This window comes from Cupressus sempervirens, chromosome 5 (assembly GCF_028749045.1).
Source record: "Cupressus sempervirens isolate cs-2001-9-10 chromosome 5, ASM2874904v1, whole genome shotgun sequence".
NCBI classification, from domain to species: Eukaryota; Viridiplantae; Streptophyta; class Pinopsida; order Cupressales; family Cupressaceae; genus Cupressus; species Cupressus sempervirens.
The window spans coordinates 220,341,656-220,485,834 of NC_143122.1; the positions used below are offsets into that span (position 1 = coordinate 220,341,656).

At 34.9% G+C, this 144,179-nt stretch overlaps 1 pseudogene; it reads left to right on the top strand.

Moving 5' to 3' along the window:
• Window positions 1–17,779: 17,779 nt before the first annotated feature.
• On the top strand, window positions 17,780–78,609 carry LOC149555225 (pentatricopeptide repeat-containing protein At4g21190-like; annotated as a pseudogene).
• The last annotated feature ends 65,570 nt before the right edge of the window (window positions 78,610–144,179 follow it).

Sequence of the window (144,179 nt, forward strand, 5' to 3'; positions counted from 1 at the left end):
ATGGTATGGGGCAGGACTTGCAATAAGTAAGACATGTTGTATATAGTAAGAAGATTTATAGTATACTATATATATACCTTACAAAATCAGTTTTGAAAAATCCCAAAAAATGTATACTCTATTGAGCCAGTATCACATGGTGATGGATATAAGGTATTTAGTTTTGGCTAATAAGTGTTTTTGTCACTAATGCCAAAGGGGAAGATTGTTGACATATCAATCAAGTTTGCTATTGGTGATACACACTTATTTAGAATGTATATAGCTACCAAGCTCATTGTACAATTCATAGTATTTTCCATGTATTTCATTTGCCACTGAGTTTTATAGTTGTTACCGAGTCCTTCGGAAAATACCCAGTGGTTACTAAGTAGATTTAGTTAATGTGAAGACCAGTAATGTAAAGTGTGCATTTTAGTTGATGCCAAGTTTTATCAATGGTTACTGAGTAGTGTAGTGTTCACTAAGTTTGCAATGCATGTGATGAGAGTCCATTGTGAATCGAGCTTCCTAGTGTTAACTAGGTGACTCAGTTTATACTGAGCTTGAGGTGAGAATGTTTACCAAGTCATACAAAGTAAATCAACTGACTCAATTTGTATGTTGAGTTTCACAATGTCTATTGAGTCACCAGTGTAGACCAAGTTTAGGACTACTTAGAAGTGATTAGTATGGACCAAGCTTCTACATCTACTGAGTGGATGATGATCCCAAGAAATGATAGTGGATGTTGCATATCAGAACCTGACTGAGTCAGACTTTAGAACCTAAGTGTTTTCATATGGGATGGCCTTGTAACATTTGTGGTAACTTGAATGATGGAAATGCATTGTTGGATTGATATAAATGTAATACATTGTATCATATCCAATGCATGGATGTATTGTATTTCAAAATATGAAGATGTGAATGTGAATTACATTAGAGAAAAGAAGGAGCAGATTGTAGAGGCCATAACAACATAAGGAGCAGCAGAGACATATCTATCACAGAAAGGTGATTAGTACACAAAGGAATCTAATTCAAAAAACTAAGTCACAGATTAGAAATCTACTACTACTTCATCCTAATAGGTGGATCAATCAAATCCTTTAACAAGGTAGACCTAATAGTCTTTTGTAAATCTCTTTACTAAGTGCATAGTTAATTGTATTTTTGTAAATCCTTTCACAAGGTGGACCTAGTAGTCCTTATTGCTCCTAATAGGGAAGATCATCAGAACTAATCAATTTAAGCTTTAATAGGATAACTTTACACTATAGTACTAAAGTTGTGGGTATCATCCCCACCCCAATTTTACTCTCTATTTGGAAGGTTTCTAGGTCACCAAATCTTTGTGTCTGAGTGTTATGAATGCTTTCAGTTTCTTATGCATGCAATTAGATTAGAATTTATATGATGGATTAAATACTAATTGAATGGTTTAAATTGTTGAAGTTGTAGAAGTTACTGATTTACCCCTCCCCTCTTAGTAACTTAGCTTAGTTTTGAATATTTTCAATAGTTGAATCACTACTCATGAAACATGGGTCAATGAGTTTGACTCAAAATCACACAATTAAATCCTAATAGTAGTATCACAATTTGACTTACTATGGAAATTATCTCCTACTTATCAAGATCTTACCCTGTTAAAGGATTTCAACACCCTAGTAGAAGTGTGCCTAATTAGAGGACTTCAACTCACAATCAAGTAAGAACACTATTAAAGGATTTACAAAAGCATGTTAAGACTACTTTGTTAAGAGATTTAACTATTTCACCTATTAGAATGTCTCAACAATGATCCTATGGTTAACACTCTACTCCTAAATAATAGATCACCTCTTTGCATGTATCCTTGATCCTCTTTAATCAAATGTATCTTTTCTATCCTCTAATTCCTTTCCTCTATTCTCCTCTAACTAATTCTACAATCTACACACTATGATCACTATTACTCTATCACCTCTTAATGCTTTGTTTGTACATGAAAAATTATCTCTTCACTATTATAATGTTCTAAGGTTTACCTTAAAAAGATCTACGTGATTAGGGTTAGGTATGAATCAATGATTGTAATCCATCCATCTAGCTCCTCAATTCATCCCTTTTTCTAATTGGCTGCATGTACCACATATGTATCATCAATTAAGATTCATTCTTATCATCTAGAATCACAAAAAAATTCTCAAGTTGGGTCAAAAATAGTTTACATAGATGCTTGTGCCGATACAAACAACTATGTCAAAATTGTATAACTCGGCATCTGAAGTCCCTCATGCTCAACATCAACTACAATGTCAATATTCTCACTTGATATTTAAATAACTTAGCATGCATTGTTTACTCGACACTTGAATCACTCGGCACATACTGACTGCTTGACACTTGAGTGACTTGGCACTGGCTGTTTACTCGATACTTACTAAGTGTCCCACTTAGCATGAAATAAGTACATAACTTATAATTGAATTAATTGTATAGACACTCATATCAAAACCAATCTGAGATCAACAATTCCCCCCTTTGACATGAGTGGCAAAAACACTTGGTCATGCATGAATGATCTGAACTTATGAGCATAACTTAGATATTCAATATTTGTATTCAGCATATGTACACTTCAAAATTTCAAAATCTCATGTGAGTATCCAGCTTATGATCAGTGTACTCAATACCAAGAAACTAAACCAAGATCAATGTCAAAGTTCCAACCATGGCCTCAGGAATATAGACATGACAACATGATCTAACCATCTCAACCAAAGAGATAACATGCTCCACGTGAACATACCATAACATGTCACAACTCTAAATGCGTATCAAGAGTATACCATGACATAATAATGAAACCATTCTCATACCAAGGATAACATGCCAAATAAATGTATAAGGCGTACCTTTACCAAGAACCCCATAAGTCCTCAAGATGCAACCACCTCCATACAACATGAAGAAAACCATCTGTACATACCAAGAGGAACAATCTCCACACACCATGAAGATAACTAAGAACTCCATGAGTCCTCAAGATCTAACCATCTTCACACACCATGAAGATAACAAATGCACCATGCAAATGTCAAAGATGCTTCTACAGCAATAGGATCTAAGAAAAACCTCCAACATCTACAAACACTCAATAAATATATCAATGCCAAAAGCTCCCACTCAACTGTGGTACCAAGTCACAAATGGCATCATAATATCCATCTCTTACATGAAGATCCAAACCAAACCAGGAACTAATCCTACACTATCACCCCATCACTGTCACAAGCTCCCACTAAACCATGTATCCAAGCTATCCATGACATCATGATGAAAATACCATCCTCTAACCATGAGAATCAACCAAGGCATCAAACCATCAAAGAACTCAAACTGCACATCATTAGCTCCTCAAAAGAAACTAAATTATCATGATCCTCAACCAAGAAGATATACCTCCATAACGAAATCAGAAATCCAAGCTAATGAATATCAAGGATGTACTTGTATATCCAATCATGTCATGCCAAAAACCATGACACCATGATCACATCCATGAACCAAGCATCTGAATCTCAATATGTCCAACCTGTCAACATAAAATAGTCAACCACAATCTTCCACCATGACTGTACCTGGTAACAACATCTCATCCCTTCTACAAGAAAAAATAAGCAAATCATGTGACATAGGGCATAGACAACCCAAATCCAAGCCACCAATCTGAATATGCATCAATAATGAAAGATCAATGGGCAAAGACAACCCATAACCAAGCTATAAATGCAACTTGTAAGTATAGACCACTTACAACACTGTACAACTTGTAGATCCAACAAATCATCATACATATCAAAACTAACACTGATAACCATATCATCATGAGACTAATCTGAGTAATGAACTAAGTATACAATGACATCAAATCTTAAATCTCCAATGCCATAAACTCACAATGTTACCATAGTCAAAATATACCATAAACTATTCAGATAAATATATCAACAAATAAATCATGTCAAACCTACACCAAATCTGAACCAATGTGTAGATCTCTCCAAAAGCTTTTCATTGACTACTCAAAGTCCAAAATCTGACTCCGTATGCCCAAGTTATGCCCTAATCCATGGTCAAAATAAATAATATCTAACTTGAGGGCTTTTGAAACCTAAAAAAATATCAAAATCATAGAACCAAACCTATACCATGTTGTAGTGCTCTAAATTATCTTTCCAACACTTTTAACAACTCTAAAATTTGCTAGTCTGAGAGAAAGTTATGGTCGTTTTACTAAAACAGTCTTTTTACATTTTCAGTGTGATTTTTCAATTTTTTTTTCTGTGACAAAAATTTTGACGGGATTAAATTTGGCCTTGAAACCAAAAAAGTCTTTCATTTCCTCTAAACATGGCCAAACTAGGGCATATTATATATCAAAATTTATGGAAACGTTGACCCGGATCCAATGGTGAGATCTATTTTTACCTAGGAGGTCATTTCTTCAAGCTTCACCTAAAACCATCATTTAAATCAAACATCCAAAAAATCCTTTTGTCCAACAATTTCATGTGCCCAAATATTTTAACATCCCATCATAACAGCCAATCCAAAACTCTTAGATCTGCGATAAATCATTCACATATCTTGCCCTTTGTTTTATCCTCTCATGCATTCCCATGGATTCAATCTAGGGTTACAAACAATAAAACCATAGCTCTGATGCCACTTGTAAGGAAAACTTGGCAAGAAAGAATATAACTATTTTCACATAACCCATAATAGATCTGAAATAAACATGGAATTAAAATCTACATGCAAGAGAATAGACAACATACCCAGAAAATGTGACACAAGATATACTCTAGGAAACTCTCATTGAGGGAAATACCCAGCCTCCAAAAGCATCCATCACCATGTATTATTTAGCAAAAATACTAATGTAATACAACCATGGAAGCCTTCATGGCCATAGCCACAACCGAGAAAACTATGTGAACAAGCATGAATCCACACATCCCATGCCATGCTTCGAACCTTCTCAAATGCTCCCTTGGCTAACCTGTCAAGCCTTGTCCCGCTCAACTCTTACCTTTCTCATTCTTACTCTACAACAACTACCCTTGTGGCTGCTTAAATAGTAGCAAGTCCCACAAAACCACTAAGTGATATTACATAAAACATGTGCTAAAACCATGTGCTACCTAACCCACTGACCCCACATTTAATATTGGGCATTTAATTCTTTTCCCCAATATTAAATAATTACATGAAATATTATCACAATGTTACAATACAACTCATCAAGAATATTTCATGAGAATATTTACATGTTGCACATCCATCTAGGTGGAACATTACATGATAAAATAAAATAATAAAATATAACAATATTATGCAATCTGTGCAACACTCATTATCTCAACAAGTATTCATGTTACTGCCAAGCATGAAAAGTTTCACTATAGCTACCAAGTGAAATGTTAGTTGATGCTGAGTTATCAAAGTTCTCAATGTTGACCAAGCTTGTAGTAGTTTCTCAGAGGAAAGTTCATGGAAGCTAAGTGAGTCAAAATCTTTACTGAAGTTGAGCTTACAATTGTGTAATCACTAAGCATTAATTACAAGGTTTTGATGTCTATATGATCAATTTTTACTCATTTGACATCATTTGAATTTGAATGAGAGGAAAAAGAGCTAAAAGAAAACTAGAGAAATTGTCTCAAGTATTTGAAAATGGATTTAATAGTTGTTTGACACCATCTCAATAGGATTGAAAAAATATTTACCATGTGCTAAGCTATGCAATTTAAGTTTTTACAAAAACTAGTTTTATGAAATGGCATCTAGTTCTTCAACAACCAAAGTTGTAGAGGGAAAGGAAGTTTTGAATGTGAAATTTATAAGAAATGAGATTAAACAACCAAATTTTAGAGTTATTCCAGACATAGCTTATAAAAAAGATCCATCTAGTCCATTGTCAATATTATCACTATGAGTTTTACTAATTCAAGATGTTAGTGATGCTATACATGTAAGGTTGGAAGCATAAGGGACATGGAAATTAGTGTTGATCTTAGATTGGTTTTGACAAGTGAGTGTCAATACACTTAAGTTATTTACTTAGTTCATCTCAAACTAACAGTACATGCCAAGCACAACATGTAGATAATAGACCATGGTGAGTCATAGTGTGTGCTGAGTCACTAATGTGTTGAGTAGATAGTATATTTTGAGGAAAATTGGAGTTGAGTAAACAGTGAATGTCAAGTGATACAGGTGTCAAGTCACAATAACTAGATTAGTGTATGTCAAGCATTAGAGACTTTAGATGCCAAGTAAGATAATTTTGACATATTTGTTTGTAAAGGCACAAACAACTATGTAAATCATTTTTGAGCCGACTTAAGCATGAATTATGATATTTTGGAGATAAGGATGAATCTCTAGTTGGATTCCCTATGCAATTACATGCAACCAATTAGAAAATAGGAAGGATTAAGCAATAAAATGGATGAATCTCAGCTATACATTCATACCTAACCCTAAGTCACCATCGTCTTCTTAAGGTGAAAAACCCTAAAATTTCTACGAGTGTTGAAGGAGGAAAAGGGATAGTTTGCATGTGCAAATAGAATATTCATGGTGATTTATAAGTGGGATTGCATTGCATAATTAGTTAGAGAAGAACATATAAAGAAGAGGATACAAAAAATGGACATTTGATCAAGAAGGATCAAGAAGATATTGTTTAGAAGTGATTTTTTATCAAAAAATCAAGTGCTAACCTTAGGATCTATGCTAAGACATTCTAACAAGTGATTTCAGTCAAAATATCTTAATAGAGTAGTCCTAACAAGTTGTATGAAATACTTTAATAGGGTGCTTACTTAGTTGTGAGTTAAAGTCCTTTAACCAGGCACACTTCTAACATGGTGTTGAAATCCTCTAACAAGGTGAGACCTAATAGTCTTTGTAAGCCTTTAATAGGGTAGACCTTTCACAAGGTAGATCATGTTCCATGGTCAAAACACTGTAACATTTATTAGATAAACTTTATTATTGTAGTAGTGAATATTTGTGGATGTCATCCCCACCCCATTTTCACCTTCTCTCTTGGAGGGTTTTTGGGTAATCATATCTAGTGTTATATATGTGTTATTGCTTATATGTTTACATGTTATTTCAATTTATTCATTAAATGCATGAAATAGATGTGGGGTGAAAGTTTTATGGGTCCAAGCTTAAACTACTAATTAACCCCCTCATCTCAATAGTTTATTTTTCCTATTTGTAATTCCAACAATTGGTATCAGACCATTATTCTCCAAAAGAGAAACTTTGCAACTTCAAGGAAAGATCTTAAAATGGAAGTCTACAAATTAATAAAGACTACTGAGAATTAGGGAATTGAGATAAAAATCATTCTTCATCAATTGGATGAAGAAAGAGAAGAACTAAAGAAGTCCTTGAAGAGAAAGAAAAAAATTGCTATTGCAAAAAATAATTCACAATACAAAGAGATTGACACTACCAAACTATTTTCCAATGGTGACTCTAATGAATTTGATATAGAAATTACATATCTGATGGAAAAGAATATAGCCCAAGCTAAGGAAATTAGAAATCTCAAGTTAGAGCAAGAATAAAAAGCTATACTACTATGTGAAGTGGCTAAACAAAAGAAGAAAGCTATAGAAGACAAAGCCATGATTGAAGAAGTCAAAATAATTTTGGCCAACAAACGGGAAGAGAAATTGATAGAGCTAACCAAGATTTCCAACATGCAATTGGATACTCTAATTTAAATGATGAATTCCAACTATGAGTTAAATGTCAAGGAAATTTAGATAACAATGTTGAAATCATAGAATGAGCACTTATAGAGTGATATAAAGAGAGAAAAGGAATCTTCTAAAAGTTTCAACAAGCCAAATAAAGCCATCAAATACTTTGAGCAATTATTGAGATCCCCTAGATCCAACAATGACACATTTGGACTGGGATATACAAGCTCTAAAGAAGGAGAATCATCCAACAGTATAGAAGAAAGGAACAATAAAGGTAAGAACTCTAAACCTATTTTTCATAATTGTGGTAAGAAAGGACATACTTCTAATGTGTGCAAGAGCAAGACTACAAATTAGAATGTTAAGCCTAAGAGCATGGTTCACTATCATATGTGCAACAAGCAAGGTCATCAAGCACATGAATGTAGAACCAAGACCATGTATACACAAAGATTTGAAGGATATTGTTACAATTGTTAGAAGTATGAACATAGAGCTTCTGAATGCAGATCTAAACCCATGTGGTCATCAAACAAGAAAGAAAAGGTAAGGAACAATAGAAACTCTTATAATTGGGATTATAATTCAAGATATAGCTATCATTATTGTCAACAATATGGACATGTTCCTAAAAATTGTATTAGGACACACTTCAGTGGTAACTACCAAAGGTGGTTGAGTCAAACCATATGTTTCAGCTATTTGAAGACTGGTCACATTAGTAGGTATTGTCCAGCAAAGTCAAAATCACCAAGTTGTGAATTTGATAAAGACAAAGGCAAGGAAAATGTTGAACACATAAGAGATGAGATGAATAAGATATGGAAAAATAAAGATGATTGCAACACATCAAATGGAGGAGGGATCACTTCACCCAATGGGTCATGTGATCACACCTCATCAAACTAGGCAATCAAAAGCTACGTGGGACTGATATCTAATATTTATACCATACATCAGTTCCAAAGAAATCTAGTACTAAAAGGACTACATTAGCATGAATAAAGATGCAAGATATTGTTAGTAATTCAAGATAAATCTATAAGTTTTTTATGTTGTTGTTGAGAATTAAAAAAATTCCTATGTATGCCAAGTGGAATGTTAGAAGATGTTGAGCTATTAGACTAGCTAGTTGATACCAAGCTCATAGTGGTTGCCAAGTGATGGAAATGTCAATGGATGTTGAGTGAACCTGAAATTGGTTGATGCTGAGCTTACAACTATGTAAGCACTCAATATTATTTGTAATATTTTAAAAGGGTATTTGATTAATTCTAGCTCATTTTTCATCATTCAAATTCAGCAAAGAGTGAGTTGAGTAGAAGGCAATCTATAAATCCATTCAAAGTACTTGCAAAAGATTCTAGTAGCAATCTCAAACCAATTCATCAAATTTTATAAGGTATTTATCAAGAGTTGACCTATGTAGTTTAAATTCTATAAACCCTAGTTTCACATTTTGGCATCAAGTTCAAAGAATGTAGAGGGAAAGGAAGTTTTGAATGTTCAATTAGTAAGTAATGAAGTCAAATAGCCTATTTTTAAATCTATTCCTGACATTGCTTATAAGCAAGACCCTTCTAGTGCATTGTCAACAATTCCACCGAATATGATAATGGGACAAGATGTGGGAAAATGCTACAACTATAAGATAGGAAGCATTGGGGATATGTTAATTAGGGAAGCATACAAAAACTCTATAATAATGGCTTTTTGAAAGAAGAGTTCAAAATGTTGGAAATATTCAAGACTAAGCTAAGTTACTAAGAGGAGAGGGGTGAATAAATAACTTCTAAAACTTCTACCAATTTCAATTCTGAATCTAATAAATCATTTAACATTTAATTCATCACATCTAATCTAATTGCATGCATGAGAAACTAAAAATAAAAAAGTATCCATAACACTTGAATACAATGATTTGGTGACCTAGAAACCTTCCAAATAGAAAGTAAAACTGGGGTGGGGATGAAACCCACAAAACTTTAGTACTACAATATAAAGTTGGCCTCTTAAGGCTTACATTGATCACTTCTAATGATCTACCCTATTAGGAGCAAATAGGACTATTAGGTCCACCTTGTGAGAGGATTTACAAACATATAATGAAGTATGCACTTGGTAAAGTGATTTAGAAAAGATTGTTAGGTCTATCTTGTTAAAGAATTTTGACTAGTTCACCTATTAGGATGAAGCAATAGATTACTAATTTGCAACTGAGTTTGCTAATAGAGATTCCTTGATGTACTAATCACCTTTCTATGATAGATTTGTCATCGCTACTCCTTATGCTAATATGGCCTTCATAAATCTTTATTTTTTGCTTACATTTGCATTCTTACACTTGCATTACATACACATGACATTTCATACATATTGATATCATACAATATGTAAGGAAACTCAGGTGCAGAAATAGTTTCCTACACTAATCTCTTAAGAGAAGTATGGTGCAAATCCTATTAAATTATTTTACACTTACAGATCCAATATCATGTAAACAACAATATTACAGCCAACCAAGCATAAAAAAAATAGACAAAGAAAGAAAGACATAACACAAAGATTTTTCGGTGGGGAAAAACCTTTCGGTAAAACAACCCCACCCCTCAAGAACCTGCACAATATATTATCTTAACACAAGGTTACAATACACTTGCAATTCAAGTTCAACAACAAAAACAAAAGATACCAGTAGAAACTAACAGTACCAACAATACACTACTTCACATACCTCCTCTTCGCAACCCTAAAAATGCTTATAACATGTGCTTCACTTTTAGGGCTACTCCCAAAGGTAACCGTATTAGGGTTTTACCATTCTCCAAGAAAATAGGAACCCTAAAAAAAGTTAACCCCCCTATTGGGTTAGAGTGTACAATACTTAAATTTATTAGTTGCCACATGTCTTCACCTGTCATTGAATCTTCCTAACATAGCTCTTACATGTCATAGGAATTCGTCATAATCATTTTAGCTATGATCTCCTTATACACAATTCAAGATGCCGACACATCAACATTATTTCCAAGAAATAAATTTTACAAAACAAATAATAAGAATAGGAATTATCCAAGGTTGAGACACCTTATTCCTAACATCCTCCCACTTGTCGAACACCTTGTAAGAGGAACAAGAACATAACAAGAACTAACCGCTATAGGCCAAAAGGCCCATAGACTCCGAACACCATCTAAACTTCTCAGTGCCCACTGGTTTCATTAATGCATCTACAAAATTCTTCACAGTATCTACCTACTCCAAATTTTCCTTTCCATCTTCCACCATATCTCTCACAAAGTGAAACTACACATCAATGTGCTTCGTTCTGGCATGGAAAGTTGGATTCTTCACAAGGAAAATAGCGCTCTGATTGTCACACCAAATAGTAATCTATTCTGCATTAACACCAACATTAGAACACAATCTCTTAAGCCAAATGGATTCCTTATAAGCATGAGTAGTAGCCATGTACTCAGCTTCTGTAGTGGACAAAGCAACCACAGGTTGTCGCTTGCTCATCCAACTGATGGCACAACCAAACATAATAAACACATAAGCACTGGTGGATCTCTTGCGATCAATATCACCTGCCCAATATGAATCCAAAAACCCATGAATACAAACTGAATGTGGAAATCTAGAAGAGTTACCATGATAACATATGGAGTAATCTGATGTACCCCTCAAATATCTGAATACTCGCTTAACTGCATCCCAATGTACCCATCTAGGATTAGCCATAAACTAACTCAGAACTCCTACTGATTGGCCAATGTTTGGTCTAGTACAAACCATAACATACATAAGACTACCAACTGCACTAGCATAAGGTACTCTACTCATTTCCTCCATCTCACTAGGAGATTTTGGACATTCATCTACAAATAACTTTGTTCCCACAGGAATAGGAACACATAGTGGTCTACAATCTACCATGTTGAACCTGTCCAACACAGACTTCACATACTTACTCTGACTCAACCAAAGTTTTCTATTAGACCTGTCTCCACTAATTTCCATACTCAAGATGTACCTAGCAGCTCCAAGATCTTTCATCTCAAATTGTGCTAACAACTGAGATTCAAAATCAGAAATCATACCCTTACCCTTCCCAAACAGCAACATATCATCAACATATAATGAAACAATAAGAAGGCGATCATTTTCAACTCTGAAATAAACACAATGATCTGATTTCAATCTTACAAATCCAATTGACAACACAAATGCATCAAACTTAAGGTACCACATCCTGGGAGATTGCTTCAAACCATATAAAGATTTCTAGAATCTGTAAACTAAGGATTCTTTACCTTTAACAATGTAAAGCTCAGGCTATGACATATAAATCTCTTCCTTCAAATCACCATGAAGGAAAGCTATCTTCACATCCATCTATTCTATCTCTAAATCATATGATGCAACAAGAAATAACAAAAATATAATGGATGTCAACTTTGCAACAAAAGAGAATATTTCACCATAATCTATTCCCTCTACCTATGAATACCCCTTTGCAACTAATCTAGCTTTGTACCTTTCAACACTGCCATCTGCACAGAATTTCTTCTTGAACACCCATTTACAGCCAACAAATTTTCTCCCTTTAGGAAAAGGTACAAGGTCCCAAGTTTTTTTTCTCTAATGAAGCCATCTCATCATCCATAGCCTCAATCCAAGAACCTGCATCTTCCATGCCCAAAGCCTCTTTCACAGATCTAGGCTCATCAGTGTTAGTAATCAAAGAAAAAGCACAACCAGAATCTAACATAGATAAACCAAACATTTTTGGTTGCTTTCTTTCTCTTGTGGATCTCCTCAAGGGCTACGGTTGAGGTTGTTCTTCCTCTTCTTCTGAGCTATCAGAGATGCTACAACTCTCATCATCATTAGACCCAACATGGTCTCTCTATTTAGTCTTCTCAGGGGTAGGAGGCAACTGAACAACATCTTTTTCCTTTTCATTTTCTTCTAGTTGTAGCAGAATAGGAGAAGATGTTAGCTCTCTAAAAATAACATTTCTATTATACAACACGTTACTAGTCACAGGATCTCAAAGCTTGTATCCTTTCACACCAACACTATACCTGATGAAAATACATTTAATAGCTTTGTTTTCCAACTTAGATATTTTCTCCTTTGGAACATGTGCATAAGCTTCACAACCAAAAACATGAACATGTCTAATTGAAGGCTTCTTACTAGATCACACCTCCATGGGTTTCTTACCAACAAGGGCTGATGTAGGAGATCTATTAACTAGATAGCAAGCAGTGACCATAGCTACGGCCCAAAACCTTTGTTCTAAACTAGCACCACTAAGCATACTCCTAGCCTTCTCCATTAGTGTCTTGTTCATTCTCTCTGCAACTCCATTTTGTTGTGGGTATAAGGAGTTGTCTTATGCCTCTTGACACCTTGTTCTTTATAGAACTATTCAAACTCTGTTGGGCAAAACTCATGACCATTGTCAGTTCTCACACACTTAATCTTCTTACTAGTCTGATTCTCTAGAAGGGCTTTAAATTCCTTGAATCAACTAAAGACTTGTGTCTTACTTTTAAGGAAATAAATCCATGTCCTTCTACTATAATCATCTATGAAAGATACAAAAAATACAGACTTGGATATTGAAGGAACTTTTATAGGACCAAATACATTAGAATGAATGAGATCCAAAACATCAGAAGATTTGTGAGAACTAGAGTAAAATTGAACACAATTTTGTTTACCATAGACACAGTGTTCATAGAAGTCAAAATCGAGATTGCAATCATTTAACCCCTCAACAAGATTTTTATTTTTTAGGGTTCTGAGACCCTTTTCACCAATGTGACCAAATCTCATATGCCACAACATTGTCTTTTCTGTAGGAAGCTTACCTTCCAAAGTGTTTGCATTGCCATCAGAACCAATAACTTTATTATTCTTCACTACTCATTTAGATGGTTTGGATGAAGAACTATTACATAGAGGAATACATGCATCTAGCTAAAATAAGGTACCTCTCCTAGTACCCCTTGCAAGCACTATTGATCCTCTCATCATCTTGCATCATTCTTTCGAAAAAACAACTTGCACACCTACATCATTCAACATACTTACATATAATAGGTTTCATGCCAAACTTGGAATGTGCATAAGTCCATTGATTCCCTTTACTCATCCATCAAGAAATTTGATAGTGACCCTTCCCCGTCCAACTATCCTTAAGTGAGAATCATCACCCAAGTACACCTTTCCACCATCAAACTCTTCATATTTTGAGAACCAATTTCGATGAGAGGTCATGTGAAAAGATGCACCTGAGTCAACCAACCACACATCATCAGATGCATGGGTTGCCAAAGCTATGATGAATGCATCGCCATCTTCTTCAGATCTTTCTGAAGCTGAATCTAAACCTTTCTTCTTCTTCTTCGGCTCTTTCCAATCTTTACGAAAGTGCCCAGGTTTATCACAGTTCCAACATCTTGCCTTGGACTTATTGGAAGTCTTTTACTTCTCACAGGATTTGGATCTACCATTATTGTCAGACTTATTATCATTTTTCTTACCTCTTTTCGTGGATCTCCCATGAATAGTAAGGGCTTCTTTTTTTGAAACAAAAGATTTTCTTCACATCTCCTCTGATAGTAGTGAAGACACCACATCATCCATTTAAAAAGTGACTAATGTGCTTCTAAGAGCCATCACGAGATGGTCCCATGAATTTGGTAAAGAACACAAAAGTGTGTAGCAACATTCCTCCTCCTCTAACTTGACACCAACTGATGTCAACTATGCAACCAGTAGATTAAATGCATTTAAATGATCTATTAAGGATCCACCTTCCTCCATTTGTAGAGAGTACAAATTCTTCCTCAGGAACAACTTGTTCACCAAAGATTTGGCCAGATACACAGCCCCAAGTCTTTCCCACAAACTATATGTGGTTTTCTCATCTAGAACATTCAGAAGAATTGCATTAGTTAAACAATCTTATGAGACTCTTAGCTTTATGGTCGTTGATATCCCAATCTACTTGAGCTATAGTTGCTGGTCTCGTAGCATTTGAAGTTGCTTCCCATAGGTCATGATCATCCAACATGTCTTCCATCTTGAGTTTCCACAACTAAAAATTAGTGCCATTAAATTTCTCCACCTCCATTCTTCCATATGATGAAATCGCCATCTCAATCTGAAAATAAGATTTAGGATGCTCTACACAAGACTCCCACTCAACTTGAGATTAGCTCAAAAAACCCTACCCAACAACTAGGATCAAAAGTTGATTAGGCTCTGATACCACTTGTAAGGAAACTTAGGTGTGGAAACAGCTTCCTACACTAATCTCTAAAGAGAAGTATGGTGCAAATCCTATTAAAATATTTTACACTTACAGATCCAATATCATGTAAACAACAATATTACAGCCAACCAAGCATAAAGAAAATAGACAGAGAAAGAAACACATAACAAAAAGATTTTCTTGTTGGGAAAAACCTTTTGGTAAAACAACCCCACCCCTCCAGAACCTGCACAATGTATTATCTTCAACACAGGGTTACAATACACTTGCAATGCAAGTTCAACAGTGACAACAAAAGATGCCAGTAGCAACTTGTAGTACCAACAATAGACTACTTCACATACCTCCTCTTCGCAACCCTAAAAATTCTTATAACATGTGCTTCACTTTTAGGGCTACTCCCAAAGGTAACTGTATTAGAGTTTTACCATTCTCTAAGAAAATAGGAACCCTAAAAAAATTTAACCCTACTATTGGGGTAGAGTGTATAGTACTCAAATTTATTAGTTTCCACATGTCTTCACCTATTTTTGAATCTTCCTAACATAGTCCATCATAACCATTTTAGCTATGATCTCCTTATACACAATTCAAGATGCCAACACATCAACATTATTTTCAAGAAATACATTTTACAAAACAAATAATAAGAATAGGAGTTATCCAAGGTTGAGAGACCTTATTCCTAACACAATACATCACATGTGCGTGCTCACACACACACACACACACACACACACACACATATCAAATCAATTTACAAAATTACAAAGTCAGCCATGACACAAGTTAACACAAATATGACAAAGTCAGCCAATATAAAGATACTTGTGTTCTAAAGATAGACGCATTGAGGTTCTGATACTTGGCATCCACTGTCACTGCTTGGAATTGTCATGCTCTTGGTGAACGTAGAATCTCAAACCATACTAACCACTTTCAAGTAGTCTTGAACTTGGTTTGAACTAGTGACTCGGTAGATATTGTGCAACTTAGAAAACATTGAATTACTTGGTTATCATGGAGTGGCTCGGTCAATACTACCTTCACATTGCATGAACTGAGAACTTAGTAGACATTGAAATGCTTGGTAACCACTAGCTTTGCATCATATAACTTGTGAACTCAATAACCATTCATAAACATGGTATACACTAAACTGCTCAGTTTGCACTATTAAACTTCACACTAACTGAATCTTCTTGATAATCATTGGAAATATTCCAAAGGACTTGGTAGCAACTATAGAAGCTTGGTGGCTACTGCATTACATGGAAAACACTATAAACTATTCAATGAGCTCAGTAGCTATAGATAATCTGAATAAGTGTGTCTCACTAATAAAAAACTTGATTGATATGTCAATAATCTCTCCCTTTGGCATTAGTGATAAAACTCTTATTAGTCCAAAACTAAATACCTTGTATTCATTACCAAGTGATATTAGCTTGGTCTATTTTTTGAGATTTTTCAAAATTGATCTTTGTAAGATATATATACAGAGTATATTTATATCATATCATATATCTATTATGTACATGAATTTTTTTAATTTTATATATATATATATATATATATATATATATATATATATATATATATATATATATATATATATATATATATATATATATATATATATATATATATATACATATCTCCCCATGTAACTCTGTTCTTCTCACTCTTTAACTTTTCTCCCATATCTCATCTCTTCTCCCCTTTTTTGATAGTAATGCCAAAGGTTTATCCAACATATTTACATGGAGACACCAAAATGAGATAAGAATTTAGAATGTACCTTGAGGGTAATTGCCAATGTTTTATCCCAATTTTCCTGTAAGAAATTACATGTCTGAATGGAAATTTGTACCCATTGAGAGCTACATCATGTGATTAGCAATAGAGAAATTTTTGTCCTGGATTAAGGTCTTTGAATAAATAATGTGTTTTTTCATAGAATCCATAAAAGGAAGGATCATATTTTGGATATCAACCAGTGTGGAATAGATCCTTGGTTCTTCTCTTAACAACTTTGCCTACATATTTATCAAAAATTTGATCTTCTTAAAATGTGCAGAGCTTGAACTAGGGTCAAGTTGCAATTTTTGAGCACTTACCTTGAGATTAGTATCAATTTTTGATAATTTATCCTTAACTTCTTTGGTATACTCAGTGACATCACATAGCTTAGCAAAAAGTGATGATACATTAAAATAGGATGCCTCAAGATTGACAAAAATTGTTTATAATTCAACTTGATTAATAGAAATTTTCTAAGCAATGTGCTCCAACACTTTATTATTGAACTTCTTTTCTACTTTTTCAATTAATTTCTCTTGTCCCTCAATCTCCTCTTTAAACTTTTGAACTACCTCTTCAAGCTTAAACAAAATTGGTTGAGAAGAATCAAACTCAACTCCAATAGCCTCAGTCAAAATGTTCATAGCATCATCTAATATCTTATATTCTCTGTCCCTTTCTTCTCTCAATTTTTGCTGCTTAGCCTTTTTTTGAAGAAGTTCACCAACCATTTTCCTTTGCTCTGTAGAAAGAATGTAGAAATCCCATTTGGGAATTTCAATATCTTATTTGGGAATTTCTATCTCCTCATCTAGATCTATATTTTCTTCTATTTCCTTTCCTTTTAAAAACTTTGTACTCAATTGAAACTTATGTTCAATTTTTCCTTGTACTTATTTCCTTAGTACCCATAATGGATACAATGGTAGAAATACTCGGGCTTGCAGTAAAAATTATTATAGCACCGACTGGTGGAATACTGACAGAGATGCTAGAAGAATCCAAAATTGAAGTAGACAAAATTGGAGTGCTTACAATGGATGAACTCAAAACTGAAGAAGTCAAAATTTTAGAGGAGATGGCTAAAGAACTCAACTCAGTAGAACAAGTAACCTGCATCTTCGTTGATGAAGTGGAAGTCACTTCTATCATTGATATGCTAAGTTGTGTTGGTGCAAAGAGTGATGGACATTTGATATATTTGATGTAGTCACAACCACACTTGTTGAAGTTGCCTCCATACTTGATGTTGTCAAGAGTTTTCTCAAGGAGTGAGGAAGTGAGGCAATGACTATAGCTACTATCTTTATTGGGTCAATATCCTCATCATTTTCCTTATCTTCCTCGATAGCTTTTTCACCTTGCTCCTCTTCTTCTTCCTCTTCTTTAGCTAATTTCTCCTTATATTCTTCATAATCAATAGTAACATAATGAGTTGATCCTTCATCATCCTTTACATATATTGGGAAGTCACTAGGTTTATGCAGATGATAAATGTTCTTCCACATGTTTGTAGCATTCTTAACTATATGCTCTATATCTTTGATCAAAATTAAACATGTATTAAACCTTGGAGTCATTTTATCTTCATTTTTCTTTAAAGACTCTTTTACCTCAGCATCTATCATGCTCAATAGTAACTATCTCAGGTTTTGTGCATATATATCTTTAGCTATTTGCATTTCAAAGTCCCATCTTGGCTTTATTTTCTCTAACAATTCATTAGAGATTTGAGAGGCAATTCGGTTTGGTGAATACTTCCATTTGCTCATTTTGGATCGCACTAGTTCTTCAATCAATTTTTGCTCTACCTCTTTTCTTGTCTCATACTTCAAAGATTTGAAGTTTGTTATACCAGCACCTGCTTCCAATTTTTTCAAATTTTCCTAGAAGGTGGGAGGAGGTTTGCTAAGAACAATATCACTTCCTTTCTTCCCGGACCTCCTTGAGAAGACTGTAGTGGATGCCTTTGGAGGCTTGGTGATAATCACCTTGCCAGTTTTCTTCAAAGGTTCTTCTTATACTTCTACTTCTTCTTCATCCTCTACTTGCTCCTCATCTTCACCTTTTCCCATGATTAACTTGAGAGGTACACTAGATATTAGTTTGGCTATCCTCCTCTTTCCTTTGTTAACCACCTGAGGTAGCTTTATTTCAAGCTCTATTCTTGCCTTTGCTTCATCATATGTACCAAAGTAAGGGGCCTTGCAATCCATAGGTTCATTGACAAGGGCTTCAATGATATCCTTGGCCTCATCAACATTTACTTCATAGCCAAGAGGTTTTACCAATATAGTTCTAGGCTTGATTGCCTGGATGTATACTTTGTCACAATCAACAATAAAACACACATCGCCCTTGTAATCCTCAACTAACTTCTTAGGTATTTTGAACCTACTATTCATTTTGTCTTTAAACACATCAAAGTAGTTGTCCATGATGTTTCCATAGTTTTCTCCCATTTCTACAATGTATTCATTTATTTGGTACAATACTAGCACATCCTTTCTCCAAACCATAGTGCCTTTAGAAGGGAAAAACTTTTGCACATAGAAGAACAAACATGTTAACAGAGATCCAAATTTGCAAGGATTATTCTTGGAGTTCTAATGCGTTCCATTATTTTTTTGAATTTCCTCAACAACAACTTGGTGAGGTCATAACACAAGTTTATTTTCACCACTTTGAATACCAAGTCCATAGCTTCACATGATACACTATTGAGACAACTCGAACTGTATATCTTGTGAACTATAACATGAATACCAAACTTGAGTTAAGCATCTATGACACTGCTTATTTTCATGCCTCTGTCATCCCACTCGGCTAGGGTTTTCTTTTCCAACTCAGCTTGACCTTGGATTTTGGTGATTTTGGCTTTGGCGAGCATGGGAAGACCAATGATTCAATGAATCATCTTTTTGGTTATCAATATTGGCTGCTCCAACCATAATTAACCACTGTGCACCCAACTAAGTATATACCTAATCCATTTAACTTGAAACTCTTAGGGCATATGGGGATTGTGAGTTAAATCTTTTGTTTCCAAATGCTAATGCTTGGGTTTGAGGTTTTTGTCAACACATGACTGAGCTAGGGCATCATCCATCTCAAAAGTACCAATTTCTTGAATTGTGCATTAAAAGTGAGGTTTAATGGCATTAAAAGTGAGGTTTAATATCATTAACAAGAAGTACCTTGGGAGGGATTTCTGATTGAGCTCCATTAGGGTCTAAGGTTTTTGCAATCATGGACACAAGTTTGAAGTCTGACGCCTTCCACTCAACACCTCAAATGAACATATCAGAACCTTTCTTTGCCTTGTTTCTGCTACTAGATGCCATTTTCACTTGGTAGCTTGAGAGATCTTTGAAAATTATTGCAGGAAATTTTCTCAAGTTGCTTGATTGCATAGAAAATAGCAATTCTTAATAGCTCTTCAAAAATTCTATTGGTCTAACTTTTTCTGTAGTAAAAAATTTTAAGTTAAATCATAGAAAAGTCAAATGTTCTATGCCTAAGTGAAACATAGGGTTTTGGATAAACCATCTATAAGAAATAATCACCATATAAACCCTATATCATCTCTATTCATAAATTGTCGGGCGTGAAATTTTGAATTTTCAAAAGAGACGAATATGCTGTCATATTCTTTTTCCTTTCTCCCGAGTTACCTTTCTTCCTATTTGTCCCAACCGTCGGATCCGATTAGATCTACCGTTGGCGTTACCTCACTATTGAGAGTTGCATGCTCATTAAGTATAGCGAGACAACGAGTATTGAGTATTTTAAGCGGTGGGACCATAAAGTGAAGATGCGGCGATCGGAGATTTGCTTATTAAATGTTTTATTGTGCAGGTACACTTTGCAATTCACCATCCAAAAAAAGGGGATAGGGACCCACTAGAATATCTGACATCAGAGCCAGAATGTTGATTTTTTCGGAAGTTCTGCCACCACGCTATCAGAAAATTCAGACACTTCACCGTTAGCGAAGTAGCGAGGCCACGTGAAAATCTGAAAATGATGACATTACATCTTGCTTGTATCATAATTACACCAAGTGGCATGACCAGTCATAAATACCGTTGTCAGAATCAGTTTTAATTAACAGAAGTAATTACTGGGTAACCCTTGCATTTTCCGGCACGAAATCCTTTTAAGTGTCGGAGCTCGCTACCTCGCTATCGGAAAATTCAGGTACTTCACCATTAGCGAGTTAGCGAGGCCCCGTAAAATGGCAAAAGATTGGTAAAATCTTTGATGACGTGTAATGACAGATGACTATGATAAATTTTGACATGTGCCAACTATGCAGAGATCCGATTCTCATTAATACCTATCTAACTGAATGTACAAGAAATCTTGAATGTCAGCTTGAAGTGGATCAACGGAGCTTGCTACCTCGCTATGAAGAGTTGCAAGGGAGATAATTATAGTGACATAGCGAGTTGGGCCCGTCGCCTTCTTTCTTAAGAAGCCCTGTAGTGTATCTTTCGATCATTTCTTGATCTTATCAACGATTGTCGCCGCTTCGCCATGGCAAGGTGCTTGTTCTTTATGCATAACGAAGTAGCGACATGCTGACACGTGTTCTCCGTTGTCAGTGGGTCTAAATATAAGCGCCATCAAAAGAAAGAATTTTCGTGGCAAGTTCTCATCGGGTAAAATAACTGACATGGCAAATATAACTCCTAGTTGTTCTCTCTGTACTGCATGATCGTAGGATCTTTGAAGATCGACGGTGCAGTTTTAAATGAAAAATGTAGTGCCACTCTCTGTATTAATTAGACAAGAAAGCTTCGTCTGTGAGGAAAAATAGAGTATAATACAGAGAGATTTCATCAGTTTCATTTCACGCGAAAAAAGATTTGAAGCCATTCTTGTGCAGAAGCCATTACTGAAAGAAAAGCGTGCCAAGGTTTGATAAAAATTTTTGTCAAGTTGTCTGTTTGCAAAAAATTTGCAGGAATACAGAGGAGAATTGAGATAGAATTCAAGTAAGTAAAACTACCATCATCTTCGTGAGCTTTTAAGTTTTAAAAAGATAGCCCAAGATGCCTCCTAAGAAGGGATTTACAGGTGCAATAAACTACCTGGATAGAAATGTGCATGATGATTTGCTTGAGTTACTTCCTGAATCTACTGTAGAAACGGTGCAAGTTAACAGGTTAACCTCACTGAACCCTAGGCTAAGGGTAGCTGATGGATTGTATGATAAGGGTAATTGGGTCCGGGATGCTCAAACTTCTCAAATTGGTTTGAGTTTATTCAAAAAATGGTTTGCGGAAAGGAAGTTATATGCCCCTCATGCCAATATATGGAATTTTGATCTTGGGAAGCTTGTTGTCCCCAGCGTGTTTATGGATTTTGACCTGCTTGAAGCTATAGCAAAAAACTATGACCAAGCCACTAAGGTAGTGAGAAGAATGGATGGTGAGGCTTTAGTTACCATCAGTCCCAAGGAGATTAGGAAGGTTTTCAGTCTGGGACCCCTCACCATGTATCATGTGCCCATTAATTTGATAGATTTAGAAAAAGAATATATATCCAAGAGGGATGTAGTTAGACAGGGTGCACTGAAAGCCCACATAGGCCGGATTGGAGGCCTCCCAACCATAACATCATCTTCTAAAGAACCATTCAAGAAATCATGCTTTAATGCCAGGGCAGTGGAGATATATAGGACCCTGTGCAGAGTCTTCAGAGAGGGCAAAGAAGATTTTATTCCGATGAGCTTCATGTATATGATCACCCAAATCTCCTCTTTTGGTGTGAAAATAATTTTTGATTTTGCATCTTACTTGGCAAATGAGATTCACCAGGGATTGGTGGGGATTGCACAGGGCAAGGTGGAAAAGGTTTGGGGTCAGTATTCCTTATTGATGCATATGTTTCTTTTTAAAGGGGCCACTTATTTTGGTAAAGAAATGGTTTTAAATAGAGAACAAGAAGGGGAGGCACTGCCAGTCCAATTATGGAGTGCAGACATGACCTAGGAAGCAGAAAATGCTAGCTTCGTTAGATTTGATAGGCACTTTGCCTCCAAACTAAGGTGCCTCATATTGAGTGATAATCCTAGAATCCCTAAGGCATTAATGCACCTTGTTAGGCCTATGGACAAAACCCATAATCTAAAAGTTTCACATAATTGGGGAGATATTATCCCATATTCAGTCTCAACTGTCATCAGGGTCTATGGATTCAAAGGAACACCCCATGTGTTACCCTATCAGGTACCTTTAAAGGTAGGGATAGCTGAATTTTTGTGGCAGTTGGGAGGAGTGGAGGAGGCCTTTTTGCACAAAAGGGGGATAGGAGCAATTTTTCCTACTTGTACTATAGCCCACCAGTTTGTGATAACTAAAGAAGGGTGGGTCTTTCTCCATAAAATTTTGGATCAATATAAGATGGCAGTGTCTCACTCTCGTTTTTGTGATACAGAAGGTTTCTTTAACTCTGCCCTTAGATTTAGAATCAAGCTTCGTCCAGTTCAGCATGAATTCTATTTTCCTGAAGATATAATAAGAAATGAATACTCTCTCCATGAGCAAGAAATAAAGAAAGAAAAATGGAGAGTCTATTCAAAAGTTTTGGAATTCATTAATTGTTTTGACAAAGATTTCAGTCCTCTTAGTAATGCTGCAACCAATGCAGATAAAATACATAAGCTCATGAGTACTTTCTCTGAGATAATGGAAGTAATGAATGAGAAGAAACAACATTTTATTAATTCTTTTCCAGATAAAGCCAGAGAAATTATGAGAAAATTGGGTTTCACCCCCAACATTGGAATAGGTCCACTGGTGGTACGAAAGAAGAAAGGATATACTATTGTTCGACAGCAGGTGCCCGTTGTACATAAAGAAAAATAGATAGTTGAATCCACCAGCACTGTCCTAGAAGAAAGACCCCCTGAACCTTCTCCCAAAAGAAGAAGAATAATAAGGGAGGAAGAATCCCCTGATGAAAGTTACTCACCTTCTCAAACCCCAATAAGAATTGAGGAAGAACAACTCACCAATGAGCAATTCGAACAAATGGGGTCACAAGGAGAAATTTTTGTTACACAAGCAGAAATTGATGAAGGGAACCCCCAGGAACCCCCTGTGCCAAGTTTTGAATTAACTATAGCAGATTTTAGAGGAAGGGAATTGGACCCTGTTTTGGAACAATCCAGTCAGCATTTTTTATCTGATAACAATTTTGTAAGATCTAGGGCTTTCCATTAGTTTGCGTGGAGGGTAAACATGCACATTTTTGAGCAAAGGTGTGAGAATATGAAAACAGAACATCCAGAAATGGATGATACCTCCATTCAAAATCTAATAAAGGAACAAATGGTGCAAGAGTTCCAAAATATAACCCCTGATGAGGGAAGACAGATGGTAAAAAATGCTAATGTTTTATTATTGCCCAATTGGGACATTGCTGACGCATTGATTTTTAATTCTGTTTCAAATAATTTAGGACTCCAGGATCCAAATAAAGAGGAATTCTTGGGTACAACATTCAGCAATGATCAAGTTGCCCTTGTTATGTGGTCCCTGAGAAGAGGATCCATAACTACTTCATCACAGCCTGATGATTCAGGATTAACAGGGAGTATCATTGTAAGGAGAGTTGTTGATACTTCAAATGTACAGGCAGCCCACATGAATGTGGATTATTCTAAATTTGCCTTGGCTACTGCGGAAAGAGAAGAGAGGGAAATGATTGATATGCATAATAAATATGAAATAGTGGTGGATGCCTATAACCAAGAGGTAAAAAGGAGAATTGAGTTAGAAAACAGGGTATCTCAATTAGAAAAGGTACTTGGAAAGAGGAAAGTGGGAGAATCCAGTACACTGAGAATTGCATATCCCCCACAGTCATCTGTGGGATTAACCCCTATTATTGAGATACCTGACACCCCTGAAAGACCCCAATTCTATACTGCAGAGGAATTTGAAGCAGAAAAAACCAAATTACATGAGTGGCAGATAGAATTTAGAAATTAGCAGGAAGAGAAATGGAGGCAGGGTGTGACATATTTGAGGGATAAAATACAATGGTCAACTTTTTATGATCAGTTGACAAGGATTGTAACCCTCATGGATGAGTTAAATAAAGAAAAGGATGGACTAGATTCTCTTGCACAGAAATGGAGACAGAGAAACAATGATGTTACAATTATTTGTATATCTACAGTCCAAATGCCTTATCATCAGGTTGAAAGGATTTTTGATTTATTGAATCAATTAGATAATTTTGAGAATAAAAGAGATTCTTTACAGAGAAAATTGATACTCTGTTTTTCAAAATATCTTGCTGAAAAATTCACCCTATTTCCTTGTGCTTTAGAATCTGTTGATACGGTAAAGGAAAAAGAAAAATGGAAAAGGGAAATGGATGAATTATTCGATAACAGAATAACAAACATCATCAGTGAGACTGGCCATTGGTTTTGGGCAAAGACAAATGAGGAGCTGGTAAAAATACAATTATATTACACTGATATGAGAAAAGAATTCGATGATTTAGAGGAAAATGCCAATTCTTTAATAAAGATACAAAGAGAAACCCTAAGTTTTAATTGGCCAGATGATGATACTTTTAACAGATGGAAAAATCAGTTTAGTGAGCAGATGTTAGGAGACGATGACGAAGAAGATGTAAGAGTAATAGTTACTTTTGTAATCAGCAATGATGACATAGAAAATCCCCAGGTTAAAGTGAGTTTGCATGTAACAGAAGATGATACATCATTTACAGACCTTATGGGTATGTACTCTGAAGATGAAGAATGATTGTGAGATCAGATCATAACAACCAAGAAGCATAACAGAAAGGGACCTGCCAAGAATTGTTGTTGTAATTAACCTTTCTGTTATTCTTGTTTTTGTTTTTCTAAAGAAGGACACCTATCACCTTCTTTAGCCTGAAGCTTGTTGCATCTCACATTATTTAAGTGAGATCCCAAGGCTAAAGAAGGGCCTGAATTTGGTTTTTACTAAGTATTGTGCTTAGTTCTATTTTTGGTCCAAAACATTTTGGGAAGGAAATTTATAGTATACTTTTCTGTCAAAATTTCTGAGATATAGATGAATGTAGAAAGAACTGTGCTTCTTCTCTGAAGGGCTTTCTGGGTCTATTGTAAAGGATATACCATTTTCAAAGGAAATGAATACAAATTATGAACTGTCCCCATATCTGTTCTTTTCTGAATTTTTTCTCCTTTTAAATACTTAGCTACCTTGATGTTGTGTGAGTAAAAGCTTATGCAATTGATTGCAATATAGTAAGGCTGTACATCCATTTTTTATTGCTATTAATTCAATGGATTAAATAAAGGCTCTGATGAATGTGATGAGGTTGCTTGGGTGTTAATAAGGATTTTTGAATGATAAATTCTGGTAAGAATTGCTGATGAAAATTTGTTGCAAAGCAACAAATTAGATCTAAGAATTTACTTGACTCTGAATCCCCAATGGATTAGGCACTGATCGAAAGTATTTCAGCCAAAAGAGAAGTATATTATGACTGGATTTTTCAAAGTACATCATAAAATCAATTTTTACTTATATTTCCTGTAAGATATTCAAAGTTGGCCAGCACTTGCCTGCATGGATTGTTTTAGCTTCATTTAGCCATTGATGTTGGAAACATCTGCAGAGCTATAGAAGATTTCTTGGCCATATCTGTTCAAGGGATGTGTTTATCAATTCGGTAAGATTTACGTATATGTTTTAGGATTTAGAGATGAGAATCAAAATGAAACTAAGAATAATTCTCATACAATTGTTCCATCTTTGAACCATCCCCGGGTACACCTGCCCTGGTTTTTACAGAGCCAAAAGAGTAGAAAACCGTCTAAGGTTTTGTTGGAGTTGGGTCCTAGTACTTTGCATAAGCAAGTGCTAATGAGAATTTTCTATTCTTTAGGTTGTGTATGTACTGATATCTAGGTATTAAGCCTTTTGTCGCCTAGTAGTTTTAGCACTGTTAACATCAAAATAAAACACCAACAAATTCATTGTGAAGAATGAATTTTTTTTCATGCCTTTTGTTAAGATTTTTCCATTAATGCTCAATACAGTTGTAGATGAGTTAACATAATGCTTGAGAGGTTGTCATCCGCTACTCTATCTTGATCACTTGGTGAAGTCTTCATGAATCGGTAACCATATGTGACAAAGTTACTCCCAACCTTGTTCGATAGAGTCTATGACCTAACCTTACTCTGTAGAGAAGGTAACTTAGTAATAACTAATACATATATTTCTTAGTGATCCCTTTGTATCTTGCATACAGATTTGGATCTTTGTCATCTTTCAACTGGAACTCATTCTAATGTTTTCTTTGATAGCTTAGTTCCAGTTCTTTCTTAAGAACTTAATTAGAAGTGGTAGAGTCACCTAGTTCTTGAGTGACTTGATCATCATTACTTAGACTAGTATCGTCGATAGACTTAGGAATTCATTGCTATCTCATCTGCCTTCAAATGTTATCAGCCCTTGTCTTTTTCTTATCTTCAATCCTACTAGTATTCATACAATTTTTGGCAATATGACCAAGTTTTTTACAAATGTAACATCTTATAATGGTATCCCTTTTTCTCATATGATGTTTAACAAAATTCATACCAATGTGTCCATATTCACCATAGTAATGACATCTACACTAGGTATTGTAATCCCTACCAAATATTGCTTTCACAATTTGCTCTACAAGATTCAATGTCTTTATTTTGCATTTTGATGCCTTATGTCCATGTTTCTTGCATTTATGACAATTGCCTTCAAATTTTGGTTTCTCTTTGCATTCATTAGCCTTGTGACCATGCTGATTGCAGTTGTAGCATTTTCCATTGAATTTTGTTTTTCCATTACTCCAACATTTCTTAGATGTATGACCTATCTTACTACAGTGATTGCAAGTGGGTCTTTGATTTCTTTGAGCACCTTGTTTGGAGGATTCATCTTCATCTTTGTATCCAATTTTTTCTTTTCCCTTTTGCCTATAGAGGCTTTTTTCATTGAGTTGAACCATGTTCGCTTGAGATTTCATCATTCTTTCATTGATTTTCTTCTTAGTGTTTAGGTCATTTTTCAATCTTTCACTGATTTTCTTTTCAGATCTTAGCTCATTTCTTATTCTTTCATTGATTTATCTTTCTAAATTTAGATCATTCCTTAATCTTTCATTGATCTGTCTTTGGCTCATGATTTTCTCATGTGCATTGGAGATTTGACCCATAAGGTATGCATGCTAAAGGGATTGGTTATGGATCTCATTGTTCCTTCCATCCATTTCCTCTTTTATCTTGTTCCTCTATTCCAAGATTTCAGATTACCTCACTAAATGAATTTCTTGTTCTCTTTTTAGCTTTTTTCCTTCTTCTTATAGGGAACCATTCTTCTCTAAGAGTTCTTTGATTGCATTATTTGCTCTATCTAAACTTCTTGAAGGCAAAAAATCTTCAATTCTTTCTTCAATGTAGAGATTTTCATTTAATTGATTTGCAAGTTCCTTTATTCCTTTCAGGGATTGGGAAAGTTGCTTCTTAGCTTTCTTGATTTGTGCAATGGCTATTTCCAGATCCAACTTTTCATTTTCAATACCCTTATCAAGTTTGAATATTTCCATATCCTTGATCTTTGCTCAAGTTGTTAAACTTTCTCATGAGAATCACAATGCTCTGATACAAATTTTTGGAAATATTCAAGACTAAGCTAAGTTACTAAGAGGGGAGGGTCGAATTAGTAACTTCTAAAACTTCTACCAATTTCAATTCTAAATCCAATAAACCATTGAACATTTAATTCATCACATATAATCTAATTGAATGCACGAGAAACTAAAAATATAAAAGTATCCACAACACTTGAGCACAATGATTTGGTGACCCAAAAACCTTCCAAATAGAAAGTAAAACTGGGGTGGAGATGAAACCCACAAAACTTCAGTATTGCAACATAAATTTGACCTATTAAGGCTTACATTGATCACTTCTGATGATCTACCATTTTAGGAGCAAATAGGACTGCTAGGTCCACCTTGTGAGAGGATTTATAAACATACAATGAAGTATGCATTCGGTAAAAAAATTTAGAAAAGACTGCTAGGTCTACCTTGTTAGAGGATTTTGAATCGTACACCTATTAGGATGAAGCAGTAGATCTTTGATTTGCAACTGAGTTTGCTGATAGAGATTTCTTAATGTACTGATCACATTTCTGTGATAGATTTGTCACTGTTGTTCCTTATGCTGATATGGCCTTCATAAATCTTTATCTACTACTTACATTCACATTATTGCACTTGCATTACATACACATTACATTTCATACATACTGATATGATACAATGCATCACACACATATATAATCAATTTAAAAAATTGCAAAGTCGGCCATGACACAAGTTAACACAAATATGGAGAAGTTGGCCAACATGAAGATACTTGAGTTCTGAAGACTAATTTAGTGAGGTTCTGATACTCAACATCCACTATCACTTCTTGGCATCATCATGCTCTTGGTGGCAATAGAAGCTCAGTTCATACTAATCACTTTCAAGTAGTCTTGAACTCAGTCTGCACTGGTGACTTGGTAGATATTGTGCAACTTGGAAAACACTGAATTACTTGGTTATCATGGAATGGCTTGGTCAATACTACCTTCACATCACATGAACTGAGAACTTGGTAGACATTACAATGCTTGGTAAACACTAGATTTAGATCACATAAGTTGTGAACTCGATAACCATTAATAAACTTGGTATACACTAAATTGCTCAGTTTGCATTTTTGAACTTCACACTAATTGAATCTTCTTGGTAACCATTGGAGATAGTCCAAAGGACTTGGTAGAAACTATAGAAGCTTGATGGCTACTAAATTACATGGAAAACACTATAAACTATTCAACGAGCTCAGTAGTTGTACATTATATGAATAAGTGTGTGTCACTAATAACAAACTTGACTGATATGTCAACATAAAATTATTGAGAGGAAGGGATTAACACGAGCCCCAGATTTTTTGAATGTATTCAAGATAGTGGATAAGGATAGTGCTTAGCTGAATTTATGATGGTTCATTATGGGTGGACAATGGACCTATTAAAATTACTAAAAGAATAATCCATGGGTTATGGGTTACCCAACCCTAGATCGGCCTAAGACACTAAGAAGTGATTCAAAGGAAGTGATTGAAAAGAATATTGGAGTTGTCTAGAACTATAGAGGCATGAAAATAAACATAATCATTGATCCTCTAATAAACTTTTTTGTAAAGGTTATATCACACAAGTTCTATCAATCTATTAGATTGAAAAGCATGCCCTATATAGCTATGGATGTTGGATACAAGATTGTCAAGAAAGATTATACATATGATCTAATAGAATTACAATTACAACAATTGATGGAGAATCTTTGAGCAATCAAGAAAACTAAGAGTGCACAATGCAAATTTGGCTCTATATTGATTTGTATATTCTTTTAAGTGCAAAACACATTCCACTTATTTGGAATTATGAGATGGAAAAAAAATAGATCAGTATCTATATAGATTAGTGAGTTTATTGAGTAGTTAGGAGATAATTTTGAATCACTGATGACAAGTTATTTTGAAGACTTCAAGAAGTCAATGAAAGAAAGATTGAGAAAACTAGTATCTTTACTTGAGAAACACTATAATGATGTATGTTTTCTTGTGGATACTAATTATACATTTGTACAAGCTACTACACCAAAGATAAGATGATGTAGACCCTTAGGTTATGAGATAAATGTGGGTGAAGCATCTATAGCTATAATAGCTTTACTAGTAGAAGAGATAGATAAAATTGCAAAAGTATTTGGAAATTATGAGATGATAAAGTCCAAGATTACCATGGAATTGAATACTGCTTTAGCTTTGGAAAAAGTAGAAGATAGTAAAGAAGTTGAAAGCTAAGTTTGGAGAGGGTGCTGAGGATGAGGAAGAAGAAGAAGAAGAAGAGGATGAAGAGGAAGAAACCTAGGCACAAGTACCTCTATCTTTTACACAAGGTTTGAGAGAAGACCATGAAAAGGAGGTGAGTGAAGGTGTTGAGGGAGAAGAAGCCAAGGAAGCACCTACTCCTATCGAACCTGTTGGTGTTTTATTTTGATGTTACTAGTACTAAAACTACTAGGCGACAAAAGGCTTAGTACCTAGATATCAGTACATACACAACCTAAAGAATAGCCAATTCTCATTATCACTTGCATATGCAAAGTATTAGGACCCAACTTCCATAAAACCTTAGACGGTTTTCTACTCTTTTGGCTCTGTAAAACCAGGGCGGGTGCACCCGGGGACGGTTCAAAGATGGAATAATTGTATGAGAATTATTCTTAGTTTCATTTTGATTCTCATCTCTAAATCCTTAAACATATAGGTAAATAACAGACAAACACATCCCTTGAAACAGATATGGCCAAGAAATCTTCTATAACTCTGCAGATGTTTCTAACAACAATGGCTAAATGAAGCTAAAACAATCTAGGCAGGCAAGTGCTGGCCAACTTTGAAAATCTTACAGGAAAGATAAATGAAAATTGATTTTATGATGTATTTTGAAAAAGCTAGTTATAATATACTTCTCTTTTGGCTGAAATACTCTCGATCAGTGCCTAATCCATTGGGAATACAGAGTCAAGTAAATTCTTAGATCTAATTTGTTGCCTTGCAACGAATTTTCATCAGCAATTCTTACCAGAATTTATCATTCAAAAATCCTTATTAACACCCAAGCAACCTCATCACATTCATCAAAGCCTTTACTTAATCCATTGAATTAATAGCAATAACAAATGGATGTACAGTCTTACTAAATTGCAATCAATTGCATAAGCTTTTACTCACACAACATCAAGGTAACTCAGTATTAAAAAGGAGACAAAATTCAGAGAAGAACAGATATGGGGACAGTTCATAACTTGTATTCATTTCCTTTGAAAACGATATATCCTTTACAAAAGACCCAGAAAAACCTTCAGAGAAGAAGCACAGTTCTTTTTACATTCATCCATATCTCAGAGATTTTGACAGAAAAAGCATACTATAAATTTCTTTCCAAAAAATGTTTGGACCAAAAATGAACTAAGGACAACACTTAGTGAAAACCAAATTCGGACCCATCTTTAGCCTTGGGATCTCACTTAAATAATGTGAGATGCAACAAGCTTCAGGCTACAGTAGGTGACAGGTGTCCTTCTTTTGAAAAACAAAAAACAAGAATAACAGAAAGGTTGATTACAACAGCACTTCTTGGCGGGTCCCTTTCTGTTATGCTTCTTGGTTGTTATGATCTGTTCTCGCAATCATTCCTCATCTTCAGAGTACATATCCATAAGGTCTGCAAGTGATGTATCATCTTCTGTTACATGCAAAATCACTTTAACCTGAGGATTTTCTATGTCATCATTGCTGACTACAAGAGTAACTATTACTCTTACATCTTCCTCGTCATCTTCTCCTAACATCTGTTCACTAAACTGATCTTTCCATCTGTTGAAAGTATCATCATCTGGCCAATCAAAACTTAGGGTTTCTCTTTGTATCTTTATTAAAGAATTGGCATTATCTTCTAATTCATCGAATTCTTTTCTTATATCAGCATAATACAATTGTATCTTTACCAGCTCTTCATTTGTCTTCGCCCAAAACCAACAGCCAGTCTCACTGATGATGTTTGTTATTCTGTTATCAAATAATTCATCCATTTCCTTTTTCCATTTGTCCTTTTCCTTTACTATATCAACAGTTTCTAAGGCACAAGGAAATAGGGTGAATTTTTTAGCAAGATATCTTGAAAAACAGAGTGTCAATTTCCTCTGTAAAGAATCTCTTTTATTTTCAAAGTTATCTAATTGATTTAATAAATCAAAAATTCTTTCAACCTGATGGTAAGGCATTTGAACTGCAGAGATACAAACAATTGTGACATCATTATTCCTCTGTCTCCACTTCTGTGCAAGAGAGTCTAGTCCATTCTTTCCTTTATTTAACTCATCTATGAGGGTTACAATCCTGGTCAGCTGGTCATAAAAATCTGACCATTGTATTTTATCCCTCAAGTATGTCACACCCTGCTTCCATTTCTCTTCCTGCTGATTTCTAAATTCTATCTGCCACTCATGTAATTTGGTTTTTTCTGCTTCAAATTCCTCTGCAGTATAGAATTGGGGTCTTTCAGGGGTGTCAGGTATCTCAATAATAGGGGTTAATCCCACAGATGACTGTGGGGGATATGCAATTCTCAATGTACTAGATTCTCCAACTTTTCTCTTTCCAAGTACCTTTTCCAGTTGAGATATCCTATTTTCTAACTCAATTCTCCTCTTCACCTCTTGATTATAGGCTTCCACCACTACTTCATATTTATTATGCATATCCATCATTTCCCTCTCTTCTCTTTCCGCAGTAGCCAGGGCAAATTTAGAATAATCCACATTCATGTGGGTTGCCTGTACATTTGAAGTGTCAGCAACTCTTCTTACAATGATACTCCCTGTCAATCCTGAGTCATCAGGCTGTGATGAAGTAACTCTGGATCCTCTTCTCAGGGACCACATAACAAGGGCAGCTTGATCATTGCTGAATGCTATACCCAAGAATTCCTCTTTATTCGGATCCTGGAGTCCTAAATTATTTGAAACAGAATTAAAAACCAATGCGTCAGCAATGTCCCAATTGGGCAATAATAAAACATTAGCATTTTTTACCATCTGTCTTCCCTCATCAGGGGTTATATTTTGGAACTCTTGAACCATTTTTTCCTTTATTATATTTTGAATGGAGGTCTCATCCATTTCTGGATGTTCTGTTCTCGTATTATTGCACCTTTGCTCAAAAATGTGCATGTTTACTCTCCACGCAAACTGATGGAAAGCCCTAGATCTTACAAAATTGTTATCAGACAAAAAATGCTGACTGGCTTGTTCCAAAACAGGGTTCAATTCCCTTCCTCTGAAATCTGCTGAATTTCAACGAACAGATAACTTGACAATTTCTTATCAACCTTGGCACGCTTTTCTTTTAGTAATAGCTTCTGCACAAGAATGGCTTCAAATCTTTTCTCGCGTGAAATGAAACTGATGCAATCTCTCTGTATTATACTCTATTTTTTTCTCACGGACGAAGCTTTCTTGTCTAATTAATACAGAGAGTGGCACTACATTTTTTATTTAAAACTGCGTCGTTGATCTTCAAAGATCCTACGATCATGCGGTACACAGAGAACAACTAGGAGTTATACTTGCCATGTCAGTTATATTACCCAATGAGAGCTTGCCACGTACATAATTCTTTCTTTTGATGGCGCTTACCTTTAAACCCACTGATGACGGAGAACACGTGTCAGCATGTCGCTACTTCGTTATGCATAAAGAACTAGCACCTTGCCATGACGAGGCGGCGACAGCCGTTGATCGGACCAAGAAATGATCGAACGATACGCTACAGGACTTCTTAAGAAAGAAGGTGGTGGGCCCATATCCCTATGTCACTATAATTATCTTCCTTGCAACTCTTCATAACGAGATAGCAAGCTCCGTTGATTCACTTCAAGCTGACGTTCCAGATTTCTTGTACATTTAGTCAGGTAGGCATTAATGAGAATCAGATCTCTGCATAGCTAGCACATGTCAAATTTTATCAGTCACCTGTCATTACATGTCATCATAGATCTTGCCGATCTTTTACCATTTTACGGGGCCTCGCTAACTCGCTAACGGTGAAGCACCTCAATTTTCCGATAGCGAGGTAGCGAGCTTCGGCACTTTAAAGGATTTCGTGCCGGAAAAAGAAAGGGGGTACCCGGTAATTACTTCTGTTTAATTAAAACTGATTCTGACAACAGTATTTATGACAGGTCATGCCACCTGGTGTAATTATGACACAAGCAAGATGCAATGTCATCATTTTCAGATCTTCACGTGGCCTCGCTACTTCGCTAACGGTGAAGTGCCTGAATTTTCCGATAGCGAGGTGGCGGTACTTCCGGAAAAATATCAACATTCCGGCTCTGATGTCAGATATTCTAGTGGGTCCTTTTCCCCCTTTTTACGGTGAATTGCTAAGTGTACCTGCACAATAAAGCAATTAAATAGCAAATCTTCGATCGCCGCACGTTCACTTCATGGTCCCACCGCTTAAAAACTCGACACTCGCTATCTCGCTATACTTAATGAGCATGCAACTTTCAATAGCGAGATAATGCCAGTGGTAGATCTAATCAGATCTGATGGTAGGGACAAACAGTAAGAAAGGTAACCCGGGAGAAAGGAAAAGGAATACGGAAGCATATTCGCTTCTTTTGAATTTTGAAAATTTTTGCGCCCGACCATTTATAAATAGGGATGAATGTAAGGCTTACATGGCGAATATTTCTCACAGATGATTTATCCAAAACCTTATACTTCATTTAGACATAGAACATCTGACCTTTCTATGGTTTAACTAAAAAAAATTTTTACTGCAGAAAAAGTCAGACCAACAGTGGCTCTGTCTGGGGATGATAGACTACTTGAGTCTATGCAAGGATTCAGAATCTATGGGAGAGCTGACCACACATCCGGGAAATGACAACTTCTTCAGAGAGCATAGAGCAACACACAAAAAACAAAAACTCAGACTGTACAAGGATTTACAAAAAACAGGACGCCAGGAAAACCTAAAACTAATGTTCATGGAAGAAAATAAGTATTTTTTCAAGAAAAATACCTCTTCAAGAACTGTCCATGAACTGGCAATTCAAGAATATTATCAAATACATCTTTTATTATGTAGGAATCTTCACCCCAAGCATTCTCAATGAGATATGGGCCTAACCAAATGGGATCAAATTTGCCATGTTTTCCTTTATCTTCAATTCTGGCGTTCCACATTAAGACTAGGTCTCCATTTTCATATTTCCTGTTTACAGTTCTTTTATCATAGAGTGTTTTGACTTGTAACTGCAATTTTTGATTTCTCAGAGATGCTTCTCTTTTTGCTTCGGTCAATCCTACCAATTCATTCATTCTTTCTTTCATTTCATCAGTAGTATCTTCATCATATGACTGGATGTAATTGTATAATCCCATCAAATTGTTCTGGGGCATTCTAGCTTGAATTCCATACACTAAATCAAATGGAGCCACCCCAATTGCCTTCTTTACAGTTACTCTGTCAGCCCATATTGCCAACTGTAACTTGGAATCCCATGCCCTTTTATTATCGTCCAAGGTTCTCTTAATGATTTTCAACAGGCTTTTATTTGTGGACTCAGCTTGTCCATTCCCTTGTGGATGATATGGGGCAGACGTTGTTCTTGTCATTCCATATTTATCACAAAAATTTATGAATTCCTCAGACCTAAAACACATAGCATTATCTGTGACAATTTTCTGTGGACATCCAAATCTGGAAATGATATTATTCAATAAGAAATTATTTACTACTTTACTCGTTGCATTTCTGGTAGGGATAGCCTCTACCCATTTTGTAAAGTAGTCAGTAGCAACCAGAATCCAGGAATAGCCAGTACTGGACTTGGGAAAAATTTCTCCTATGAAGTCCAGACCCCATTGTTGAAAAGGTGCTTTAGTTTCAACTGGCTTCAGTGGAGTACTTCTTGAGAATTTTAGCTTCCCAGCAAATCTTTGACAAGGATCACATTTTTTAACCATAGCTTGAGCATCTTTGAACAGAGTGGGCCACCAGAAACCGGCTCTCATTATCTTATGCGCAGTAGTTTTGGCCATGTAATGTCCTCCACATACTCCAGCATGCATTTCTTTCAAAATCTCTTTTGCCCTTTCTCTGTCAACACATTTCAACAGAACTCCTTCAAAGTTTCTCCACCATAAGTTATTTTGAACAATTGCATACCTGATGGCTTGCAATTTAATATTTCTTTTTTCATTATCAGGCAGATGGGGAGGAACTTCCATGTGTTGCAAATAATGTATAACATTAATGTACCAGTCACACTGGTCCATGTCGCATAAATCAGTTCTGAAATCATCATTTACTAGGTTTATCTAATTAGCTTCCAGGTTAGTTTCGGCCATAAGTTTGGCCAAACCTTGACCTCTGACTAACTTAGTTATCTGCATATCGATGTTGAATTCTTGGATTCTATTGATCCATCTGCATCTCCTTCCTGACACTTCCTGCTGAGAGAAAATATCTTTAACTGCAGCACTAGGTACAAAGGCAATAATAGTAGCACCTATCAAATAACTTCTGAATGCTTTTACAGCCTTTACCAAAGCATATGCTTGTTTTTCATTTATTTCGTACTTCAGTTCAGCATGCTGCAGGGATTTGCTAAAAAAGGCAATAGGTTGTTCATACCCTTCTTGGTTTTTCTGTAATAAAACTGCAGCCACAGTATGGAATGATGCAAATGAAAAGATATGCATGGGTTTTGTATAATCTGGGGTCCTCAACACTGGAGCATTTTTTATCGCAGTTTTTATATCCTGGAATGCTTGTGAAGGTTCACCATTTCAATCTATAACAGCTCCTTTCTTGAGCATTTTTGAAATGGGTCTACTGATTTCAGCGAAATTTGTAACAAACCTCCTCAAAAAATTAACCTGGCCAAAAAAGGACTGTATACCTTTCACGTTTTTAGGTTTAGGGACTTTATCAATAGCCATTACCCTTTCTGGGTCTATTTTTACCCCATCCTTGGACACTATGTGTCCTAATAACTTTCCTTCTGTGACCCCAAACGAGCATTTCTTTGGGTTTAGGGATACCCCATATTCCAGGGCTTTTATAAAAATTTTGTTCAAGTGCTTGCAGTGATCTTCAGCCTTATTAGAATACGCTGTAAGATCATCCTGGTACACAACCATAAATTTGTCAATATATTCATGAAATGCTACATCCATGGCTCTTTGGAAAGTAGCTCCTACATTAATCAAGCCAAAAGGCATCCTCACATACACATATGTTCCCCAAGGGGTTGTGAAGGCTGTTTTGAACTGTTCACTTTCTTTTACCAGAACTTGATTATATCCAGAAAAGCCATCCATCATTGACATTAATTCAGAGCCGGTCACTTGTTGCAACATGGCTTCCATATTAGGTAAGCCATAATTATCTTTTAGAGATGCAATGTTTAGATTTCTAAAATCCACACAAAGCCTAATATCTCCATTCTTTTTTCTTACAGGAACAAGGTTTGAAACCCAAGTGGAATGCCTAATTGGTTTGATTATTCCACCATCTCTCAGTTTTGTCAGTTCTTCCTGCATTTTTGGGGCAAGGGTGGGATTGATTGGCCTCTGCTTTTGCCTAAAAGGTTTTACATTTTCTTTCAAAGGTATGACATGCTGGAAAAGGTCCTCCCTATAAGCTTTAAGGTCATCATATGACCAAGCAAAAACATGCCTGTACTTTCTAAGTAGGTCAATCAATGCTTTTCTGATTTGAACTGGTAGATCTTGGCCGATGTAAACCTTTTTAGGGATTTCATTCGTTCCCAAATTCACTTCTTCTAGCTCCTGCGGTTTGGGGTCCTTTATTTCCGATTTTACTCTGTCTTGGTTATCAAAAATGTTCTCCAAGACTACCAACCCCTTAGGCATCTTATTTGTTTTTAATTGCATGATTTCTTGACCAAAAATGGTTTCCTTCCCATTTATGGTTTCAATCAGTCCATTGCAGTCCATCTCCTGCCCATGGTATTTGTCTTCATTTAGCAAAAAATTTGTGATATCTTTGTCATCTTCAAACACCTGCCAATTGTCAATGTTGTCAGGTATAGAAGGTCTGTTTTGAATCTCAATCTGGGAGATTCCTGCAAATGATATTTCTTTTGGTTTGATAGCTACATTGGCCAGAAGATCAGCCATTTTATTTTGGGTTCTATCTCTCCATGAGATCCCAAATGCATCAAAGAATTCTATTTGATCCCAGACCTCGTTTCTATATTGTTTTAATCTCCTATTTTTTGAGGAGTATGTTCCTTTAATCTAAGAGATGATCAATTCAGAATCCCCTATGACATACAATTTCTTAATTTTGTGATGTGTGGCCACTTTGAGACCTAGCAACAATGCTTCATATTCAGCAATGTTATTTGTGCAAGCAAACTTCAAGGTGAATGAATACTTGAAGGTGTTATTTTCAGGGGATACAAAGACTACACCTGCCCCTGCACCTTCTTTAGAACTAGCCCCATCAAAGAACATTGTCCACAATTTTGGTGAATTCATGCAACATTCAACCTCATTTTCAATGATATCAGGTAAGTTTTCCACTTCCTGAATAATCAATTCAGCCCTGAAAGCATTGATCCCCGTGTCTAGGAAACAGGTGGTATCTTTGTCAATGTCTTCACCTAAGATGTGGTTAACCCTTGGTTCCCTATTTACCCTGACAGCTTTGTCCCCTATATGGAAAGTGGCATAAGTAAGGTCACACTGTAGGCTTCCCCCTATGGCGGCACTCCATTTTCTGGAAAGTAGCATCCCGTAATGTGGGGGTATATCCACTACAAGGACAGACATGGTTAATTCCACCTCAGGAAATGCAGCCAGTTTAAATGGTAAGGCATTTATAGTACCTATTACTGGAACCTCTCTAGCATCCATCCCTCGGCATCTACCTTGCTTAGTATCCACCTTCAATCCTAGGGCTTCCATTACTTTAAAAGGCATTATAGTGTTGGAAGCTCCAGAATCTATCATACAATTTTTCAAGGTTTTCCCTTTTATGATTAAACTAAGGAAAAAAGGATCAATATCTTGTATGAACGCAACTGATGAATCATCTAAGAACATCTGAGGAATCTGGGATATAATACCATTGTCCTCTATTATTAATGGGGTCTGTTGGGCTATAGCTTGATTATCAATACTATTGTTGTTTGCTATTCCACCCAACCATGACAAAGCCTTATTTTTATGCTCTTCAATTCTAAAGAGCTCAGACAAGGGTACTTTCACAGTAATTTGAGATAACATGGCAATCATATCAACAGGTTCAACTACAGTAGGTTTTACAATAGTACCTGGGATCGGAGTCTTTTGAGTAGTGGGCACCACTTTTAGCTTGACAACATCCGGTTCTGATTTCTTTGGTTGCACTACAGTCTTTGTTGCTTCAACTTTTTGAAATTGAACCTTCTTTTTTGGTTCCCATTTCTGACCCTTGTTCTCCTTGATCTTAGACACATCTATACTGACTTTCTTGTGTTGATCATCTTTCTTATAAGTGGTGTCTTTGATGAACATACTAGATGGCCTTCCTGCCTCATTACTTATTGCTCTATTTCTCAAATTGTAATTACTGTGGACTTGTGAAATCATTTCGGCTATAATTCTATCAATTTCCTCCTTGGAGGGGATTCTTAGGTTTGTGAAACCTACTTCAGAAAATGTATTGCATACCTTATCTGTATCATTCTTCTCATCATCTGAAAATATTTGCTGATGATGTAACTGGTAGGCAATTCTCTGGCTGGTAACATCGTTCTCAGGTTCTTCTGAGTCAGAATCTATCAAATCATCAGATGTATTCGCCATATTGCAGCTTATATCATCATGGTTTTTTTCTTCTGTTTCTTCTTCTGCTTGCGCTCCTTGAGCTTGGGCAAATGATTGGGCAACAGCACAATAGTCAGCAGAATGAGGTGATTGGCATATAATGCACCAAGGCACATCATCATTCATATTTACAGTGTTCCTTTGAAGGGGGTCTGGGGTACCCTTATCTTTCATATTTTGGATCTGGTTAGGAACTGGTTTACCATCTTTCCATTGGGTGGTGTAAGGGTAATTCTGCATCCTAGGCTATCTATTGAAATTGTTGTTATTCACAGGGGCTCTCTCAGTAACATTTGTCTTATTGAAATTAGTGGGATTCATTTTCTTAAGCATTTCTAAAACATGGCCTATAGTAGGTTCTTCAGGCCTTTTTCCCATGGATGTTTTGTCACCTTCCCTTTTATTATTATTCTTAGGGTTGAAAAGCTTAGGATCATCCCTTCTCCCTAATTTGCCAGAGGCCTTTCTATTATTTTCTATATTCACTGCAACTCTATAGGCATCTCTCAGAGTTTTAGGATCCTTATCTCTCAGTTGGTAGGCCATCTTGCTATCAAAGGCATTGAAGTAGGTTGTAAGACAGACGTCTTCATTTAACCGCATAAATTGAAATAGTTTGTACATCCCTTTCTGAAATCTCACATTGAAATCAAATGTGGATTCATTTGGATTCTTCTTGATATTGTTGAACTCATTCAACATGAATCCTGCATTGGTATTGTCCCCATATTATTCCTTGAACAATTTCTCCAAATCACTCCATGAAGTAATACTATCATCAGGCAACCTCCTGAACCAATCCCTTGCATCCTCTGTGAGTGAATGCACAAATAATTTCATCACCATGTCCTCATGTTCAACTTCATAATCATTGAGCATGTCAATGATAATTCTCAAATGTTCTTCACCAGTGACAGCATTATTTCCAGAAAACTTCACCACTTTATCCCTTAAATCAAAAGATATGGGATGGGGGGCACCAGGAATACCGGCAAATGATATTTGTCTATATTTTTTGAGGTATATAGGTTTCTTCTGGAAACCGGGAGCGTTAGAGGTACTAGCTGCATTAGCTTGAGTTAGGAGAGCAGCTTGGGATAGCTGTGGTGGGACAAACGGGACTTGAGTGCCAATATTGGAAGATGAGGTAGGAGCAGGTTGGGGTGCTTTCTGAGTCGGGATTATGGGAACATTAACTGATGCAGGATTTGTAGGTGGGATAGACAAACTAGGCCATGAATTCAATGCAGAATTAGACTTTATGAATTGGATTTTCCTTCTAGTTTCTGCGGCCTGAGCTTCATTTTCAACCTTCTCAAGTTCTTTTGCAAGGTCTTCCTTCTCCTTTCGAGCCTTCTCTAGTTCTAGGTCTAATTTTTATATGGAGGGTTGTATAGATTTGCTCGGTATAGCTTGAGGCTCATTTATTTGGATTCCTACAGCCTTGCCTTTCCCTTTATCTGGAACTGTTCCAGTGGGCTCTATTGGATTAACTTGAATGGGTTTATAAGCTTGAACTTGAGCAATAATTGGTTCTTGTCTTTGATTTAGGAGTTTTTCCTGTTGTTGAACTTTAGCTCTTAGATTATCAATATTTCCAAAGACGTCCTGATGGAGAGTGGGGATATTCTCTTCTAATTTTTTATTTTGCTCTTTCAAAGCAGCCATCCTTCTTAGCAGAGTATCTCTTTCTATTATTGCATCCAAAGTGGCTCGCTCCCTTTCTTTTTCAAGACGGATGTGCGTGGCTTCTTCCTCAGCAATCCATTTCTTCAAAAATCCTATTTCAGATTGCACTTCTTTAGAATCAGCAGAGGTTGCCTCGGAATCAACAGGATCATCTAGATCTATAAGGTTCGGTTCTATATATGGGGCTACTCTGAGATTAAAAAGGTTATCAGATGAACTCCTGAATCCTAGCCTACAATTTATATCTACTACAGGCCCTGGTCTGGGTGAAGCAATTCCCATAGTAGATACATCTTTATCTTGAAAAACTCTCTGATCTGGTAATGGGGTACTGAAAATACCTCCTAAAAGTCTTGTATTTTTGGATTCAGAACTAAGCAAAGATGATTCTCTTGCAATTATCGGTTGATAATGGGAATTTACGGAGGCATTACCTCTAGGCTTCCAAGTAGGATTTGGATCTATTCTTTTCTTATTTTGGTTCTTCCTACCACCTTGGGGTAAATCAGTATACATTGATACATCGGGATTGGCTCTCATGTAAGCCCTTGTGTTTTTTCTCTTGTCAGCCATATTTTTCTTTTGTTACAATAAGCACTAGCTTCAAAACCTTGACTAAGTCGCCACCCTTTTTCGGGAAAATATAATAACACTCGTTACTGACAGAAAGAAAAAAAAATACACGAGCGGGAACAAAAATACGGCACAAAGAGATCAATCACTGGTGTTGTAAGACTGCAACTCTTGCTTGTTAGATAAGACACTCGGATAAGCTGGATGTGTCAGTGTGTAGCAATGGTACTTGGGTTTATATCTTCTTTAGATTCTCAAGTTTTGACACTAATGAGTCCCCAGCAGAGTCGCCATTTTGTTGGTGTTTTATTTTGATGTTACTAGTACTAAAACTACTAGGCGACAAAAGGCTTAGTACCTAGATATCAGTACATACACAACCTAAAGAATAGCCAATTCTCATTATCACTTGCATATGAAAAGTATTAGGACCCAACTTCCATAAAACCTTAGACGGTTTTCTACTCTTTTGGCTCTGTAAAACCAGGGCGGGTGCACCCGAGGACGGTTCAAAGATGGAATAATTGTATGAGAATTATTCTTAGTTTCATTTTGATTCTCATCTCTAAATCCTTAAACATATAGGTAAATAACAGACAAACACATCCCTTGAAACAGATATGGCCAAGAAATCTTCTATAACTCTGCAGATGTTTCTAACAACAATGGCTAAATGAAGCTAAAACAATCTAGGTAGGCAAGTGCTGGCCAACATTGAAAATCTTACAGGAAAGATAAATGAAAATTGATTTTATGATGTATTTTGAAAAAGCTAGTTATAATATACTTCTCTTTTGGCTGAAATACTCTCGATCAGTGCCTAATCCATTGGGAATACAGAGTCAAGTAAATTCTTAGATCTAATTTGTTGCCTTGCAACGAATTTTCATCAGCAATTCTTACCAGAATTTATCATTCAAAAATCCTTATTAACACCCAAGCAACCTCATCACATTCATCAAAGCCTTTACTTAATCCATTGAATTAATAGCAATAACAAATGGATGTACAGTCTTACTAAATTGCAATCAATTGCATAAGCTTTTACTCACACAACATCAAGGTAACTCAGTATTAAAAAGGAGACAAAATTCAGAGAAGAACAGATATGGGGACAGTTCATAACTTGTATTCATTTCCTTTGAAAACGATATATCCTTTACAAAAGACCCAGAAAAACCTTCAGAGAAGAAGCACAGTTCTTTTTACATTCATCCATATCTCAGAGATTTTGACAGAAAAAGCATACTATAAATTTCTTTCCAAAAAATGTTTGGACCAAAAATGAACTAAGGACAACACTTAGTGAAAACCAAATTCGGACCCATCTTTAGCCTTGGGATCTCACTTAAATAATGTGAGATGCAACAAGCTTCAGGCTACAGTAGGTGACAGGTGTCCTTCTTTTGAAAAACAAAAAACAAGAATAACAGAAAGGTTGATTACAATAGCACTTCTTGGCGGGTCCCTTTCTGTTATGCTTCTTGGTTGTTATGATCTGTTCTCGCAATCATTCCTCATCTTCAGAGTACATATTCATAAGGTCTGCAAGTGATGTATCATCTTCTGTTACATGCAAAATCACTTTAACCTGAGGATTTTCTATGTCATCATTGCTGACTACAAGAGTAACTATTACTCTTACATCTTCCTCGTCATCTTCTCCTAACATCTGTTCACTAAACTGATCTTTCCATCTGTTGAAAGTATCATCATCTGGCCAATCAAAACTTAGGGTTTCTCTTTGTATCTTTATTAAAGAATTGGCATTATCTTCTAATTCATCAAATTCTTTTCTTATATCAGCATAATACAATTGTATCTTTACCAGCTCTTCATTTGTCTTCGCCCAAAACCAACAGCCAGTCTCACTGATGATGTTTGTTATTCTGTTATCAAATAATTCATCCATTTCCTTTTTCCATTTGTCCTTTTCCTTTACTATATCAACAGTTTCTAAGGCACAAGGAAATAGGGTGAATTTTTTAGCAAGATATCTTGAAAAACAGAGTGTCAATTTCCTCTGTAAAGAATCTCTTTTATTTTCAAAGTTATCTAATTGATTTAATAAATCAAAAATTCTTTCAACCTGATGGTAAGGCATTTGAACTGCAGAGATACAAACAATTGTGACATCATTATTCCTCTGTCTCCACTTCTGTGCAAGAGAGTCTAGTCCATTCTTTCCTTTATTTAACTCATCTATGAGGGTTACAATCCTGGTCAGCTGGTCATAAAAATCTGACCATTGTATTTTATCCCTCAAGTATGTCACACCCTGCTTCCATTTCTCTTCCTGCTGATTTCTAAATTCTATCTGCCACTCATGTAATTTGGTTTTTTCTGCTTCAAATTCCTCTGCAGTATAGAATTGGGGTCTTTCAGGGGTGTCAGGTATCTCAATAATAGGGGTTAATCCCATAGATGACTGTGGGGGATATGCAATTCTCAATGTACTAGATTCTCCCACTTTTCTCTTTCCAAGTACCTTTTCCAGTTGAGATATCCTGTTTTCTAACTCAATTCTCCTCTTCACCTCTTGATTATAGGCTTCCACCACTACTTCATATTTATTATGCATATCCATCATTTCCCTCTCTTCTCTTTCTGCAGTAGCCAGGGCAAATTTAGAATAATCCACATTCATGTGGGCTGCCTGTACATTTGAAGTGTCAGCAACTCTTCTTACAATGATACTCCCTGTCAATCCTGAGTCATCAGGCTGTGATGAAGTAACTCTGGATCCTCTTCTCAGGGACCACATAACAAGGGCAGCTTGATCATTGCTGAATGCTGTACCCAAGAATTCCTCTTTATTCGGATCCTGGAGTCCTAAATTATTTGAAACAGAATTAAAAACCAATGCGTCAGCAATGTCCCAATTGGGCAATAATAAAACATTAGCATTTTTTACCATCTGTCTTCCCTCATCAGGGGTTATATTTTGGAACTCTTGAACCATTTTTTCCTTTATTATATTTTGAATGGAGGTCTCATCCATTTCTGGATGTTCTGTTCTCATATTATTGCACCTTTGCTCAAAAATGTGCATGTTTACTCTCCACGCAAACTGATGGAAAGCCCTAGATCTTACAAAATTGTTATCAGACAAAAAATGCTGACTGGCTTGTTCCAAAACAGGGTCCAATTCCCTTCCTCTGAAATCTGCTGAATTTCAACAAACAGATAACTTGACAATTTCTTATCAACCTTGGCACGCTTTTCTTTTAGTAATAGCTTCTGCACAAGAATGGCTTCAAATCTTTTCTCGCGTGAAATGAAACTGATGCAATCTCTCTGTATTATACTCTGTTTTTTTCTCACGGACAAAGCTTTCTTGTCTAATTAATACAGAGAGTGGCACTACATTTTTTATTTAAAACTGCGCCGTTGATCTTCAAAGATCCTACGATCATGCGGTACACAGAGAACAACTAGGAGTTATACTTGCCATGTCAGTTATATTACCCAATGAGAGCTTGCCACGTACATAATTCTTTCTTTTGATGGCGCTTACCTTTAAACCCACTGATGACGGAGAACACGTGTCAGCATGTCGCTACTTCGTTATGCATAAAGAACTAGCACCTTGCCATGACGAGGCGGCAACAGCCGTTGATCGGACCAAGAAATGATCGAACGATACGCTACAGGACTTCTTAAGAAAGAAGGCGGTGGGCCCATATCGCTATGTCACTATAATTATCTTCCTTGCAACTCTTCATAACGAGATAGCGAGCTCCATTGATTCACTTCAAGCTGACGTTCCAGATTTCTTGTACATTTAGTCAGGTAGGCATTAACGAGAATCGGATCTCTGCATAGCTAGCACATGTCAAATTTTATCAGTCACCTGTCATTACACGTCATCATAGATCTTGCCGATATTTTACCATTTTACAGGGCCTCGCTAACTCGCTAACGGTGAAGCACCTCAATTTTCCGATAGCGAGGTAGCGAGCTTTGGCACTTTAAAGGATTCCGTGCCGGAAAAAGCAAGGGGGTACCCGGTAATTACTTCTGTTTAATTAAAACTGATTCTGACAACAGTATTTATGACAGGTCATGCCACCTGGTGTAATTATGACACAAGCAAGATGCAATGTCATCATTTTCAGATCTTCATGTGGCCTCGCTACTTCACTAACGGTGAAGTGCCTAAATTTTTCGATAGCGAGGTGGCGGTACTTCCGGAAAAATATCAACATTCCGGCTCTGATGTCAGATATTCTAGTGGGTCCTTTTCCCCCTTTTTACGGAAAATTGCTAAGTGTACCTGCACAATAAAGCAATTAAATAGCAAATCTTCGATCGCCGCACGTTCACTTCATGGTCCCACCGCTTAAAAACTCGACACTCGCTATCTCGCTATACTTAATGAGCATGCAACTTTCAATAGCGAGATAACGCCAGCGGTAGATCTAATCAGATCTGACGGTAGGGACAAACAGTAAGAAAGGTAACCCGGGAGAAAGGAAAAGGAATACGGAAGCATATTCGCTTCTTTTGAATTTTGAAAATTTTCGCGCTCGACCATTTATAAATAGGGATGAATGTAAGGCTTACATGGTGAATATTTCTCACAGATGATTTATCCAAAACCTTATACTTCATTTAGACATAGAACATCTGACCTTTCTATGGTTTAACTAAAAAAAATTTTTACTGCAGAAAAAGTCAGACCAACAAAGCCAAAGAAGAGGAAGGCTAAGGCACAACCTATGGCAAGGACTAAGAAAATTGTCAAACCAAATCAGCCCAAGCCTATTGCACCTACTAGAAGATCTACCACACATGCAACTACACAAAAAGCCAAGGAAAAGACCAAATAAGTAGGGCAAGGAGGTAAAGAGGAGAAGAGACCAAGAAGGAAGTATGTTGCACAAGTAGATTCTAATGAGGAGAAAACATTCAACAGCCAATTTAAGGTGGTGAGTCACAATCCTCTTTTAGATCTTGAAAATTTATATGAAAATATTAAGCATAATGCAAACATCTTAGGATTTAGTCATGTTGATTTTGATAAATTGGGTAAAGTGGAGAAAAACTAAGTGGAGGAGGCCATATATGCCATGATGGAAAAATTGAAGACAACTCCACTAGAACTTGCCAACTCTATGCCTAAGAGTATTTATGATAGAGTTGAGTAGAAATGGCATTATTGCCTAGACTTGGAGAAACAAATTAGAGAAACATCTCTAGCCCAAGTGATGCCTAAATTAATTAAGGCACAAACTGCCAAGGCTGTGAAGAAGTATGCAGTTTGGTTTGTACCTAAATACAAAGCCTTTGGCATTTTGCAAAATTATATTGAAGATGTAGTCAAAAAGTCCATACAAATATGGAAACTCACTTGTGGGTTGACCACAATAAAGGAAGAAGAAATTGAACCCATTAAAGTGAACGATGATGAAAAAGATGTTGACAAAGATAACACTATTGAGGGAGAAAAAAAAATACAAGTAGATGACAAGGCAAAATCTGAGCCAAAGAAACTAGAAGAATAGAGTGTGCAAGACACACAATTGCCAACTGTCAATCCTCCACATGTCACAATTGAGACTACTACAATATGTTAGAAATGATTGAATTGATAATAAGAATTGTTGGAATGATAAAGAATGTTCTCAATCATTGTTTTGTCATTGATGTCAAACTTGCTACATGCAGGAATGACAATTTCTTTAGTGATCCAAATACTATCAATTAGTTGGTTTACAAGGTGGTGGAAATCAATAAGATGTAACTAGAACACCTAGAGAAAGGTTGAAGTTATGATGTTGTAATGAAGTACTAGGATCAGCTAAGCCATTGATGAAAAAGTGTATTTGATAACATACTATAAGATACAGAAAAAAGGGCACACTGAAACATATTAAAGAGGTTAGGTGTTAGCTAAGTCTTTTACAAAGCTCAACTAAGAGGTGTCGAGTATATCATATAAGCCGAGTGATCTTTAGATGCCGAGTATATCATATAAGCCGAGTGATCTTCAGGTGTTGAATAAAGAGTAGGTGCTGAGTAACACAATTTTCTATAGGTGCCGAGTAACACAATTTTCTGTAAGTGCCGAGTAACACAGTTTTCTGTAAGTGCCGAGTAACACAGTTTTGTGTAGATGTCGAGTAACACTGAGATGCCGAGCATCAGTAAAACAAATAATGCTGAGTTGCTGCATTATTTTAAAGATCGAAGATTTGCCAGAACTAAGCCGACAAGGTTATTACTTAGAAGTTTGTAAATTAAATAGAAGATAAGAATGATGAGCTGGTGGCACAGAACACCATGTAAAACATTTTTGAGGATACAGCTGGCGAAGTTTCTAGAAGAGAACAAGATATGGGGTAGATACATTGTATTTTACCTAATCCATATTGAAACCCTAAAAGTGAAGAGGGAGAATTGAGCGGCAAAGGCATATCAAATCTCTATATAAGGAGTCATTAGTTAATGAAAAAAAGTGCGAGAGGGGTGGTCAAGCATGAAAGTGTAAAGTGCTGAAGAAGGTGGAAAAGAGGAAAGAGATCATAGTTACTCTGTTTTAGTAAGAAGACCCCTGATATGGATGCATTAGTATAGTGAGTTAGAAGACTCAAGGAGACGAAGCTTGAATAGATGACAAGCAATCAGAGCTGAAGAGATAAAAGCCAAGCATAAGGACTAAACTGAAAGTGTGATCTGAAATCTGCAAAGTATGTTGTAAGTTATATCAGATCAAAAGTTCATTGTTGTTACTTTCTAGCAATTGTAACAATTAGTTTAAATCCTATGGACTTAGGTTGGTTTGATAGCCATGAGATAAATCCTTTAACAAGGTGACATTCCCAGTGAATGTTCTAAAGTCCTTTAACCAGGCCCATTCCTAACAGTTTGGTGAAATCTTCTAACAAGGTCAAATTTAACAGTATGTTGTAAGTCTTTAACAGGGCAGGCCTTTAATAGGGCATCACTTCAGAAGAGTGAGAATCAAGTAGCATGTTACTGGTGGTTTTTCCCAAATTGGGTTTCCACGTAAATCATTGTGTCATGTGTTGATCTTGCATGTTTTATCTTTGCATGTTGATTTACTGTAACTTGCTAATATGATTGATTTAAGCTTGGATGGTTAAAAGGTTTATGAGTTCACTACATTTGGTGAAAAAAAAAAAAGTTTTATTAGGGCATTTGGGACCTTGAATAACTGATTCACCCCCCCTCTCAGTTATTCTAAAAGATTCTAACAATTGGTATCAGAGCAGACTGTTGATCCAGTCTAAAAGGACTAGAAGCAGAAAAGATCAAAATGCCTAAGAGAGAAGTTCCCAAGCTCAACAAAGACAACTTTGTTGCATGGCAAAGTTTGATGAAACTATATCTTGGATCCATAGGAGATTATGCCCAAAAATTAATTATTACTGAACATGTCGATCCAACAAGTGCTCCTACTGCAAAATATATGAAAAACAAGCAAGAACATAACCAGACAATGTTGGAGATTGCCTCTACACTTAGCTATGCTGAATTTGATGATATCAAAGGATGTGACACTGCATTCAAAATGTGGAAAGCCCTATCAGACATCTATGGAGGAGATCAGAATGTACAAAGAGAAAAAAGAGAAAGTCTCAGAGGAAAATTTGATGAGATGAGAATGGAAGAAAATGAGAATGCTTTTCAGTACAGTGCAAGAATAAAAGAAGTGGTAAGTGCGATAAGATGTTTGGGTGGTCAATTGGATGAAGATACTGTTAATAGTAAGTATTTGAGAACCTTGCTCCCTATCTATGCTATTAGAGTATCAGCAATACAGGAACTAAGATGTGTGCTAGGAAACAATCTAAATTTTGAAGGTATCATAGGAAGACTCACTGCATTTGAGTTATCTAACTTTGACAACTACAGACCTGATAATGTTGAATCTGCTTTCAAGGCCAAGTTATCACTGAAAGATGCTCAACAGGTGAAATCTAAGAAGGGAAGAAAGATGAAATATGTATCCAGTGATAGCAGCACAGATGAGGAAGATGTGGATCAATTAGAAGCTTTACTAGCTAGAAGATTTCATAGAGGTAAAGGAAAATTCAAAGGTAAGATGCCTATCATTTGTTTCAATTGCAATGAAGTAGGTCATATTGCTACAAGATGTCCACAGAAAAAGGATTACAAGGAAAGCAACAAATAAAAGAATAGAAGAGATGATGACAAGAAAGATTACAAAGAAAAAGGTAAGAAGTGTTATATTGTTGAAGAAAATTCTGATGACAATGATGATGAAGTTGTTTATGTAGCCATGAAGGACCAATCCGATGAAGAAGAAGCCACAGCACTGATGACTTGTATAAACAAAAATGACAGATGGATCATAGATAGTGGATGCTCACATCACATGACAGGAGACAAAAGTAAGTTTGTTAAATTTACTCAATATGATGGAAATAGTGTTAGATTTGGTAATGATGCCCCTTGTCAAATCAAAGGAAAAGGTTCCATCAAGCTCACAGAACAAATCTCATGTGACAATGCATACTATGTTGAAGGATTAAACTACAATTTACTGAGTGTCTCACAGTTAGGCAATATAGGATGCAAAGTGGAATTTGGAAACAAAACTGCAAAAATCTATGATACTGATGGTAAACTAATAGGAAAAGGAGATCAAACGAAGAGTAATCTGTTTTACCTTGATATGGATGATGTTTCTTGTTTTATTGCAAAATTTGATGATGAATGGTTATGGCATAGAAGATTATGTCATGTCAATTTTGATAATCTAGTCAACATTAGTAAAATGAAGAAAGTTAGAGGTTTACCAAAATTGAAGAAGCCTGATAATATTATGTGCAAACAATGTCAACTAGGAAAGATGACAAAGTCAAGTTTCAAAAGCAAAAACTATACATCTAAGGAGATACTTGAGTTAATTCACACTGACTTATGTGGTCCAATGGAAGTACAAAGCTATAGAGGAGATAAATACATCATGTTATTTTTTGATGATTATTCCAGGATGATGACTGTCATGTTCTTAAAACAAAAATCTGATGCTTTCCAAATGTTTAAATGGTATGTGGCTAGAGTTGAAAAGGAAACAGGAAAAAGCTTGAAATGTCTAAGATCAGATAGAGGTGGTGAATTCACATCAAATGAATTCGAGATATTTTGTAATGACAAAGGAATCAAAAGGCAAACGTCAGCTCCTAGAACTGCCCCACAGAATGGAATTGCTGAAAGAACAAATAGATTTGTAATTGATTGTGCCAGAACATTAATGATGGAAAAGACTGTTGCTCTAAAATACTGGAGAGAAGCTGTAAGTGTAGCTGTTCATACACTAAACCATGTACAAATCAAGAAAGGTACAAATGCAACACCTTTTGAATTATGGTATGGTCACTCACCCAATGTAAAACATTTCAAAGTGTTTGGTTGTAAATGTTTTATTCTTAAAGATGTTAGAAATGGAAAATTTGATGCAAAAAGTGATGAAGGTATATATCTTGGTTACTCCACAAGAAATAAGGCATATAAGTGTTTGAATGTTAACAGTAACAAAATTGTGGAAAGCACAAATGTAAATTTTGATGAGCACACAGAAGTTCAAGCTGAAGAACCAAAGAAAATGGAAGAATACAGAACCTTTGTGTACTCTTATGAAGGAATGACTACTGAGGAGGATGATGTCAATCCAATTGAAACTCAACAACAAGTATCAGTCTCAGCCGAGTCTCAACCAGTGAATGCCGAGCTGCATTCAGAAGCTGAGTTGCAGAATGAAGGAAATGAACAATTTGATTCTGAAGACGGAATACATGATGAAGAACAACCAGACAACGAAGTGCAAAGTGATCCAAAATCTGAAAGATCAAACATGGAAACAAGGACAGAGCCAAGATTATCCAAATATGTAAAAAGACATCACCCTGCTGAACAAATAATTGGTGACAAAGATGCAAGACCAATGACAAGGAACAGACTAAGACATGAATCATGTATAATCAGCACATCTGAACCCAAGATAGTGTATGGTGCATTACAAGATGATGACTGGTATAAAGCTATGGAAGAAGAAATTGATCAAATAAAGAAAAACAAAACTTGGAGTTTGGTTCCCAGACCAACTGACAAAAATGTGATTGGCACCAAGTGGGTATTCAGGAGCAAGCTAGATGAGAATGGTGAGATTACCAGAAACAAAGCTAGACTAGTATGCAAGGGTTATGCTCAAGAAGAAGGAATAGACTATGGAGAAACATTTGCTCCTATTGCTAGGATGGAAGGAGTAAGAACCTTGCTTGCATATGCTGCCTACAAAAATTTCAAAGTCTATCAGATGGATGTAAAATCTACTTTCTTGAATGGTATACTAGAAGAAGAAGTCTACATTGAACAACCAGCAGGATTTGTTGATAAAAACAATAGGGATATGGTGTGTAAACTACACAAAGCACTTTATGGTTTGAAACAAGCACCAAGAGCATGGTATGAGAGACTTCACAAGTATCTAGTGCAAATTGGATTTGAAAGAACTGATGATAATAGCAACATGTACATCAAAGTAAAAGAAGGTAAAGACATTATTGTATCTGAAATTTTTGTGGATGACATAGTATTTTGTGGAAAGGAAGTACTTTGCAAAGGCTTTGCTGACAAAATGAGACATGAATTTGAGATTTCTATGTTTGGAGAAATCAAATTTTTTGTTGGCTTACAAGTACATCAACTCAAAAATGGAATATTTATTACACAATCAAAGTACATCAAAGATATTCTTAAAATGTTTGGACTGGAGGAATCCAAACCAGTCAGCACACCAATGGCCACAGGAAATAAGCTGTCCAAAAATGATGAGTCAGCTGAAGTCAATCAAACAATGTACAAATCCATGATTGGAAAATTATAGTATGTAGTACACAGCAGACCAGACATAGTATTAGCAGTTGGAATAGTGGCTAGGTTCTTTGCTAATCCTAAAGAAAACCATCTTATAGCAGTAAAAAGAATAATGAGATATCTCAAAGGAACTGATAACTTTGGTCTATACTACAAAAAGAGTGAGAAATTTGAACTCAATGCATACACTGATGCAGATTGGGGAGGAAACATTGATGACAGAAAAAGCACAAGTGGAGGTGCATTATTTTTAGGCAAAAGGCTAGTTACCTGGATTAGTAAGAAACAAACATGCACATCCCAGTCCACTGTAGAGTCAGAATATGTGGCAGCTGCAGTCAATTGCACAAACATTGTATGGCTCACACATCTATTGAATGGAATGAAAGAAGAGGTAACCAAACCTGTGATATTGTATTGTGATAATGCAAGTGCTATAAACATATCCAAAAATCCAGTAATGCATGCAAAAACCAAGCACATTGCAATCAAGTATCATTATGTCAGAGAATTGGTAGAAGACAAACAAGTGAAGTTGGAGTACATTCACACAAAGGAACAAATTGCAGATATTTTCACCAAACCATTGCCCAAGGATGCTTATGAATATCTTAGAGGCAAGTTGGGGGCAATACCCCTAACTCAAGTAGTTTAAGGCAACAAGGAAGCTGCCTTGCATCAACAGAAATCAAACATTGGAATAGTAATAGGTTGATGCAAAGGATGACAGCAGGAACAGAAACTTCAAATCAGTCACAAGCATGGTGACAGAGGGAGAAAGACAAAGAAAAAGCAAAAGCTTACATTTTGCATGATAAAGATGCTTCATCTTTGGCATTTATGTCAAAGAGGGAGAAATATGATGAAACTAATCTATGCAAAGAAAGAGGGAGATATATATGAAAGAGGGAGATATATGCGATCAGTAGTAAAGATGCAGCAGCACAAAAAAGAAGCAGATAATATATACAATCCGTTTTGGTGGTAACTAAGTTGATCCATTGATCATTTTGGTTTGCCATCAATGCCAAAGAGGGAGATTGTTAGAAATGATTGAATTGATAATAAGAGTTATTGGAATGATAAAGAATGTTCTCAATCATTGTTTTGTCATTGATGTCAAACTTGCTACTTGCAGGAATGACAATTGCTTTAGTGATCCAAATACTATCAATTAGTTGGTTGACAAGGTGGTGGCAATCAATAAGATGTAACTAGAACACCTAGAGAAAGGTTGAAGTTATGATGTTTTAATGAAGTACTAGGATCAGCTAAGCCATTGATGAAAAAGCGTATTTGATAACATACTATAAGATACAGAAAAAAGGGCACACTGAAACATATTAAAGAGGTTAGGTGTTAGCTAAGTCTTTTACAAAGCTCAACTAAGAGAAGGTGTCGAGTATATCATATAAGCCGAGTGATCTTCAGGTACCGAGTAAAGAGTAGGTGCCGAGTAAAGAGTAGGTGCCGAGTAACACAAGTTTCTATAGGTGCTGAGTAACACAGTTTTCTGTAAGTGCCGAGTAACACAGTTTTCTGTAAGTGCCGAGTAACACAGTTTTGTGTAGATGCCGAGTAACACTGAGATTCCGAGCATCAGTAAAACAAATAATGCCGAGTTGCTGCATTATTTCAAAGATCGAAGATTCGCAAGAACTAAGCTGACAAGGTTATTACTTAGAAGTTTGTAAATTAAATAGAAGATAAGAATGATGAGTTGGTGGCACAAAACACCATGTAAAACATTTTTGAGGATACAGCTGGCGAAGTTTCTAGAAGAGAACAAGATATGGGGTAGATACATTGTATTTTACCTAATCCATATTGAAACCCTAAAAGTGAAGAGGGAGAATTGAGTGGCAAAGGCATATCAGATCTCTATATAAGGAGTCATTAGTTAATGAAAAAAAATGAGAGAGGGGTGGTCAAGCATGAAAGTGTAAAGTGCTGAAGAAGGTGGAAAAGAGGAAAGAGAGCATAGTTACTTTGTTTTAGTAAGAAGACCCCTGATATGGATGCATTAGTACAGTGAGTTAGAAGACTCAAGGAGATGAAGCTTAAATAGATGACAAGCAGTCAGAGCTGAAGAGATAAAAGCCAAGCATAAGGACTAAACTGAAAGTGTGATCTGAAATCTGCAAAGTATGTTGTAAGTTATATCAGATCAAAAGTTCATTTTTGTTACTTTCTAGCAATTGTAACAATTAGTTTAAATCCTATGGACTTAGGTTGGTTTGATAGCCATGAGATAAATCCTTTAACAGGGTGACATTCCCAATGAATGTTCTAAAGTCCTTTAACCAGGCCCATTCCTAATAGTTTGGTGAAATCCTCTAACAAGGTCACATTTAACAGTATGTTGTAAGCCTTTAATAGGGCAGGCCTTTAACAGGGCATCACTTCAGAAGAGTGAGAATTAAGTAGCATGTTACTGGTGGTTTTTCCCAAATTGGGTTTCCACATAAATCATTGTGTCATGTTTTGATCTTGCATGTTTTATCTTTGCATGTTGATTTACTGTAACTTGCTAATATGATTGATTTAAGCTTGGATGGTTAAAATGTTTATGAGTTTACTACATTTGGTGGAAAAAAAAAGTTTTATTAGGGCATTTGGGACCTTGAATAACTGATTCACCCCCCCTCTCAATTATTCTAAAATATTTTAACACAATACTAAATGTCAAGGATGTTTCTGATCTCTTAGCTTAGAACATCAACCCCCTTACTGAAGATGATTTGAAGAAGATATTAGATTAGTCTACATTGCAGGCCAAACTTTGTGATAATCCTATTTTGGTCAATGTGGGTGAGCTACAAAATTCAGTGACTGATGAGCAAGGGAAAATATGAATCAACAAGGACCACCTTCTATTATCCCTCTAGTCATTAATGTACAACCTTTTCTCCAAATGCTAGAAGATACATCTACCAAGGTTGATACAATTGCCAAGGTTGATACTGTAGAGAAGAGCATAGTGGAAAAACATGTTGCTACTACAGAACAACAAGAAACAAGTTAGATAGACCTGTCTACACCTACAACACAAGGACAAGGTGCAAGTCAAGTCATTATGGCATAATAGGGCAAGCCTAAAAAGAGTGAGATGATACCACAACTAAAGGAGAAAATTTCCATCCAAGTGCTGGTAACCTTACCAGTATCTAGTACTCCATCAAGTCATACTCTTTAGAAGTCAAGCACATATGCTACTCCATTGTAGATATCAATGTTGAGCCCAAGTTCATCAAAGGCTAAAAAAGCAATTCAATATGGAGATGTGAGCCATGATGAAGAAATTTTTCTATGCAAGTATGATTATGATACCATAACCATAGAATAGATGGGCATACTATAGCAAGCCATAAAAAGGAAAAAACATTAGGAAATGCTTGGAAGAGAGCACAGGAAGAAGCATGCACTACAGGATATCAATGACATGTTTTTAGATGCATTTAGTCTGCCAACTCCTAATGAGACCAAGCCACTAATGGAATAGCTAACAGACATAGTGGAGAAGGCCAGTAATTAAGACCAAGATACAAATGCTAAGTTATTAAAATGGTTAGAAAAGAAGTTCCAAAACAAAGTGAATGAGAAAATATCTGTTGATATAGCACTAACACAAGTTGCATTGGCAACTAAGGTTGAAGATGTGAAGAAGGTACTTGAGAAAATATTCTCAATGTACACTAAATTTTACAATCCCTCACTCTTCACCAAAGAGACCAGAAGTCACATTTTGAGTCTAAAGAGCCAAATTACTACATCAAGTGCAAAAGTATCAATGAATCCAGCTAAGAGTGAAAAGCATTTCAGGACATTGCTTCAAATTGAGAGTTAGTTAGCTATATTAAGAGAAGATGAGGCCAACATAAGGGCCAAACTGACTAGCATCTAGGCAACTCTCACCCCTCATATGGAAATTTTTCACAAGGAACTAGGCTATGCTAAAACCCTAATGAAGAAAGACCCCAATCTTTCTACCTTAGATTGTCTAGTCCACCTTGCTATTGAGCTTACAATCCAAATCAAGTCATTGGATGTAGCATGTGATAACTAGGTTACAGCCCTTAAGATGATATTAGATGTCCATAAATCTTTTCTAGAAAAACAAAAAATAAGTGTATAGCCCATTGAAATAAGTTTCAAAAAGGGGGAGACATATTTTTGGTCGGGAGAATGAAATAAGAGACATAAGGGAGAACAACCAAAGAGGGAGCATCCAAATGCAAGAAGTATAAGATGAAATAATATCAAAAAAATAGAGCATGAAGTCAAAGTGTATAAAAAAAGACACATTTACTCAAAAGGAGTGCAAAATTTTGGTTATAGAATAGACCTATAACCTCAGGGGGAGTTATCAAATTTTGAGGTATACAAGTTATTACAAAATTTTGATGTTTTGAAGTTTTGTATATAAGCCAAGTTGAGATATGTTATGCTCATAAGATTAAGGATGATAATGTATACTTAAGTGTTTTTGACACTCATGTCAAAGAAGGAGATTATTGATTTTAGATTGGTTTTGACAAGTGAGTTTCAACACACTTAAGTTATTTAGTTAGTTCATGCCAAACTAGCAACACATGCTGAGCACAACATGTAAATAATAGATCATGCCGAGTCATAGTGAGTGTTGAGTCACTCATGTGCTGAATCACTCAAGTGTCAAGCAGATAGTACATGTGGAGTGACATAGGAGCCAAGTAAACAATGGATGCCAAGCAATACAAGTGCTAACTCACAACAACTAGATTAATGTATATCGAGCATCAGAGACTTTAGATGTTGAGTAAGAAAATTTTGACATTTTTTTGTAAAGGCACAAACAACTATGTAAACCATTTTTGAGCCAAATTAAGATTGAATTACAATATTTTTGAGATAACGATGAATCTGTATTTGGATTCCCTATGCAATTACATGCAACCAATCAGAAAATAGGAAGGATTAAGGAGCAAAATGGATGAATCTCAGTTGTAGATTTATACCTAACCCTAAGTCACCATAGTCTTCTTAAGGAAGAAAAACCCTAAACTTTTTAAGACTGTTGAAGGAGAAAAAAGGATAGTTTGCATGCATAAATAGAGTATTCATGGTGATTTAGAAGTGAGATTACATTAGAGAATTAGTGAGAGTAGAACAGAGTAAAGAAGAGGATATACCAAAGGGATTCCTAATCAAGAAGACATTATTTAGAGGTGATTTGTTATCAAGAAGTCAAGTGCTAATCATACAATCTATGTTGAGACATTCTAATAGTTGATTTTAGTCAAAATCTCTTAACAGAGTAGTCCTAATAGGCTGTATGAAATCCTTTAACAGGGTACATACTTAGTTGTGAGTTAAATTCCTTTAACCAAGCACACTTCTAATAAGGTTTTGAAATTCTCTAACAAGGTGAGACCTAATAGTATTTGTAAGCCTTTAATAGGGAAAATGTTTCATAAGGTAGATAATGTTTTATGGTCAAAAAATTGTAACCTTCATTGGATACACTTTATTACTGTAGTAGTAAATATTTTTGGGTGTCAACCCCACCCTAGTTTTACCTTCTCACCTGGAGGGTTTATGGGTAATCATATCTAGTATCATATATGTTTGATTGCTTATATATCTACATGTTATTTCAGTTGATTCATTGAATGCATGAAATAGATGTGAGGTGGAAGTTTTATGGGTCCAAGCTTAAACTACTAATTCACCACCACCATGCCCTGGCAGAAGTTTCCCTTTCTTATCTGTAATTCCAACAATTAGGGAGACATATTGGTAATTGTGTGAAAATGAAGGATTGAAGGAGGAATACAAAATTGTTGAGAAGAAAGGGCTAACCTGTGCCCTAGATTTTCCCAACATCTTCAAGATAGATTTGAGCATAATACATGATGATTCTATATGGTTATAGAATGGACTAGTGAAGATAACCAAGAAGATTGTGTATAGAGTTACAAGGTATCCAAACCTAGGTTAGCCCAAGTCAATGAGAAGTGGAGCAAAATATTTAGTTGAAAGGAACACAGGGGCTATATGGAATAAACAAGTGATGACAGAAGATACAATCATATATCCCTTAATTGCTTTTGCAGTTAGGATTATAGCACACAATTTCTATCAATCAAACAGACTCAACAATGTACCATGTATTACAGTTGATGTGGGATACAAGATAGTGAACAAAGATCATACTTATGATCTTCCTAAGTTGTAGTTGCAACAATTGACTAAGAATTTGGGAGCCATAAGGAAAACCAAAAGTGCAAAATGCAAATTTGGATCTATTCTTGTATGTATATTCTTTTATGTACATAATACATTTCTGACTTTTGGTAAAGTTGCATGGAAGGTAAATAGACCTATTGTAGTGCAAATAGATGTATTCATTGAGTGACTAGGTAAAAATTTTGAGTCAATTATGACAAGATACTTTGAAGATTTCAAGCATATAATGAATGAAAGACTAAGGATACTAGTTTCACTAGTGGAGAAGCATTTTGATGATGTTTCCTTCCTAGTTGACACTAACTTTACGTATGTAAAGGAAAAAATTCCTAGAATTAGATGGTTAAGACCATTTGGATATGAAATCAATGGTGATGAAACCTTTGGAAAAAGCACTACATTACTTGTAGAAGAATTGGATGAGAAGGCTATAACTTTTGGGAACTATGATGTGGCTAATTCAAAAAAACCAGGGACTTGATGAAGACAACTTTAGTCATTAGGAAGAAGAATAAGATGGTGAAGAAACTAACAAAGAAATTTGGTGAAGGCATAGAAGAAGAAGATGATGATGATGATGATAAAGAAGAAGAGAATTCACCTCTCCAAGCACCACTTGCCATCACCCAAGGTCAAAGAGAATACCAAAAAGAAGAGGAAGTAGAAATTATAGAAGGCGTTGAGGGAGAAAAAGCTAGTGAAACACCAACAACTACTAAAAAGAAAAAAGGAGAAGCTAAAGCATTAGCATCAAAAAATGAAAGAAGCTTGAAAAACCTACTTAGCCTAAGTACCTACAACAAGGGATAGCACAAGAGTCACTACACAAAAGGCTAAGGAAGAAGCCAAGCCAAATGAAAAGAGAACTAGTCAAGGTAGCAAGGGTGATGAGTCTCAGAAGAGAACAAGGAGAAAATATGTTGCCCCATCTAAATATTATGAAGAAAAGACTAAATATAATGAAAATAGCTAGTTTCAAGTGGTAAGTCAAATTATTCTTCAGATTTAGATAATCTATGTCAGAATATTAGAATTAATGTTGATTTATCTATATTCTCTCACATTGAGTTTGACAATCTTGAGAAGACTAAAAAGAATCAAGTTGAAGAGGTAGTATATGTCATGATGGAAATATTTAAAAAGGATCCTCTTGAACTTTCCAAATCCATACCTAAAATTTTGTATGAGAGAGTTGAACAAAAGTGGTACTATTGTCTGGATACTAAAAGACAAATAAGAGAAACAACACTTGCACAGGTAATGCAAGAATTGAATAAGATCACAATGGAAAAAGCCATTAAGAAGCATATTGGAAAATTTGTTCCAAAGTATAGGGAATTTAGTTAATTATAGAATGACATTGAGGATGTTGCACAAAAGACTCCTTTGATTTGGGAATCACTACATGGTTTGGCAAAACCCAAAGCAATATTGTAGGCACATATTGAGGTAGGTGAGGAAAAAGAAGAAGACAAAGAAGAAGACATTAAACAAGATATAGTTGAGGGAGGCACAAAAATGAACATAGATACCCAAGCACCAACTATAGATGAGAAGCAAACATAACAAAGTGTACTAGATACACAAGTGACAAGTGCCAGTCCTCAATAAGAGAGAAGTGTATTTATTTACACTATTAGGATTAAGGTTGTTTTTGAGACTATTACTTAGAACATCAATCCCCTTTAGGAGGATGACTTGAAGAAGATACTAGTGGAATCCACCACCTAGGCCAAACTTTGTGAGAATCCTATCCAAGTAAGTGTTGATGAAATTGAGAGGGAAGATAAGGCATCTGTAGGGGAGGAAACAAGAACACTAGAAATGTCTACACCCCTTTCTAAATCTACCATAGTACAAACACCATCACCTATTTTGGTGTATCAAAAAAATGAGCAAGAAATTTCTACTGATAGTATAATAGTACAAAGTGCTCTAGTCATTAGAGAAGAACCTACAAAGACAAATGAAAAAGTTGAAACATCTAGTGAGTAGACACATGAGATTATGTCACCTAAATTTCATCTTGCAACCTTCACAATCAAGAAGATGGGAATTCTCCAAGAGACTCTAGCAAAGAAGAAAATTCAAGAATTGCTTAGAAGGGAGCATAAGCAAAGATAGGCCTTGATTGATATTCGTTGGTAAATAGATTATTCTTTTCTTTTACTCTTTGGATGCCTAATATTTTTGAAAAGCAACTAATTATAACAATTGGGAATTTGTTACTAAGTTGCTAACTTCCATCTGAATTCTTAGGTATAGGTCCCTATTGTATTTGTAATTTACAATGAATCATGTTTGTTCCTAACTATAAGTGGTGTATGTTCTTAACTCAAAATAAGAAAGGTGAATCAAGTTAGGCCTAAATTGGAACTAACTTAGGCAACAATTTTTGTCTTATGATTAGTCAAATTTGTTGGTTCACACATCTTATAAACCCACAAAGTTTAACAAATTAGCAATTAATATTATCTACAACTAAACTAATATTAGCAATATTCTAGTTCTAGGAATGGAAAACACTAATTTGAAAGAAAAACATGGAAAATAATCTCTCTTGAACTTCCAATAATATACTATTATTTTTGGCTCACTATTCCAAAATAGGATAATAAAACTTTGTTCATCCCTTGATTCAATTCAGACCAAAAGAGAAACACAAGAACTAATATGGAAATGAATGGAATAGAAAATGATTGATACAAAATACCCTCAATTTGTCTCTACAAAATCAAGTATTTCACACCAAAAATTAGCTGACCCTTTTACTAATATTGCATTTTAGTAGATATAGGATTCTGAGATGACCATTAAAAAATGGGATATATTGATTCATCTCTTCAAAATCAACAAGTGGCAAGGAGCCGATTGTTAGATACAATTCTTACATCAAAAATGTGAAAGGGTGTGATAAGTCACTTATCCTTCTTTCCTTTTTCTAACTTTTCTTTTTAGGCTTTAGCAGTAATAATGATTGTGATTAATTCCTCATTTATGTGAACATGGAATGCTCCCTCCTAGATCTTTAATGACACTCAATAGCTCCTACATCTCTCCCATAGCCATGGGTATACATCCACTAAGATTTTGGAGATCTGAAATTTTATTATGAGGAGTGATAGATTTATCAACTAAAGTGTCAAGATAATCGAGAAGTTCTTCTTCATCAGAGAAACTCCCACCAACACTTTTCCTTGTCCATTGTTTTGAGAGTTGGTATGTAGGCCCTTCAGCAACACATAATCCTTCTCTTTCTCCTTTATTAATTTGATGTCTATTTCCTTTAGCCCATCCTATGCTACCATAAGCATCTCAGCCTTAAATTGTGGACTCTACAACCATTCAAACAAAGGCTCATCTCCCTTTTATAGGATTTTAGCTTCTACTATTGCAAATCTGATTGAAAAAGGCTCATTGTTGAAGATCAAAGGTTAGATGTAATGAATCCTAACTAATCCATGCGAATTGAAATTAAACAATGGAAGAATTGAGTGGGAAAAAGGAACTCCAAGACTTCTATGTAAGGATTCATAGACCAAGAAGCTTAGCGCTACTGATACTATTGTTGTTAAGAGCCAAATCTATGAAGTGGTTAAAAGAGTGTCAAGGAGGAGACATCTAGGAGAAGGTAGAGCACAAAGGCTCTGCTTCTACGAGTGGTCATGAAGAGATGATTGCACTGGTACATCAAGTGTGGAGACTCAATGAGACAAAGATTGAAAGAATGGAAAGCTGTCAAGAGTTGCAGAGATTGAAGGCCAGGCAAGGGTATGAGCTAAGAAGTGATCTGAGATCTGCAAGATAAGTTGCATGTTGTAGTTAGGTCAAGATTTTCTAATACTCTCTAGCAATTATATTAGATTTGAAAATCCTATGGGCTTAGGTTGTCCTAACAGCCATTTGTAAATCCTTTAACAGGGTGATATTCCAAGTGAATGTTCTAAAGTCCTTTAAACAAGCCCACTTCTAATAGAGTTGTTAAATCCTCTAACAAGGTCACATTTGACAATATGTTGTAAGCCTTTAACAGTGCAGGCCTTTCACAAGGCATCACTTCACAAGAGTGAGAATTGAGTAGCATGTTATTGGTGGTTTTTCTCAAATTGGGTTTCCATGTAAATCACTATGTCATGTGTTGATTTCTTATGTGTTATACTTGCATGTTGATTTACACTAACTTGCTGATTAGATAAGTTAAAGCTTGGATGAATGAATGGTTAAATGGGTTCACTACACTTAGTGAAAAGTTTGAATAGGACATTTGGATCTTGAATAACTGATTCACCCCCCCACTCTCAGTTGTTCTAAAGCTTTTCTAACAATTGGTATCAAAGCCATCTGCTGATTTAGTTCCAAGGTATTAGAAGTGGGAAGATCAAGATGTCCAAGAGAGAAGTTCCCAAGCTCAATAAAGACAACTTTTCTACATGGAAAAGTTTGATGAAATTGCACCTTGGATCAATAGATGACTATGCACAAACCTCAATTGGAATAGAACATGTAACTCTAGCAGGACCTCTTACTACAGATGATGTGAATAAAAAGGAGCATAACCAAGCAATGTTGGAGATTGCATCTGCACTCAGCTATGTAGAATATGATAACATTAAAGACTATGACACTACATTCAAATGTGGAAAACCTTGTAAAAAATCTATGGAGGAGATCATAATGTCCAGAGAACAAAGAGAGAAAGTCTAAGAGGAAAGTTTGATGATAGTAAGATGGATGAAGGTGAAAATGTTGCTTAGTATGGTGAGTGCAATAAGAAATCTAGGTGGACAATTGGAAGAAGAAACAGCTATTAGAAAATACTTAAGAACTTTGCTCCCTATCTATGCTATCAGAGTTTCAGCCATCAAAGAGCTAAGGTGTGTACAAGGGAACACACTAATATTTGAATGAATAGTTGGAAGACTTACTACATTTGAGCTATCAAATTTTGAGAACTATAGACCTGAGAACCTTGAATCTACTTTCAAGGCCAAGATGACAATAAAAGATAATAAGGAGGATACATCAAGCCAGAAAAGAAGAAAAGGAAAACATGCATCCAATGATAGCAACATAGATGAGGAAGATGTGGAACAGTTAGAAGCACTACTGGCTAGGAGATTCAATAGAGGTAAAGCAAAATTCAAAGGTAAGCTCCCTATCATATGTATCAATTGCAATGAAGTAGTTCATATAGCTGCAAGATGTCCATAGAAGAAGAACCACAAAGAAGGAAACAAGTACAAGAACAAAAGAGAAGATGACAACAAAGAGAAAGGAAAAAGATGCTACATTGTTGAAGAAGATTCTAATGAGAATGATGATGAAGTAGTTTATGTAGCCATGAAGGATGAATCAAGCAAAGATGAAGATGAAAAAACAACATTGGTTACCTGTCTGAACAAGAATGACAAGTGGATCATAGACAATGGATGCTCACATCACATGATAGGAGATAAAAGTAAGTTCATTACCTTTACTCAATATGGTGGAAATAGTGTTAGATTTAGTAATGATGCCCCATGTCAAATCAAAAGAAAAGGCTCTAGAAAACTTATAGAGAAAATTTCATGTGATAATGCATACTATGTTGAAGGATTGAACTACAACTTGTTGAGTGGATCAGAGTTAGGCAATGTAGGTTGCAAAGTTGAATTTGGAAACAAAACTGCCAAGATCTATGACACTGATGGAAATCTAATAGGAAAGGGTGAAAAAACTAGGAGTAATCTATTTTACCTAGATATGGAAGATGCAACATGTCTTGTTGTTAGACTTGATGTGTGGTTATGGCATAAAAGGTTATGTCATGTTAACTTTGATAATCTGATTAGTATTAGCAAGAAAAAGAAGGTTAGAGGATTTCCTAAGTTGAAGAAACCTAAAAATACAAGGTCAACTAGGGAAGATGACTAAATCTAGTTTCAAAAGAAAAACATACAATTCCAAAGAAGTACTAGATCTTGTTCATGCAGACTTATGTGGCCCAATAGAAGTGCAAAGCTACCTAGGAGATAGATAGATAATGCTATTTGTAGATGATTATTCTCTAGGATGATGACTGCTATGTTTTTAAAGCAAAAATCTGATGCATTCCAAATGTTCAAGTGGTATTTAGCTAGAGTTGAGAAGGAAACGGGAAAGAACCTGAGATGCCTAAGGTTAGACAGAGGAGGTGAGTTCATATCAAGAGAGTTTGAAATATTTTGTAATGAAAAACATATCAAAAGAAAAACATCAGCAACAAGAACTCCACCACAGAATGGTTTTGTTGAAAGGAGGAATAGGTTAGTGATTGACTACACTAGAACCTTGATGATGGAAAAAATTGTTGCACTAAAGTACTGGAGAGAAGCTGTAAGTACTACGGTATACACACTGAATAGAGTTCAAGTTAAGAAAGGTACAAATGCAACACCTTTTGAATTATAGTATGGTCATTCACCTAATATTAAACATTTCAAAGTATTTGGTTGTAAATTCTATACTCTAAAAGATACTAGAAATGGAAAGTTTGATGTAAAAAGTGATGAAGGCATATTTCCTAGATACTCCACTAGAAGTAAGGTGTATAAGTGTTTTAATATTAATGCTAAAAAAGTTGTGGAGAGTGCAAATGTAAATTTTGATGAGCATGCAGAAGTTTAGGTTGATGAGTCAAAGAAAATAGAGGATTATAGATCCTTTGTATACTTCTATGAAGGAATGACAGTTGAAGACAATGTTGCGAATCAAGTTGGGAATCAACAATGAACTTTAGTTTCTACCAAGTCACAAGTAGTGAATTCCAAGCTACATTCAGAAGCCAAGCTACAAAATGTAGAAAATGCACATTCTGATTCTGAAAATAGTATGCAAAAAAGGAATGATGAAATGCTAGATGAAGAAGAACAAAATGACTCTGAACCTGAAGGATCAAACATGGAAAGAAGGACTCAACCTAGATTAGCCAAGTATGTAAGAAGACATCACCCTAGAGATCAAATCATTGGTTACAAGGATGCTAGACCAATGAAAAGGAATAGGCTCAAGAATGAATCATGACTACTGTTGGTCATTTTTGCCTTCCTGCCAGAATCACCACATTTGAATTCAACGTAGTAACATTCACAAATTTTAAATATTCAAATATTCAAAGGGGGCACAAAATACTTTATGCTAACCTGATAATATTTCTTTCCCTGTGTATTTTAATGTTTTTGCAGGGTTGAAAGTCTCCATCGTTGGATCGAGATAGATCAACGGTTGGCGCTATCTTGCTATGGGAAGTTGCACATTGTTTTTCCATAGCGACATAGTGCCTTTTCATTGCATGTCAAGTGGGTCCTCCTTTTCCTTATTATTTCTCCAATGTTGGGTTTTGATAAATCAACAATGGGTGCTATGGCACTATCAAAGAATCTATGTTTCTCGTTGTTAGTGACATAGCACCCAGAAGGAAAATGATACTACAGCGACATCAGAGGGAAGGTGGGTCCCAAGCATGCCTCGTTGGATATTAGTGATGAAATTTGTCACACATGGTGGGACCTCAAGCAACATGGAAGGATGACTGTGCTTGTAAGGAGGATTTTGATTCATCGCCAGCTATGCAGATCTGTTGATGTCAGCAATTACCTGGACCCACACCCTTTCGAATGCATGAAGATTGCCTCACCCTCAGATCAGTCTGGATTGATGGTAGGCATTATCTTGCTATAGAAAGCTATGAGGATATTACCCATAGTGACATAGCACCATTGTACCACGTTGATCAGTGGGGCCAGATCATGCCAAGATGGAGATGCCAGATTGTGCCAAGAGGTTGCCAAGTGTTTCATGGGCCCAAAATTTTGAGGAGACAAGCATAGTATTATGAGGATCTTCCATGATCATTGATCTCATGGAGATCAACGATTGGTGCCTTCCTATAAGATGAAACTATCAAGACTTGTCAGACAGGTTTGCATGTGGCTAGTTTCTTATTGGTTGGTACACTGATAGGTTAGATCCATTTTGCTTGCTGCTAGATCTTAAAAAATCAACAGTGGGTGCTATCTCGCAATGGAATGTTGTGAGGTTATTACCCATAGCGACATAGAACCTTGACAACATGTAGCAAGGTGGGGCCGAGTGTTGTTAAACTATAGGGATGGTACCAGTTTGGGCCGAGTTGGATGTAAGGTGTGTTGAGTTGGTTCGTGGGCCCAAAAGTTTTAAGGAGATAGCACAGTAATACGGTGAGTCTTCACAATCGTCAGATTAGTTTGGATCCAAGGTGGGTGCTACCTCACTATTGAAAATTTCTCAGAGGATATGCATAGCGACATAGCACCTCAATGACACATGTTCCAGTGGGTCCGGTGGAGGTAGTAATAGTTAGATGCGCTGGCAATTAATATGACTGTCGCAGTTGGAGTTTGAGGGTTGGTGCAATTAGTAATGAAAAGAGATAGTCAACCACGTAGGACTCTTGTGAGGTGGAAAGATAAAGGGAGTTTATTGGCCCATGTAGCTCATTTTGGATGTAGAGTTTAGTTGACTTGCTAACCCTACTAATTCAGGTGTTCAAGAATGAAGAGAGTCAAGAATTTTTATGCGACCCATGGTCAATGCCACCCACTCTAGAATGAATGTTGAATGCAAAAAAGTACTCCACTGCCCCCAGTTGATCCACCAACCTAATCAGGGCAATCAATGGCACCATTTTCATCCTTTCAAGGCATTATATGACACAAAAGATCAAATATCATTGCATCTAGATCTGTATCCAGATCAAATTTTCTCCATGATTATTCTCTGCAGGACTTAATGGCAGGTTGTTGTGAAGTAATTATAGTTAGAGGACATCCTAGTTATGCCTAAGCTATAAAGGCAAAATTTTATGAATTTTGTAGGGTCGACCTTTCTCTATTTTCTCTATTACTACTCTACAGATTCTCAGTGTAAATTCCCCTGTGCCTCTGAACTACATGACTTTCTATCTTATCTCTTTTAGCCATTAGTATAAAAGTGCAAGAATTATTTGCCTCTTACTGGTGTTTTGTAGAGATCTATGATCTGCATGACTGTATCTCGTTGGCCTATTAATGATAATATAAGTGAATTTTTCTTTCCTTGCATCATTCATCTTGGTCTTCTAATCTGCATGTGATTATTAGATTAATGCAAGTCTGAATGTGTATATCCTTAGTTTCATTCTGGTTCAAAGGTGCATATATGGGTAGAGATTGGTCTGAACACTCTATTTTTGTGCATCACCTCTTTAGATTAGATTAGGTAGATTTTCTTTCATGCTCTCCTCCTCCCTTTTCCTCTCCAAGAGTAGTTAGGTGCATCCTGATAGTAAGAGGAAGCTAGCCTTCTCCAGAGACTCAACCTCATAGTTCAAGTCCCACAGCTTGGAGTTTTTTTTCATGTTTCACTAGGTTGTCCTCATGCATAGGCTTTGGACAAGGGTGCAAACCTAAGTGACAACAATTGCTAAGTAAGGTTGAACTTAAAATAGTAAAAGATGCACTACAAGATGATGATTGGTATAAAGCCATGGAAGAAGAAATAGATCAGATTGAGAAGAACAAAAAATGGTCTCTAGTTCCTAGACCAACTGACAAGAATGTGATTGGTACCAAATGGGTGTTTAGAAACAAACTTGATGAGAATGGTGAGATAACAAGAAAAAAAACCAGATTAGTTTGCAAAGGATATGCACAAGAAGAAGGATTGGATTATGGAGAGACATTTGCCCCTATTGCAAGAATGAAAGGAGTAAGAACATTACTTGCATATGCTACATATAAAGGTATCAAAGTCTACCAAATGGATGTGAAGTCTTCTTTTTAGAATGGTATACTAGAAGAGGAAGTTTACATAGAACAACCAAAGGGATTTGTTGATGAGAAGAACAATGACATGGTCTACAAGCTACACAAAGCACTTTATGGATTGAAGCAAGCACCTAGAGCATGGTATGAGAGGTTTCACAAATATCTTGTGAACATAGGATTTGAAAGAAAAGATGACAATAGCTACTTGTACTTCATAGCTGATGAAGGTAAAGACATTTTGGTATCAGAAATCTTTGTTAATGATATAATATTTCGAGGAAAAGATTTTTTATGCAAAGATTTTGCTAATCAAATGAAGCATGAATTTGAGATGTCAATGTTGGAGAAATCAAATTCTTTGTTGGATTACAAGTACATCAGTTGAAGTATGGCATTTTTGTGACCCAATCCAAATACATCAAGGAAGTACTCAAAAAATTTGGGTTAGAAGACTCAAAACCAGTCAGCACACCAATGGCAACAGGTCATAAGCTATCTAGGAATGATGAGTCTGTTGAAGTAAATCAGACATTATATAGGTCAATGATTGGAAAGCTACAATATGTTGTACATAGTATACCAGACATTGCATTAGCTATTGGAATAGTAGCAATATTTTCTACAAATCCAAGAGAAAATCACTTAATGGAAGTGAAGAGAATACAAAGATACCTGAAAGGAACTGATGACTTTGGTTTATACTACAAGAGAAATGAGAAGTTTGAATTGAAAGCTTACGCTAATGTAGATTGGGGAGGTAACATTGATGATAGAAAAAGAACTAGTAGAGGAGCACTTTTCTTAGGAAAAAGGTTGATTACTTGGAACAGCATTAAGAAAAGTTGCACCTCATAGTCTACTGTTGAAATTGGATATGTGGTAGCTACTATAAACTACACCAATATTGTATGGATCAAACATTTGTTGCAATGTATGAAGGAAGAGGTAATTGAGCTTGTGATACTTTATTGTGATAATAGAAGTGCAATCAATATATCAAAGAATCTAGTAATGCATGCTAAAACTAAGCATATTGCAATCAAGTATCACTATGTAAGAGATTTGGTGGAAGACAGATAAGTGAAGATGGAATATGTTAGCTCAAAGGAACAAATTGCTGATATCTTCACAAAAGCACTACCAAAAGATGCTTTTAAGTATCTTAGAGGTAAGTTAGGGGTGATACCCCTAGCCAAAGCTACATGAAGAAAAATCAAGTATGCCCTACATCAAATAAGCTAAATGTTGAAGATTTTATACATTAATCTAGAGGATTTTTTACTTTGGGATCCATATCTAAAGTAGTAGAAGTGCTGAAATTTCAAAACCATCACAAGCAAGGTGATAGAGGGAGACATTTAATAAACCTATAAAAGCTACACTTATATATTAAAGATGCTAATATGTCTTTGGAATTGTTGTCAACGAGGGAGAAGTAGACAATTGATCAACAGCTATGGAAGATAAAGAATCAGAAAAGAGGGAGAAGATGTTTAAAACTAATCAAAGAAGATAGAAACAGAAGTTGTAAGATGTTGATCAAAATAGTAGAAGTTTAGCAATACTGAGGGAGAAAGAAAAAGAACAAGGGTACAACAGAAAAGAGGGGGAAGCTAAAATGAAGCAATCAGAATAGTAGAAGGAGACATGATGTTACAATTTACTTTTTAGCATTTGACTTACTATTCTAACCTAGTAAGCTTGTGGTTGAATAGTTTAGTCTGATGGTTGATTAGTTTGGTTTGCCATCAATGTCAAAGAGGGAGATTGTTGGAAATCTAATTGAAAAAAACTCATTATTGAAGATCGAAGAGGGAGATTTTTGCAAAGAAGGAAGATTGTTGTAAAAGAATGTTTTCAATCATTGTTTTGTCATTGATGTCAAACTTTATATTTGTAGGGATGATATTTTCTTATAAGATCCAAGTACTATCACTTAGTTGATTGATGAAGAGGATTTGATCAACAAGATGTAACAGAGCACCTAAGGGAAAGGTTGAGTTATGATGTTGTAATGAAGTGTAAGAATTAGTTAAGACAATGGTTAAGTAATGTATTGATGACATAATGAAGGATAAAAAGGTTGGTCACACTTAGAAACATTGGAGGAAGAAGTTGTAACAAGGTTGACTGCAAAGCTTAAACTAAGATCATAAGTGAGTGTCGAGCAAGTTAGTTAAGGCCAAGAAAAATTTTTCAGTAGAAGCTGAGTAGCAGACAATTCTAATGTGTGTCGAGTGATCTTCATGTGCCAAGTGATCTTTAGGTGTTGAGCATCAGGAAAAACATAGTTGATGCCAAGTAACATAGTATATGTTGAGCACCAATATTTCAATAGTGTCAAGCTACTGCATTATTAAAAATGACAAAGATTCACCAAATCTAAGCTGACATAGTGGTTACATTGAATTTTGTGAATGAGTTGGAAGATAAGGATGACAAGTTGGTGGCACAAAATCCTATGTGAACCATTTTTGGGTGAATTCTAAAGGATTATTCAAGAAGTTTCTAGAGGAAATAGAATATGGGTTAGATTCAATGAATCCTACCTAATCCATGCGAATTGAAATCAAACTATTGAAGAATCAAGTGGAAAAAAGGAACTCCAAGACTTCTATTTAAGGAGTCATAGACCAAGAAGCTTAGAGCTAAATCTATGAAGTGGTTAGAAGGGTGTCAAGGAGGAGACATCTAGGAGAAGGTAGAGCACAGAGGATCTACTTCTATGAGTGGTCATGAAGAGATGATTGCACTGGTACATTAAGTGTGGAGACTCAAGGAGAAAAAGCTTGAAAGAAGGGAAAGCTATCAAGAGTTGCAGAGATTGAAGGCCAAGCAAGGGTATGAGCTAAGAAGTGAGCTAAGATCTACAAGATAAGTTGCATGTTGTAGTCAGGTCAAGATTTTGTAATACTCTCTAGCAATTGTATTAGATCTAAAAATCCTATGGACTTAGGTTGGCCTAACAACCATTTGTAAATCCTTTAACAGGGTGACATTCCAAGTGAATTTTCTAAAGTCGTTTAACTAGGCCCACTTCTAATAGGGTGGTTAAATCCTATAACAAGGTCACATTTGACAGTGTGTTGTAATCCTTTAATAGGGCAGGCCTTTCACAGGGCATCACTTTAGAAGAGTGAGAATTGAGTAGCCTATTACTAGTGGTTTTTCCCAAATTGAGTTTCCACATAAATCACTATCTCATGTGTTGATTTCTTATGTTATTATACTTGCATGTTGATTTATAGTAACTTGTTGATTAGATAAGTTAAAGCTTGGATAAATAAATGGTTGAATGGGTTCACTACACTTAGTGAAAAGTTTGAATAGAACATTTGGACCTTGAATAACTAATTCACCCCCCCAAAAGTTATTCTAAAGAATTTCTAATATCTATTGCTTCCTTGATCTTCATCTAAATGATCATATTCATGAGAGAGATACAATGGTCACTTTTTTCTCTCTCAACTAATAAGGTGTATCTGTTAGCAGAGATATTATATTTCTCTATCTCTATCCTTAATACTACATTTCCAAGTTACTCAATAACTTCAAGTCCTTCAGACTTAAGTTTCTCACTCCTCTCTTTACCAATTTCTCTAAAATGTTTTTCTTCTTGTAACTGAGAAATGATAGCCTGGATATCCATGGTTGTAGAATCACTAGTGGGAGACACTCCAAACATGCTTGCTAATGGGGCAACTACTTTCCTGATGAAATGATTAAGTTCATGGATTTCATCCTTCATTTAGAATTTAGCAAGCTTGAGGCATTCTACCTCTTCCTCAATCACCTCATTTGTTTACTTCCATAGGCCCACCTTAGTATCATGCCTAACTTCTCCAATGTCCAGAGATTGCAAAGTGAAATCAATAGTAGTCAAATATTTAATCCTTCCCTCCTTGGTGGCTTTCATGACCTCCATAGTTAGGTGTCCTATATCAAGATCTCATCTAAGAATTGATAGAGTCTTCTATTTCTTGACCTTGCTCAAATCTAATATAGAGAAAATGGCTAGAGACAAGGTTTCTTTGTTTGGGACTCTATCCTCTATTTGATTCCTCTTTCTATCTAGGGTGTTTTAAAGCCATGACTCTATATTGATTACCTTAGATTCTATACCAAGTGTATCTACACTAAAAAATTTCATATTTACAAGAGTCAATGTCCTGATGGCTAAGGATAAAGGATTCTTTAGAGCCTGAGAAACAAGCTTCAAAGTTTTCGGACCCTTATCTTTTTTTATTGGTTGCTTTGCAGCTTCATTAGATTTTGTGGACTCAATCTTGCTACTCCCACCATCTCCAAGGTTGACCACTTGTACTTGGGGGCTACTTGGTTGGAGTAATGGAGTATTTATAGGTGGTATAGGGATACTACTAGGGGAGAGAGCCACTATGATTGAACTATCCCTCATCTCCTTGGCTTTCTTCCTCTCTGATTATATATTTGTTCCAACTACTGGTAGAGAATGATCTTGGAAATATTTGGCAAGAGGAATGCTCTTCTTAGGAGGTTGGTCACCTCCATGTGATGGTTGTATGGGCCCTTGAGTAATAGATAAGATTGCACCTGATGCACCACTTTGAGAAGAGGAAGTTGTTTGCTACTTTTGGGGAAGCCTGAGCAGTTATGTCTTTGCTCTGACTTCTTTGAGTTGTGGTCCATTTCATACATTTCTCATTCATCTTGTATATTTTAGCCATCAGTACATCTAGCTCCTCCTCAGTGTCTTCATAAGGCTCCAAGCTCATGGGAGTGGTTTTGAGCTTAGTCAAGTAAGTGTTGCTATACATATTTTGGTCATTATCTTCCACCCCTTCTACATCAATGTTAAACTTGTATATCTTTTCTTGTTCAACTATTAATTTGGAAAAGGCTCAAACATGACTCTTGAACTCATTCTTGTAATCAACCTAGTAATCTTCAATGGCGGTGATATGTTTTATCACACTTCTTATTTGCAAAACATCCCTAGCATACCCATTTGGGTCAAACATGGGCCTCAAGACTTCGTACATGTCTAGATTATACTTCTTTTCAAATGTCTTCAACATGTTCTTGGCATCAAAGTGGGTGTCATAGTTGAAAGTAGCCACCTTCATGGGAAATTTGTATCCTTTCTTCTTCAAGCTCCTACTCAAAATGTTCACTTGAAGGGCTTGTTGCACAATCTTGATCAATACGAGCATGTCACTAGGATACCTTGGTAGTTTGAAGAGGAATGCATCGAAGGTTGTAAGATGTAAATAAGAGAAAGATGAGAATTGAATGAAATAACTCCCAAACTAGATAATATTGACCATGGCTTCATGACTAAATTTCCTCTCTAGACATCCTTGTAGCTCCCTGTAGATCCTCATAGTAAATGCATCATTCACTTTCACATACTCTACATAACTATTCTATAAGTTTAAGCATGGGTAAAACTCATAAGATTTCACATCATTAGGAAAACTTTCTAGTCTTGGGAGGCCTAGCCATAGTTGCAATGAGGCCAACATATAAATTAGGAAAGAAGACATATAGAATGGGTTATAAAATTTGGCCGCTTGGAGAGCATTGTATAGAATTCCACTTATCTCTTGAGCCCAATCAATGTATTGAATGTTAGAGAAAATGACTTGTACTAAAAAGAAATACTACTCAAAAAAATTAAAGGCTTCTACCTCACCTTTCAACCTATGATGGAGAACCAAAATATCAATAATCTCTAGTTTGAGGTTGGTCCCAAACAAGGTTTTAGGAACTTTACTCTTAGAACACCATGGTTTATGGAACCATTTCTGCATGATTTCTTTCCTCTAGATCACCTTCTTTGTAGAGAACTCAAAAATGGCTCCCCAAGGGTCAAGTCTAAGAATTGTTCTCGCTCAAGCATGCAAAGGTAGTTTACCATAGTTTGCATGTTAATTAAAATTAACACTATGTTGTTAGGTAGCACAATCTACCTTGTCTCTTGGTTATAATGATGTGTGCACCTGTAAATCAGCTCTAGGGCTTAAACTGCAACCAAAAAACTAGTGGCTTCAACTAACCCACATCCTCAGAGCTTCTTGGTGTTGGGTTGAATTCATTCTAACTTTACTCTCTTTTGAAAATCCTCCATGTCATAGAACTGAAGAGAAGTGTCTATGAAATTCTACAATTGGGATTTGATTATAGTCAATCCATCGAAACCTATGAATCTAGTTGCCATTATTTTGAGGACAAGATGTGAATAGAAGAAATGAAAGGAATAAAAAATGTAACAATCACTATTTAAAAAAAAAAGGTATGCGAGTTTAATAGAATAACAATTCAAAGAAAAAGTGGTAGCTCCTTCAATAGTTTATGTTTCTATATATGATAGCCTTGATTCATCTATTGTTCTTCAAAATTCATGCCACACATATGGGATTTAAGGAAATACGTATTGAGTACTAAATGAAAAAGCTCAAAAAACCTTTTAGGGCTCTTTTCACTATTCTTTTGAACTCAATGGTAACTTTTCATAAACACATTTCTTACTTTTCCATTTTTTCTTAGGTTTCAAAAAGTTACCTTTAGGGTACCTAGTGGAGGAACATCCACCAATTGAGATCCTAACTATCATTTCTTTCCATAATGGTTCTATTTTTTTTAGTACCATTCTAACATGTTATAAATACAACTTGCAAAACAAACTTGACCATTAACTTTATTTTTCTTTGAAATTCAAGAAATTGTCCTCATGGGTTGAAAACCTATCAAGCAGAAGATGGTTTATGTTTCTCTGCTAATGTTTCCTTTTTCCAGTAGATTTTGGACAATCTTCCTTCTTGAAGTCAAAATTTCTAAATGAAATGTGAAGACCTTTTCAAGGACTAACTAACATCCCTTTTCATTTCAAACTACCTTTTCAAAAAATTAACTTCATGGATTGAAAACTTGTCAAGGAGAATTTAGATTTGAGTTTTTTGCCAATAATGATTATGTGGACCACAATGAATCTCAACCATATTTGGGAGTCATAATCATAAATGAAAGCATTGATTGTCTATAGGATGCCTTTTTACTTCCATTTTTTTGATACATGTGCATCATTAAGTGCCTTTCATTGGAAATTGTCCCCATGGGTAGTGTTGGGACTCAAAATCGAAGCCTTGATTTTGATTACCATTGGAAAGTTAATTCCTATAAATGCTTTCAAATGCATGTGTACCTAGTTGTCCATTTAAGGCCTAAGAGGTGTTAAATGTCTCTAAAACTTTCCATTCAGTATGTCCACTCATCCCATGATGATAAATTGTTATCCTGAGCCATGTCGTGAAGTCTCATTTTGAGCAATTGTCAATTATGCATTTTTGCTCAGGTGTCAAACAACAACAGGAGGCCTTGTTTGCAAATGAATATGTCACACCTAGTTATGTTTCATGATTGACCACTTTGGGATTGTCTATTTTCCATACTAGAGACAATATGTTTTAGATTTCAAGTCATTTTGAGTCCATTTGACTAGGTTTTGAATCCCTCAAAGTTGGACATTTATTGAAGTCATGCTAATATGAAATGTTTAGAATTCTGGGAAGCCCTCTTTGACTTATTATATCTTTGACCCAGTTGATCAAAATGAAAAAATTCCTTTTGTTTTGTGTTCTACGGGTTATATGTTTCATATGTTCCAATTTTGAGATCATGATGAATCCATTTGATCAGTTTGCTAAGATGATTAAAAACCCAATTTACATTGTTTTGTTATGACTAAGGTATCTAGATTGATTTGTACCCCTGTTCGACATGTTATAACTTTGATCTCATAATTGGTAAGCCTAAATGGATTATACCATCATGTTGTGTCCTAGAATTCCTTGGAGTATGCCAATTCTCAAGTCATGATGAATCCATCTGCATACTTTCTTATGTCCGTCTGTTTACCAAAAAATACTTTTTGACACATTTCCCAATTTAAAATTTCCAAGTGCCTGTTTTCAAAAATTTGCCAAATTTATCTTGTTATTTTTCATCAGCCCTAATTATGGATTCTTATCCTTTGAATGGAAAAGAAGTTATACCCTAGTTTTTAGAACCCCAAGTGATCAATAACCCAATTTATAATGCCAAACCCAAGCCGAGTTTATGTTTTTTAACCTTGTTTGCCTCTAGGATAATTGAAGTATGGATGTTCGGTGATTAAAATATTTTGACTATGAATTTTTCATCGACTGCTAATTTGCAATATGATAGAGCATGTAGGATTGAACACTCATGTTGGATTTTGTGGCCTAGTTATTTGATTGAATCAATTTTTAAAACCAGTTGACGGGCCTCCAAAAAAAAATTCATAGTTTGCAACTTTGATTAAAAGTAATCAAGATGAAAATCATACTGACATAAAGAGGCTATATACTATACCAGTTGAAGAACTTGAGGCTCTACCCGATCAAATTGGAGAACTAGAGGAAATAATTCAAGATTTGGACAAAAGGAATATTCTAGAAAGAGACTAGGGTTTGAAGAGGAAACAAACATACTGGTTGATGTAGTATTAAACCTTAATGATTCAAAGGAAGTTGTGTATGGAACTCTAGACTCATGGGTTGTATGAGAAGATACATTTCCTATCAATGTTCTAAAAAGAGCTTTGTATATGTTGGAGAGTAAATAGAAGTGGCATAGAATCATCTAGTTGATAAAATGGATGTTGAGTAAAGGACAATGCATGACAATGAATACATATGAGAAGCTCATACGTGCATTAAAAAAAGACCATAGAGCTAAGGAAGCACATGTTTTCTAAGAAGCAAGAATAGGAAATAATTTACAGTCGGTCCCCTGGCAATTATGTACTTACATGTTATCAATGTACCAACATAATAATATGCCTGAAAGGATAATAAAGCTTTTCAATGATCTTGAACTGTACAATAGGAAACCCCTAGACAAAACTATAATTCAAATGGTTGCAGATGCATACGAACTATTAGTTCTCAAAGAGGAGCAACAAAGGGTATTGGAAAAGTATTGTGGCCTGTTTAAAAAGTCATCAGATAATAGACCCAAGTAAAGAAATGAGTTGAAGCATAAGACTATAGACAAGCACATGATTCTCTAGCAATAGATCAATTAGAATAGAACTATGAGGCTCTAGTATGCAAAATTGAGGAACGTGTATCATATTTAGGGAACTCAGAGCAACAGTTGCAAGAACAGTTGGAAAATTTGAGAGATGAGCATAGTGCTTCTTTATATAATATTTCCATCCTTGAAAGTCAACTGGAAAAGTTAAGAGAAGAGCTTGATCAACAAGCAGCAAGCTAATCAGAAGACAGGGACAAAATGGCGTCGTGTAAAGCTAAACTAGAGTAAAGGGCCAACAAAATAGCAATGGCACTCAAAAAGACTCAATTGCATAATGCTAACATAGTTGGACAACTTCAAAAAGAGATTGAGTATCTTTCTTTCCAAATTTCATGTACATTTGATGCCAATGAAAAATTGGCACCACAAGAATTTGTAGAAGTATCTCAGCTGTGTGTACAGAAGGAAGAACTGGAAGCTGATTTGGGAGCCTGAGTTTTTTTTTATATAAGATGTGTGGTTTATGCATCGTTCTAAGCTAGAGGAGGTCATGGGAAGATTTGAAAAGGCCTTTTATTTCCAAAGAGAACCATTAGCTATAGTGAAAGAGGTAAAACAGTGAAAAAACATAGTCCCACATTGAGCGGATATGTTGGTTTTATGTTATGTAAATACTCAAACACTCACCTTTTAAGTGTCTCAAAGCCAACAACCTTTTGAAAAGGCAAGTCATGTGTGGTGGGCCTGGCTTGTCAATGGCTAGCTAGAGGTAATAAATGCAAAAATTTGAACAAATATGCTCATGTGGTGATGTGGTGGTGGAGGCATAGGATTGCGCCACATGGCACATCATGTGGTTGGTGCATCCCTACAATAGGAAAATGCTTGATAAATAAAGAAAGTGGGAATGCACCTAGGCACCATGTGGTAGTGGGCACAGGCTGGTGATGACACATGGTGACGTGGTGACCCCTATCTATAGGTGATGTGGAAAAAATTAGGCCAATAATATGGTGCCATGTGGCACATGTCAGGTGGACTAAGGAAAGAGTCAAAACATTAATAAATTTTTTTTTTTAATATTTTATTAAAATTAGTCAAATGGCATTCATTTGAAACATTAAAATTATAAATGGAAAACTCCATAGTTTATACTATATAGTTTTTAAAAAGTTTCAAATTTGTGCATTTAAATATGAAAACTGGAACAGAGCTTGATTTTCAAAAGCATACCAGAGGCCCAATTTTTACTCAAAACATAGACTCCAATATACCGTCGGAATCAAAAAAATATGAACTTTTCGATTATGAAGTTGGTTTCTACATAGAATGTCATTGGTACATTCTACATGAGGTTTTTTGTCTTAGAGTGATTTGCATGTTTTATCAAATGTCTTGAGTTGTTAGTTGCAGAATTCAATGGAGAAACACCTTAGACATGTTTAGTGACTCTTGCATCTAGTTATTTTGAGTCTTTGTGGTGTTTTAGCTTAAAATTGATCAATTGGTACATATCTGAGTTCAGTTATCATATTTTTTTCTTTTACTGAGATACTTTTCATTTGGAAAGGCAAAAATAGAAAGGATATGATTAGCAGTTGATGGGAGAAGGTAGAGAGAGGTTATTCAACTTCTTGGGAAAGAATTTTGAGGGGACACTTGTCATCTTTTTATCAAATCCATAAATTTCTTCTTGGGCTATATGTTCTTTTGTCTTCTCTTTTGAAAGGGTTGTTGGTTGGTTTTCAATTTATAGTTCTAGGAGCTCTACTCAAGCTGTGAAATCCACACACCTAGCATTTCTTCTTGTATCAACAACAGTTTAAGCTTTATGTAGATAGTTCTTACTTGTTAGGTAATTTGTGAGTCATTTCAATACATTTTTCATGTATTTGTTTTCAAGGAAAATGAATAAAGCATAGTAAAGGGGTTTACATTCATTCTTAATCTTCTCTCCTATTCATGGATCTATAATTTCTTCTAATTTATGAACCAAGAGAATCAATTAGGTTGATTTTGTTTAGGAATGTATGTGATTGAAGTATCTTGTTGATGGAACAAAGAAGAATGTAATTGCTTGATGTTTATCACAGGGTTTGCAGATCTCATGATGGGATAGTCTGAGTATGAGATTTTTTTTGAAGTAGATGTCTATTAACAAGGTGAAAGATAGATAAGGGGTCTTGATGTAGGAGTTATGTCAAATATTTCTAGGAGATGTATGGTTGTAATTCATTTTATTACCCAATAGATAAGGGATTGATTAGTTGCAGGATCATTCAAATTTTTTATTCATATCAAGGTCTTGCCAATATCAACATATTAAATCACTTTTCCCTTTTATGTTGAAATTTATTCAAAGTCTAACCCTCACTTAGCTTACCAATTTCATGAGTCATGCCATTAGCTATTTCATGCTAGTGATTTCTTGGTTAAGTATAGTAGATTTGTGGGTTTCATCTATTATTCTAGATCCTAATTATGCTCATTGCACTGTTCACATAATTAGATCTTAAGGGGTTCACCCACCTAGATTTTATAGAGCCTGAAGTGAAGAAGAAATGTAGCCTTATAGTTGGCCCAGGTTCTTGGTGAATTGTGTCCTTTATTGGAGATAGCTATTGATAGATGCATTCTTGCCTTGCATACTTGGCTATTCAAATTCTGTTAAATCAAGAGCCAACAGGTAGGAAACTCACTAAAGAGAAGATGTTTTCCAAATTTCCACTACCATCAATTTTTCAAATAGTGAAATGCCATAAATGGATAAAGAATATAGCTAATCTGTGAATGAGTAAAATGAATCACTATCGAACTGAAAACTAACCTACCCATAGGATCACTCGGAAAAATGAAAACCCACCCAACTAGGAATGAGGAGAGGGAGAAAAGGGAATGTCTAATAAAGATTCGCCTAACCTACAAGGACTTAGACCTAGACTCAAAATGAAACTAAGACTATGCTCCTTTTACTTAAACAAAAGAACTCACTTTTTCCAATTGGTTTGATAAGAAAAAGTGGGGAAATAGTATCGAAGATATTTTCCTCCATGCATTCAGTCTACAGTTAATGACACAGACCTAGATACAAATGTCAAATTAATTGAATGGTCTAAGAGAAAGTTTTAGAATAAAGGTAATGACAAGATATCAAGTTCTATTTTACTAAAGCAACTTTAATTAGCAACCAAAATAGAGAGTGTGAAGAAGATACTAGAGAACATTTTCTCTTTGTTTACCAAATTGACTAATACTACACTCTTTCCAAGGGACTAAACTTGGAGAGCATTATGCAAACATCTGGCATAACTCTACCAATGTCTCCAACCTAAAGTGAGAAACACTCTAGCACCCTCCTACAATCCCAAAGTTAGTTAGCAACATTACATGAAGATGAAGCCAACATCAAAGCTAAACTAATATGCATCCAATCTACATTGACTCCACACATGGAGATATTGTACAAGGAACAATCCTACACTAAAAATCTCATGATGTTAGGATTAACCTTAGACAAAAATAACAGTTACATGCAAATATAACCAATATCAAAAAAAATAGATCGCACATAAGAGAACACAAGACACCAAGATTTAACGTGGTTTACCCAATCCCTGGGCTACGTCCACAAACAACAAGTCCAATATTATTGTTAGCCAGTGATTACAATCTACAATCCCTTATATCTCAATACTACCACAAGAAGCTACAATATCACCATTACACTATGAAATCCCTAACCCTAAGCCTTTTTAAACAATCTTTTTCCACTTACAAAATTTGGGCTAGCATAAGTCGTCCAATACGAAAAATAGTAGTTGACATTGTTTACAATATAAGGGCATTTTTGGCTTTAGGGGCATTATCCCCCAAAACCCCCATAGGGGCATTACCCCTTGAGCCCACCCTATACTGCAATAGGAAGTGCACCTAGGACACTACCCTAGGACATCATAGGGGTTCTGCCCCTTGACCCTATCTTGGGGGTGTTGCCCCCAAACCCCTATAAAGATAATATAGGGACAAAAATGCACCAAATAAACCTTTGAGTTTGATTATGCTCTACATCACAAAAATCTCCCACTTGGAGATTGATCAAACTCCACAACAATAACTTTCTACTTGGAGACTTATCATAGCACTATTAAACCTATAGCTCCCATTGGAATATCAAACCACTCTAGACTCTATTGTTTGTTTAGTCTATTCATTCTAGAAGACCAACTGAAGTTGAAGAGTAGTTCAGCTTCTCCCTTGTTACTACTTTGGTAGATATATCTATTGGATTATCATCTATATATATATTCTCTAGCTTTAACTATCCATCATCCAAAACTAACTAAATGAAATGTTACTATAACTATATATTTTTTGTCTTTGAATGCAAAGCTAAATTATTTGCAAGATGAATGAGACTCTAGCTATCAATGAATAAACAATTATCCCTCTATGGTTTCCCGACTCTTCCATGAAGAATTGAAGCCATATCATCTCCTTGGATGCCTCTATAGCAGCAGCACACTCTACCTCTATAGTGGATAAAGCATTAACCTTTTGAAACCTAGAAACCCAGCTCATGGTTACTCCACCAATAGTAAATACATAACTTGGAGTACTTCACCTGGTATCAATATCCCCTGCCAAATTTGAATCAGCACAACCTTGTAAATCAATAGTAGAGCTACCAAAGTGTAAACAATTACCATATGTTCCTTCAAATATATGAGAATCCATTTGAATATGTTCCAATGCTCAATTCCTAGATGCATCATATACCTGGTAACAATTCTCATAGGGGCACCACCCCAAAACCCCCATCAAAATAATATAGGGGGGAAACTATGCTGAATAAACCTCTAAGTCTGATTAGGCTCCACATCACAACACATGAAGAAATATCTTGATCTTTCTACACTTTATGGCTTAGTACACTTTTCTTTTGAGCTAGCCATCCAAATCAAGTCATTGGAGATAGCTTGTGAAAACTGGGATGCAGCTCTAAAGATTATACTAGAGATCCATAAACCATTTTTGAACAAACACACTATTAGTGTATAATCCTTTGACATAAGTCTCAAAAAGGGGGAGTAAGAGAACAAGTAATGAGAAAGAGTATAGGGGAGATAGAGACAAAGACAAACAGACAAAAATAGAGTATCAACTTAGCTGATGAAAATCAACTCAGGGGGAGTTATGAAATTTTGAGGTATGATTGACAAGTCATGTGTTGCAAAATTTAAATATTTTGAAATTTTGTATAGAATCCAAATAGATATTAAATATCTAAATTATGCTCATAAGGATAGGATCATTAATGCATGACCAAGTGTTTTTGAAACTCATGTCAAACCGGGGGAGGGGGGCGGGGGGATTTATGAATTGAGATTAGTTTTGACAAATGAGTGTCTATACACTCAAGTCATTATAAGTCATTTACTTAGTTCATGCCGAACAAGTAACATATTCCAAGCATAACATATAAGATAGAGCATGCCAAGTAAATAGTGAGTGCCAAGCCACTCAAGTGTTGAGTCACTTAGATGCCAATAAGATAGTATGTGCCAAGTTATTCAAGTGTGAAGAATGCAATTCATGTCAAGTCATTCAGATGTCATGATGGGGACACAACCCAACAACCAGAATAGACACAATAGAAAGGGGAAATTATATTAACTGAGAAAATAAGCTGGTACAAATAGTGCAGAGAAAATAAACTCAAAACATGCCCTACGGGCTTACAATAGCATAAATCTGGAGAATATTTCTCCTTTTAGCACCTCCTCTCAAGCTCCAATCCGAACTGCCTTTTACAATGCCAGAAATCTCCTTAAATAGACCCTAGAGGGTTAAGGACTAGGAGTACATTCTAGAAAGTTCTAGTAGGCATCCACCGACAAAATAGAAGGTTCCGGAAGCTGCGTTAGAAGTCGGTGCAATTCTAGAAGAATCCAGAAACGGTAGCCGAACTTCCGGGAGGCATAACTTTTGAACCATAACTCCGATTGACGAACCGTTTACGTTTTTGGAAAGCTCTCGAAGCGCTCTATAGCCCTATGGACAAGCTTCACTTGTCCCCCATTTTTTGACCCTTTTCGAGGTCATTTAATGCCCCAAACCTGACTTTGAAGCATTCTTAGGGGGTCTCCAAAACCCGAAAAACTGCAATAACTTTCAAACCGTGGGGCCTTTTGACCTGATTCTTTTTCTGGAATGCTCTAAATCTCGATTACATTCATCTCGCCAAGTCACACCTTCTAGGTCACCAAAATGATGGTCAAATTGCATGCTCCTATTTTTTCAAGATTTTCAAATGCACTGATAGTTGAACTATGAGAGTTGGAACCTTTATTTGAGCCAAATGGGTATCCAAAAATGTAAAGACATAAAATAGAAACTAAGTCTAAGTACATTTTTTTGGGTGACACAGGATTGCCCTTATACCTCTGGATGCTCCTGCATCAGACACCCAGGGTAGATTGAAAAGTGACCCTGTCACTTTATGGATGGTAGAGGAAATCCCAAATGGGAAACCTCAGCTACTGAAATCCAAGTTGAGTCTTTGATCAGTCATCCTTTCCATTTGACCAAATACTCTTCATACTGCCTGTTTCTGGTACTCCTACCCACACGATGATCTAGAATGTCTTCTATCTCCTCCTTCTTAGAAGCAGGAATTGGGCATGGCTCTAAAACCAGCTCCTCATCTGCACCATCATCATGATACTCTATTAAATCTGCAATGTTGAAAATGGGAGAAATGTGAATACCATCTGGCAGCTCCACCTCATATGCATTTCCTGAGTTATGTTTCTTCAAAACCTTGCAGGGGCCAAATTTCTTCATTTTCAGCTTGTAAGTACCAACTGGAAATCTTTCTTTTCGTAAGTGCACCATGACAAGATCCCCTACTTGGAATTCCTTATGTCTTCTCCTTTGATCAGCCCTAGCTTTATACTCTTGATTCATCTTGATAATGTGTGCTTGGACCTCCTCATGTAGACGCTTGATGTGTTCAGCAAAATCCTCAGCTTCAACACTTGTTCTCTCCCCTTGTTCTATCTTCCTCAATTCTGGTGCAGTCCTTGGGCTATTTCCATATACAATTTGAAATGGTGATTTCCCAGTACTCCTATTTACAGAGTTATTATAAGCAAACTCTGCCTGTGGTAGAATCAAATCCCATCCCTTGGGCTTATCTCCAACTAAACATCTCAGCAAATTTCCCAGACTTCTATTTACCACTTCTGTTTGGCCATCAGTCTGTGGGTGATGCGTGGAACTGAATTTCAAGTCTATTCTCAACTTCTTCCACAATGTCCTCCAGAAATACCCCACAAATTTAGTATCTCGGTCAAAAACTATACTCCTTGGAAGACCATGTAGTCTTACCACCTCTTTGAAAAACAAGTCTGCAATATGGACAGCATCATGATTTTTGTGGCATGGAATGAAATGTGCCATTTTGGAGAACCTATCAACCACCACGAATACTGAGTCATTACCCCTTTGTGTCCTAGGCAATCCAAGAACAAAATCCATACTTATGTCCTCCCATGGCCTTGATGGAACAGGCAATGGCTGATATAGGCCAGTATTTTGACTAAACCCCTTGGCCACTTGACAAACCTGGCAACTCTGTACAAACTTCTTCACATCCTGTGTAATTTGAGGCCAAAAATAATGTTATCTAAGAATGGCAATGGTCTTATCCCGACCAAAATGTCCTGCCATCCCTCCACTGTGTTTCTCCTTAATCAGATTTTCCCTCATGGAACTCCTTGGAATGCACAACTGACTACCTTTGAACAACATGCCATCCTGAATCAAATAGTCTAACCACTTGGTTCTATCTACAGCCATAGGTTCTTTACAAGCTTTCCATGCTCCAGAAAAATCAGGATCCTCGAGGTACAAATTCTTGAGTTCATCAAACCCAACTACTTCAACCTGCATTGTTGTAAGCAACAACTGTCTCCTACTTAATGCATCTGCAACCCTGTTAGATTTTCCACTTCTATGCTTTAACACAAATGTATAACTTTGCAAGAATTCTACCCACTTCATATGCCTCTGATTCAATTTACCTTGGCTATTTAGGTACTGTAATGCCTGATGATCAGTATACAAAACAAATTCCTTTGGCAATAAATAATGCCTCCATTTCTTTAAGGCTTGAACTATTGCATAGAACTCTTGATCATAAACAGAATACTTCTTCTTTGCATCATTCAATTTTTCACTAAAATATGCAATAGGCTTACCTTCTTGGCTTAATACAGCCCCAATAGTGCTACCACTAGCATCACAATCCACCTGGAATACTTTTTTGAAATCTGGAAGTGCCAACACAGGCTGTTCAGTCACCTTCTTCTTCAGCAATTCAAAACTTCTCACAGCTGCTGTAGTCCATTTGAACTCTTTTCTATCCCCTCTTATTGTATCAGTTAGAGGTGCACATATGCCACTGAAATTCTTAATAAACTTTCTGTAAAAACTAACCAGACCATGAAATGATCTTACCTCAGTAGCAAACCTTGGAGTAGGCCATTCCAAGATGGCTTTTACCTTCTCTGGATCCATTTTGAGACCTTCAGGTGATATAACAAATCCCAAATAGACTAACTCCCTTTTTGCAAAGACACACTTCTTTAGATTAATTAACAGTTTCTCTTCCCTTAGCCTTTCAAGGACACTATGAATATGCAGTAAATGTTCTTCCAAAGTCTTGCTGAAAATTAAAATATCATCCAAATAGACAATAACAAATTTTCCCAAGAACTTCTTAAGTACCTCATTCATGAGCCGCATGAAGGTGCTTGGGGCGTTCGTCAATCCAAAGGGCATGACTAACCACTCATAAAGACCCTCCTTGGTCTTGAAGGCTGTTTTCCACTCATCTCCTTCTCGAATCCGTATCTGATGATAGCCACTCTTCAGATCTATCTTTGTGAAGTACTCAGCTCCACTCAAGCAGTCCATAAGATCATCCATCCTTGGCAAAGGAAATCGGTACTTGATGGTTATCCTATTTATAGCTCGGGAATCTGTACACATCCTCCACTCTCCATCCTTTTTTGGTGCGAGTACTGCAGGTACTGCACATGGACTCAGGCTCTCTCGAATCAAGCCCTTCCTCAACAGCTCCTGAACCTGTCTATTTAGCTCCTCTGTTTCAGTAGGAGTCATCCTGTGAGCAGCCTTGTTAGGCAAACTAGCTCCTGGAATCAGATCTATCTGATGACTGATTTGCCTTACTGGTGGCAATCCATCTGGAACATTATCAGAGATAATATCTCCAAATTCCCCTAGTAAATCTGAAACTTCAAATGGTATTTCACTACTACCTTCTTTATCTTTCCTAGGAATCAAAGCATAGCACATACGCTGATGTTTCATGCCATCTAAAAACTTCCTTCCATCAACAAGACAAATCCTAGCACTGCTACATACCTTTTCACCTTCCTTTTTCATGGGCTTCAATTTGTGGCGAACTCCATCCTTTGTCAGAGAGTATGTGTTTGCATGTCCATCATGTATTGCATGTCTATCAAACTGCCATGGTCTACCCAACAATAGATGGCAAACATCCATCGAAATAACATCACAAAGAACTTCATCATGGTAACTCCCAATTTTGAATTTTACCAAACATTGTTCACTTACCAAGACCTTATGATCATCTTTTACCCAAGAAATCCGATAGGGCTGGGGATGTTTCTCCCTCTTGAGCTTCAGCTTAGAGACCATCTCTTCGGATACCAAGTTATCAGTGCTACCACCATCAATGATCACATCACAACATTTATCCTCACACTTGCATCTGGTACGGAACAAGCTCCTCCGTTGTCCTGGTTCATTTTCACCACTTAGTAGGACTCTTTCATTTACCAAAGTCTCTTCTCTTTCTGCATCCTCTGAATGTGATGATTGTGCATCCTCATCCACATGAGCAACCCTAGCTTGGCCCTCAGCTCTCCTATCTGTCCTTCCTTGTCATTGAGGGCATTCAAAGGCACGATGACCTTCTTCATTGCAATCGAAACAGGTACCACAGAAGCCTCCTCTTCCTTGCCCATGTCCTCTACCTCTTCCTCTTTGATTTCCAAAGTCTTGATCACGGGAGCGGTTGAAACCCTCATTTCTCTGGTTCCTGCTAGTACCCTCATCTTCATTTTTCTTTTGAGTTTCATTGCGGCCTCCAGATGATCTACTGCTTCCCCTTCCTCCTTAACCGCACCCTCTTTTTCTTCCTTCAAACCTTTTACTCAGCTTCTCTTCAACTCGTAGGGCAAACTGGTATGCTTCTTCAACGCTGGTCATTCTTACCAGACTTAGTTCTTCCTGGATGCTAGGTCGTAACCCACTGATATAACGAGCAACCTTCTCCTTATTTTCTTTTGCATGCCCCGCTCTAATCAGGAGTCGATAAAACTCCTCTGTATATTCTTGGACTGATCTTCCTGCTTGCTTTAACCCATGCATCTTCTTAAATAGATCTAGCTCGTAGTCCACAGGAATGAACTGCTTCTTCAATTTGTCCACCATGCAATCCCATCTTGTGATCTTCTCCTTTCCTCTTCTAAGTCTTTCCAGTTGAATCTCTTGCCACCAGATTTTGGCATGGCCTTTTAGTTTGGCCTTTGCAAACTTAACCCTATCTGGGTCCCTTATATCCTCATATTCAAAGTATTCGTCCAGTTCATTGATCCAATCGATCAACTCATCTGGTTTCAAATTTCCCAAAAATATACCCACTTCAATTGTAGGTCTTTTCCCAAACCTAGAAATGGCCCTAAAAAGCCTTTCCTCTACAGGATTCAGAACTTCCCCGTCAACTTCCATTACTTCCTCTTCATTGTCATCCTCACTATTGTCATCTGCGGCAATATTTGCTCCTCTACGAAGCTCCTCTTGCAATGCTTGTACCTGTCTCTGGAGGGCTCTAACCTCCTCAGGATCAATAGCTCTGGCCCTTCCACCACGCTCTCTTCGTGGAGGCATCTTCTAACTCGAACCCACAACCACACAGTCCTGGTGCAAACTGCCTCACAGTCGGCGCTCTGTCTACACACTCAAGAAAACCCGCTCTGATACCACTTGATGGGGACACAACCCAACAACCAGAATAGACACAATAGAAAGGGGAAATTATATTAACTGAGAAAATAAGCTGGTACAAACAGTGCAGAGAAAATAAACTCAAAACATGCCCTACGGGCTTACAATAGCATAAATCTGGAGAATATTTCTCCTTTTAGCACCTCCTCTCAAGCTCCAATCCGAACTGCCTTTTACAATGCCAAAAATCTTCTTAAATAGACCCCGGAGGGTTAAGGACTAGGAGTACATTCTAGAAAGTGCTAGTAGGCATCCACCGACAAAATAGAAGGTTCCGGAAGCTGCGTTAGAAGTCGGTGCAATTCTAGAAGAATCCAGAAACGGTAGCCAAACTTCCGGGAGGCATAACTTTTGAACCGTAACTCCGATTGACGAACTGTTTACATTTTTGAAAAGCTCTCGAAGCGCTCTATAGCCCTATGGACAAGCTTTGCTCGTCCCCCATTTTTTGACCCTTTTCGAGGTCATTTAATACCCCAAACCTGACTTTGAAGCATTCTTAGGGGGTCTCCAAAACCTGAAAAACTGCAATAACTTTCAAATCGTGGGGCCTTTTGACCTGATTCTTTTTTTGGAATGCTCTAAATCTCGATTACATTCATCTGGCCAAGTCACACCTTCTAGGTCACCAAAATGATGGTCAAATTGCATTCTCCTATTTTTTCAAGATTTTCAAATGCACTGATAGTTGAACTATGAGAGTTGGAACCTTTATTTGAGCCAAATGGGTATCCAAAAATGTAAAGACATAAAATAGAAACTAAGTCTAAGTACATTTTTTTGGGTGACACAGGATTGCCCTTATACCTCTGGATGCTCCTGCATCATGTCAAGTGATAGCATTGAAGTTATAGTTAGTGCCAAGCACCAGGGACTTCTAATGTTGAGTAATATAGCTTTGACACAATTTTTTGTATTGGCTCAAACTACTATATAAACCATTTTTAAGCTAACTTAAGGATTGTTTTACGATATTTGATGATAAGTACAAATCTTAATTGTAAATCCCTATGCATTACATGCATCCAATCAGAAAAAGGGAAGGTTTAAGTGGAAATATGGGTGAATCACTACTATTGATTCATACTTAAGTCACCTAGGTCTTCTTAAGGAAGACAAAACCTAAACTTTCTAAAGAATGCTAAGGAGAATTGGAGAGAGTTTGCATGTGCAAATAGAGATTTCGTGGTGATTAAGGTGTTATGAATTGAGTTACATTGTAGAATAAGCTAAAGGAGAATAGAGGAAAGGAATCAGAGGACAAAAAAGATAAATTTGATCAGAAAGGATCAAGTATACATTAATATAGAGGTGATCTAACATCAAGCAACAGAGTGCTAACTGAAGGATCATTGCTGAGACATTTTAATAGGTGAATCAGTTAAACCTCTTAACAAAGTAATCTTAATAGGCTATTGTAAATCCTTTAATAGGGTGCTTACTTCATTGCAAGGTAAAGTCCTTTTACCAGGCACCCTTTTAGTAGGGTGTTTAAATCCTTTAATAGGGTGAGATCTAACAATCTTATAAGCCTTTAATAGGGAAGACCTTTCACAGGGTAGATATTTTTTCATGGTCAATCATTGTAACATTCAATGTACATACACTTCATTACTAGTAGTGAAGATTTATGAGTGTCATCCCTACACTAGTTTTACCTTCTTCATGGAGGGTTTCTAGGTAACCAAATATCTTGTGTCATACATGTGTTGAACACTTTACTTTCATGCTATGTATGTATATGCTTAGTTTGGTATTTCAGTTTATATGCATAGATTGTGAGATGGATGTGTGGTCAATAATTATAGAGGTTGAAAGTTTTAAGTGCTTATTCATCCTCCCCCCCCTCTCAAAGTTTACTTCCCTATTGTATTTTGAACATAAACTTCATCTATTTCTACACATTTCATTAGTTTACTTCATTTTGAGATTCAAAGTAATAATACCAATTTTATGTCATTGAAGGTGAACAATTATACTTTTATTAGCCTTTTCTATTAGAAATGGGTGACACAAGTTTGTGCTTTTACCCAGTCATGTGGTGATGCCAGCATGAGCACAAGATGTGGTTTCACACTTGTGAATTTTTTTATAGACTTTGAGCTAAAAGTGCTATTATAATTGTGAATTAATTAATTATCTTATTTTAATTAATTGGGAAAGCCTCAAGGTTGGCTGAAGGAATTATTATGAAGATACATTATAAAGGAAAGTTGTTTAACTTACTTATGGAGTAGACTTGGATTAGAGGACCAAGAGGGATTTGAAGTATTGGTGCACAAATCAAGAAGTAGAATGCTTATTGAAAGTGTGTAAGCAATCTAAGGGATCATTGGATGTGTAGTATGAGATCTAGTTACAAGATCTAAAGAAGTAGAATTCTAGTTGATAGGATAGAAATAGAGGAATGAAGTACATTTCATTTCTATTATTCTATAAGGAATAATATAGAGATCATTTGGAGAGTGGGTACATTGATCTTAACCTCGAAGCTCTTTGGGTAATGTGTCCAGCTTTCTTCCACAACTCTAGTAGGGTTGGAATCTCCTAACAAGGATTCAAAGTCTCCTAATAGGAATGCATATGTACTAAATTTTGTAGCAGACTCCTAATAGGGTCTATCCTCTAACAAGTAATATTTATATTAGTACATCATCTTGTGGGTAAAAATCCCCACTGGGTTTTTCCCTCTGATCAATGATTTCCCTAGTTAACAAATCTATCATTAACTGTGTATGAGTATCTTGTTGTGGTTTTTGTTTATAGTACTCACATGGATAATTTTATTTAAGGCTAATGATTGTGATCATAGTTGGATAACTGATTCACACCCCCCCAGTTATATTAGTAGACTACATATTCTAACAATAAGTTCTTCTGACTTGATGAGGCCCATATTGGAGATCATGTTGGATTCATTAGAATGGAGCTCCTAGACCCCTTGGAAAGAGGCAATTTATGCAATTATTAGATATCTCGCTCGATGATAAATTTTAGATATTCTATTACTACCATTTTTCGCTTTCAAATTATTTTTTTGACTGATTCTTATATCATTTCCATTCTTTCTAATGCATTCCATGGAGGATATTATTTTGAGGGTTAGGGAAAAAATGCAACAGGTTAAACCTTATATGGTTCTTCACCAATCCTTCATGTAAAAATTGTATAAATTCCATAAGAATCTTTGTCCCATTCATCCTATAAGAGTGCAAGTTATTCTCCCTAACCACCCCTCTCTACCTTGACCCCTCAGCACTCTACAAACATTTTGACAACCCTGGATAACCAAACCCTAAAATCTAACATTCAAAAGAAAATCAAAATGGAGAAAAACATCCAGATTGTGGACTTAGATGTTGAATTCAAGGATGGAAGGAAAAGATCCATGAGACATAAGAAGAAGAGAATTAATGTGGACCTTGGCCCTAGAACAAAAAAGCTCATCTGGCTCTGAATCCACAGATAGTGGTAAATGTAAACCCACCCTAGAAAAAGAAGAAGAACAAAAACTCTAAGAAAAAACTGAGTAGGAAGCAGGAGGAGAAAGTAGGTGATGAAGGTAAGGGTGGGGATAACATCTAGTTAAGCCCCATGACTTCCCATGTTTTTGATACTTTAAAGACCAATACCCTTGAGAGGTCTAGGGTGAAAAGGGAAAGACTCAAACCTTCCCCCAATAAGTGGCTGGTAGAAGTCAACAAACCCTAAAGAGAAAAATTGAGACTCAAAATGTGGCTTAGGGGGATGTTAATAGAAAAATGAGAAGGTTGTCTGAGAGACACGAGACTTTGGATTAGAGGTTTGATGACATCACTAGGTTTTTTGTGAAGGTGATGAACTTAATCACCTCTACCCTTCACCTACTCCACGCTAAGAAAGAGGATCTAACTGTGAAAGAAAGCGTGGACACTACAGGCTCCTTCTATAGGTTCTTAGTGGATGATTGGCTCAAATTATAGTAGGATAAGCTAGAGGGAATAGAGAAGGACAAGGGGAAGTAATACCCACTTTTTATTTTATTTTAGTTTATGCTACTTTTAGAAAACTCGACCCTTGGGGGCTATGTTATTGGTTCTTGTTTGGACTATCGATAACATTTTTTTTCTATATTCCATGCTCAATACTGGTTATAGCCTCATTTCTAGTAACTAGGATAGTGCTTTTTATAGATTTTAATGTCATAAATGGGATACTATGATGTCTATTTTTTTCAAATTGAAAAGTGGGGTGGGCTAAATCTTGAAAATTATATTAATAGTAGGTTGCTACTTTTTATACTTTAGGTTAGCCCCCATTTTTGGCTACTCTCAATTTCAAAAATAATGGTTATATGATTTATTAATAAACTCAAGAGAGAGGAGAGAGATGAGTGTGAGGGGAGTGACGTGTTTGGATTTTACTAAAGGAAAAACCCTCTACAAGTTAAAAAGAGGTGTTATGAGAGTTCTCGAGGATGGGTCTCTCTAGTTATCCATTCCTACAAGAATTTCTAGGACTTCATCCAAGGTTACACATGTAGATGGAAGATGAGTGGATACTTCTACTATCAATTATGGCACTCAACATGAAAATCAACATTGGATCAAGATTTATAGTTTAAGGCTTAAAGGTACACCAATATCCTATGTGGTTCATATGATATATCCTTCTTCTTCTAGATGAATTGTTAAATCCCATAGGAAGCCATTATCTGGCAAAAAATCTATGTAAGGAAGCCCTAGTGCTGACACACATGTGTGCATCATGGAGATGACTAAATGGTGAGCTTGAGTCCATGAATTTGTAGATGTGTAGGGAGTTTTTTAAGAATTATATACCTATCACTTTGTGCTTGTAATGCCAAAAAATGATGGGATTGGTGCACAAAATCCATTTCAAACACTAAAAAATGACACAAAATTTTCATGCATTTGGAGTCTCTCTTGCATTTTTGGAGGTGGACAATTAAAGTTGCACTCTCCTCTTTGCTTCACCACAACCATCTATATCCATTTGCACATCCTATTTCCATTTTATACGTAGGTTTTCTCAAAGGTCAAATAGATTTAATTTATTCAAGATCTTGTCAAACTTATTTTCTCATGCATTTGAGATTTTCAATCTCATTTAGAGAGTTCATCTCATATGCTTGTGTGTCTTAAGCATCCCATTGTCTTCTTGATCAAACTTCTATCTTTTGACTTGAATTATCCCATGCTATTTAGCATTATCAATTATCAATCACCATTTTATCATGTCTTTTTTGTTGTCTTAGTAGGAGGGGACACAAAAATGAGGGTTTTACTAGAGAAACCTCTTAAGAGGCCCCATATTTTCTTTTATTTGTCTATGTGTAGTTTAATGGACTTGGAAGACTTCATTTTGAACATAACATCACCACTCAAATCCAATTCCATCTTTCTCACCTTCTCCTTGTCATTTCATTAATATAAAATATTTATTGTTTGAAATCAGTCGTTGTCACTTTTCTTTTTTTACAAGGATTTAGAGAAGCTTCATTCATCTCTTTTATATTATGTCATTTTTTTTTCTTCTACTAGCTAAATTAGTTTTTTTCTTTGTACTATTTCATCTTTATTTTGTGACTTTTGCATTGTGTCCATACAAGACACCAACAAGATAAGCTACCACTTATCATCAAAACTATAGTCATTTTGGCTATATTGTAGTCCAAGACAAAGCATCTTTTGAATTATATAGTTCTTTTGAAAGTAGCTTGAGTGAGATTACAATATATGTAGAGAACTTGTAGAAGAATCTTGAAGAAGGTCTTGAGGAACTTGACACACTTACTAATGAAAGAAAGAAATAGATGATCATGCTTAGGGATGCATAATATTTCATTTATAAATTTAAAGAACAAATTGAGATCTCTAGAATAAATAAATAAATATTTATATGAGCAGATCAAGGACTATGAATTAGTTTCAAAGCTTAAGAAGGAAAATGAAATTATGAGATATGAACTTAAAATCACTTAGTTGAAGATTATTTTGATAAGAGATGAACATAAAGTGGATATAGACCTTACATTTGAGAATACAAATCTGAAATCACAACTTCCAAAGGTAACTATAAGAATTTGGTATAGCTCTAATACCATGTAAGAATTTTCCTAAGGAAATAATTCGATGCCAAGATCAAGAAGCTCAATAGATAGCACAAGAGAGACAAATGATGATCAAATGAGAATGGATGATTCGATATTAGATAATTGGATGATTAAATCAAAGAAGTGTCTTCACTATAAAGGTAATTGATATGACTAAGAGTCAGCAAAGAGATAAACATAACAACTAAGCACATGTCCACCAAGAGTGTATTATCCTCTATTATGCATGAATGTATATGCAACAGTGAGAGGATAAGAATGCAAAGGTGTATCTCATAAAGAGATTTAGTAGATAGCATGTGCTCAATTGAAGTGCAAACTACTATGTTGTCTACATGACAACTAATATGAATATACATTATCCTAAGTAAACTTAAGTAAAGTGTAAACAGTAAATACTCATTTACACTAATAGTAACATCTAAACTTGAAGATTCAAGATTAAAGTATCTAAAACTTGAGAAATATGCTTGTAAGATATAAGAACTTACACAAACCAAACAACAAATTGAGAAGCTATATTCTAGTACTGAGAAACTTGATGAGAAAATCATGGCACAAAGGTGTATAGGAGATGCATGATTGAAATTGGGTACTTTAAAGGTGAATAATCCAAGAAAATAGTGATCATTGATGATCATCATCAGCAATAAGGTCCTAATCAAACTTTAAATTAGATCAATTTAGTACCTAATCAACCTAATCAATCTAGAGATGAAAAGAGGCAATTAAATAGAAGATGATTTGCATGTAACAAACATGAAAATATGAAGAAGGACTGCTCTAAACACTTTTTGGCTTATTGTTATAATTTCTTTTCTTACAAATATAGAGCTAGTGAATGTAGAAAATATAGATTTGATAATAGAATGCTTGAAAGGAATAATACTGCAATAGTAAACCTATGGGAGGAACTAATATTATCCAAAATAGATTTATGTGTTACAAGTGAAATAACTATAGACATGTTTGTAGAGATTGCAGAGTACAAACTAATCAACTTGGACCTAGACAAGGAAAAAAAATTATGGCGTGTCATTTTTGCAAAAACCTAGGACATAAAACAAGATTTTGTCGATTGAAGAATTTTAACAACATGAGAAACATGAGATCATGGAATATGAGGACACCCAATAGTAGAAGGAACATGAATGTGAAACCAATATTATCCAAAATGGAGTTATGTGGTACAAGTGAAACAACTTTAGACATATTTCTAGAGATTGCAAACTATAGACTAATCAACTTGGACCTAGATAAGGGGAAAGGGTTATGGTATGTCATAGTTGCAACAACTTAGGAAATACAACAAGATTCTATAGATTGAACAATTTTAACAACATGAGAAACATGAGATCACATAATATTATAATACCTAATAATAGAAGGAACACGGAAAACAATTTCAAAACGAAGGAAAATGTAAAGGGAAAGAAAGCATAAAACATTAATAAGACACCTGTTAGAGAAGGAAAACTAATGTATGGATTGAAAAGGAAAATGATACAACTAAGGATAAGATGGGGGCAATAAAAGGTACTGAACTTTTTGCATCAACATGAACAATAAACTTTTCCAAGCCTAAACATAGCATATTTCTCCAGATATTCATTAGAACCCTAGATGGTGAAATTAAGTTCCATGTAGCTAGTAGATGCTTGGAATAGATGTTTTGAGACTATGGTTGAGAGAATATAAAAATTTATATACATATAAGAGACCACAAAAGAATTGAATCATACTCGATTGAAGATCAAATTTAGTAAGGATTTATGGGTTGAAATTGAACCATTTGGTCACCATTTGATAATTTTTTTAAAATAGAGACTTAGTGAAGAGATTCAAATGAGATTTTGTTAATTTGGAAGTATTTAAAAGAGATTTATCAAGAAGCCCTAGTTAGTGAAAGAAAAGGTACTTATTAAATCTGTGAAGTTATTATTTGCAGTGCATTTGAATTATAAGTACAGCTATGGAAATGTCATTTGTATGTTATTGGCTCCCGATTTAATAGAATTTGAAAATGACCAAGAAACTAGACAAATGCATCTAAGGCTAGCAAATTCATATGACAGATACACTTGACTGCAGTCTTGGGCCAACTATAAGGCTAGACCCTTCTTCTTCTTTAGGCTCTGCAAAACCTAGGCGGGTGGACCTATAGATTCTTTATATGGTACAAGTTATCAAAGCATACACTGAATCTAATATAAAGTATATAAAACCCTTATTTCTCCTAATAACTCATGCAATAACATAGATCCATAGTAGATAAATGAAAATCTATGGCATTCATAAGCTGAGTGAGTGCATTCTATTATAGCTCTTCAACATAAAATGTAAAGATAATTTGAATTTGATTTGATTTTATGTGGGTGGGGAAAATGGATGAAAACCAAGAATAGATAGAAAACTAATGATGTTGTAGCTGATTAGTCCCTAATCCATTGGGCAATTCATGAATCTCCCTCATGCATTTTGGATATCTTATACTTATTCATATATTCAGATATATGATCTATCCATTGACCTTGTAAATAGACATCAATGTTCGATCTAAATCTCATTCTTACCTAATATCCTCATCAATAAACCTACAACCCTATTAAATCTATGAAGCATTTACATAATTCCTTAAATTACAAGCAACATAGAGCCTCAAGGGACTACACTTATGATCTAGGCTCTTTGTTCAAAGACCATAAAACATCACAGCTCAACTAAGAAAGGAGACAAGATTTAAACTGAAACTAAACACTATTGTTCTTTGTATTGATTTTCTTGAAATAATGCATGAAAATGCATGAAATTGACTCATAAACAACCTAATAAACCAGACTATACAATGAACAGATGTTGTCATACAAGAGAGAAAATGGCAAGAATGAGAAACTGATGGGATGGAAAAGGGGTATCACACCCAAAAAAAAAGCTTCATGGTCTAGAACCAGCACATCCCAGATCTTTCCATTCATATTTCATCAATTCCAGGGCTAGTTCTGCTAAAAGCCTTCATTCTAGAGAAACTTTCCAAATTTTCCAACCCTTACAATGAATGGATGAAAGAAAGATATAGCAAGAAGTGAATTCTCGGATCTGTTATGCAACTGACATTTGTCCACTTGAAATTCAATCTCCTGCAACTGAAAACCTTTTTCTTCTTTCTACCCCTTTGATCTAATTTTTTTTTCATCATTACTTTGTAACTGATCTTGAAATATCTCTGCTCAATGATGAAAAACCTTTTTGCATCCAAAATATTTGATTTTCCTTATGAAATTCTTGTGAAATTTGAGTTGTCACTGAGTGAATGGGTGACCAAATTTGACCCAAATTGCATTTCCACTAAGTTTTAACCACATTCAGGTCATTAACATGTCAAAAATTAGTTCTAAACTTTGATACCTGAATACAGTTGCAAATTGAAAACTTGATAGAAAACCCCTTATAGCTCAAACAAACTACTTCCTCTATAGAAACTAACTACATAATTAGAAAATTTAGATTCTCTCAATTTCAATGATATATAATACTTCTATGTTCACCTCTCAGAAACCCGTAGAATATCAGTTCGAAAAATACCCCCACTGGTAGAAAACTCAGGTCTGCAACTTGGATAGTTTAAATTTTCAAAAATTTAAAACCTTATAAAGTATCAACTTTAGATTATAACTCTTTTGAATCTAAAAAGGTTACTCATATCATCCGTCTTCTTCTTTTTTTAATTAAAAAATTATTTTTTTATAATCAATCCTTGTGCCCTCTTCCTCATTGGGCCTACTAGGTGCCACTCGGGCTTCCATGTGGCAATGCCTGATTGGCTTATCTATGCCACATATTCTACCACATCACCTCTCAAAGAAAACTAACTAGTCACTGACATGTCACCATGTGTCGGGACCTGTAGCCACCTAGAAATTGCTCGCATGCCCATAATATTTATCTAGTGCTAGTCTTGGAAATGCAGGATTGCGTCATCCATCGAATGATGACATGTGTCATGATCTGAGTGCTTCTCACCTGAGCCTATTCTAGAATGTCACCTCACAACCCCTAAGATCCACTGCCACATGGTAGAATTTCACTTATCTACATTTCTTAAATAGTGTGTATCTTATTATTGTGGGCTTGCGCTAGCCCTCAGATCCAGTCACGTGGAAAGATCTCATGCAATGCCCCCTAATCCTGCCACATCATTATACTTGCTACTTCATTCAAAATTATGCATTTATTTCCTCTAGCTCACATCATCCATGGGGTCTCTCACATGGGTCAAGCTTCCAAAAGCCTCTCTCTTGAGGTCACTTGCTTAATGAATGATTTTGTATTTAAATTGTTATGAAAGCCCTCCCACGATAGATGTGGGATAAATCATTTAACCCTATTTTTCTCTGCTTCCATGTGTGGTCTTTCTCTCCTTTTAACTGGTGGCTTCCTATTGCTTTGGACGTGGCTTCCTACGATATCTTCATCATACATTTGGCAGTTGGCAGCTCCCTTGTCTACTACTGCTTGTTTTTGACAAGATTGTTTGTTTCTCCTTTAAGCTATGTGCCATCAAAATCTTGTCCCTACTCATATCATGCCCTAAAACGTGCAAGTTGTTGGGTTTTGATCTATTATATTGAATTTTCTTTACCCAACACCAGACTTTCCACTTTGATTTCTATTATTTCAATGCCACTACCTCTCAAAATGTGTACTCCATTTAACTGTGTGTGGTCCTTTCCTTCACACTCCACAGCTTATTCTGGTATTGGTTATCCCCTGATACTTCTTTTTTGGACTAGTAGCTACAAATATTCTTCCTCATGTGGGGTTCTGGTTGATGCCAACCTTTGTGAAACTCTTCCCCTACAAATTTTGGATCTACGTTGCAAGGCATGTCAACTTTCTTCTTGTCGCCTTGTCTTTATTCTCTTCTTGCACAAATTTGGGGCCTTTTCTTCTACTCACATGTTGAAAGTGCCTTGTTTGCTACCAATAACCAAGATAGAGAAGTTGACATCTGTACAATTTTGAACATATAGAAGAAGGAATTGCGCTTGAAAAGAAACCATTCTCTAGCAAAGCAGGCCTCAAAGATTTTTGTTTTGGGGACAGAGAGTCAATTAAGTAGCAGAGCTACTTTGTAGCTTTTCTTTTTGTTGAATGGCATTGATAATTCATTGGAAAGATTGGAGCGCACATGATAAATTTTGAACATATTTGCAAATTCCTTAACAGAGAGAAAGTGATATGTCATTCTAAGAAATCTATTGGGCTCTTCCTCTCAGGGAATTGGAATCAAAAAGTGTCAAAAATTCAAGTACATGCTCTCTGGGTCCATGATAAACAATTTGTCTCTCTAAAATTCAACTCAACTTGATGATACTTGTTGGAACTATGACTTTGCACCAATTTGGAAAAGTCCACAATCATCTTAAAAAATTTGAAACATAATCATGATTATTTAGTCTTCACTTGATCACTTATGAATGTGGATGATCTCCTTCAAAACATTAAAATAATACCTATTCCCCTTTCTTATCTCACTGTCACATTATCCCGTCAATTTGATGAATTTACTCAGGTCCCAAAGTGGGTCTGGCTAAAAAAAAAAAATTGTTTCCAAACAATTGAACTACAAAAACGACTCATTTACCCTCCCATACTGATTTGAAACAAGTTCGATCATTGAACTGCCAATTATTTTGCAAATTGTGAATTTCATGTCAGGAGGTCCGTTGACTGGCCTTAAAAACTGACTAGAACACCTGATCATGCTCTAAAAACTAGCACACTGACTCTTTGTTCTACATTCTTGCACCCTATCGAATCTCGTTTCATGAAAAATTTGAGGTCAAAATATATTAACCAACAAAGTTGACCACTCAAAATTACCTGCAATAAAACATGTCAAAAAACACTAAATTGGGTTCAGAATCAGCTTCAAAAATTTGGTAAACTGACACTTGGGAGAACAAAAATTGGGGCATTGGTTCTCTGTCATGAGGTGAGTATAAATTTGCAATTTAGGCTAATGATGAATAATAGGATGCATTTGGAAATCGGTCAAAGTAGGCTACTCAGATTTTGTAGATTGAAACAATGGCAAAAAAGTGATTTTTTCAAATGGAATGGACCTAGAAAAGTGTGCAAATGGATTCGTCATGACTTGCAAGCTGGCACACTTAGAGTATTCTCAGAGGAAAACACAATGGTACAATCCATTCAATCTTATCACATGATCTCAAGTTATGAGGTCCCGAATAGGGGTACCAAACAATTTGCACTTGCTAACACTAATAAAAAAATAGAAATTCTATTTGGAATCGCGTTTGAAAATTGATCAAATGGATTCTTCATAAGTTGAAACTTCAAACATAACAAGTCTCTGACATCTAAAATGCAACACAAAAGGAATTTTTTCATTTTGGTCAATTGGATCAAAATTATAACACGTCAAACAGGGATTCCCAGAATTATGTGCAAACTGCATAAGCATGATAATAGTAAACTACCAACTTTGAGGGGTTCAAAACCTAGTCAAATAGATTTAAAATGACTCAAAATTTGAAAAATAGGTTCTTTGGTATGGACACTAGATACTCCCAAAGTGGTGAGTCATGAAACATTTCTGGGTGCAAGATATTCAGATGCAAACATAGCCTCCTATCAATGTTTGACACTTAGGGTGAAAAGCGGATTTGGCAATTTCTCAAAATGGGACTTCACATAATGGCTTGGAATGTCAATTTAACTTCATGGAACATGTAGATGCACTAAATGGAAGGTGTTAGAAACATTAAACACCTCTTGGGACTCAAAGGTATAGCCAAGTACAATCTTATTAAAAGTGCTCATAGGGCTTAATTTTCTCAAAAGTGCTCAAAATTTGGGCTACAATTTTGAGCGCCAACGTATGTGATGTTAGAGAGAGACCTAGATATTAGCTCAATAAGAATCATTTTGTGTCTTTGGAAGATGATCTGATGTGAGCATGTTCCCAAATTTTGGATATTGTTTTACAGTGGAAGATTTTCATGCATATATTCACTACAAATTTAAATTGATTGGGGACAATGAAATTCACATAGATATGAGTGAGTTTTACAATAATGACTTGACATTTAAGAAAGGGTATAGACATTTAGGTCAATTAAGCATAATGAGCCACATGTTTTATGAAGAATTTGAACAACCAAAGTGGACAAGGATTATTCTTAGCACAATTCATGATGAAATGTTTTGGGTAGAAGATATACCAGTTTTGAAAACAAATGACTTAATCTGAATATTCACTGGTTTGAGAAATTGGCGCAATGTACCTATTTTTGAAAAGGGTTGAGGATCATATATGATCAACTTGCGATGAAAGAGGTATGAGCTTAGACTTGAATATTAATTAGACAAATGTGAGACTAATAAGTAAGATTATTGGCTAGAAGATGAACTATAATTCATTACCTAATTATGTATCATTTGGCTTCATCCATGCTTCATATGAGATGAATTTTGTAAATGAGAAACTAAATATGTGTCAAATCCTAAGATAGTAGCTTATTGATAACTTTGAGAGGATAAAGAAAAGAAAATACACACCTTTTAGATTTAAAGAATTGATAATTCACTTATTCTTTCAATTCATGGTAAATATTCTAAGTATGATAAGCTTTGTGTGGAGCACTGGAAACTTTACAATGGAATTAGTTACATATAACTACTTAGAAAGAAACATACTAGGATAATTATAAAGGATATATTTAGAATGATGAAGTATTTTCAGACTAAAAGGAAGAAAAGAGTAGAATCCTTGCATCAATAGTTGAAAAATATGAGGATGACATTTTTATGGTAGAGATGGATTATACTTGAATGGAGGTTATGGTGCCTACACATATATTCATTAGAACTATGGGTTATGAAATAATACAGAAAATGTTGGATGATTTTGTACAAGTCATTCTAAAATTATATTGAGATGAAGAGTGCCCTGGATGGGGGACTTATGAAGAAAAGTATAATGAGATAAGAGATCAACTATATAGAAAAAAATGTTAAGAAAAAAGTGGACAATAAAATTAACCAAATACTTAAGTATTGTAGTATAACTAGCCAACAATTTCAAGAAGTTATGTAAACAACTATTGAAATGAAGGTTAGTGGATAGTCATACATACTTCTAGTTAATCTAGTGACAATTGATGCAACTCTAACAAGAAACATCTTCAAAAATTATAGAAACAATACCATTAGAATATAAAGTTAAAATTACTCATGTACAATCTACTCCACAAGCTCCTAAAAGGAGGTCAAAAAAAACTTCACCATTAGTACTACCTGCTAAACTATTAGTGATAGCAACATATCCACCTATTATACTAAATACAAAGATAGACAAGGATAAATTTGAATAGTCATCTAGAAGGAATAAGAGGATAAAAGAAATGGTTAAAGGACTAAGCCCTAAAAATCATAATATTGAGATTGTTTGTAAAGATAGAAAGAATCAAGGAGAAGTAAAGGATGAAACAACAAAAATACCTAGAATAAGAGGAATATTTTTCTTACCACAAGTTCAACCAAAGTCTAGTAGTGGTAAGAAGTAGAGAAATTGGGAAACCAAAATCCATATAGTAAGTCACAATGTAGATGACTAAAATTGTGACAAGGGAAAGGAAGAGAAGGAAGAAAGAGTAGGCCATCAGGACCTTAATAACTTGCATGGTGAGAAGACACTTGGAGGATTTTTGTTAGCTTATTCATACCCAAGTATATCCACATTACCACCTAGCATTGATAGTGGAGACTCTAGTTTGTAAAATCAGATAGAGGGAAATGAGAAAAGAGATATCATTGTGATAGAAAAAAGACTTGATTTAGAGATTTCAACACAACCATCACATCTAGAGGTAGAACATAGTCAGAGTGCAGAGAAAAAGAAATATTCAAATCTAGATCAAAAGGAAGATGATCAACTACAAGAAACAATGTAGAGATTAGAGAACACCAACTAGGACACTCAAATTCAGATATTGTAAACTATTGCAAACAAAATTTGGCAAGAAAAAATTCCCTTTTGAAGAATTTTTTTTTAGTATGGGAAGTGAAACCACCACCATAATTGTTGAGGACATGTGGAGAAGTGTATTCATGTTATAACTTTTTCACTTTCTATGATTATAGAGAAGTCTAATAGGTTGAGAAATAATGCCCAAATTTTTCTAAAAAGAGAAGCTAAGAGGTTATAAAGTGCATTTCCATTCTCTATTTAGCTAACCAAGAAGTATATTGAGAAGAAAACTAAGAAATTGATTCAAGAAATTGATCAACCTCTCTAAACTCTTGAGGATGTGGCCAATGTCAAAGTGCAAATAGAACACAATGGAAATATTTTCAAGATGGTATGTGAGAATATCAGAAATGATTAAACAATACAAGATGTTTGTATGTGTTAGAGTAAATAATTAATTTACTAATTATTTATTCTATTTGCTTAAGCTTACTTAAGTAAATGCATTTATTTTTTAGTTATAGTCTGGGAGTTTTTTATAAGTTGTTGACAATATGGGAGTTTGTTCTCTCCTAAGTCATACTTATCCTCTCACATTGTTCAAGGAATTTTCACCTCAAGTAGATAAATGCTTAGTTGTCACACTTATCTCCTAGTATCTTCTAGCTCGCTCTAGAAGATTCAATGGGGCCTTTATAAACAGTCTCTCTCTCATTGTATTTTCATAACTCAACATCACTTCTTGCATATTGTAAATACATATTTTCTAATTTTCAATATCTTGTGGTCTCTCATGTCCATGTAGGGTTTTTCCCTTGCTCTATGCTCTTCCTTCATTGGTTTCCCTTTGACAGATTTTTGCATACGGGTGATTTTGGGTGTCTTTAGAGTTGGATTTCATCAACTCCAACATGGTATCAGAGTCTCCTTCCTACTTCTTGGTTGAAGAATTTTTGAAGTCGTGATTTGAAGTCACAAACCCTAGTTTGTTTGTGCATTTTTCTTCAAATCAGGGAATCAAATTTTTTTTGAAGAACTTTCAGCCCAAATGGATGCTGCCATTGGATTCAAAAGGCCATTTGCAGTTAGGATTCATATAAAATTTGTCAATATTGGAGATAAGGCTCCGAGAGGCCAAAAAAATTAGTTCAAGAGGTCGTACAGATGATTTTCAAGTCATTTATTGTGATTTTATATTAAAAATTGCAGGGCCACCACCGCACCATTGTGGCCCAGCCCGCACACCACCCAGGTGCCACCGCCTCTGGTAGCACAGCCATTATGCGGTTGTCGCTCCGCGACCACCGTCGCTTGGCCAAGTCGCCACCTATTCTAGTACAGCTCCTTCATTTCGCCACCCTGATGCCACCCTCCTCTCTGCTCCAACTATCAGTACCACCAGTGATAGCACAGTGACACGTTAGCGACCCTATTAGCACACTCAGCCACACCTGGCATCGCGTGGAGGTGCCACATGGACCCTGCTACGTCACCTACCATATTAGCTTCTGCCATGCGACGTGCCACATGGCTTCTTTTTTGCGCCGATGGTTTCCAGGCCATCAAATTTAATGGCATGAAATACTGACATTAGCACTACATCATCCACCAACAGCTCTCCTCTATCCTTTTTGACCTACCTTTAGTTTTTTGGCCATGACTTGAGCATACAGAGGTATTTTTCCGATCCAAAAGAAGCACCAAAAGCTAGTTTTGAGACGGAGACATTGGTGCAAGTATTTTTAGGTTTTGATGCTTTTTTATTACCTAATTTTTCAATTAAAGTCCAAAGTTATATTTTTGACTCCAGTAAGCTTATCTTTTGCATCCCATGTCAATTTTTTGAAAACTTTATATTTTTCGAAAGTTAGTTTTGTCACCTTTTCAAAAATGTGGTCTTTTTTCTTAGATTTTGGCCCATGCTCTTTTTATCATATTTTTGGCATTTTCTCTATATGGTAGATATCTTGAGTTTTTTAGGCCTGAGGATCATTTTCTTAGCATGGTTTCCTTTGTTTTAGGTTGTACTATGTTTTGTATCAGCTTGTTTTCAATTTTGATCATTGTAGCTATCATTTTGAAGCACTTTTATGTATCGCACTGAGATAAAGTGCCACTCTTGCATTATGGGGGTCATGAATGTTGTTTTGAGTCAGTTGTACATGCACTATTTTCATAAAGCACCATGGGGGGGGATAGTTGTTTGTTGTTTTAGGCATTCTCCCTTCGTCAAGTGAGTGTCCCTTCCACAACATTACCCCATGTAGCGTCAGTGTGACCATATCTTTATAGGTGTTTATACCTCTTCCTCTCTTGTCTTTCTTGGTTCATCTATAGGAGACTTTGGCCCACCTTTTTGGTTTCTTTTCATCTCACCCCGTCTACATTAAGGGAGGGTTATGTTGTTGTTCTAATGCATCCTTGGTTCGATGGTTCATTAGTGTGAGCTATGTATTTAGTGGTTGATCATATATACAAGGAGATTGCAATGGCTGGCTACCTATGCATTTCAGTGAGATGGATCATCTACCATATAGACACACTTAGTTCATGCCTTCTTCTTCCATAGAGGTTCTTCAAATCAGCAATTTTTATTTCTAATGGCAGATTTGTGGCTTCTTCATGCTTCAGTGATGCTTCTTCATGATCACTCTTTGTTCCTATTTTAGGGGACATTCCCTAGTTGGAGGCTTCTTCAGTTCTTCACTAGATTCTTACCTCTTTTTGGGGGAGGGTTTTTTCCACGTGGTTTTCTCTCTTTCCCCGTTTACAAAGGTTGCATCTCTTTGCATTTGTACATGGGTACCTAACATGGCCTCGTTGCGAGGACCCATTCTACATTTCTTAATTTTGTTAGCTTAAGACATTTCCCTAAGTTGCACTTAAGGGGGGGGGGGGTGTTAGAGTAAATAATTAATTTACTAATTATTTATTCTACTTACTTAAGCTTACTTAGGTTAATGCATTTATTTGTTAGTTGTAGTCTAGGAGTTTTTTATAAGTTGTTGACAATATGGGAATTTGTTCTCTCCTAAGTCATACTTATCCTCTCACATTGTTCAAGGACTTTCCACCTCAAATGGATGTATGCTTACTTGTCACACTTATCTCCTAGCATCTTCTAGCTCACTCTAGAAGATTCCATGAGGCCTTTATAAACGGTCTCTCCCTCATTGTATTTTCATAACTCAACATCATTTCTTGCATATTGTAAATACATATTTTCTCATTTGAAATATCTTGTGGTCTCTCATGTCCATTTAGGGATTTCCCTTGCTCCATGCTCTTCCTTCCTTGGCTTCCCTTTGGTAGGTTTTTACATGCAGGTGATCTTGGGCATCTTCAAAGTTGGATTTCATTACCTCCAATAGTATGAAGGGAATCAAAAAATATACTTTAGAAGAATAAAATTTATATATTGAATGTGTTGTAGCACACAGGCATACCCATGCCATTGATAAATCCATTACGAGTAAAGAGGAAGAACTTGAGAAGATAGTAGAAGACTTTAAGAAGAATTATGTTACTACTGAATTGATCAAAAGATTAGAAAGGTAGATGATGAGTTGATAATATTGTAGAATGATAAAGAGAGAATATTAAAGAGATTCTATCTTCTAAGAGACTACTTAACTCCAAAATTTGACTAAGTGAAAAGAGAATTAGAGACATAACTACAAGCTAAGTCTTCAGATGATAAATATGCTTATACTAATCTTAATAGAGCTGAGGTAGAACCTTATACACTTTGCAAGGGATTTAGTATTGCAAATGTAGTTAGAAGTTCATGGGAGACAAAATTTACAAACTTAAAGAAGATTTATTTTTATTGTACGACTCTTTTGGGCACTCATTCAGTTTGAGGAAAGAAGAAGAAGACACCAAAATTTTGACTCACCTTTGTTATTGATGTCAAAGGAGAAGAGAAGAGAAGAAAAATTATAAGTATTATGTATTTTCTATTATGCATATTGAGATTGGGAGCTTTTATATAAGAGAATGTACATAGGGGGAGTATAGTATATATTTGATGACATAATGAATGATGAATGGTCAATGCTTTTGTTAACTTTCACAAGGCTACAATTTTTTAAAATTTTAAATTTTTGTCATACTTAGCCATTTTTCATATGTTTCCATCAATGCCAAAGGGGAAGATTGTTGGAAGTTTGGGTAGGGTAAGTCTATAGGATTTTCATTTATGGAAATATTTTTTTACCAATTTTCAGATGGCAGAAGTGGGTCAGTGCAAGAAGTTGGGTCTCACTTTTGGCCAAAAAATATGAGTGTTTTTCCTGTTTTTGAAATTTTTTGTCAATTGATATCAAAATTTGAGGCATTTAGCATTGAATATTAAAAAACTCAAAAAAAAAAAACTTTAGTGTTCAAAATCTAGTTTTTGAATATGTAATTTATTTATGTACACATATGATAGATTATTTTTTTGGTATGGATCTTTAAAAACCACTTTTTCAAAATGCTTGTTTTAGGACCCTACCACACTCGTGTACGGACACCATAATTTGACACAAATAAATGAATTTTAACAAATCCTTTTAAAGGGATTTACCTAATACACCTAAAATTGATGATAATATTTTTCCTTAATTTTTTATTGAATAACTTTTTTATTATTAATTATTAATTGGCTATAAAGGTAAATTTTAAAACCTCTCATGTACGGACCACATAATTTGATCAAAATCTCACTTTTAAAAAAAAAAAAAGATAAAAAATTTAACCTCAAAAGAATTGTATGTAGATTGATGACATATAAATGAATTTACGAAAAATTATAAAATGAAAAAGTTATTAAAGTTTTAGTGAATGTCACTTTTTAACATTTAGGAGATAGTTTTGATTAACAAATAATAGAAAAATAGCAAATAAACTAATAGCACTATAAAATTTACATTTTTGGAGTCAAAATAGTAAGACCTATAATGGGTTTTTGTTTCATCAAAAAATTCAATGGGGATGACTATAAAAAAATTATGATAATACCAAAAATTGTCAATTAAATGCCTTAGAAAAAAAGATCATAAAGGCAAGGCTTGGTGGGACCAAGCCTATGCCATGCCTTTCCCAAAGGAAAAACCCCATGCAAAAGTTGGGTTTCATACCAAATTCTCGTTCATGTCTCAAGAATCAGGCACCCGATTTGTAATTCAAAAATTGGGTGCTCAATTGCTTTCAACCGTTGTACCTGATTCTTTTTAAAATCGAGTACTTAATTTTTAAAGAATTGAGTACCTTTTTTTTAAGCAATTTGGTAACCATTTCTAATGTACCCTTTGGGCCCCAAAACCTACCCCATAGACTGACTTTCAATGATTGAAATGATTAAATAATAGTTTTGATCTGCAACAGCAAATTTTGTCATAGTTATTATATTTTCTTGTCCTCTTATACAATTTGCAAGCTATTGATTCAAATTCAAAATTGGTGCAAACTGGGATCAAAACAACAAAGAAAGAAGAAAGAAAAAGTTCTGATAGATGAGGGGATTACAGAAAATAAAGAGAATGAAGCACGTCGTCAACAACAGAGAAGACAGAGAATTAGAGACTTGAATAATGTTTCAAAGGAGAAAGACATTGAGGATACCATGATGGATGAAGAGGTCAAAGAAGAGAACCCAATACAAAAAAATTCAAGTGCACATTATAATCATGTGTTCAATATAGGTCTATCTTCAAACCCTCGAATATTCTCTCGTGATGAAATTGGTGATTTTTTAGAAGCAGGTTACAATTTAAATGATTTAGATTTTCTTCATGAGAAGCAATTATCAAATGATCGTGCACAAAAAACTCCAATTGAAATGCATGCCCCGAAAGAAATACCAAGAAAAATTGAAAATGATATTCAAATCCCAAATACCAGTGAAAATAGTAAACTATTTGAAAATAAAAATTGCATGAATGTAGATATAGAAACACCAACTATTGAACAGACATGTCAGAATGATAGTAAAGTGTCTAAACATAATTTTCATATTCCTAATGATGTGTTAGATAATCTTGAGGGATTTTTTTCATGGAGACAAATTAGGACACATACTAATAGATTGTATAGGCATTTTTTTTATTATAAGAAATTTGGGTTTCAATGTCAGTTAATGTTGCAACTAATTAAAATGTCTAAAATGTGAAAAGTAATGAGAAAGTTGGGAATATATGCAAAACCCAAGAATAAAAATAAGTCTTTAAAACAAGTTGTATCCACTGTTGCTAGTGCCTTTGATGTTATCAGAAAGAGAAGTCGGTCTAAAGATAAGAATGCAGAACGATGAGCAATAACAACAACTTTAGTTAACAAATCAACATTTGACAAAAGATTGAATAGCACCATAAGCAGATATCTTAATGTGAATCATAAGACTTTAGAAAGAGTTGTAAAGAGAAGGGTTAACTTTGAATGTGATCCATCAAATATTATATGGACTTCTAGTGGTAGACTCTCTAGATGTGATATGAAACTTAGTAGTGAAGTCAAAAGTTTGATTGAAAAATTTTGGCATGATAATACAAGAGTATCACCTAATTCAAGAGATGTTCTTAAATTGAGAATTCAGTCAAAAATACGTGATCCACATCCTAAACACCTTTTGGACATGACTCAAATTGAATTGTTTAAAAAATGTGTAGATGGTAAGGTATTAAATATTACCATTTGTCAAAGATCTTTTGAAAAGTGTAAACCATGGTATGTAAGGATTAACAAGGAAATAATCACATGTAAAACTCATATTCAATTTCGTTACCATTATGATGTATTTTGATCTATACATGGTACCATGCATAGTAAATAAATGTTTCATGAATGTAGTATAAAAACACCACCTCAACTTATAAAATATTTCATATCAAGTTTGTTTTGTAAGCCACATAATAATCAATACTTTCTTTTCAATGCATGTCTTTCTAGTACATGTGATATGTGATGCAATCTTTCTTTGTTAGATGAATGTTTGCATGAAAATGCTTTTGAGGTAAAAAGATTCAAAACTATTGAATATCCATTGAAGGATGGGAAGATTGGAAGAAGGTGTGATCTAGTTACAGATAAAGTTAGTTGTCATGCATTTATGGATGAGTTTAAGAGTGTGATCATACAAAAATATGTTAAACACTCTCAATATTTTAGATGGCTTGATGGAAAAATTTAAATATATAAGAATGAATTTCCAATTAGTACTATACTTTCAGTTGTTGACTTTGCAGAGACCTACATGATCTAAATGAATCCACGTCAGAATCTAAATGATGTATGGAGTGAATCATGCCTTGCATGCTGTCTGCAAGACATAGTAGGTGAGGAGTGGGGTGGGTCTCACATCAAATAGCCTCTATATCATGCATGAGGTCATTAAGGTTATGCCTCATGCTCTCATGGAGCTCATCTGTGGTGGGTGGTGGAGGTGGGGGTGAAGGTGGAGGCAAGGATGTAGGAGGGGGAGGGGGTGGTGGTGAGTCCATCAAATATAATCTGCATATATGTTTAAACAACATAAAAAATGACAAAATTACTATTTAATAAAATTTAAATCTAAAATATCAACTAGATATAAATGTGCATATCTTTATTAAAATCATATCAATTAAATAAATAAAGTTAAACAGTTAAGTCATAATTGAACATTAAATACTGAATTTAAGTCTAATCATAAAATAATACTCCAAAAAACTATATCTAGGTTAGTTCAAGGTTTTTTTTCTTGAAACAGGAGCCATCTAGCTATTTTGTTTTCATATACACTTATTTTGTGACACTGGGGGATTGTATTCTCATTATGGATTATATGTTCATCTCAAGATCAAACAAAGTTAAGATTATGGCAAGGTTATGGTTTAAAATTTTGTTATGTTTACGATTTTCATGATGGCTAAGCTTAAGATTATTATAATGATTATGGTCCGTTAATGTTAGGGAACTTACCTAGGATTATGGTATTAGTTAGAATTATATTTAGGTTTCAGATATTTATTATGGTCCTATTGTTTAAAGGATATATAATAGATGGCATTAGGATGAGAGTTAAGGTTACAATTAGAATGAAAGCTTAGAGATATAATTATGATTTGATTAAATTATTTATGATTATAGTTTGAATTCTAAATATTATCTACTTTTTAACGCAAGCTATAAGTCTAGATCATGTCCTAATGAACTAATACATGAACCCTATCCCTAACCATATAGTAATCCTAATTCTAAGCATAAACACTTAAACTTCATAAATTATCATTTTTCTTAAGGTGTTTTAATGAGTTGCTGGATATAAACCTTAATTATAAACCTTAATCATAAATCTAAATATACTTATAAAATCTAAATTATAATAGTTTAGATCCTATTTATATTCTAGAATTGAGTACAAATCCTAATACTAGATCCTAATCTTAAATGTTAAATGTTAAACCCTAACCTTATACATGTAAATCATAGTTAAGGTAAAGATTAGGGTTTAACATTTAAGGTTAATATTTTTATTTAGAATTAGGAGAAGGGCTTAGCATTTATGATTATTTCTAAGATAAAATTTTACCATTTAGGATAACTTAGTCTAAGGGTTAAGAATTTAGGATATAAAGGTTTAGGATAAGGGTTTTGACTTGACATAATTAGAATTTAAAAGCTAATGTCAAGGTTTAATATTTTTTAAATTAGGTGCATGCAATCATAAAATGGATGTAATCATGTGAACTCAAGTCACACTAAATAAACCCTACATGATGTTAGAAAGCTATAAAGTGTAATGAGATTATGATCTTGTAATATGGATTAGCTTTTGAAAATGCCCATAATTCACTCAAAAGAACATGCAAGTCACCCAGAATGATTTGTATAAGCTTAATACATAAAATGTAGATATCTCAAAAGCTTGAGTTGATGGTACATTTATAGAAATCTATAGGAGTTCAATGGTTTGGATTCATTCTATGTGAGTGGTGGAGGTTGAATCCTTGATTGATCAATACATGATTAAGCTTTATTAGTGGGAATTAATTTCATTTTCCATTAGTGATGATATGGATAATTGATCATTTTAATTAATGAATTTAATTAATAGTTATAGCCATAGGATTTAAAATCTTGATTTGATTAATTATGTTAGGATTAATTAATGAATCAATGCCCTTTTTTTAAAATTATTTTTTTAAGATTAAATTATTGATGTTTTGTCATGGGCCTTTGAAGTAGGAAGCCAAAGGAGAGCCCACATAAGAAGATGTCATTAGGGGACTCTAGAGAATATTGAGAGTAGCACAGTACCAAGTGATAGTCTAGACATAGGTGGTCATCTGAGCTAGCAAGGTTTACTATTATGATGAATGCTCACTTAGGATATAAAGGTTTAGGCATCTAGTGGAAAGACAAGTTATTCACTTATATAGATATATTCTTAGGAATCCAAGGGTGTAGTCCCTCCTACTCACACTAATGTTCCACCTCCACCTCTTGATGGTGAGGGAGGGTTATTTAATTAGATTCCTGATTCATTCTTCTCTTCTAATTTTTTTATGATGTATCATTTTGAGACCTCAATATCAATGTTTAATTAGTTTTAGGACTAGGGTTCAATTTGGTTTACTATTTGATTAGGTTTATGCTTAGGTTTCAATTAGGACAAGAGTTAATAAATTGAATTAAGTTTTAAAGTGCTAAATTTGGTTTTAGATATAGAGTTATAGTTAGAGCTTTTAGATTAAAAACCAACATTAATTCAAAAATGTTAGGTTTAAGTTTCAGGTGATTTGGTTTAGTCTTAAGGTCAACGTTTAACTTGGTTCAATCTTAGGGTAAGGGTTCGATTTGGTTAATGATTGAGGGAAGGATTCAAGGTTAAATTTGGTTTGTATTGTTAAGTTGGGATATATAATTAGGTTTATGATCATGGTTTAATTTAATTTGGTTTAGAAGTATAATATTAATTATTTAAGGGCCAGAGTTAGCTTTCAATCTAGTTTGATATTCAATTTGGTTTAGGGTTAACTAGGGGTTAGCTTATTTTAGTGTTATATTAAGTTATAATGCTTTGATATAACTCATTTTTTGATATTTTGATTATATCACCCCCATATATTGATAGTATATGCGATGAATCTTACAAATATTATTTGATCTGATTACATGTGTCATGGTAAATTTTTTTAGTTTATACATGAGATTCTCTTATATGATGTTTTGTTTTTCTTATAATATAGTGTTATATATAAATTTACCTAAGTTTCCTTCTTGATTATCTATGATGGATGTAGTAAATGACATATCTCTCTATGATTCTTTTGATATGATATGCATGGATAATATAATGAAAATTTTAAATCCTTCCTATGAAATAAATGATGTAATTAGATATGTAAATGTTTTTAGATTCACATGTATGACATGTAGATGTAGATATGACTCTCCTCTAGGATAATTTAGTTTATCATAAATAAGGTTACGATTATGGTTTGACATTTATAAAATTAGTACTTGGTTCTTAGGATCTACTTATTTAATTATTTATATATTAGCAAATTAAGATTATGGATAGGATGAAAGTAAGAATTATGATTAGAATTTTGGTTAAAATTCAGATTATAGTTAATCCTAAATGACACCCAGCCAAGGGATCCAAAGAACTAATCAAAAGTTTTACTAAGCAAGCAATAACATACATACAATAACTTAGATTTATAAAAAACATAAGAGATTACATTCCTTAATGAGCACATTTAAATTTCATTTTTAAATAATTATAAGTACTAAAACTAAAATAAATAACACATCCACATGAAAGAATAACTACTTGAGTTCAATCCATTTAAATAAAATACATTTTTTTTGAATTCCACTTGGCAAATTAATTCAGAATGCACAATCATCCACTGTACATGTCATAGGGTATGAAAGGCTAAAAGAATATACATTTACAAAATAGTTTACATCATCCATTTTTTATCCATGAAACAAAGTACAATACAATTTAAGTAAAATCATTAAATACTTAGTTTTGTGTTTGGATCCCTTGGTGGGGTGTTACGTGATTAAGTACTTAGTTATATATGTTTAGGGTTTTATTGTACATAACTATATGGTTAGGTCGAGATTATAGTTTAAACAATGAATTTAGGTCGAGGTTATATGGTTCTAGGTTGAGGTTATATTTATTGGTAATTACATGTTTAAACAAAGAATTTCCATCTAATCTAATCATTTAACATTGTAATAAATACATAAATTAAATACATTTCAAAACATCTAAAATAATAAATTTTTAAATGAACATTTATGAAACTATATTTTAATTAACAGATACAATAATCTAAACATATACTCATTAACAATGTAAATTTACAATTTTACGTATATTAAAACTAAAAATAAATTAAAAAATAACGTACATTTAAAATGTAAAACTGAAAAAAATTAAGTAAAATAGTACAAAACATATTAAAATACCTGATATATCGAAGACTAGCAATAGGGGGTGGTCGGTAAAGCTGAAAATTTGGCTCCCATATCTATCTTTAATTGGGCTCTTATTTTTGAATTCATGAAAATGTCTTCAAAAATGCCAAAATCGGGTTTATATTTTTTTTGAAATCGGATACCCGATTTGAAGCAAATCAGCTACCTGATTTATAAAGCAATCGAGTGCCCAATTTTCAAGCACCTCAAGCACCCGATCCAAGTTTTATAAATTGAGTACCCAATTTTTAAATCTCAGCTCGAGTGCCTGAAGCATGAATTTGGAAATGGGTACCCAATTCTAGCAAAATTGGGTTCCTATTTTTGAGAAGTACAATTTCACTAATTTGACTTCTATAGAATTGTGACCCAACTTCTTGTGTTCACCCAAGTAAAGGTTAACTTTGATGAAAATGTACTTAGAAAATTGACTAAGTATATAATACAAAGCAATAGGGACCAATTAGAGATTTTTGTTCAGTGAGCTTCACAAAAAACACATGAAGTTATGTAGGCTTAGAGGAAGGTAGTACAAACATGATTGTATACATGTGTAAGGTTGTAAAAAGTAACATTATTCTTTTGGTGAGTTATGGGTAGTTTTCTAGAGACAAGTTTGACAAGATAGAACATGGGAAGTAATAGAGTACTGAATTTTTGGTTAAGAAATCATTTTGGCATGCCAAAATAATTATTTGAAAAGGTTGGGATGACATCCTACATGTTTACCCACATGTGGTAGAACCCAATTTGAAGAGTTGGTAATTTGCAAGGTAGCACAAGGCCAAGACGTTAAATATTTTGATATAAATTGTTGAAACAATTGATTAATTGTGTATTATCTTTGATGTTACACAAAATTTCAGATCATTTCTAGTTAGTGTATATCAAGCTCACTCAAGCATTGAAGCTAGTTTTATGTGGCTACCAAGCATTCTAGAGTTTTTTTAGTTTAGAAGGTAGTATCTACCGAGTTCACTCGAGCACCAAAGGAAAGTTTGCAGAAGTTGAGAGTTAACCGAGCTCACTTAGTTAATAAAGGAAATGTTGGATGGAACCAGTGTTAACTGAGCTCACTTGGTTACCAAAGGAAATTTGTGAGTATGCAGTGTTGACTGAGCTCACTTGGTTAACAAGGGCAAATCATTTTTGAGCTAGTGTCTACTAAGTAGGGTTGGCTAATGAAGGATTTTCTTGTTTCGACATATTGAGTTCAATTTATTTATTTCCTCTAGCCAACTAAGAGGATGAATATTAATTATTCTAAGTTGTATTCCAAGTTGGGTCATGTCATTGTTACTCTCTAACCATTTTAGTAGTGATTTAAATATCTCAACAGAGTTGGCTTAATAGGTATTTGTAAATCCTCTTACAAAGTGGCATTTCTATTGAAGTGACTAAATACATCTAACAAGGTGACTCCTAATAGGGTGATTAAATCCTATAATAGGGTCACACCTAACAATGTCTTTTTTGTAACCTTTAATAGGGTTGGCTCCTAATAGGGCTCACTTCAAAAGAGTGAAAAATAGTAACTACTTGCAATTGGTGGTTTCCCAAATTGGGTCTCCATGTTAAATCTTGGTGTCAAAAGTGTTCATGTTATTTCTTTTATGTATTTGCAACTAAGCTAAAGTAATAAGTAATCAAATATAACATCTTAATATTTTTATGTTAAGTATTTGCTGAGCATTAGTAGAGTTCAATTATCAAAGTTTATTTTTGTACTAACATCTAAGGGATCTAGGATTTATTTTTGGAGCAACTATTTCACCCCTCCCCTCTTAGTTACTCCTCTTATATTTCCAACAATAAAAAAAAATTATCTTTTTCTTTAGCAAAGTATGGCATTGTATTTCAATTATATAGTGTTTATATGCAAACTTTGTATGCCTGACAGAGATGCAAATTTTGTGTATAGAGTAGAGAAGATAAGTATTATGATTAGTTCATGAAGAATATCAAGAAGGATAGAGCTTATATTAAAGATATTAGAAGCAATGAAGATTTTGTATTACTCTATATAACTGACATAGTCTAAAGATGAGAAATGGGAAAAATGGCTTTCGCAAGTACCAAACCTCCCTACTTGAACAAAGAAAAAAGGGAAAACCTACGAAAGGAGTAAAAACAATTAAGATCTTATTCATACATTCATTTAAATTCTTGATACTTGTCATTTTGTTAGCCCTCCCCAGTTGAAGCCAATGTAGAATGAAACAATAATATACCTACCCTTATACATGTAAGGTTCACAATCTCTAGAGTCTAAACTCCCCCTTCTTCTATAATCCCAAAAAATGATTTTAATCCTACAATATGATTTCCTACTTATACTAGATAAAATGACTTTGAGAACCTTCTAGACCATACATAGGAGAAATAAATGCACCAAAATAGGTCCACGTGCTTCCCAATTAAAGATCCCTTTATTTAATGGTGATCCAAATTGCATGCACAATTGGCCCAGAAAGAAGAACCAACATAGATGAAATTAGAAAAGTAAAGAACTAAGAAATAACAACAATAAATAGAAGATGGAAAACCAACTCAGTGACAATGAAAATTGACCACCACTCAATGACAATGAAACTTACCAACTTAGTAAACAACATCCCAATGAGCATACCAAAGAATCAACTAAGAAAACTAGGAAAAGATAACCAAACAAAACTATCAAGCTACCAAAATAGAGGATTGCTAAGAAATCCAAGGTGCTCCTACATTAGATGTAAGGTGTTGAAAAGAAATGATTCACCAAATCATGTGGGGGGTTCAACTTCAACTAAATCCAACTCAAGATGATAAATCCATGTAGAATATTTGAATGGTTCATTCTTCCACTTCACTAGATATTCCATGTAATCCTTTCCTCTTGTGCTTCTATGAAATCTTTGTTCTAAAATCTATCTAATTTCCTTTGTATATTTCTAAGGATAATCACTTGGTATTATCATTTCCTTATCAGTCTCATGATATTCATACAAATCTGCAATGTTAAATATAGATGATATGTTCATCTCATTAGGTAACTCTACTTCATAAGCATTTCCACTATCAAATCTCTTCAATATCTCAAAAAAGGACCAAATTTCTTCATCTTCAACTTATATTGTACATTCCAATAGGTAATATGTATTTCTTCAAATGAACCATCACTTCATCATGAACTTCAAAAATCTTATGTCTCTGTGATCTATCTACAGTATCATTCTACTTCAGATTACTCTACTCCAACTTTTGTTTCACTTCCTAATGCAATGTCCTCATGAATTCTGAAAAATTTTCTCCTAAAACACTTCTATTCTCCAACAATATCCTTCAAATCTAATATATGTTTAGGTTGTACACCATTAACAATCTAAAAAGGTAATTTACCATTAATTCTATTCATTGAATTATTGTATGTAAATGGTTCTTGTGCCAAAACTAAATCCCAATTACTTAGTGTGCCTCCAACTAAATATGTCAACAGATTACCTAAAATCTTATTTACAACTTGTGTTTGTCCATTAGTCTATGAATGAAATTTAGAACTATAACTCAACTTGGTGTCAGAAATGATACTCCTCAGTAATCCGTGCAATATTCCTCAATAATCCATGCAATCTAACTATCTACTTAAAGAAAAGATCTATTAGATGAACTAAATTTCATGTTTTCCTACCTAGTATGAAATGTGCCATTTAAAAAAAAAATTCCACAACAACAAATATGGAATCATTACTTCTTGTTTTCTTTGGCAAGGCAAGAACAAAATCCATGTTGATATCACTCCAAGATTTTTGAGAAACAAAAATTGGTGTATACAATACTATATTTTGACTCACCCCTTTTGGAGCTTGACAAGCTCTACAATTATTCGCAAATTTCTAAACATCCTTATATAACAAAAGCCAAAAGTACCTTTACTTAAGAAAACTTACTATCTTATTAAAGCCAAAATGGTGAGCCAAACCACTATTATGCTTCTCCTTTATCTAATAAGTTCTAATTGATCCCCTTGATATACATAACTCAATTTCTTTAAACAATATAACTTCCTACATGATATAATCTTCCCACTTCCCCAATTGATTTGAAATAGGTTCTCTACACATTCTCCATAGCTTAGAAAAATCAGGGTTAGTTTCATACAAATTCTTCATGTCATCAAAACCAAGAACCTCATGAGTTGTCAAAGATCTTCTTCTACTCAATGTATCAACAACTTAGTTAGACACTCCACTCTTATGCTTTATCAGACATGTAAAGATCTACAAATACTCAACCTATTTCATATCTCTCTCATTCAACTTATGATGATAATCTAAATTTACTATAAATCCTTGTGATTATTATACAATAAAAAATCCTTAGACATCAAATAATGTTTCTATTTCTTAGGGACTTGGACAATAGAATTTAACTCTTGATCATACGCAAAATACTTTCTTTTCATATATTCAATGTTTTACTAAAGAAATTAATAGATTTACCTTCTTGACTTAACACAACTCCTATCGCACTACCACTTGCATCACATTCAATTTCAAATACTTTACTAAAATCATGCAAAGATAATATAGGCAATTTAGAAACCTTATTTTTTAAAGTCTAAAAAATATTATCAGCTCCATGTGTCCACTTGAATTATCTTATATCTCCTCTCATTATTTCTATCCTAGCATTGAAAATTGAACTAAAATTTTTGATGAACTTTCTATAAAAGTGGGCTAAACTATGAAATGATCTTACCTCACTAACTTTCTTAGGTGTAGTCCAATCAAGAATTGCTTTATCCTTCTCATAATATATCTTCAAAACATCAACTAAATAAAAAATACCAGATATGCAAACCCCTCTTTCATTAATGGACACTTCTTCAAATTAATCAACAACTTTTCCTCATTCAGTCTATGCAATACTTGTCTAATGTGTAACAAATTGTCTTCTCTAGTTTCACTAAAGATCATAATATCATGCAAGTACACAATCACAAATTTACCAAAGAATTTATTTAGAACTTCATTCATTGACCTCATAAAATTACTTTGTGCATAAGTTCAACCAAAATGCATAACCAACCACTCATACAAACCTCCTTTTGTCTTAATAGTAGTCTTCCATTGATCAGTTTCTCTGATTCTAATCTAGTGATACTCACTCTTCATTTCAACCATTCTAAGCTATCTCGCTCTACTACAATTATCTATTATGTCATCCATTCTTAGTATAGGAAACCTATTATTTACTATTATCTTATGTATTACTTAGGAATTAATACACATTGTCTATCCTCCAATCCTTTTATGTGCGAACACAACTGGTACTACACATAGAATCAAAATTTCTTTGATAAATCCCTTCTACAAAAATTTCTAAATGTGTTGGTTATTCTCTTTATTCTCATTTGGTGTCAATTAGTACACAAATCCATAATATGACCAATGATTTAAATTGTTTGCAAACCATCAGGTATATTATGTAAAATTATCTCCTTGTACTTAGTCAAAAATTTTCCAACTTCTTCTAGAACTAGGTCTTCTATTTCCTCACTTAATTTGTTAGGAATTATATCCAGAAAAAACATCATTCTTCTTAAGACCCTTAACAATTTCTCTTCCTTCCATCAAACAATATTTCAAAGATTTGCATATCTCACTAATAGATTCCTTAATCAAAGGTGACAACATATATTTCTTGTCATCATCCCAAATAGTCTACTTATTCAATCTTCCATCATGTACAACATTTTTATCATATTGTCAAGGTCTACCTAAAAGAATATGACAGGAATCTTTTGGCATAATATCATACAACACCTTATCATAGCACTTCCCAATTTTCAGATTCACAAAACATCATTCACTAACAATTTGTGTGTGCTCATCTTTGATCCATAAAATATGATAGGGTTTATGGTGCTTCAACCTTTCTAACTACAATTTTGAAACCATCTCCCCTAAGGTCAAATTTTATGAAATGTCAATTTTAATGATCACTTTCTAAACTTTATATGCAACTCTACATATGATCTTGGAAAAAAAATCTCATACGATCATTTGTAGACTTCTCACTCCATTGTGCTCTTCTAACAATCACATTACTTTCCTTCCTAGTTTCATTTGGCGAATCTTCTTATATCAAAGAATTTCTATTTTTACTAATATTCTTACTTGAATTCTTACATTCAAATTATCTATGCCTCTTTTCCCCATAATTCTAACAAGCTCCTCAAAATCATCCTTTTTTATAGCCACCTAGTAATAAGCACCTCTACCTTAGGATGAAATTTATGTTGGTAATATAGCCAATTAAATTTCTTGATGGTTGTCATTTAAGACAACATACATTCAGCATTTTATTTATGCATTTAGAGATAGAAAATTGTCTAAGTGTTAGATAGTTTGAAGTTGTATAGAGTGCAGATCTTAATAGTATAGATGTTGCACATATATTTAGCTTATGTGTAGTCAAGGAAAGTTCTATGACATTTTCATGAAAACACACATACTAGTGTGCATTTATGTATGGACAATATGGCACAAGTTATACTATGTTTAAAAGTGTGAGTATTTTAATAGTACAAAATAGAGCATAGCAGTAAAAAGAGTTGTATGGCTTTAGGGATTATTTTGGTTACAATATAATTACCAAGCTATGTTGAGCCAACTATATGGAAACTATTCCATAAGTTATTTTATATCATGTCAAGTGTGTAAAGACATGAAGGCTAATAGTGCATAGTTTTGAGAATATGCAAGGTATAAGTAAAATCATATCTTGCATAGATATTGGGGAAGTTGTGTGGTTAGATGAGACATGTGAACTATTGTGAGAACTATCCACAAGCCTTATGTGATGAAAAATATGATATAATATTAGAGGAAGTATGAGTTAGAACAACAAAGCAAGTATTGTATGTATGCTTATCTTGTGAAGGAATTGAATTGTATAATTGCATCTTAGGGAAGTGGGCTCTTCTTGCATAAAGTTTAATTGATCTACCAAATCCTATTAGGGTTGTAGAAACTGTTAATAGGGTTGAGGCTTCTAAAAATGCCTAGTCCCCTAACAAGGACTTGAGACACTATATGTACTTCATAGACTCATAACAAGGTCAATATTCTTAACAAGATCCTTTTTTTTAGTGAATCATCTATTGGATATCATCCCCATTGGGGTTCCTCTCAATATTATCTATTTCTAAAAATTGGTATCAAACCACAGTTACTCTGAAGAGGCTTAATAGCTTAAGTAAGATCCTAGTGAATATGAAACAATTGAAAAAGAATCTTGAAGAAGCTCTTGAACAAATTGACCTTCTTATTGAAGAAAGAGATAACTTGAAAGATAGATAGATAGATGCAAAAGTTTACATTGGTAAAGTGAAAGATGAAATTAATGATCTTAAATATCGAAAAAAACCTTTTGCATAGATGAGTGTTAATGATCTTACAAAATATCTCAAGAAAGAGAATGAGATCTTGAAACATGAGTTGAAAATTGTTGACCTAAAGTTTTGATTAAGTAAAAATAGGTTTTAAAGGATCCAAAACCTTTACAACAATAGAATTCTAGAGATAAACATGAGAAAAGAACATCAAAGAAAAGTATCCAAAAACAACATGAAATAGACCTCCAACAAAAACATGCATGAGGTCACACAAGATAGAGCTAGAAAAAATAGCAAAAGTATAGCAAAGGAACAACAACCAACTAGCTCAGAGGTCTTTATTAGGTCAACAACCTTCACCTCATCCTTCTTATTGACTTCCTCATTCTTCTTAGAGTGAGCATGAGTACATTTACTTGGTCCCTAAGTCTCTACCCCTAGAGGGGAATCTTGGCCCTTATCAACTTCATTCTTCTTCAAGAGGTTACTCACATTGTCTACCAGTTGTTTGAATAGTTTATCCAAATTACTCATCTTAGTTTCCAATTTTGACACCTTCCCCTGAATGTTTCTTATATCTATATCCATGACCCTTTGTTTTGCTTCCATCAATGGTAGCTTTTGCATGAGATTTTTCACTTCTTCTACATTCCCTATAACCTCTGAGAGCTTGTCAATATGTTAGCCCAACGTTCACTCTCCTCTGGAGGATTTGCTAAGTTGCTCCATTTCCTTTCCCAACAACTGTATTTGATGCTTGAGGATACCAATATCCTTTAGAATAGAACCTAGGTTGCTAAATAAAACCTTAGAAGAGCCAAGCCCACCTTCAACTTTATCACCCAAATTTGACATATGTCCTTGTTCTCCATCATCCTCATTGTCTAATTCGCCATTCTTTTTTATTTTATACTTGTCCTCCTATCACCTTAAGGATTTTATTTTCCTCTCCAAATTTTGAGCCAAAGGCTCATCATTAGAAGGAAGAGAGACCCGATCATCTTGACAGCCTTTACCCTTTCCTTTTCCTCCACTCCTCTTATTGTAATGGTCTCTCACAATTTCCTCCACAAAGTTGGTTTTTTGGTCCTGGTAAAAATCATCATCCTCAACAGTCCTTTTCTTCTTTTTTGAATTGCCACTCGAGCCCTCTTCCAAGCTTCCCAAACCCCCTTCAGCTTCATCTTGAGTCTCAAAATTGTAGCCCTTATCCAGGATACTCCCTTTCATATCTTGATCAACCCCTTTCAAACTCCTACGTTTCAAAAAAAAATTGAATTTTAACAAATCCATAATCAAAACCATGAGACCCTCATGGAAAACATGCTCTCCATTTAGGTCTTTTTGAATGGCCTGGGTAGAAATAATAAGAGACTGCAAAAGATAAAAAGGAAAATTGATCCTAACATCATGTCAGAAATGATTTGCCAACATAAAATGATACCCATATAACTTTGTGAATCTCCCATCCAGATTCAAGTATTCCATAATCACAAAGAGCACAAAATGCCAAGGTCAAGAAATAGAGGCCAAGTTATAATACGAGTTACCTATTTTGACTAGATGATTTCTCTCCTATTCTGTCTCCACAAAGTCATCAATAGCCTTGTCCGAAAGCTACCTTTCTGAATAAAAATTTATCCCATCCATATACAACCATGTAGCCTCTGCAATGACTTCTTCAGTGATATCCATACGTTGATTCTTGACCATCATAGATCTATCCTTCCATGTTTTAATGAACTGGTCTATAATTTCTGAATTATTTCCTCTAAGCATTTCCATGAACCTTATGAAATTACCACACCTTAGAATGTCCCACACCTTCAACTTGTTCTTCCACTCTGAGGAACTAGGTGGCTCCACACTTTTCGTCTTTCCCCCCATAATCTTTGTATCGAATTCACTAGTTTTCATTCTCCAAAAACCCCAAAATTCTCTGCAAACACCACTACCAAAAAGAGGGAAGGAAGAAACAACCTAGAATCTGTGCAAAATGCCCACCTTTCTAAAAATAATAACCCACCTCACTTCAAAGGATTTAAACTCATAATTTGCTAACAACATCATAATTAAATTATTTTATTTGAGATCTCCATTTATCATGCTCGACATGATGGTGGCCATCTAGAGGTAAGGTTTCATATGACTCCCAAATGATATTATGATCATTTAAACATGCCACATTAGATTCCCAATCAGCTAAACAATTGGCTTCTCTAAAGTTATGAGATATAATGCAATTTTGGAACAAATTTATAATGTTAATAGCCTTAGAAATAATATTATTGATAGTCAATGAAGGTGGATTAGTTTGATTTAAACAATTAATGATATTGAGGGAGTCACCTTCAATCCATATATTCTTCAAATTCATTCTTTTGGCTTAGATATGACCATGAAGAGCAGCAGAAGCTTTAGAAAGATGATTAGTTTGACTCCCTAATTGTATAGCCATTACTCCCACAAAGTCACCATTAGAATTTCTAATAACAACTCCGCAACCTGCAATGCTCGAGTTCCCTTTCAAGGCCCCATCAAATTTGATCTTAAACCAATTCACCAAAGGACAATCCCATCTAGCATTATCCCTTTGGTTAGGATCCTTTATATTCATACTCATACTCCTTATATTCCTATTATTAAGCACCTCATCTTCCCACTCATTACAAAGTTGCTATTGAAAACCAAAAATTTTAATGTTCTCAATCATAAGGACCTTGACGTTATAGAATACCTAAGTGGGATTGGAATCCTCCCCTCTAAAGATCCTATAATTGTGCTCCTTCCAAATGCCCCAACACAGGTAAGGAAGGATAAAGTCCCACAATTTCATAATCAAAGCATTATTGGAAGGACCCTTCCAACTAGAAAAGAACAGCTGGATGGTAGCATGGAAAACCCAATCCACATTCATTAAACTCCAAATTTTATCCCAAATTTCTTTGTAAAGGGACAATGTAGCATAATATGATCCATTGATTCCCCATCATTCTTACAAAGAACACATTGATTAACAATGATGAAACATCTCTTAAGATTTTCAAGAATTTTATTTTGTAGAAGAATCTAGAAGAATATATTAACTTTGGGAGTCAATCCTTTCACCCAAGCTATAGCCCAACAAGGTTCATCATGATCATCAAAAGAGTTAGCAAATGTTGAAGCAATAGAGTACATACCACTAGGTTTAGTTTTCCAAATTAGAACATCCTCTTCATGGTTAAGAAAGCATGCATTCAAACACTTACCAAGCTCAGCCAAGTTTTGGTCCAACCTATGAAGATTCACCCACAAATCATCCTTCCAATAATCACTCACAAAAGTACCATACTGATTCTTGCACTACTCCATATACCTGTTCCACCTTGGCTCAGCACAAAGAGGGTAATCCAAGATCCAAATGTTTTCCCAAAAATGAACTTTCCTACCATTTCCTACCTTCCATTTAACCCCTCTTCTTAAAATATGTTTAAATTTCTAAGCATTCTTCCAGATCAAAGAACCCCCTTGATGAAAATCAAAAGAAAGGAAGTGTTGAAAATCAAAGTGGTTCCTATCATGTTTTTCAACCCAAATATTCCTCCATTCCCCCCCTTCCTTGTGCCATCTCCAAACTAATGTAGCAAGTAAGAGTTCAATCATAGTTGAAATCCTTCACAAACCAAGCCCTCCCTTCCCCCAGGGAATACAAACATTCTCCCAAGAAAAAAGAGGGAGTTTTTTTTAGTCTCCATACTAGTCCACAAGAAAGTCTTTTGAATTTCCTCAATAGAAAGGGAAAACTTTTTTAGAATTTAAAAACACTCAAGGCATAAAGCAGGACACTTTGAAGGATAGACTTCAAAATAATAACCTTCCCAACTTAACTAAGGAGAGAGCCCTTCCAACTAGCAAGTTTCAAGTGGATTTTATCAATCAGTGAGTTCCAAAAGCTATCAGGAGGAGCAAGGCCCAAAGGTAAACCCAAATAGATTCCTGGCAAGGAGCTGCTCTCACACCCAATAATCCTTTTAATCTTTAATTGTCTTGCCTCACTAACATTGATAATGTAAATCACACTTTTACTCTAGTTTATGATTTGACCAATGGCCATACCATAGTCAGTCAATGCCTTCTGAATGTTTCTAGCATTCCTCACCGAAGCCTCCCCCATTATAATAGAATCATCAAGAAATTTTTGGTGAGAACACATGAGCAGATGAAGAAGGGTTGATACCCACAAAGACCCCTTTCACCACCATATTATTCACAAATCTCCCCAAGCATTCGGCCAAGATAACAAAAAGAATAGGAGAGATCAAGTCCCCTCATCTAAGACCCATTGAACTTTTAAAGAAGGAAGTAGGGGAACCATTGACAAGCACTAAGAAAGAAGCTAAGGAAACTAACATGAAGATAAGATACCAGAATCTTTTATTAAAACCAAATGTTTCCAAGCCCTTGAGGAGGAAATTCTAGTCAACTCTGTCATAGGCTTTTGAGAGATCAAGCTGAAGAAGAAACGCTTCCTTCTTTGACACCATAAGAGAATGTATATATTCATAAATGGAGATAATGGAATCCAAGATCTATCTACCTAGAACAAACCCATTTTGCTACCTTGAGATGATAGTAGGAAGAAGGGAAAGAATTCTAAGAGTAAGAACTTTAGACATGATCTTATAAAAAGAATTACACAAGCTAGTAGGCCTAAATTGATCCATTCTATTAGCACCTGACTTCTTTAGAATAAGGGAAATAAAGGTCACATTTAACTCTCTTAGGATGTTTCTAGTGCCAAAAAATTCCTTCACACCATTACAAACATCAACCCCAATGATAGGCCAATATTTATGAAAGAGAAAAAGAGGAAACCCATCAGGACCAGGGGCTTTATCACCCTTGAAAGAGAAAATAGCCTTAGAAATCTCATCTAAAGAAGGAATGGAAGTAAGGGATAAATTATGGGCCTCTGAGATACAAGAAGGAATGCACTCCAAGAACATATTCTAGTTATCTAAATTCAAAAAATAGGGTCACATTGAAGCAAACTACCAAAGAACTCCACAACCTCCCTTTTGAAATTCACTTCATTATCAGTCAAAACCTTCATTTGTATTGAGTCTAGAAATTCTATTAGCCATCCTATGCTTTAAGGTTGTCAAATGAAAGAACTTAGTGTTCTGATCTCCTTCCTTCAAAAAGACCTTTCTAGAACAATGTATCCAAAACATCTCCTCTTTAGTAATAAGATCATGAAGTTCAACTAGTTTGCTACTTTCCTTTTCCCTAGAGACCACCTCATAACCATCAGTCTGAATCCTATCTTGAATTTCTTTAAGCTCCTCCACAATATTTTTTTTATTCTCAAAAATGTTGCCAAAGGTATTTTTATTCCATATCTTAATATTCTTCTTGACATTTTTCAATTTGTAGCCACTCTAAACATATCTATACCGTCCACTTTGATATCCCACCACTCCTTAATGAGGCTCTCCAAATCTGGATGAAGAGTCCACATTTTTTCAAATCTGAAGGGGAAATTCTTATGAAAATTAATTTTATTAGCAGCAAAGAAAATAAGGTAGTGATCAGATCCCACACGAACTTGAGCATTGAATGCACATTTGTAATTTAGAAACCAATCATTACTAATAAGAACATGATCCAACCTGACTTGAATAAGATCCTTTCCAACTCTTCTATTCATCCATGTGTACTCAATCCCATGTAAATCAAGATCATGGAGAAGATGAAGATCAATAAAGTTCATTAGATCTAATCTATTATCCAAATTGGTCTGACTACTTCCCCATTTTTTAGAGTCCATTAAAGGAGTATTGAAGTCCCCTATAACCAACCAATTATCCTTAGCAAAAAGCTTTCTCTGATTAGAAATTTCTTCCCAGAATGCCTTCCTCCCCCATTTGGAATTGGGGGCATAATCATTAGTAAGGACCCAGCTAAAATTGTCTTTTGAATTAAAATATCAAACATTCATCATATTTCTACTTTGATAAATGAGCTCCCCATAAATCCATTTATTAATCCAAAAAACTATCATACCACCTAATTCTCCTTCAAAATCATTACCAATAATCTTTCCTCCCTTAAATATAGAAAGGCATTCCACCTTATCCTTAAGCAACTTAGTCATATTTTTCACTATGTCATGTTTATGAGGGTTATTTAACCTCGGATATTCCAAGAAATTATCTTCATAATTTATGAAAAAAAATTTATTCAAGGATGGTTCTCTGACTACCATAAAAAATGCTCATATTAGCCTCAGCTATTCATTTTTGTAAATTGGATGGTCTTCAAACTGATGATGGAGAAGACCCAACATCACCATTCTTGAAAGTAGATCCACCATTCTTAGATGAAGAACCATGTTTACCCTTAAAATGTTTTGAATCCCCATTTTTGGAATCAACTTTGGATCATTTCTTATTATTTTTCATTGGAGCAGAGTCCTCATCTTTTTTTATTACCTTTCTTCCTTCCTTTATACTATTTACCAACTACTGTCCAGTTGATGTGAGAACTATCCTCTTCCCATACTACTTCCTCAACATTAGAAATAGTTAGAAGGTCCTCAAATTATCCACTAACAAAGTTACCATCCTTCATCACAGGATCTAGGGCTTTTTGTACTAACAAAGATACCATCCTTCATCACAAGATCCAAGGCTTTTTGTACAGAAGGAAAAAGCACACCTATCTCCTTTTGAGTCCCTACTTCAACAGAAGCCCTAGCCTCCTTAGAAATGATCACCATATCTTCTTGATTCCTCTGCAAACTATCACTATTATGAATCTCCAAAAGGACCTAGGTAGAAGTAATCAAACTAGTCTCCTTCTCCATAGGTGATACTAAGCCACAATCTTGAGGAGGAACACCAATCTCAGAAGTTTCAATAGGACCCTCCACACCATCAAGCATGCTACTCACCACATCACCATTAGAGCACTTAGATTGGTCCTTTAGGGAAACAAACTCATCAACATCTGCCCCCGCACCCTTAGAGAGATCTTTCTTCACCCATACTTTCTTGATCTTCTTAGCCTTTCCTTTTAGAGGACACTTCTTTGCCCAATGACTAGCTTTCTTGTAGTGGAAGCATGAAAAAGGGATAGATTCATACTCAGTCCTTTGGTCCAAAATACCAAGTTTAGATTTCAAAGAGATAGATTTGGGAAGATTCGCACCATGTGAAACCCCTACACAAAATCTAGCATAGTTCAGTCTCCTCCTAGAAATAGTCATAGGATCTAAAGAGAGCAGTTCCCCAAAAGTATTAGCAATGCCCTTGAACACATCTTTCACCCAAAACTCAAGAGGGAGGCCATAAAGTTTCACCCAAACAAGGGCTTGAATAGCATAATCATCTAGAGAGTAAAGTTTGGGGGTCCATTTCTGTAATAGCAGGGTATGCCTTCCCATAACCCAAGGACTACTACAGATGATATCCTTCTTATCCTCCTTATAAGAAAAAAAAAAAGGAAAGACATCCTTTAGCCATTGCTGAGATGTCAACGTGGCCCTTCAAACACCACTTTTTTGGAACAAAATCTTGCACATCTTCAATATTGGGTCTAGCTCCAATGAAACACCCAACCAAAGTAGTATCCATACAAGAAATATTTCTATCAATAATCTGATCAAGGATTTTGATTAAGAACTTACATTTATCCTTCACAAAAATATCTTTAATTATAGGAAAGAAGACTTTCCAGTAGGTCATACCCCAAATAAATTGGACCATTTTTTATTATACTTGGGCCCCCGTCCTGAGTCTACCAAAAACTTTCCATCATCAGCATCCCTAGATTCAAAATCCCTAGATTTGGTAGGGGAATCTCTAGAACATTCATTGGGTACAAAGGATTTCAAATTTTGATTCTTGCTTGAAAACTTCTCACCGCTCTCCCTGCTCCTACTCACCATTTGTTAAAAGTCCAACAATTGTTAGGATAAAGTTGAGTCTTAAGGTTAGTGGCAATAAGAATGAACCTAATCTAAAATCTAAAAATGTAGACCTTAGATCCTAGTTGAGTCAAGTTACATTTGAATTAGATTCTATTAATAAAAAGCATGCAAAGTTGGAAAAATAAAACATCATCGTGAAAGGAGAGCTGACAAAAACAAAACAACAATTAGAGAAACTTTACACAAGTTCTAAGAAAATTGATGAACATATATTTCATCAAAGACATTCTAATTATAGGCCTTTGATATATTCTTGGAGAGAAGTCAAAAAAGAAGATGAGAGTAAGATAGAACTAGATTCCATAGTAGATATCCCTAAAGAAAAGTGTAAATGGTCTGATGAAGTTGAGAGAATTGAACTAATAGAGAAATCTATTGAACCTAGAGTAACAGAGCAAATTGAAGAACTTAAACAAGATGATTCATCCAAAGAACTAAGACATGAATTTAGAGGTAGATGTTATATATGTAATGAAGTTGGACACATGAAGAGAGATTACATAGGTAATTATTTTAAACCAATTACTAATTTCTATTGTTATGATTGTCATGGTTATGGACATAACACAGTAGAATGTAAGAAACCTAAGTTTCTTGATAATAAGAATAGTAGATTTTTTATGAATACTAACCCTGCAAGTAATAGAAGAAGGAGATCTTAGAGTAGACCTAATGATGGAGAGAAACCTAATGGTGAAATAAAGTAGTTTTTTTGTTACAAATGTAACAACCCTGGACACATTGCAAGAAATTGTAGAGCACCTATAAGTCAAAATGGAAGCAATCAAAGTAATAATGCACTTGTATGTTGGTTATGCAATAAATTCATACATACAACAAGATTATGTAGAATGGACAGAAGGAACTTTAGTAGAAACCCTAATCATAGAAGGAAAAACAACACGAATGATAGGAGGAATGAAAATGGAAGCAACAGTAGTCAGAAGAAAGTAGTCAAAGAACATATTGAAGAATACAAAGAAGCATTTTTGGAAGATAGTAATCTAGAGAGTTCACATACAATATTGGAAGATAAATTCTTTGATGCACTTGATGGAAAAATAAAGTCACAGATTGTTTGTAACTCAAGCTATCTAAATTAAGCTACTACAACAACAACAGAGCAACAATGGTCACAACTAATGTTAGAGAAAAATTTAGATTTTGTGTAATTAATAGAAGGTAGAATACATAAAGAGAAGGCTATGGTTTGATGTGAAAGTCTCAATTTGATTATAGTAAGTAGAAATTGTAAGATCAATATTACTAGTAAATAGAGACAGTATTATGAGTGTGTGGTAGATACACATTTATTGTGTAATCCATTTTGAAGTGATTTAAAGATCACAAGGAAGATTTGATGTACCACTTGTTTATGCCAAGTGTCTTTAGTGAATTGAAGAGAGATTTGACATCAATTGAAGTGTGAAGTAAAGTCTACGAAACCAAGAGTTGCAGAAGCCCTAAAATCATGAATTTGAGGTATTTTATGATGTATTGAATCCACTCTATCACAATATTTTTAGTTATTAAGAAATGGCCAATCAAAGAATACATGGTGTGAGTGACATACAAAGGTATGAGTTCAAGAAATACCCATTTGTTTCTTTATTATATGATCCTATAGGTGCATTTTTGCAAGTTCTAGAAAATGTGTTACATGTAGAGGATATAAGAAATTATATACATTGCAAGACTGAGAGCATAGGAGATGAGGAAATTCAAAAGGATTTAGGAAAAAAAGTACAATAATGACTTAACCCTAAAGTCTAAGTATGCGCACATTGAAGAATTAAAAAAAGGTGAAGTATATGTTCTACATGAAGTTTGATAATCATGAGTGGACAAGGATTATCTTAAGCAAAATACATGATGATATATTTTGGTTAGGTGATGTGTAGATTGTCATTGAAAACTACCTAATCCACAAAGTAATAGGATTAAGAAATGATGGTTGTAACCCTATTACTAAGAGAAATGTTAGTAAATTTGGTTGAAACCAACTTGAGAACCAAGTTTGACAAAAGAAATATGAGATTTGATCCCATTCAAGATAAAGGTGTTAAGTTATCATCTAAGATTTTGGGATACAAGTTTAACCATGGGTCAAGGGTTAACTTTTCACTAGCTAGATTTCTTCATGCAACATATGTAATGGTTGTTGAAAGGAGAAAAGTGAACTTATGCAATGTTATTAGAGTACAACTATTGGATAATATTGCAAAGATAAAGAAAACCAAGAGTGTAGTGTTTAGATTTGAGTCCCTATTGACTCATTTTTTCTTCTATGTTACAAAGAAGTTTCTAGAAGTAGTTAATTAGGATAGTAGAGAGTGCACAATGAAGACAATAACTCAATTCTATAGATCAAAACTTGAGAATGTCAGTGATATTGACATGGATAAAATGATGAACTTTTTTTTTGAGATGAAACCAAGGTATAGAATACCTCCCTCTATGGTGGAGAAATATAAGAATGTTTTGTGCTTCATGGCAGAAACAGATAACACCTACATAGAAGTAATGATACGTAGAGTGAAGTTCATTAAGCCTATGGGCTATGAGATGAGTGAAAAACTAATTGAAGTGTATGTGTAGATTATACTTGAATTTGAGTAGGACATAAAATGCCCTAGATGGGGTACTTATGATGAGAGACTAAGAATAGTAGAATCTAAGCTCCATAGTAAAGAAAGAAAGAAGAAAGTGGAAAAAGAAATATATTCCATCCTTAAGGAATCTGGCATGTCAAGGCAGGAATTTAATGAGCTGAAAGGAATTGCATTGGAAATAAAGACCAATGGGTAGTCTGAAATACTAGCTGCAACACCTATTGTAGTGGTAGGACCCTTTAAAGGAGTAACAGTGGCACAACCATGTGCACAAGCTCCTATAGCATCATATGCAATAGTTTCACAGATGCAACCAATGAGGATTAGTTTTGAATAACTCAAAAGGCAGCCAGAGGTGGAAGCACCTACTGTGTAGAGGAATTCATGAAGATTAGTGAAGGTGAAGTAAGAATCTGCACCTTAAGAAAAGAAAAGAGTTAAGAAAACCTCTAGTGGACCAGGTAAGAGAAGAAAAACTATGCAAATGAGAAATTCTAAAAGCTTAGAGGATGATACTAAATGTAGACCTCTTGAGCAAGATGCACATGAAGCTAAAACTGCTATAGGCAAGAAGGCATGAAAACCCAAGGTAAAAAATTTGAACATGCAGATTATAAATGATGATAATTTTGTATGGTTAAATAATTTGTATACCATGTATGGTAGTGTGGATAGGAGGAAATTGGAGAATGAAATAATAAGAAATATGATCTTGAGGAATAAGAGATGGGATAACTTTCAAAATAAAATTCCTAGAGACCTATACAATAGGTTGATCAATAGGAAGAGAAGAGTTGTAGAAGAAAACTTGAATATGAGAATCACATCCATAAAAAATTTATGCAATGTTGGATCTAAAGAAGAATTTGACAAGATTTTTAAGGGTATTGAGCCCTTGCTAAGGAACAAAAGAAGAGCAATCCTTCTAATGGGAGACAATTATAAGAGGCTTGGCAAGAAACGAAAGATGCAATAGTAAAATACATGTCCCCAGTGCCTAAGGAAAGTGTGCAAGCCAAAGATGACAATATAGTGTATATGGAAGTTCATACACCTTCCATGGTAGATGAAGAAGTAGAGGAGATAGAGTAGGAACTATCCCCAACTCATCTTGCTATGGGGTCTAAATCCATGAAAGTGGGTAGTACACACATAATTGTAGACATTAAGGAGAACCCATTTGCAGGTTATGGAATAAATATTGTTGGCAATATCAGCAATATAAATGATTACTCTAGTTCTGATCATGAGGAAGAAGACAAAAGGAAGAAGGAAGAATAAGAAAAAAGGAATAGGAAGTTTAAGAAAAGAAAAGAAGAGAAGTAGAAGAAAAGAAAAGAAAAGAAAAGAAAAGAAGAAAAAGAAAGAAGAGGAAAAGAAGAAGAAAGAGAAAAGACGAAGAGAGAAGAAGAGGAAAAGAAGAAGAAAGAAGAAGAGGTAAAGAAGAAAAAATAAGAAGAGAAGAAAAAGAAGAAAGAAGAAGAGGAGAAGAAGAAGAAGAAAGAAGAAGAAGAGAAAAAGAAGAAAGAAGAAGAGGAGAATTAAAAAGAGAGAAGAAGAAGAAGATGCAAAGAAAGAGGTTGAGGATAAAAAGAAAGAAAAGGAAGATAAAGACTACTATATTTTTAGTAGTACCAATAGTTGGAACATTAGCAGCAGTATCTATTCCATCCAGTGATGAAGATCAGAAAGAGTTAATGGGCACCTTGAGCAAGTTATTCGAGAAGAATAAGAATGATATGTCTTTAGAGAAGACTCTTGTTAATGTCTTGGAGCACATGCAGAAGATAGTTTCCACAACTCTATCAAATCTAGACTTGAAAGTTAAGGAAAAAGAATTGGTGAAGACCTTTGATGAGGAATTCACAACTTTGGCTAAATTAGCAATAGCGCAAGCACAGTCAATTCAAGAAGCAACCCTATTTCACGCAGTGTGGAACAATGTGTGCAATGATTTGAAAGCACTTGATAAAACATCAAAGAATTGATAAAATGAGTTTTTGAAGGTAAGAATTTGTATGGACAGTGTGCAATTCCCTACACTTATCTAATTTTGATGCAAATATCAAAGGCCATATGAGTGAGCTCCACATACTCATCAAAAGATTGCAGCAACTTGAGATCAAAAATTGAATATTATGAGAATGAGATTGAGAGGATTCACAATGTTGTAAGTGTAGATACCTAAATCTAAGTTACACTACTAGGTAATCCTATTTAATCATCTTCTAGGACATTATTGATTAAATATTTATTATTTAATTAATTAATTATCATCCCCTAGTTAATTAATTAATTTAATTAACCATAGTCTAATTGATAAAATCAAATGATAACCCAAAATCAATTTATCAATTAAATCCCTTTTCCTCTATTAAATTACATAAATCCTTAAATCTATTTAACTTAACCTCACACACATATTTATTAAATAAATCATTTAATAAATCATCCTACCCCCTACAAACATCCATAAAACCTATCTTTACCCCTAATCCAACACATTCATCCATACTAACCTCACTTAGCCTCCTAACTAACCCATCCCATCAAAGCTAAGCCACTTTCCCCCCTAACCTCATTTCTAAGCTAAGTCGCATCCCCCTCCTAAATATGTACATAACTTTCAGGAAGGGTTAAGACTTGCTAACCCAAGCCAAAGTCAACAAGTCTCCCTTATCCTCGTCCATCCCTATCCAAGAGCATTAATGGCTCTTACATGCCATTAATGGCTCTTACATCCCTCTTACACACTCATCCTCCATTATTACTCCCCTTGACTCTCCATTTTGACCACCTGATACCCTTGTGGCACTTGTCACAAGGTTAGAGCCCCAAAGAAGCACAATCTATGTGCTCCCCTTTCAAAGCATCCTAGCCCTCCCTCACCATTCTTCCATCCTTGCAGCTTGACCCTTTATAAATAAAGTTTTTCCCTCTCACAATCCATCATCAATTTTTATACAAACTTATAATGCCCCATTAACCACTACATCACATCTATTTTACACTATCACCATGCTGAAATATATCTACATTTCTAATGTTGAGACCCTCACTGATCTACATGCTTGGTAAAATACCTACCCATTGGAAGCTTGACCACACCATGAGCATACATCCACTATCCATTAGAGACATATCTACATCATCATAGGTTACACCCAAGGAGCTTACCATTGTTGGTTTGTCTTCCTTCTTGGTGATAACCTCATCCTACTGTAAGTGTTTGCTACTTTTAGTATTGTGAATGCTTGGCTAATGTTAGTATTCAATATTACACTACTAAACTAGGTGATATAGTAAGAGGAATTAAATTTGACAAGGAGAAGATAACAAGATGATTCTCTAGTCTTAAAGAATATTTGGCACCTAAAGTTGTCATTTTGCAGAGACAATTGTAGGAATGTCTTTTGATATTGAATTTCGATAACAAATATGCCTATATTGACCCAAGCACAGTTGAAGTGGCATCTTATGCACTTTGTGCACTCATCAGTATATCAAATATAGTCAAAGGTAGCTAGAAGAACAACTTTGATAGGCTAAAGATTGGTTTTGCAAACTTTATATCCAGAATGACATGACAATCATCAATAGGCTACAAGTTTTTGAGCTACAATTTTTGGCACCTTTTCCATTGATGTCAAAGGGTGGGGGGTATTATGTAGAGGAAAATTTGTACAAGATATAAATCTATATGTAAGTGGAAGCTTATGTATGTATCAATGTAAAGGAGTGATAATAAATGTAATGATCCATCAAAACATGAATAAAATGGTTATGTCTTGAAGGCAATTTTTGTGTAGTTACTTTTACTTTTTTTGTTATGTATGACATCATTTTGGGACTTACCCAATTTTCCCAAATATTTCCATCAATGCCAAAGGGGGAGATTTTTGGAAATATAGTAAATTAGATGTCTTGATGGTTGTCATTTATACATTCAACATTTCATTTATGCATTTAGAGATAGAAAATTGTCTAAGTGTTAGATAGTTTGGAGTAGTACAGACTACAGATCTTAATAGCATGGACATTGCATATATAGTTATCTTATGTGTAGTTAAGGAAAGGTATGTGACATTTTCATGATGGCATGTACTAGTGCACATGTATGTATGGATAGTAAAACAGAAGTTATACTATGTTTAACAATATAGTTATTTAATAGTACTAAATAGAGCATAGCAGTAAACAGAGTTGTACAACTTTAAGAATTATTTTGGTTACAAAGTAATTACTAAATTATGTTGAGCTTACTATATGGATACTATTCCATAAGTTATTTTATATTATTTCAAGCATGTAAAGATATGAAGACTGATAGTGTAGAGTTTTGAGAATGTGCAAGGTATCAGTAAAGATCTTATCTTGCGCAGATATTGGGGAAGTTGCCTGGTTAGATGAGACATGCAAACCATTGTGAGAAATATCTATGAGCCTTATGTGATGTGAAATTTGATGTAAGATCAAAGGAAGTATGAGTTATAGTAGAAAAGAAAGTATTGTATATATACTTATCTTGTGAATGAATTGAATTGTATAATTGCATGTTAGGGCAGTGGGCTCTTCTTGTGTACATTGTAATTGATCAACCAACTCCTAACAAGGTTGTAGAGATGCCTAATATGATTGAGGCTTCTAACAAGGTCTAGTCCTCTAACAAAGACTTGAAACACTATATGTACTTCATAGACTCCTAACAAGGTCAATATCGTTAACATGGTCCTTTTTTTAGTGAATTATCTAGTGGGTATCATCCCCACTAGGGTTTTCCCTTAGCTAGGGTTTCCCTAGTTAATAAATAATGGTGTTACGAGTTCTCTATGTGCAAGGTTATCTTTATTGTTCAACATTGTTGGTTTACTTTCATATGCAACTTATAAATTAATTAACAATATTATGACTAAAATTTTGTAATATCCTAATTCAATCCCCCTCCTTAGTATTATCTATTTCTAACACATTCAACTTTCCATTTGGTCTTTCACTTTTCTTCAGTTTTCCACTTGGTTTCACTTCTCTCATGATTTGTCCTTTCCTAATCAGATCTATTATTCTCATCATACGATCTTATTCTTCCCATAGGTAATCTACTACCTCTTCCTCTCTATCTTTTCTCATGCCTTCTATTCAATTTCTCCTATGATTTTAGGGAGAACTGATAAGCCTCCTCAAATCATTTATATCTTGACTAGACTAATCTCCTCTTTTATAAAAGTTGTCAATTCATTTAGACATCTTACAACTCTTTCCACTTCATCTTTAATATATCCAGATCTAAAATCCAACCTATAAAATTCCTTAGTGTGTTCCATCATAGAGCTTTCCTTTTGCTCCAAAATTTACATTATCCTAACTAGGTTAATTTGATAATAAAAAAGAAGAAACTTTCATTTCAAATTATTTACCATCTTGTCCATGCCTTGGTTTTTACTTTTTTCTCTTCTCTCTCTATCTTGTTGTAAATTCTCCCACCACAAGGATGCATGACCTTCTTCTCATCTACCATGTTCTTATCCTTAAATTATTTCTCTACCTCATTGATCCAATCCTTCAACTTCTCTAAATTCATATTTCCATTATACCTAGGAGGTTTGAACTACATTGTAGACTTAGAAAAAATTAATGACTTCAACAATATATTATCTTCCTTATCTATAATCACCTCCTCTACTTCTTCAATTAAACCATCACTAACATCATCAAGATGCAGTCCATGGTGTTGGGCCATCTAAACAACATCTAACCTACCAAAAAATGGTCCTAACATATTGGCTAATCTTGGATTTGCATCTCTCATTCCATGGACCATCTTAAAGCCCTATGGTATTGTAGGCTAGATCATGACCTACCACCCCACAACAAATCTACCAAGTAGGGTTTACAAGAAGGAACCTACAAGACCTAGGTTCATGAACCTAGATTGAAACCCACTCTGATACGACCTAATGTAGGGTAACAAAAATAAATGGGGCCAAAGGCTTTCATACTTACAGAAACTCCATGCCTAAACTAAAAACAAAGGAACAACACATGAAAGGGGAGAAATAAATGAAAATCTTATTCACATATTCATTTAAATTCTTGATATATATCCAATGTGGGGCCTTCCCATTTGCAGCCAATATAGAATGAAACAAGCACAAAATTGTCATTATGCATGTAAGGTTCATAATCTCCAAAGACTAAATTGTTGGTCTCATATTGGTTTTGACAACTGAGTGTTAACACACCTCACCAATTGTCAAAGATGATGCCGAGTATAATGCAAACACTAGTACAAAAACAACAATATCTAACTAAAAAAACCACTAAAATTTGTATATATGTGATTAAACTTAGTCATGTGACTAATAGTAGTTAATATCTAATCATTTATAACACTACTAAATTTACTACTAAGCAATTCTAGTCATTTATTTGATCACTGATTTTGATCATTGATTTAGTGGTATATTTACTACTATATATAGTGGTATATTTAGTAGTATATTTAGTAATTGATTTAGAAGTTGATTTAGTAGTATATTTGATCATGTGGCTAGTCACATATTTAGTAGTATATTTAATCACATATTTAGTATTATATTTGATAGTTGATTTAGTCACATATTTAGTAGTATATTTAGTAGCATATTTAATCGTATATTTGGTCACATATTTAGTATATTTAGTCACATGTTTAGTGGTATATTTAGTAGCATATCTAGTAGTATATATGATCAAATATTTAGTAGCATATTTAATAGTGTAATTGGTTATAATAGGGCATGATGGAATCGAACCACCATCCATTTGCTCGTAAAGTAGGTGCTCTTCCATTGAGCTAGCACCCTTCAAAGAATGATCATAAAATGTGTAAATTTCTACATTATCTTGGTTCTTATCTTTTGAGTTGATCCCAATCATTTCATTAGCAATTTTTACCTAGTTTCTATATATAATTAGTGTATCTTTCTCTTGATTTCTTCTTAGATAGAAGTATAATTGATTATTGTACTTAGAAATGGCAAAATTTCCTCTATCTACATGATGTATATTTCTCCTTAATTTCTACATCATACAGTTAGAAATATCAATCAGCATATCAATTAAACATCACTATTGTCAAAATTTGTTTAAATATCTAATCGTAACTCACAATTAGTCTTAATCGACACTTGATTATAACACTGTTCATTTTTCTCTAAAGTTCAACCTTTAGACCTAATTAGACCTAACAATGATGACTCCATCTTTGTTGAAACTTCCATATTCCTTTAACACAAACTCATTAACCATTTGTTATTCAATCACCCCATTCTCTGATCACATTGAAGATTTACAGTCGCATACTATAGATGAAAACATTCAAATGGTACAATATAAAAACTTGTCCATACACATCACATCACATTGCTTGATCTTACACAACCTCCTTAGCCATCTTACACTATGTCATCAAACTCTTGTATAATTACATTTACTCCCTTTTAGGTCTTTGGAACATTTCTTCCTAAATAGACCTTATCAAAACTATACCTCTTAATATTTAATCTAAAATGTATATAATATTTTGCATTGAGAGGTTTTCCTTAGCCCCTTGTTGAAGATTGAAGATGTTGTATTCTACAAGGGATATATTTTTATGGCATCTAAATTCATTTATATTATATGTATCTCACATAGATATTCAGACTTATGTGCTCTTACTGCTAACAAATCTCAACAGTCCATGAAATATCTAGCTATTGTTTCTAGATGCCATTGTGTGAAATTTTTTGCATCAACATTTCAAATAAAACTTTGTGATCCATCATCAAGATAAAAGAAAGCACCAGAAGAATGAAAAAAGTAATAACTAGATTTATATGTTGTATATTTGCTTACATATGTTTCACAAGTTTGGTGTCCAAATGTTCCCAAACCCCCCCAAAAAAAAATACCCTACTGGCATACCCAAATTCCCATGCCTAGACTAGTAATTTAGTTCTAACTTTTTAGTTGTGACTTCCCTAGTGTTCTTCTAAATATGATTCTTCTGTAATATTTATGCTCCCAACACATAGTTTATCTGCTTTGGAAACTTTCTATCAATCTTATCAAAAAAAAATGTGAAACCACATAACTATAGAAGAAAATATCAAAACTCATGCTCACAAAAATTTCCTAAAATATTGAGAAATAGACTTTAGAATCATATTTATACCATATTGCATTCAACCAAGTAGGTTTACCTTCTCAATAGTCCATCATAACACCCTTCACTTCAGAAACCCGGGCCTTCACTTTTGCAGGCTTGTTGATCTCTTCTGGATGATCCACAAAATATTGCATATGTTCCTTAAATTTTAAACTATAGAATTTGATACAATGTTATCCTTAATTGATGGCATAGTTAAAAGGGAAAACCTACATTTACTTCTATTTTATATATATATATATATATATATATATATATATATATATATATATATATATATATATATATATATAATGCAGATTTGAAAAACACAATAAGAGGCTAACATTTTAGTAAGAACCATGAAAAGAGAAACATACTTTAGTATATGCATAAACTCTTGTTTCCCTAGAACTCACAAATTGTCACATAAATTTTTTATTTGCAAAATAATTATTCAAAGAAAACAAAAAATTCTCCATCAAAATATTTGTGTCTATCAATCAAAGAACACAACAAATTTCCTCACATTTGAAGCAAGCAGTCAAAATAGGTTTATCTGAATAAATGAACTACCTCATCATTTGTCAATGAATGTTCCTTAATGGATGAGCAAGTTGGATCCTCAAATGAAATGGAAGTAACCAAGACAAGAACTTCCAAAGGTTTGTCTAACCACACAATCTGAAGCAAGGCTAGTCTTTCGTGTTGTTGAAATTCCTTCATATCTCTTATCACAACAAAGGAAAGGATAACCAAAATAATTTGAGAATTTGTGAACTTTGACGTCACTATTAAAAAATTATGATGGGGCTGTAGGTAGTTGTGTTGATTCTAAATATCATACCAAAACATACAAAATCTAGTAATATAGAAAGTAATTATATAACTTAGTCTTGTTGCCTAGAAGAGATGAGGATGGGTCTTTTGCACATGTTGAAATGTTATTAATATATCAAAGAGGTTTGAAAATTTTCTTTTTCAAAAAGGCAAAGGATGGTCTTTGGAAAAAACAACAAAGAAGCAAATAAACACATTTCCAAAAAATAGCGAAAAAAAAATCACATTTTTGAAAAAGGTACAAAGTAGTGATGGCAATTACTGCATACAGAATTCAAAAAGAAAAAACCTACTGAAACCATGACAAGTCACTTACCTTAAGATTTTACACAAATTGCATCGTCTTGCAACAATGCCAATAATGACTAATGAGAATATTTTGCAAGCAATGTATTGCAGAATAACCACAACAGGAAAATGATGAACCAGAACCAATCTCTCTACAGATGTTGGTTCAATATTGTTGCTCTACTTTTAATAAGGAATCAATTTTTTTTTTTTTAATTTCAAACAAGGCAATTGTGAAGGGTTCAAAAATTTGTTCTTGCACATGTTTTCTTGATCCTGTTAGTCAAACAATTAAAAATTTTGTTGTTTGATAGAATGTGTATTTAAAAAGTGTCAAGTTTTTGGTTTTAAAATGGTCAAATTTTCATTCAATTCTTGATGCTCTTGTGATTTCAAAGGCTTTTGTTCATTCCCATATCCATCTAGCACTTTGAATTTCCAAAATCAAAGCTTCCATCCAAATGTTGTGAGTTTCATTGTTTTGATTATTTAAAATTCAAAAAGTTCAAAAGTTTTAAAAATCTAAACTTTTAGAGTTAATAGTTCATGGTGAAGTTTTCTTTTAACCAAAAATGTTAAGGGAAAATGTTAAATCTCTAACTAAA